This window comes from Pongo abelii, chromosome 2 (genome assembly GCF_028885655.2).
Source record: "Pongo abelii isolate AG06213 chromosome 2, NHGRI_mPonAbe1-v2.0_pri, whole genome shotgun sequence".
NCBI classification, from domain to species: Eukaryota; Metazoa; Chordata; class Mammalia; order Primates; family Hominidae; genus Pongo; species Pongo abelii.
Window position 1 is genome coordinate 207,937,648 of NC_085928.1, and position 143,351 is coordinate 208,080,998.

At 48.3% G+C, this 143,351-nt stretch overlaps 2 protein-coding genes across 4 annotated transcripts; one reads left to right on the forward strand and one right to left on the reverse strand.

Moving 5' to 3' along the window:
- Positions 1-61,308: 61,308 nt before the first annotated feature.
- Positions 61,309-107,853, reverse strand: BDH1 (3-hydroxybutyrate dehydrogenase 1). Of its 3 annotated transcripts, none has more exons than XM_024241218.3 (7): positions 107,650-107,853; positions 97,484-97,609; positions 84,634-84,706; positions 83,554-83,664; positions 73,811-73,952; positions 66,150-66,302; positions 61,309-63,894 (listed from the first exon to the last, which is right to left on the reverse strand). In XM_024241218.3, the coding sequence occupies exons 2-7, from the start codon at positions 97,564-97,566 to the stop codon at positions 63,425-63,427; spliced, it is 1,032 nt and encodes a 343-aa protein (XP_024096986.3). In that variant the 5' UTR covers positions 97,567-97,609; positions 107,650-107,853; the 3' UTR covers positions 61,309-63,424. The 3 variants fall into 3 exon arrangements, with proteins under 3 accessions (XP_024096986.3, XP_054409113.2, XP_024096987.3); XM_054553138.2 differs by lacking the exon at positions 107,650-107,853 and adding an exon at positions 106,427-106,790; XM_024241219.3 differs by lacking the exon at positions 83,554-83,664 and having other exon boundaries at positions 107,650-107,777.
- On the forward strand, positions 106,887-111,365 carry LOC103890341 (translation initiation factor IF-2). Its single transcript, XM_054553139.2, is given in 4 exon segments — positions 106,887-107,473; positions 107,475-107,589; positions 107,592-107,931; positions 107,934-111,365. Coding segments are annotated over 4 exon segments (723 nt in total). The 5' UTR covers positions 106,887-107,390; the 3' UTR covers positions 108,119-111,365.
- The last annotated feature ends 31,986 nt before the right edge of the window (positions 111,366-143,351 follow it).

Genomic DNA, 143,351 nt, shown 5'->3' on the forward strand with positions numbered 1-143,351 from the left:
AGAGGGGCGGGGGCTGGGAGGAGAAAATCGTCGGATGACTGACGAGGGAAGGAAGTGAAGCAAGAGCAAGGTCCATAGATTAGAAGAGGAGAGCCGAAGAAGAGGCTGGGGGCTCAGAGGGTGAGCTCGGCCGGCCTTGCCAGCTGGCCTGGAGCAGTGGGTCTCAGTGTGGCTCCAGGATCAGCAGCACCAGCGTGGCCTGGGATCCTGTTAGACATGCAGATTCTGGAGGCCCCTCCAGATCTACTGAATCAGAAACTGGGGGTGGGGCCGAGCAGTGTCTCCATTTTAACAAGCCCTGCGGGTGATTGATGCATAGTCAGGTGTAAGAACCACTGGCTTACAACCAGTTCTGTGTGCAATACATCACCAACCTCCCAGCTCCCCAACCCCAGCACTCATCAAGCTCCCTTCTCTGACTTGCCTTACAACGACTCCTTGGCTTTGCTAGACGGAGGCACGAGAAACCACCATGGGCGTGGTTAGGAGAGTGGCAAAGTAAAGCTCTTTAGCCATGAAAGCTCTATAGCATAGGAGGTGGGCTGGTGACAGAGAACATGGCTGCCTTTGGCTATAAGGGCAAAGGGTTTGGGGCGGAGCAGGGGAAATAGCTGATGAGGTGAAATTGCAAGTGAAAACGAGTGATCATCTGAAGGAAGCCCCCCAGAGCAGCCCCCTGGGCCTCTGAGACACTCAGGCAGGGATTGTACTACATGAGCAGGTAGAAAAACAGAGACAGAAGCCTGCTGAAGAAGGCTGAAGGACTGACTGGGGCCCCAGAGGGTGTGGGTTCTAAGCTGGGAGGTACCATGGGGTGGGCGAGCTCATCTCCTCCCTCCCTCAGCTTTTCCTCCCCCTGGGTGCTCAAGATGCATTTCTTAAGCCAATTCATTTCCTGGTTAATCCCCACCCCCATCCCCAACTCCCACCCCCGCCCCGTGCTTGGCCCAGGTAACCCTTGTGGACAAGACAAGAAGGAGATCCAGGGACTCTGACGGTGAAGTCTGAACGAGTCCTCTGCAAGCTGGACATTTCCTTACCTGGCTCTATTTTTCTTTACAGCACTTGTCAGCATCTGAAATACTATATGTTTTTTCTATTTCCCTCCACTAGAATGTGAGCTCCATGAGGGCACTGTATTATTAGTTCATTCTCACACTGCTGTAAAAGAAATACCTGAGGCTGGGTAATTTATAAAGAAAAGAGGTTGGCCGGGGGAGGTGGCTCACACCTGTGATCCCAGCACTTTGGGAGGCTGAAGAGAGGGGATCACTTGAGGTCAGGAGTTCGAGACCAGCCTGGCCAACATGGTGAAACCCCGTCTCTACTAAAAATACAAAAATTAGCTAGGCATGGTGGCGCAAGCCTGTAGTCCTAGCTACTCAGGAGGCTGAGGGTGGAGAATCACTTGAACCCGAGAGATGGAGGTTGCAGTGAGCCAAGATCGCGGTACTGCACTCCAGCCTGGGTGAGAGAGCAAGGCTCCATCTCAAAAAGGAAAGAAAAGAAAAGAGAAGAAGAGAAGAGAAAAGAAAAGAAAAGAAAAAAGTTTAATTGGCTCATGGTCCTATAGATTGTTCAGGGAGAATAGTGCTGGCATCAGCATCTGGTGAGGGCCTCAGGAAGCTTTTAATCGCAGTGGAAGGTGAAGTGGGAGCTGGGTGTCACAGGGTGAGAGTGGAAGCAAGAGAGAGAGGGGGCAGGTGCCACATGTTTTTAGACAACCAGATCTCATGAGAATGCACTCAGTGCCTCTAGGACAGCACCCAGCCATTCATGAGGGTCCACCCACGAGACTCAAATGCCTCCCACCAGGCCCCGCCTCCAACATTGGGATTATATTTCAACATGAGATTTGGAGGGGACTGTCATCCAAACTATATCAGACATTATCAACTACTCTATCTGCATTATTTACCAACCAGTCCCCAAGGGCCTAGGACAGTGCTGGCACATAGTAAGCACTCAATAAGTATAAATTTTTTAAAAATGAATGAATCTTAAACTCATCCCAACCTTAAACTTTGCTCCTTGTCTATCAACATTTGTGTTAATATAAAAATGATTTTTCTCCAAATGGTAGAGTAAAAATCAATGTCTCACTTCTTCCACAAAGCTGGGGTTTCAAAAGCCTGCATACATCACAGCTCCAGGCACCACCACAGAGCAAAGCTTCCTAGGATCAGGCAGCAAGGATGAAAGAGGATGGGGCTGTGAGAGTCAGGGCCCCTTTGTGGAGGGAGAATCAGTTTACAGAGGCTCATGTCTCTGTTCAGCCAGGTTGGTGTTTCTGGGAGGTGGGAGAACAGAAAAGTTATAATCAAGTGTTAAGACGATGTCAACAAACTTGCCTACCCAGTGCCTGGCCCAATATTGTCTACCCAGTGCCTGGCCCAATAAGGTTATCAAAATCTCCATTTCAATCTGAACTCCAGTGAAATTTTGATGAACAAGATATTCAGGGAACATTCCTTGCAAGACCAGGCTCTCCTTGACCTCAGGAACGGAGCCTTAGTCCCTTTGTTCTCTTAGTACTTGGCACAGGATGTACCAGAAAGCCCTAAATGAATGCCTGATGAATGAAAAATATTCATTTCAATTTTTTTTTCTGATATGAAATTATATTTCAGGCCTTGTCTCTAAAAGTCATTCTTAGATGTATTCAGTAACATTTTTACATTAGCAAGTGAAGAGTACTGACTTCCTTGCATCTTCCCATGAGCATAAAACGTCGTGCAAATGGCCACATTTGCAAATCTCCCTGATCATGTGTCATTGTGGGAGGCTGTGGGCAGGATGCAAAAGGGGTATGAGATTGAATTTATTTTAATCCCCAGAAATCAGGGGCCATTAAAAGTATGTCTTGATACCTTTTTCCACAGCCTAATTTGACACATGGAGAACCCAAGGCTGAGAGAAGGGAAGCGGCTTCCCCAGGGCATTCAGTACGTGAAGGGCGTCATCAGAACTAGAACCCTGGTCTCTTGACTCCCAAGTTCAACACTTTTTCCATTTTGTAGATTCATCTCTGTCTCCTAAGAGTAAAAGGCAGGAGAAATTCAGATTAATTCATGTTTAAATTCTATACTAAGGTAAAGAGATATCAGTTTGTCTATAAGGATATGTTTATTGAGATTCTACTTTATATGGTACTCAGTTAGTACTATCTTTGCTACTACAGGGTAATAAGATTAAGCATATACAAAGTTGTTGCTATTCATTGCATAATGCTATCAATAATAATAGTAAGTTTCCATTTTTTAGTTCCTGCTTATTTAAGCATTATACGCTTTATAGGTATTACCACAAGTAATTCTCACAACAGCCTGATACAATATATTTCTGTATTAAGCCTCTTTGGGTTGCTCATGACAGAAACCCAACTCAAACAAGCTTAAGAAAAAAAGGAATTACTGGTGCACATGAATGAAAACATCAGGAGTTGTCCAGCTTCCCACTAGGCTGGCTCCACATGCTCAGGCAATGTCGGAAATCTCTCTGTCTCCCTTCATTTCCGCTATGTTAGCTTCACTCTCCAGTATGTTCTCTCTGTGTATTGGGAAAGATAACCCCCAGTAGCTCTGGATTTCATGAACTTTACATCTTATGATTTTTTTTTTTTTTTTTTAAACAGAGTCTTGCTCTGTCACCCAGGCTACAGTGCAGTGGTGCGATCTCGGCTCACTGCAACCTCCGCCTCCCAGGTTCAAGCAATTCTCCTGCTTCAGCCTCCTGAGTAATTGGGATTACAGGTGCCCGCCACCACGCCTGGCTAATTTTTGTATTTTTAGTAAAGACAGGGTTTCACCATGTTGGCCAGGCTGGTCTTGAATTCCTGACCTCAGGTGATTCTCCCACCTCAGCCTCCCAAAGTGCTGGGATTACAGGTGTAAGCCACCGCGCCCAGCCTTTTTTTTCTTTTCTTTTTTTTTTTTTTTTAGATGTAGTCTTGCTCTGTCACCAGGCTGGAGTGGAGCGGTGCGATCTCCACTCACTGCACCCTCCGCCTCCCTGGTTCAAGGGATTCCCCTGCCTCAGCCTCCCAAGTAGCTGGGACTACAGGCACACACCACCACACCCGGCTAATTTTTTGTGTTTGTTGTTGTTGTTTTTGAGACAGAGTTTCACTCTTCTTGCCCAGGCTGGAGTGCAATAGTATGACCTTGGCTCACTGCAACCTCCGCCTCCCAGGTTTAAGCGATTCTCCTGCCTCAGCCTCCCGAGTAGCTGGGATTATAGGCATGCGCCACCATGCCCTGCTAGTTTTGTATTTTTAGTAAAGACGGGGTTTCTCCATGTTGGTCAGGCTGGTCTCAAACTCCCAAACTCAGGTTACGCCTGCCTCTGCCTCCCAAAGTGTTGGGATTACAGGTGTGAGCCACTGCGCCTGGAGATTTTTTGTATTTTAGTAGGACAGGGTTTCACCATGTTGGCCAGGATGGTCTCGATCTCTTGACCTCATGATCCACCCTTCTCGGCCTCCCAAAGTGCTGGGATTACAGGCGTGAGCCACCGCTCCCCAGGCTACGTCTTATGATTTTAGAAGGAGAGAGCCCTATTTCGACCCAGTATCCACATTTCCCCTCCTCAAGAATCTTGATTGAGCATCTTGGGGTCTTGTGAGCGTGTCTTCATCAATTATTGTGTCGAGGAGAATTGGGATATTTTGATCAGCCACTCTCTAGGGTGGGGGTGGAGAGTTTCTTTTATCAGTGGACTGAAAGAGGGGCATCCTACATCCATTCTACATAGGATGAAATGGAAATTCGGAGAAATCAAGGACTGTACCACAATTGCCTAAAGGCCAGAGGGCCTGTTAAGGGCAAAGCTGGGACATAAACTAGTTGTCTCCAAAGCCTATTTTTAAAATTTTTCTTGTTGTTGTCATTGAGCAGGGGAGGGACTAATTCACATATCTTAAAATTCACCATTTAAAGTGTATAATCCAGTGAAAACCCTGTTTAATCAACAGGCCAAGTGTTTTCAACTTCTGTGTGATCACTGTTCACTTGTGAAGCATGTGGTAAGCAATGTGTTGCTATTAATAGCTGAATTACCAAAGTTATTAGAATGATTTACTTCAAAAAATGGAAATCAGAATTAACAAAAGATTACCCTGTTCATAATGCCATCCCCATTTTCAGGCCGGGTGCAGTGGCTCACGCCTGTAATCCCAGCACTTTGGGAGGCTGAGGCGGGTGGATCACCTGAGATCAGGAGTTCCAGAGCAGCCTGGCCAACACGGTGAAACCCCGTCTCAACTAAAAATACAAAAAATTAGCCAGGCATGGTGGTGGGTGCCTGTAGTCCCAGCTACTTGGGAGGCTGAGGCAGGAGAATCGCTTGAACCTGGGAGGCGGAGGTTGCGGTGAGCCGAGATCGTGCCATTGCACTCCAGCCTGGGCGACAGAGCGAGACTCTGTCTCAAAATAATAATAGTAATAATAAAACAATGCCATCCCCATTTCCTTGAACTCTGATGTCCAGCACAGCTCCTGCCTAGAAGCGTTGGCACCCATTTGGAGTGGTTCCAAGGAGAAAATGGTGGAGCACGTGACACAGCCTGCCATAAAGCTGTCCCCATCACAAGACAGAATGGGTAAGCACCCCAAGAAAGATACAGAGTGTTACAGGAAAACTATTTAGAAATAGCAAATCAGTTCAGCAACATTTCAGATTATAAGAAAAAAATTAAATCAATATACCATTTCTAGATTCCAGTGATGAAGACTAGAAGGAAATGCAAAGAGAGAGCTCATTCCCTGAAGAATCGAAATCATTAAGTATTTTGCAATTAACGTAAAAGTACATGAAAAATGTATTCAAAGAAAATTACAAACCTCTAATAGAAAAATAAAAATGAATAAATGGGGTTTCTGCCTGGGAAGATTCTACATGGTAAATGTCACATTCAATCTGCAGTGTAAAAGCTCATGCAATCTGACCATGACATCTGCTGTAGAAGGAGGGAGGTGATAATCTTGCTGTCCCGAGCTGATCACAGCACACTCCAAGAAAGACCCAGACAAACTCAAACAAGGTGGGACCAGGGGTGGAGTCGGGGGAGCAGGCTGGCAACAGACCTGGAAGCCAGTCACACAACACAAGGAATGAGCTGGTTGAATCTGGGCATTAGAGAACAGGAGGCATTTTTTGCAGGTAAGAGGAGATTTAGGGGCAGGGTTGAAGGGCTGTGGTATGGAAGAGGTATTAGATTTGCCCTGTGGAGCAACAGTGAGTAAAAATGACAGGAAAAGAGATTTCTGTCTCAAACAAAGTAGCAACTTTTTGGAAGTCAGAAGTGTCGTTGATCTAAATTAAATGACACTATGAAGCAGGCAGAGTAGGTGATGTTATCGCCCCCAGCAAAAAGATGGGGAAAAGGTCCAGCAGGCAGAAATGACTTGTCTGTCATCACCCAGGAGGGCATATGAGGCTATGGACACCCCCCGTGCTGTGTCCAGTGCCCCAGGCTGCTTCTGGAGCCAGCACTGAGCTTCCACAGATGTGGCAAAACAGGTGCGAACAGCCGGCAGTGCCCTTCTCCTCTCCCAGCAAGAAAGTCACAAGAAAACTACCAAAGTCAAAGGATGACAAGCAACTCTGAATATTCTGGGGAAAGAAGGATCAGGCAAGGACCAGTGATTCCCTACGGGAAAGTAATAACTTCTGACTGGAAGCTCCTGCCAGGAATGTCTGACAGAAGAGCAAGGATTTCTGACAGGAGAGTAGTGGTTTATGACAGGAAAACAGGGATGTCTGATAGAAAATGTTGGCCTCCAGTGGGTTATGCATGGAGCTCAGACAAGAAAACAAGGATTTCTGAAAGAAACTGATTTTTCTCAGGATGGTGATTTCTAAAAGGAATGTAGTGATTTCTCGGCCAGGCACAGTGGCTCACGCCTGTAATCCCAGCACTTTGGGAGGCTAAAGCGGGTCGATCACTTGAGGTCAGTAGTTCAAGACCATCCTGGCCAACATGGTGAAACCCCGTCTCTACTAAAAATACAAAAATTAGTCGGGTGTGGCGGCGGGCGGCTGTAATCCCAGCTACTCGGAGGCTGAGGCAGGAGAATTGCTTGAATCTGGGAGGTGGAGCTTGCAGTGAGCCAAGATTGCGCCACTGCACTCCAGTCTGGGTGACAGAGTGAGACTCCACCTCAAAAAGAAGAAAGAAAGAAAAAGAAAGGAAGGAAGAAAGGAAGAAAGGAAGGAAGGAAGAAAGAAAGAGAGAAAGAGAGAGAGAAAGAAAGAGAAAGAGAGAGAAAGAAAGAAAGGAAAGAAAGAGAAAGAGAGAGAGAAAGAAAGAAAGGAAAGAAAGAAAGAGAGAGAAAGAAAGAAAGGAAAGAAAGAAAGAAAGAAAAGGTGATTTCTGATTTCTGACACAACAATGATTTCTGACAAGAAAACAGGTTGCTGATAGGAGAGTGTGAATTTCTGACAGAACGTTAGTGTCCATTACGTAGCAGAGGGGTTATTCCTGACAGGACGTCTTCGACAGGAATGAGGGTTTCTGTTAGGAAGGACCAAAAACAGCAGCACAGAATAAACTGAAAAACAATAGGGAGGAATCAGGCCCCTTCAGGAAATAGCTTCTTGGGTGTGGAGGGAGGTCCTCAGGAATAAAAAGCTGGGTTGGGGGAGGCTGAAATTGGGGAAGACCTGGGGTCCAGTGTCTCCTTTGGCAGAGTGGGGCTGAGTCGGCTGGAAGGAGATCTTCTAGAAGATTTACAGAATAGGTGTGAGCGTAGGTGACTAGGAAATACATTCTCATCAAGAGGCTTACAGGAAGGCGGAGGGAGGGAGGAGAGGGAAATCGGGTCCTTCTTCAATCCCCTAGACCCAGAGATAACAAAGCTTTGGTTTTTACTCAGCAAATTCAAAGGAAAGGTTTTGCCCTCTGAATGTATTGCCAATTCTTAGCAAAGGGGACAGGGTAATAGAGAAGTGATGTCATGAGGCTGTAGTTCTGAAGTGATCCGGGAACCAGATCGGAGCATGCTTGCAGAGAATGTAGCACTGTGGCAGAGAGGAAAATGACAGAAATGGCAGGCTGGCAACACCCTGATCAGCAGGAGAAGTGATTTTCCTGTGTCCCTGCGTCCCTGCTCGCCACCCGTGCTCCCGAGAGCTCCAGGCCAGGCTGGGTGCCTCGCAGGGCTCCTTCCCTGGGAGGGGAGGTTTGCCGTGAGCCATCGCCCAGCACGGGACATGTCTCAGAGGGAAGGAACACGTTTGCTCTCAGACTGAGCGCTCATTGACCCCAGCTCCCAGGCACCACGTCCACCACGTGACTGGATTCCTGCGGCCCCTGAGAGCTAGGAGAATTTTAATTGTGCAGATCCCCAGAACAGCTGCAGCAGCCCGAGCCAGAAGTGCCAGACTCCTACTTCCGACAGGATGCGGAGCTCAGCAGGCTCAGCGGCCACACAGCCGGCGGCACAGGCCTCCTGCGGGGAACCCACCCCACTGGCCAGCCCCGTCCTCTGCTCTCTTTGGGGGTCCCGACCACTGTCTCCCTCCACACCCAAGAAGGGGAGCCTGGTCTTGTCTTTCCAGCTGCCCCCACCTGTCCTCCTTCTTGGGCTTCCTTTCCATCTGAACTGGATTCAGAGGACACAGAGTTCCCCAGCTTTCCCTGCTTTTGATGCCCTATCTGGTCCTCAAGCTGTTTTTGTTTGGTTTGGTTTGGTTTGGTTTGAGATGGAGTTTCGGTCTTGTTGCCCAGGCTGGAGTGCAATGGTGCAACCTCGGCTCACCACAACTTTCGCCTCCCGGGTTCAAGCGATTCTCCTGCCTCAGCCTCCCGAGTAGCTGGGATTACAGGCGTGCACTACCACACCTGGCTAATTTGTATTTTTTTTTTTTTTTAGTAGAGACAGGGTTTCTCCATGTTGGTCAGGCTGGTCTCGAACTCCCAACCTCAGGTGAGCTGCCCACCTTGGCCTCCCAAAGTCCTGGGATTACAGGCGTGAGCCACCGCGCCTAGCCCCTCAAGCTGTTTCATCGCTGCCATGCCAACAGAGAAAAAGACACAATGGTAGAAAGAATTAGCGATGAGAAGCAGACTTGAGAATTCTTTTCAAATTCAAGAGCAGTAGTTTGTCTCAGGAGATGCTGGTTCTGTTTCACTGTGAGAATCCCTATAATAGACCTTCCCGGGCAAAGCCCTTTCCCGGGTTCCTGTCTGAGGAGGGAGGTGAAGCCTCTTGGGTCCTCAAGCAGCGATTCTTACCCTTTCCCTGCCTGGGTCACTGCTCATCCACAGCTTCCCGGGGAGAACAGTGACAGGAACTAGCTGACCGCTCGGAGCCTCCAGGCCAGTCCCTTTCTGTGAAGACTCACAAGGCCTCACTCATTGCGTAACATCCCAAAGCCGTAGTTACCTTATCTGTAAAATGGAGATAAAAATCCCATTGCACATGGTTGTTGGGGTGATTAAAGGAGATAATATAGGCCGGGCGTGGTGGCTCACACCTGCAATCCCAGCACCTTGGGAGGCCGAGGTGGGCAAATCACCTGAGGTCGAACCCTGAGGTCGGGAGTTTGAGACCAGCCTGACCAACATAGAGAAACCCCATCTCTACTAAAAATACAAAATTATCTGGGCGTGGTGGTGCATGCCCGTAATCCCAGCTACCTGGGGGGTTGAAGCAGGAGAATCGCTTGAACCCGGGAGGCGGTTGCAGTGAGCTGAGATCGTGCTATTGCGCTCCAGCCTTGGTGACAAGAGCAAAACTCCATCTCAAAAAAAAAAAAAAAAGAGGAGATAATATATAAAGTACCTGGCACCCAGCAGGTGTGATAAATTGGTCCCCTTATTTCTGCTCATGGGAGAAAGCAGAACACTTGAGAGCAAGGCTGCGGCGGGTGAGGCTGTTCAGTGTGTTCCTGTCTGTTCAGCAGCTGGGTGGAGGCTGAAATACCACATACCCTCCACTCACCCTGTCAAGTGCCCAGGGTGGGGCATTCTGCACAAAGGCTCTGTCTTTCCTGCACACGGGCACCCTAAGGCTGAGCAGCACTCTCTGCCGGGTGACTGCGCCAGCACCAGCCCACCTGCTGGAGAAAGAAAGCATGGCACGTTGAAGGTAAGCGTTTGTACCTTGCTCTTTCCTCACAGTTAGACCAGGCTCCCCTCCTCTCCTGCTTGTCCTCAGAGGCCTTGGTGAGGTGGAGAACGGCTGCCATTGTGATGGCTTCCCCTTTTCTCATGGGGGAGTCTCTTGAAGGGGGCTGGCCGGCCTGCATTTGGGCTGTGGTAACCACTCTTCTTCCTAGCAGGCTTCCCATTGGGGCAATTGGCAGGGTCCTAAACTCAGAACCTCTACCTTTACATTCAGGGCCCCCAAGAGGCTGTCTTTAATATTATGGACAAAGAGCCACGCAGGGCCTTTTTTCTCCAGGAAGAAAAGACTAAATGGAGCTCAAGGCCCAGCTGTCCTGGGAGTGGTGCCTCAGCCGCGGCCCTCCAGGAAGGAGCTTCTGTGCAGGGCTGCCCTGAGGGTTACCCTTTTCCATCTTCATTTCTATCTCACATAGTAGGCAAGACAACAGACAGGATTCAGACAAGATTACAGCTCCAAGGGTTGATCTATGTATTTCCCTTGCACGCTGCTCTCTCGCTGGCACTAAAGGGCACCCCAGTCCAGACTGGTCAGAAACAAACACTCGCAGAACCCACAGAGCCAGGGCTAGACACAAAGGCTGGGCAGTGTGCTTGCAAAACCAGACTTTCCTCTCCCAGAGACTAGAAAAAACTAGGCTTGCAGACGCAGGAAGAGGTTGCTGGGCGTGGACGCAAGGAAGACACCTGGGTTTACCGGGTGTGGCACCTTCCACCAATAGTGCTGGACACATGTGAACAGCACCTGGTAACCTTGGAGGCTGTGAGTAGGGATGCGGTCAGGAGGGATTCGGTCAGGAGGGATGCAGTCAGGAGGGGTGAGGCCAGGAGTGATGCGGCCAGGAGGGATGCAGTTAGTAGGGATGCGGTCAGGAGGGGATGCGTTAGTAGGGATGTGGTTAGCAGGGATGCAGTCAGGAGGGGATGCGGTTAGCAGGGATGCGGTCAGGAGGGATGCAGTCAGGAGGGGATGCGGTTAGTAGGGATGCGGTCAGGAGGGATGTGGATAGTAGGGATGCGGTTAGGAGGGGTGGGGTTAGTAGGGATGCGGTCAGGAGGGGATGTGGTCAGGAGGGATGTGGTTAGTGGGGATGCGGTCAGGAGGGGATGCGGTTAGCGGGGATGTGGTCAGGAGGGATGCAGTTAGTAGGGATGTGGTCAAGAGGGATGCGATCAGGAGGGATGCGATCAGGAGGGATGCGGTCAGAAGGGATGGGGGCAAGAGGGATGCAGTTAGTAGGAATGCGGTCAGGAGGGATGCGGTTAGTGGGGATGCGGTCAGGACAGGTGCGGTCAGCAGGGGTGTAGTCAGGAGGGATGTGTTGAAGAGGGGTGCGGTCAGGAGGGAAAACCTCACCCAGAACAGAACCAGGTGTGCATGTCTCTACATAATTGGAGCCGTGATGGACGCTACACTCCTGAGAGGCCTGACTGTGGTGGGAATGCTCTCCTCAAACCAACTGGTTTCCAATGGCAGAATCCTTTAGAAAACAGTAGAACTGTGGGAGCTCCAAAAGCGGATCTCATGAAGGTAGAAAAGAGAATGGTGGTTACCAGAGGCAGGGAAGGGTAGAGGGAGGGGGAGGATGAAGGGGACAAAAAGAATGTAAATGTATTACCACTGAACGGTACCCTTAAAATAGTAAACATGGTAAATTTTAGATGTCTATTTTACCTCAAAAAAGAAAATGCTGAAACAATTTCAGCCAAAAAAAAAAAAAACCCTCAATTCATGAGCACAAAATAATTTCGTTTCTCAGGTGACTGGAATTTTTTGGTACTATTTTTAGGAAAAAGAGCTTAATAAGAAATCAAAAACAAATCAAGGATTTATTTTTTAAAACAACAAAATACCAGCAGCTTCCAGGGACTCCCCTGGAGTCCACACATAGCCGGTGCCATCCAACCCCATCTCCAGGGACTTCCCTGGAGTCCACACATAGTCGGTGCCGTCCAACCCCATTACACGTTTGTGAAAGAACAGTTGATGTTCAGAAGGTTGACCCTTGAATCACTAGGTCATCAAAAAAAGTTTCTGTTCACTCAGTTGCCAGAATCCCTATTTCCTTTGCATTATAGTGAAGTGGAGCCTGGTCGTATTTCTAAATTAACTACAAGCTCCTTGAAATTGATTTTCCAAGAATTCGAACATCTTCCAGACAAAGGTGACACTGTATATAAATTTAATGTATTGAGCATCCAGAAATGATTTGGTCTTTGAGAGGAACCTCATGTGGCCGCATCCTGTAGATATTTGATGGGGATGGGTCACGATGGTGGTTCTCAACTGGGGCAGGGGCATTCCACTTTGCCCCGGGAACATGTGGCAACGTATGGAGACCTTTTTGGTTGATATAATTGGGTTGGGGAGTGGGATGCTACTGGCATCTAGTCGATAGCGGCCAAGGGATTCTGCTCAATATCCTATAATGCACAAAACAGCCCTTCACAACAAAATTATCTGACCCAAAATGTCTAGAGTGCTAAGGTTGAGAAACCATGGTTCATGGTAACTCCAAAAGGTGAACCCCAGTGGAGACCAGTAGGGCGGTTGCTCCAGGGCTACTCAGAGGCCTCAGGGCCACGCTCAGAGACCTACCCTGTCATCCACCACTTGGGTATTTTTTTTAATCTCAAAAAAATGTCACCTTACTCATCTTCTTAGGATGGTTCTAGGATCTAAAGCCAGGACATCCATCTGCAATAAAATATAACCTTCAGATGTCTGGCTGCTCTATGCTGGCAACAGGGATGCTCAGCAGAGCCGGGAGTAGGGTGTAAGGAGTTAGTTACATGAGTCACATGCCGCCTAATGAACCCAGGTGTACCAGGACTTGGGATCTACTGGGAGGGCACTGCCAGTGCTCACCTGGGTGGTACTACCTCTTCTAAGTTTCCGCTGGTAACCAAGCTTCTTGTGACCAACCTTCTTGCTTTGGATGTGTTAATGTTCGCCTGACTTCCACCTGGAGCCAGAGTCTGCCTAAAATGATTGCATTGCTTGGCTCTTATCCATTTATTATGTTTATATTTTATAGTTTAATACAGGAATTCCCTGATCTGAGACCAGAGGGAGTGATTTTGAGAAGCCACCTAATCCATGAGTGTCTAGAGTATCTGTGAGCATAGTATGACCTAATCTGGTACCACCGTTTGTCAAAAATATTCATATGATGTGGCAATTAATAAAATATATGATGTGGCAATTTAAAGAGTAGTCATAATTCCTAATAGTTTGTTGTCAATATGTATTCTTGGTCACAAATACTGAAAGTATAAATATGATCATGTGGAAATGGGTCTGGAAAATATTTTGAGGATAAAAGCAGGATTTAGGCCAGGTGCAGTGGCTCACGCCTGTCATCCCAGCACTTTGGGAGGCCGAGGTGTGAAGGAACAAGGTGGGCAGATCACTTGAGCTCAAGAGATCAAGACCAGCCTGGGCAACATGGTGAAACCTCATTTCTACAAAAAATACAAAAATTATCCAGGCATAGTGGCGGCCACTTGCAATCCCAGCTACTGGGGAGGCTGAGGTGAAAGGATGGCTTGAGCCCGGGAGATGGACGTTGCAGTGAGCTGAGATCACACCACTGCACTCCAGTATGGGCGACAGAGTGAGACCCTGTCTCAAAAAAAGAAAAAAAAGAAAAAGAAAAAAGGAGGATTTACACTGGAAAAAGTTGGGAACCACTGGTTTGACTCTCAGAAGGTTAACTTTCATATTTCCTAGTTCTTGAGCAGGGAAGCCCAGCACCCCAGGGTTGCTGCCCCCACCCCCCATGGCATGTGCCTGCTTGCTCTACCCCAGGGACAATCTTAACTCCTTGTATCTGTGTACTTTACCATTTCTGAAACATTCAGGAAGGCAGAACAGAGGCTACCACTTCTATTTATGGGAGAGGATGGGACTTGGGCAGCTGATTTGTCTCAGGATCTATGGCCAGCATAGCTGGAGCCAGGGCCCCAAACTCTGACACAGGACCCAGAGCTCTTTCCCCTCCCCCTGAATTAGTAATGGAGCCCTTTGGGGGTCTCGGAGCCACCAAATACCAAACTCTATTCCATAGCAACTAGTGGATGAATAGAGCCAGGAAGTATTTAAGAGCTTTCAGGAACTAGTCATTTTACGTACTTCTGAATCCCAGTTAGTTCATAAGAATTTCACGAAGGTAAAGACAACAGAAAGCAATGAACAAGCCCATGTTCAGTTGCCATGGAAACCCGTGTTTACCTTTGGGTTCATGTTTGGTACAATTTCCTGAAATTCCCAATGAGGATTTCAGGTGATCTGGGGGTTCTCTGAACCTCAGTCTCTAAATCTGAAAAGTAAAAAATCACTGAACCAGATTATATATTTCTGGGTAATTTTACCTTTGACATTCTATTAGTCTAAATCTGTGGGTTCTGTCAGCATCATCAGAGGAAGAACTCTGTAGAATAATGTTTTATCTTTTTTCAAGAGACATCTATTCATTCATTCGTGTGTTCATTCAACAAGCATTGATTGCACATAAGGCACTGTACTAGGGTCTGTGCAGATTATAGGCTTAAAAACAGAAAAAGCCCATTGAATATGCCCATGTAGCTAACCTCTATAAGGAAATCAAGAAAAACAAGAAAGTCATTATGACTAGCTTACCTTTGATGCTTTAAACCACTTCTGATAAAAAGTTAAGGACTTTTATATTGGAATGTAAAATATGTAGACTAAGAAAATTTCCTGCAAGTCAGTCAAAAATTCTCTGAATTATAACAGGCTCTCGAATGGCTATAAAGTTGAGAGAAAACTAGTAATACAATACCTTCAGTTTTTTGTGATGAGAATCTAAAATCTTATCATAGAAACTTCAAAACAGTTTCCAGTACAACTGATCCAAGGGCAGGGAAAAAATATTTGTTTGATTTAATCTAGAGTCTAGAATTGACTGCTGTTCATTAAGGAACTTTCTTTCTTTCTTAAAGAGAATTTTTTTATACAGTACAATTTCATTAGTTACATAATATCTTTTCATTTGATCAAAAAGTAACTACATTTTATTTCTAAGAGAGATGGAATTGATTTGGCAAATGGAAACTAAGAAATATTTCTAGACGGATATTTTGGCTTTTACTATTACACGGAAGATGACAAAATTAGGCAGGAAATTATAAAAGTCTGCGGCTCAAACGAGGAAATTACTTGTGTGGTATCTGTGGGAGGATTCACCAGGGTCCTACCAGCACAGATAAAGTGAGGGGCTTGGCCAGATTTTTTCTTTTTCTTTTCTTTTCTTTTTTTTTTTTTTTGAGATGGAGTCTCACTCTGTCGCCCAGGCTGGAGTACAGTGGTGTGATCTTGGCTCACTGCAACCTCCACCTCCTGGATTCAAGCCATTCTCCTGCCTCAGCCTCCTGAGCAGCTGGGATTACAGGTGTGAGCCACCACACCGGGCTAATTTTTTATATTTTTAGTAGAGATGGGGTTTCACCATATTGACCAGGCTGGTCTCAAACTCCTGACCTCGTGATCCACCCCCCTCGGCCTCCCAAAGTGCTGGGATTACAGGTGTGAGCCACCACGCCTGGCACGGCCAGCATTTTTCTTTAGTTTCTGAGCATTGCTGCTTATACCACTACCCTGGCACCACTACACCACACCCTGAGCAGAGGGCGATAAGGTGGGTAAGATGTTGTCCCTGCTTTTGAGATGTTTATAGTCCATTTGGGGAAGACTCAGACAAATAACTAGACAGTTCCAGCCCAGCATGATCAGGACCCTAAAGGAGCCAGTACTTGGGAGCACCTGGGAGGGCTCTCACACCCAGGCTGGGGGACTAGGGATGCTGCCTGGTGGCAGAAAGACAGGGGTCTCTCTAAAGTGCCTTCTAGGTCTGATGTCTTACAAGTGGCTCCGAAGAGAAAAAATGAGCACAGAATCACAACAGTGTGGTAAAAAAATCCTTCGGGGGAGAAAAAATAGTCCAGGAGAATACTGTCAAATCGTCTAATACCTTTATTCAATCGTGCTTGGAAAGAGGAAGCGAGGCAGACATGCGGCCCTGGAATCTGTGAAACACCTACCCCAGGTTTGCTCAGGTTGTTAAGGAATCTCCAGGGACATCCCTCTTCCCATTAGCATGGATTGGGCCTGCGAAGACACCACAGCTGACTGATATCTGCTCTATTAGATTATAAAGCCACGTAATTGCTGTTTGAGGTTCGAGTCATGGTGAGGGACTCATCTGCTTTTCTGTTCATTTGTATAGCAATTAATTTGTACCTAAATTAACAATAAAAATGGTTATGTGATCCAATAAAGTAGACATGATGGCAGAAAAAATAACCTCATCTGTTTTACCGTACTAGCAAGGCCAAAGCGTCCTCTTCTCCTCCCACTGTTGTTTGTCTCTCTGGAGAAGGTTATTTTCAGGCAGGCAGAGTAGGAACTGGGTGTGCATGCTGGCCCCTGTCAGGGGTCCAGCCTCAAAGGCCACGGACAGGAAAATGGGATTTGCGTGATGTAAAGTATTGTTGACTTGCAAGGGTTCAGGCAGGTCACCACTGCAGCGTGCTCCCAAGTAAGGCCAGGAAACAGGCTCCCTGAAATTGTTTAAGGCGAAGACAGACACAAACTACCCGGGAAGATGTTAACACACTCGGGCAGCATATGGCTAGCAGACACATTCTGTTTGGCATGAAAGGGTTTTTAAGTCTTTGGGTTTGTTTCCAATGTTTAAAAATTAGGATATTTCACATGAATATTCAGATTCACAATTCTCTTGAAAAGTTGGAAGATTGTTGACACTGTATCTACATTCCTGCCCGACAACATTTGGCTGGAGTTGAGTGGTCACTGTCCCTTTTGAAGTCAGGCAGCGTTTGCCAGTTTGCTTCAGTCCCCGCCATGCTCCATTGTCCTGTGCTGTGTCTGCCTCTCTGATTCTTACCCCGCCTGGCTCCTGTAGGATTTCAGTTTGTGACCCTTGTTTTAGGATTTGCCTGGTCACTTACAGGAGTAACTTGCTTTGGTTGCTGTTTAGGTCGACTTCACTTTTTAACTTCCTGGAGCATTTTCCTTTCTCAGAATTTGAATCTTGGGCATGGAAGCTGCTCTCGGAACAAAGGATTTACACTTGCTGCTGTGTTATTTGGTTCTGGCATTGAACCTGTTGCCATAGAACCATAGACCTCTCCAGAGGGAACTTACTTTGGAGAATAGCTTATCCACTTGCCTCTTTTAGGAACTAAGGCTCAGAGAGGCCAAGTGACTTGTCCAAGGTCACACAGTGACTTGAGACAGAGCCAAAACTGGAACCAGTTCTCGTACTTTTCCTATTATCTTTCAGCCTCTTCTGGGGTGCTCATTCATGATATTGCATGACCCAAAGAAAGAATATAATTTCCCAGGTCATTGTGCAATCTTTTTACCTTGGAAAAGTTTGAACAGTTGGAGGCCTGTGGGGCATGGCTGTCTGCTCTCCATGATGACCCCTGGTCACGGAATGCAGTGTTCAAAGCTTAGTTTCTGCAACCATCTGTTGATTCTGACAGCCTTGAACTGGGAGTGAGGCCAATGAGGTTCTAGTCTATCTCTGCCTCTTACCAGCTGTGTGAGCTCGGGCAAGTTTCCTCACCTCTCTGAGTCAGAATTTCCCAAGTGAAAGACAGGAATGCCTGCCTCACAGGATGTTATCATGATCACAGGACAGAACAAAAATTAAAGTTCTCAGAAAAATGTAAAAAGTTAGATAAATGCAAGTTACTATTATGGGCTATTAAGCTGAGATATTAGAGACTCTCAGAATTCTCTCTTTTCACAGGTGAGAAAATGGAGGCTCAGGAAACAGGGTCATCCAGCCAGTGATCAGTTCAGATTAGCAAGCAGGTCTCCTGTCCTTCCTGCCACAGCCACAGTTGGAATCACGGATCTCAGTTAAAGCCATCTGGCCCCAAGCACGTGGGCAGCTGGTCATGGGGTGAAATGGGAAATGCCCTAACCTCCCCTTACAAGAGTCTGTGAAAGCAGAGTCCCAGCCTCAGGAGCAGAATCATTAAATCCTGCTCATTTTAAGGGCAGAGGCAGAGAGGGAAGGAAGGCTCTGTCCCTCCTCATCAACCCAAGACTGGGGTTGTGGGTAGCACTGACTCAGAAGAGGCTTGGAGACCCCCAAGAGCAGGCCCCCGCACTTGCTGGTGGCTGATTCCCAGCCTGTGGGCATGGATTTGGGAGGAATTACACTGTGCAAATGAACATGGTTTTTGCAGACTTGTGGGACCTGCCAGGTCTCTCAGTTTAACTAGATCTCTGCAGTGGAATGTTCTGCATTAAATTAGAGCTGGTAATTTCAGAGGGAAACAGCTCTGAAATGGCATGAAAGACAAAAATCTGTTCCTTGAAAAATGACACCATATGTGCCTGCATTGCTGCAGTTAGGGTGAAAGGCTTTTCCTCCCTCGGTTACTCATCAAGCCGCCAATGTTAATGTCAGATTTGCAACAGAACCATATACTAATGGAACCCAAATTAGCTCTAAAATTAGCTCTTAACAAGAAACTCGAGGCCAGCTCAAGGCAAGCAGATTTCTCTGACTGTGAGAGACAGAAAGCACTTTAGCAAAGCAGCCACATATTGATATTCTCAAGCTTCAAAAAAGATCACTCTTTGCTTGGAGTGAATTGCCCAGGAAGAATTGTGCACAACCTGCTGTCTGCCTATGCGTCAAGAACATAGCAGCTCAACCTGCAGTTTTAAGGAAACTTTCCACAAAACAAAGAAGCTATTGAGAGCTTAGAGTGTGAGTGAGAGAGAGGACTCAGGGGGTCGGATCTGGGTGGGGAACGGGGTCCTGGGAGCGGCAGTGTTCAGATTTAGAGAATGTTCCAGCATCACTGTTTATCTAACACCTTTAGAGAGCCCAAGGATTACAGACAAATCAGTTATGGCAAATATCTACATGGATAAACGATATTTAGCAGCTGAAATTGATTATTGTGAGTTCTCTTCCACCGTCCTTAAAAATTATGAACTGATTTTTTTTGTTTTTTGACATGGAGTCTCGCTCTGTTGCCCAGGCTGGAGTGCAGTGGCATGATCTCGGCTCACTGCAACTTCCACCTCCCGGGTTCCAGCGATTCTCCTGCCTCAGCCTCCCAAGTAACCGGGATTACAGGTGCCCGCCACCATGCCTGGCTGACTTTTGTATTTTTGGTAGACACGGGTTTTCACTATGTTGCCCAGGCTGGTCTCGAATTCCTGACCTCAGGTGATCCACCCGCCTCGGCCTCCCAAAGTCCTGGAATCACAGGCATGAGCAATCGTGCCTGGCCCCTAACTGAAAAATTTGTTGAAGAGTGTCCCTTCAGTAGCAACGTTTCTAAGATATTCACAGAGGAGTAGACTCTATTAACAGGTCTCAGTCTACCCAAGTTTTTGCTGCCCCTGACGGCTCGGTAAGCCGCTCAAGGGCCCTAGTGGGAATTTGGAAGTCAATGAGTCAGCACTGTGAAGGCCACTTTGTTTTTGGAGTTTACTCCAGGGTTTGTGGACCAAGGCTGAGAAGGGGAGGAGGGTGTAGGAGGTAGGATGGGTGATTAGAGCCACTGAAACCTACCCAAGAGGGAAAAAGGGATTAAGAAAATAAAGATGCAGTTGGGGAGTAGGAGGAGGAAGATGGCATTAGTTTAGGGGCAGCTGGCTTGAATTAGGCACCTCCCGTCAGGAAAAATGCATCCAAATCTTGTGGATGAAGCATTTACATTCCCTTCCACTCAAGGAAGCAGTGCACCCCTGTTTGGCTAAGGAGTACCTCTGAACCTGACACTTTGGGGCATGTGAGTTCCATTCAGTTTCACACTCTCACAACTGAGCATTTTTGTTTGGGCATTGGGGTTGGCTGCACTGAATAAGTCCTCCTCTCAGTCTATTGGGATGATAAAATAGGTACATAGATAACCAAAATATAAGCTAGTGGGGAGGAGTGCTTTGAGGAAGGACCCAAGAAAGTGCTCTGGGGCTACAGATGAAGGAGAGATCAGTTTTATGTTGCATCAGGAGGAGTCCTCACAGAAGAGGTGGCGTGTGAACAGGACCTGGAATGATGAGTAGCAATAAGTTATGGGACCTTCAGACCAGTGGAGGTCATTAACCCAACATACAAACAAGTCCCTCTGGGACTCAATCCATTCTGGCCATGACTCAAAGCCAGGCTGAGCTTTCCTCTCCAGCTGGCTCCCTTCTCTTGAAGTGTGCTGGAGAAGAGGCAGTGAAGCAATAAGACACAGGGCGAGGACAAGTCTGGCAACCCAGGGTTGCTCTGGATGAAGGTAAGAACAGGGGAGCAGAGACAGCGTGTCCATAGACAAAGTCCTGGGTGGAAATGAAGACTGAGCCTGCCAATGCAAACAGCAGCAGCAGCAGCAGCCACCGATGGCTCATGACTGTGCCTTCCCAGAGCGACTGACAATCTGCCTGTGATTCCTCTGTTGCCTCTTCCTTCTGTCCCTAGGCTTCAACCTGAGCAATTAACCCCTTCATTTGGGGGCAAAGAGAAGTCAAACTTAATCAGTTTTCTAACAGCTCTGATACTGAATTACAACAGATTACTTAAAAATAAGAAGTTCGAGATATTTATTTGCATCGTTGACTCCCACAAAATGATAGTTTTTTGGACTTTACAATCACACACGAAGAGTTTCTAGTGTTACTGTGGGATGTGATTCAGTTTCAGGGTTGCAGTTGAACCATTGCTGACAAATGGCACCCCTTCATTAAGACCCATTTGTCTCCCAGTCAGTTCCTCCCGCTGGGTAACTGTGGAACAACAGAAACTCTAAGCCCGGATGAAGAGATGTTGGTTAATGGGTGCAGACATGCAGCTAGCTAGAAGGAATAGGTTCTATAGTTCAGTAGCATAGTAGGGTGACTAATGATAACTTATTACATATTCCAAAATAGCTAGAAGAATTGGAATGTTCCTAACACAAGGAAATGATAAATGGTTGAGGTGATGGCTATCCCACTTACCCTGATTTGATCATTACACATTGCATGCATGTATCAAAATATCACAGGTAACTCATAAATATGTACAAGTATTATGTATCAATTAAAAAGTAATCTAAAAATAAAATTCACCATTTTAACTATTTTAAAAAACTGCTGTGAAGAAAAATGATGGTGTTGTGGAAAAATCTGTAGCTTGCATTGTAGTCCAAGCTCAGCATGAAAAATTGCTATGTATCTGACTGATTCATTTAATTTCTTTGCATTTACCCTCTTGGGCAATTAAATGAAATGGTGTGTATAAATGCGCTCTGTGAAAGATAAAGTACTATACAAGTGCCAGTTATTAGTAATGATACATGTATCACCTCACAAGGCTGTTATGAGTCTTCTTTAAGAGTGCTCTTCAAAAGAAAGTTATTGTCAGAAATTCTGGAATCTTCTAGCCTCAGAAAGAACTGTGGCTGCAATAAAGGTTTATCGAATTATTAACAACTGAAGGAAAAAGTAAAGCCCAGAACACATTGTATTAGGTTAACTAGAATTACAACTGGCAGAAACATATTTCTTATTAAATAAAAAAAAATCTTTTCAGTGAGACAAATGTCAAGTTCTCTAATGATGTTTATAAATCAATTTTTAAGATGAATAACTCGCTATCATAATCACTCATTTTTCCTGGCACTGCTTGGCAGGACAAATCTCATAAATGCACAATCTTTCGTGTCAGTACAAATAGATCCATCTTCTCTGATTATCTATACAGTTGGGGACCTGCAGTGCAAAGATACCAACATTAGTGGGCATATGGGCTTTATTTGTATCTTTTTCTAAATTGGCCAAGAGCTTCATGGGGTGGTTTGCAATAAACTTTACTCAGCAAAACAAGCCCCCTTCGAATATATCTCTTGAACTCAAGAAAAGGACTCCCCATTTTTTTAAAAAACAACAACAAAACTTGTACATAAATGGAAAGTGTATTAGTTCACTGAGGCTGCCAAAACAAAGTGCCACAAATTGGATGGCTTAAATAAGAGAAATTTATTTTCTCACAGTTCTGATGGCTAGAAGTCTGAGATCAGGATGTTGGCGGGTTTGGTTTCTTCTGAGGCCTCTCTACTTGGCTTGAAGACAGCCGCCTTCTCGAGGGTCCTCACGTGGCCTGTCCTTGGTGTGTGTGCACCCCTGCTGTTTCTTTGTGTGTCCGAATTTCCTCTTCTTATAAGGACAGCAGTGAGATTGGATTACGGCCCACCCTAACAGCCTCGTTTTCACTTAATCAGCTCCTTCACACCCCTAGCTCCAAATACAGTCACATTCTTAGGTACTGGGGATTAGGGCTTTAGCTTATGAATTTAGGTGGACATTATTCAGCCTATATGAGGAAGAGAGTATCTGTGTAACCTCTGATGAAACAAAATGCCCATAGATATCATCCACTAGGCCAGTCAGAGACAAACACACTCAGACCCTTCTCCTGCACAAATTACATGCCCCTGTCACATGTGTTTTGCCCACCCGTGGGGCTGTGTGTGGCCCATGCACGGGCACAAACAGCGCAGTGCAGCACCCTTCCATTACAGCAGCCCCATGGGAAGGGGGTGGGGCTTATCTGTCAAGGTCAAGGTCAGCTGTGCTGGCATCTGAACAGCAGCTGCCGAAGCAGTGGGAAGCAATGGGGATAGGGCGGAGAGGGCCACGAAGCTTCTCCACAAACCCTGTGGGTTCTCCTCCCCCTGACAATTTTTTTTTTCTAAAGGAATTTATCCTAGCCAGTTATGAAATCAGGAAGCCAACCTAGAGTTTCTGGAGACCTGATCCCTTTCCCCCAGCCCCAAATCTAATAGACAACATCAGATGGGGAGGATGGAGATAGAAAACATTGTCTCCTTAGCAATAGCCTCTGCCCTTTCCGGTTTCCAAAGAAATCCACAAAGCAAAACAAATGTGCTCAAACACCACCTCACCCCACCCTGCACATGGGAGGCCTGGGCCCTGCAGTCTGGAAGCTTCCTGATTTTCCTGTGGGAACAGTGGGTGTGCTCTGAGGCACGCTCCAGAATGCCTGGAATTTTCCACCTGTGGCCCTCCCTGCCAGCTACAAGCCTAGGCCAGAGTGACAAACAGAACCAAGGGAAGCATAGCTTTTAGTCTAATGCACAAGGATCATGCAGAGACTCAGAACTAAATCAATCACGACGATGATCAGAACTACGGTGTGCCTCCTATGTACCAGGCATTCACATATATGATACAATTCAACGCTGGTCCCTGCCACCGTGAGGCTGAGACCTTTACCTTCGTTTTACAGGTCAGGAGGCCCAAGCTCAGCAAGGCTCAGCAACTTGCTTCTCCAACCTCAACATCAGCGTCTGTGAGTGGCAGAGCTGGGGTTCGAACCAAAGCTAGGACATCTCTCCTCCACACTATGCTGACTGCCCTGTGCCCAAGCCACTAATAACACAGAGCCACGGGCCCCACAGGGACACAGTCACTGAAGTCAGCACCAGATGGTTCTCCCTCCTGCCTCTGCCAGGTGTAGCCTCAGGACTTAGCACATGGAGGGCTTTCAACAAAGGGGAATTGAACTGAAGTCTCACTAGGTCATGACACAAGCCACACGGGTCACTGGGGCAAAGGCCAACACCCTGATTCTGAACAAAGGTACTGACTGGAGGCCCGGGGGAGCCCTTGCTGGATGAGTAGAGTGCTGGCCTGTCAGCCACAGAGGGGTGCTCAGCTTTGGTCCCGCAGGGTAAGGGGGCAAAGCAAGTGAAAAAAAAAAAACATATTTCCAGGCCCTGAAGGAATGACCTAGGGTGCCACTCTTTTTCCCCCTTTCCAGTGAGTGATGCTTAACCCAGGGGTTTTGTTTTGTTTTGTTTTGTTTTTGACGGAATCTCACTCTGTCGCCCAGGCTGGAGTATAGTGGCACGATCTCTGCTCACTGCAACCTCCGCCTCCTGGGTTCAAGTAATTGTCCTGCCTCAGCCTCTCAAGTAGCTGGGATTACCGGCGCCCACCACGATGCCTGGCTAATTTTTGTGTTTGTAGTAGAGACGGGGTTTCGCCATGTTGGCCAGGCTGGTCTTGAACCCCTGACCTCAGGTGATCCACCCCCCTCGGCCTCCCAAAGTGCTAGGATTACAGGCGTGAGCCACCACGCTCAGCCCATCCAGGGTTTTTACAGTAATTTCTATTCTGAAACTGCAACTTCGCCAAGAAGACAGACAGTGGAGAGAAGTTATGTCTAACACTGTCACTGTGTTCTTTTGGACAAATCATTCCCCATCATTTGCCTTGCTTCCTTGGCTGCCAAACTGGGCCAATAATGCTGACCGCCTCTTCCCTTGGAGGAAAGCAGAAAGTGTTTACATCCAGCAGAGCTCAGAACTCCTGGAGAAAAGTGCTGGATAAACACGGTACCTGTACCACTCAAATGGAAGCCCAGGTTGTTTTTACTTTCACTGCCAAGCTAAAAGTATGTGGCATTTCAAATTTGTCCTCTAAAGCTTTAAAAGCCTTTTTCATTTCCTGAGTGCTTTGGGATGGAAGGTACTAATCTGTTTTAGAAAACAGTGTATTTTCTCTTTTGGAATTTGGGATCTCTCAATCTAGTCATTAATTTCTACTTACAGACCCTCTTCCTTGGCATGTGTCCATCCAAAGGCTATAGAAACACTACTAATCTAGGGGGAAATTCTGCCTCAGCCTCTCATCTTCATGGAGAGCAAGTATTTGTAATTCCTCCTTTTTTAAAGAAATCTAAATTAACTTCCTCCTTGAAGCCCTTTCTAAACAGCTATTGATCTTCCCCACCTTGGGTAGACCATTAATGCTGGGTCCTCAGGAGTCCTTTAATGCCTTGCCTTTATTGGGGACTGTATTTGCTCCCTGAGGCCCTCTGGGGGTCTGCCTCCCAGTTAAGGATGAGCAGGTCCCAACGGGCTTTCCGGTGGGTCGCACCACAGCCACACCTCAACCCAGGCCAGAGGGTAGGGAAGTGAGCTCGCCTGAAGCCCCCACTGCCTCCTAGCATCTCCACCCACGGCCAGGTTCCATCTGTGTCCGGCTCCTGCTTTCAGTGGTTTGCCAGCAGGCAGGCACCTGCTGAAGAGCTAACTGGTAACTAAGGGGACAGTTGCTTATAATAGATGCAGGACTGCCCTTGAACCAGACACCTCTCAGGCACCTCCAGGTACTCTTTGGCCTCTCCAAAGGCCACTCGTTTCAGTCCCACCTTCACTCCCTTGACAACTCCATGTAGGCGCCAACAAACCAACAAACTTCACCTGAGCCCAGCCCAACAGTGTCTCACCTCAAGGCCACACCATTCACCACTGGTCATGAGGCTTCCCTGTTGACCCTGTGAGATGGTTTGACTCTGTCCCCACCCAAATCTCATGTCGAATTGTAATCATGTCAGGGGAGGGATCTGGAGGGAGGTGCTTGGATCATGAGGGCAGATTTCCCCCTTGCTGTTCTCATGATAGTAAGTGAGTGCTCATGAGACCTGATGGTTTAAAAGTATGGCACTGGCCAGAGGTGGTGGCTCACACCTGTAATCCCAGCACTTTGGGAGGCCGAGTCGGGTGGATCACCTGAGGTCGGGAGTTGGAGACCAGCCTGGCCCACATGGAGAAACCCTGTCTCTACTAAAAATACAAAATTAGCTGGGTGTGGTGGTGCATGCCTGTAATCCCAGCTACTCAGGAGGCTGAGGCAGGATAATCGCTTGAACTCTGGAGGCAGAGGTTGTGGTGAGCCGAGATGGCACCATTGCACTCCAGCCTGGGCAACAAGAGTGAAACTCCGTCTCAAAAAAAAAAAAAAAAAAAAAAAGTGTGGCACCTCCCTGCTCGCTCTTGCTTTCCTGCTCCACCATGGTAAGACGTGCCTTGCTTCTCCTTTGCCTTCTGCCATGATTGTAAGGTTCCTGGGGCCTCCCCAGCCATGGAGAACTGTGAGTCAAACCTCTTTTCTTTATAAATTACCAGTCTCAGGTAGTTCGTTATAGCAGTGTGAGAACGGACGAATCCACCCTGACACATAAAGGCCCTGTGGCTTGGCTGGTGTTCCTGTATGTATAATCCGGAAGAGTGGAGTCTTTGTGCCCCATTGCACCAAATGTCTCCAGCAGGAGATAGGGGCCAGCAGAAAAATTATCTTTTCCTCTCCAGACCAAGGAGTGTTTGATATGGTTGTTTCATGGCTGCTCAGAAGATGGCTTCATGAAATGTGCAGTTGTGGTCAATATCAAGTTGTGGCCAGCTTGAAGACATGCCCTTCTGTGATAGATAAATAGATAGATAGATAGATAGATAGATAGATCCAGTCCTTCATAAGGATATGAGCTTGTTAATAGGTGAGTCTTGCCAGGTGCAGTGGCTCACGCCTGTAATCCCAGCACTTTGGGAGGCTCAGGCAGGTGGATCACCTGAGGTCAGGAGTTTGAGCCCAGCCTGGCCAACATGGAGAAAACTTGTCTCTACTAAAAGTACAAAACTAGCTGGATGTGGTGGCGGGTACCTGTGATTCCAGCTACTTGGGAGGCTGAGGAAGGAGAATTGCTTGAACCCGGGAGGTGGAGGTTGCAGTGAGCTGAGATTGCGCCACTGCACCCCAGCCTGGGCGACAGAGCAAGACTCAGTCTCAAAAGAAAAAAAAAAGTTCGGGTCGGGGGGTAGTCTTGAAGGAGGAGCTATTGAGACTCAAAGAAAGGCATTCTAATGATGGAATTTTGGACACTGGGGTTGAAGGGGGTAATGTCAATCCAGATTTGCAGAGAGAGGAAATGAGAGAGGGAGAGCACGAGCATGTTGGGGTGGGAAGGGATTGCTGCTGTCTTTTGCTGCCTTGTCTTCTCACGCCTCCTCTTCCTTCTGCCCTTGCCTCGACCCAAGCTTTTCCCTGCCTGGCTGTGCTGTGACATGCTTTTTTTTCCACTTGTACATTCTGTTTCCCAAGGTGTTTCATCCCAGAGAAACACCTGCTCCCTCTGAAGGAGGTTGCCTGAATTATAAATGAGCCTCCAACAGAGAAAATGTGCTCTTTTCCTTCTTTTTCAGAAGAAAATGGCCCAGACAAGTGTCTACTGAATTTCCTTGTTTTTCAGAAGGAAAAGAGAAAAAGAGGTAAACAAGTGGCCAGAATGTTTCTCTGAGCATCCCAGGATGATGCAAACCTCACTTCCCTTTACCTCGGATCCCTGGTTTGAATCCTGAAGCCAACCTCAGGGGGGTTGGCACTCATTCTGACCACCAATACTTCTGTGTGTTCTGGGCCTCCCCAACCCTGTTCCTTGCCCTCCCTCTTCCTCTGTGTGGGTGTGCCCTCCTTCTCCCCGTCTCTACATGTCCAAATACTATGTATTCAAGACTCAGAACAAAATGCTAGCTCCTCCAGGAAGCCTTCCTGGGTTCTCGAATTGGACATGATCTCTCCATCCTCAGTCCTTTTCCTTCCTAACTTCCCTGCCTCCTACGAGTGGGACTCTGGCCAGTTTCCCTTAGTCAGTCAGGTAAAAGGCCCTGCTCGTGGTAGTTAGTCAGGAAATAAAGGGGAAAGGCAGGAAGGGTGGAAAGAAGGGGAGGAGGGAGACTCTATGGGCCCAGACAAATGTCTACTGAATTCAGAACATGGCAGGGTCAGCAGATGATTTTCCTTCCTTCTCCTTTGTGTGCGCTTCTGGGGCTGCTAATGACAAGTCACAGCAGAGAGTGTGAAATCTGCTGCTCTCCAAGGGGGCACCGTCTCAGGTCATTCTCCTCACTGCTTCCCTCTCCCTCACTGAAAAGCCTGCATCCAAAGCCCATTGCTGGCTCCAGTATGTGGACCTTGCAGGGAAGAACTGTGTAAGGACAAGACAACGAGTAGGGCTGAGTGCCAAGTGCCCAGTCAGTGGGGAGGGGGCTGTGCTGTGGGATGAGGAGCCCCTGAACCTGGTTTTCTCCTCGTCCTCCCTGCCCAGCAAACACCCTCCTCACCCTAACCATCTATCTGGTTGTTTCCTGTGAGTTTGGTGTCCTCTCCTTCCATTAAAGATTCCATTAAACCTCTCTGAGGTTCAAGTCTATGGTGGCCGGACCTATTGTCTTACACATTTAGACAATGCTCTTCTGCACATCGGTAGCCATCAAATATATGTGTTGAGTTATTAAAGATAGACCATTTCTTTTTTTTTTTTTTTGAGACACAGTCTATATGTGTTGAGTTATTAAAGATAGCCTTTTTTTTTTTTTTTTTTGAGACAGAGTCTCACCTGTCACCCAGGCTGGAGTGCAGTGGCACGATCTTGGCTCACTGAACCTCCGCCTCGCAGGTTTAAGTGATTCTCCTGCCTCAGCCTCCTGAGTAGCTGGGACTACAGGTGCCCACTACCATGCCCAGATACTTTTTGTATTTTTAGTAGAGACGGGGTTTCACCATGTTGGCCAGGCTGGTCTTGAATTCCTGACCTCAAGTGATCCACCCACCTTGGCCTCCCAAAGTGCTGGAATTACAGGCATGAGCCACCGCGCCCAGCCTATAAACTATTTCTTAATCCAAAGAGCTTGAAGTGCAAGGAGACCCTGGCCTGAAGGCAGGGCTCTCTCCTGGAGACATGGGTGAGGCATACTGGGGATTCAAGTGGCCGAGTCTCCTGCTTCATGCTGCCCAGGCATCCTGGGGAGCTGCCGGATGAAATAGCAGACACCCAGTTAAATTTGAATTTCGGGTAAACAATGAAAGTAGTATACGTGTATCCCATGCAATATTTGGGACATACTCATACAACAAATTATTCATTGTTTACCTGAAATTCATTTTAAGTGGATATCCTGTTTTTTGTTTGTTTTTGAGACAGGGTCTCCCTCTGTCACCCAGTCTGGAGTGCAGTGGTGCAATCATGGTTCACTATAGCCCCGACCTCCCAGGCTGAAGTGATCCTCCCGCCTTAGCCTCCAGAGTAGCTGGGACTACAGGTTTGCACTACCATACCTGGCTAATTTTGTTTATTTTTTGTAGCGACAAAGTCTCACTATATTGCCCAGGCTGGTCTCAAACTCCTGGACTCAAGCAATCCTCCCGTCTCAGCCTCCCAAAGTGCTGCAATTACAGGCATGTGCCACTGCGCCTGCCCCATCCCGTATTTTTATTTGCTTAATCTGGCAACCTTTCCTCAGAGGCTCCTGGAACGCGCCGCTGCAGTCATTCCGGCGCACCCAGTTAGAGCTCCCGCTCGGGGCCACTGAGACCAAACAGAAATGGTGTCGGCTGTGAGAAACTTTGTAAGTTTGTGGATTGTTGACTTATTCCCTCCAAACAATTTTGCAACTAAAAAAGAAGGAATACTTTTTTAGAATTCCTTTTAATATGGATTAAAATGTGTTTTGTCATATTGTATATGTTAGATATCATAGAATCTATTAAATTTAAACAGGAATTTACAATTTACAGAATGTGGCCACATACATTCTTTTTTTTTGAGACGGAGTCTCGCTCTGTCGCCCAGGCTGGAGTGCAATGGTGCAATCCTGGCTCACTACAACCTCCACCTCCTGGGTTCAAGCGATTCTCCTGCCTCGGCCTCCTGAGTAGCTGGGATTACAGGTGCCTGCCACCACGCCCAGCTAATTTTTGTATTTTAAGTAGAGACAGGGTTTCATCATGTTTGGCAGGATGGTCTTGATCTCTTGACCTCATGATCTGCCCGCCTCGTCCTCCCGAAGTGCTGGGATTACAGGCGTGAGCCACCGCACCTGGCCATACATTCTTTACTCTCAAGATTATTTCCCGAAACACCGGGACAGGAAGGTAGACAATCACCACCTGTTTCATAGTTGAGGCACCCAAGGCCCAGGGAGTTAAATGATTTGCTGACAGTCCCAGGAATAGTTACAGTGCAGCCAAAGCAGACCTGGGCCTTAGGCTCCTGGTTCAATGCTCCTCACTCCTGTACAGCTTGCCTCCTGCTCAGGCTATTGGGCTTCAAGTTAATTAGGCAGCAAAGAACTCTGGGAGGAGCTGAAAATGAGGGGAAGTGCCTGGAGAGGCTGGCATAGGGTGAGCAAACCAGAATGGCATGTTTTAATTGATCTTTGATTGTGCCAACGACTGCAGGCTCCTAGGGCAAGCAACTGCTGCTTCTGAGTCAGCACCCTTGTGTGAGGCTCGGCCTGCCCAGAGTGCAGGCATTGTTGGCTCTTTTTTTTCTCCCCCGAGCTCTTTGTGTGGGAAGTGGGTCTGTACAAAGCAAAAGGTTTCTCCTTTAATTGGCCAAACAGCTGGGAGCCTGGAGTCCTGGGAATATGGTCCAGGGTCACCTACAGCTCTCCCCATCCTTCCACCCAGCTTATCCTGGAAGCCCCAAGAGACCCAGCTCTGCTGATGCAGCTAGACACAGCTCCAAAGACACTGCAGGAAGCTTTGGAAGCACAATATACTTCGTGAAGAAATTTGAAAACTTCAGTACTACTTAGGAAGTTTCTTGGCATTAACAGTTATCCAGGGCCTCCCGGGGGTATCTACCCAGCTGGAGAAAGAAATATTCCAATAGGAAGGAAGGAACTCTCCAATCTCACTGCAGGCCTGGATATTTGGAAAGATCTCATCACCAGACAGGGTGAAGGACACTGGACTTTGACTTTTGGACTCACATAGCCAATGGCTTGCTTGGCGTCTTCACAAAGATATCTAACAGGCATCTCAACCCTAACAGAACTCTCGATTCCTTCCCTCTCTTCCCCAACATATGCCCCCACTAATGTTCCCCATTTCAATCAAATAAATGGTTTTGGCTTAAGCCAAAAACCTAGACTCCTCCTCAGTTCCTCTCTCTCTCACATCTCCACAGCCAACTTATCGGCAAGATCTTCTGGCTCGGCCATCACAAGGTATCTCGAATCTGTCCACTTCGCTCCTTCTCCATTGCTGCCATGTGCTTCCAAGCCACCAGCATCCATTCAAACAACTCAGTTAGGTCTGTCCGTGGCCACCCTGGCTCTATGACAATCCATTTTCCCATACAGCATCCCAAGACCCTAGGCGATCTGGCTGCTGTGTACTTCTCCCGCAATGGACTTCTCTGCCTTCAGGTAAGAACTGGAATGTTACACGACCCTGTTCAATTTCATCAGTATGCTTAGCAGAATCAGCCATTTTAATACTTCTTCATTTGTGTTTGTTGTCACACCTCCCTCATTTGATGAGGGCAGACCGCGTAAGTTCTATGAGTGCAGATCACGTCTTACTCTCTGCTAATTTCCCAGTCTGCGCGTATGTTCATTTCCGAGGACCACAGTAGCAAACTACCATGAACTAGGTGGCTTAAGACAATAGAAACTTAAGCCAGGCATGATGTCACGCATCTGTAGTCCCAGCTACTCAGGAGGCTGAGGCAGGAGGATCTCCTGAGCTCAGGAATTTTAACTAAAAAAAAAAAAATGTATTTATTGCAGTTGTAGAGGTTAGATGTTGGAAATCAGGATGTTGGTGAAGCCATGCCCTCTCTGAAGCCTCTAGCGTAGGCTACTTCCTTGTCTCTTCTAGCTTCTGGTAACTGCAGGCTTTCCTTGGCTTGTGGCAGCTTAAATCCCATCTCTGCCTCCATCTTCATATGGCAATCTTCCCTCTGTATGGATGGCTCTGTCTCTTCTCCTCTTCTTATGAGGACGCCCAATCATGTTGGAGTCAGGCCCGCCCTGCTCCAGCATTACCTCATCTTAAACTTGATTACATTGGCAAAGACTGTATTTCCAAATAAGCCAAATTCACGGGTACCAAGAGTTAGGGCTTTGACATATCTTTTGGGGGGATACAACTCAACCCATAATAATGTAGCATAGTAGATCTCAAAAACCATTTTAGAAATGAAGGAACAGTTTCAGTCAATAAAAATACAGTGAGCTCACTTCCAGAGCAGCCAATACAAGAACCTGGGGCTGCACATGCAGGTAGAAGGAAGCCTGAGACTGTATAAAGCCTAAGCAACTCACTGGAAAGAGAACATCCAAATTAACCAGTTATTTGGCATTGCACGATTTTTTAGGATTTTAGAACTGAATTTAAAATTTTTCCTAGTGATCTCAAAACGCTAGCCATCAAGGCAGCCTGTAGCTTATAAATGCCTCTAACGATACACTGTCTTTGGCTCTTCACAGAGAAGTGGGTATGTGTAATGGCTGAAGATACAAAAACGCTGAGAAATGACATGACTTTCCTAGGAAATGGCAGGGCCGGGATGGGGACCCAAGCTAGGCTGACTCCAGAACTTGGGTAGTCAGAAAGGCAAGTGATTCTATACATAGATTCCATTAAACACACACACACACACACACACACACACACACACACACACAGCAAAAAAAGACTCTGTGATGAGGACCCTATCACAGAACTCAAGAAGGATGAAATCTCAGGGGTGAGATTAAGTCTCAAATGACTTTAAGACAAAGCAGAACATCCTAAGAGTGTCGCCACAAGTTCTAATGAAACTCAGATATGGGACTGTAAGTCTCTCTAGCTATGACCCTTAGGGAGAGCTTCATGGCAAGGGAAGGTGCGGAGTGGGGGAGAGAGATCTCTTTGTTCTGGGTCTGGAGGGGAAAATGCAAGTTTCACAGTTGAAAATGCATTCTGAGAAGAGGAAATAGCTTGAGCAAAGGAGATAGAAAGGATAAGATATATTTAGAAATACGGGGAACTGAGGAAAACATGGGCAAAAAGTGAGTTCGGACCATCAGCTGACTCTTCATGAGGACCCTTCAATGGGAGTAACACTGCCTTGGGGTTCCAGCCCCAGCTCAGGTCCCCCCTGGGCCTCTGGGCCTGTTTTCTCATTTGTAAATGAGAGGGTTTCCCAAAGACTCTAAGTGGGGCCTCGTGTTCTTCAGAAAAGCTGCTTTAATAGGTTTTCCCATTCAACTGCCTGGTAAGACTTCATCTTAATGCCTGGCCAGGTGCGGTGGCTCATGTCTATAATCCCAGCACTTTGGGAGGCCAAGGTTGGTGGATCACCTGAGATCAGGAGTTCGAGAGCAGCCTGGCCAACGTGGTGAAACCCCATCTCTACTGAAGATACAAAAAATTATCGAGGCATGGTGATATGCACCTGTAATCCCAGCTACTCGGGAGGCTGAGGCAGGAGAATCGCTTGAACCCGGGAGGCAGAGGTTGCAGTGAGCTGAGATCGTGCCATTGCACTACAGCCTGGGCAACAAGAACAAGACTAAAAAAAAAAAAGAAAGAAAGAAAAAAAGAAAAGAAAAAAAAGAATGTTTTTCATGCCTTAGAAATGTCTAAAAGCCATTGGTCTCAATAAACAAATTTCCCCTAACTGTATAATCCTATTTCTTTCTGCTGTAGGCCCGAGCGTTTGTCTGGTTTGTTATTCAAATGAAGCATGACTCACTTAGGATTTACCAGCTTGCTCCAAATTGTCTATGGCTGTATTAAGTCATTTGACCTGTTTCCAGTGGAAAATCCATTTTTATTTACATCCTTAGGTGAAAGAGCCTGATGGGGCCAAAAGAATGCTAGGGAGCAAGTCCGCAGCTCTGGCTCCATGCTGTGATAACAAATATCATTCATAAAGAAGTATAAACACATGAATATTTGAATACATGCTAACTAGCAACACCATCTTGGGCAAGCCTCCTTGTCTCTCGGACCCACCTCTCAAATGGGAACAATGCCTAACTGGTCTGCCTCACAGCATTTTTGTGAGACTCAAATGAGAGAATGCATCTGAAAGTTCTTTATGAACCATAGTGGGTGGTGCTAGGGAATCAAGGCTTGGGAGAGCGGCTCTCCTGGTCGACTGTGGCGGGGCAATTCGAGACCTCAGGAAGTGACTGATTTTCTCCAATAGCATTTCTCGGCTTGCGTGTTTGAAAGAATAAGCAAGAAACAATTAATGCATGTGCTGCCTTTCTTAGATGTTTCACCTCACCCCAAGTCCCGTCTAGCCTTCTCAAGGTCACTGAAATGAAGATTTGTCATGAAAACTGGCAGAAACCTACTAGAAGGAGCCCTGGCCAAGATAAACCCCAGGAGAGACAGAGGCAGAAGGTCTCGCGTAGCTTCCACAGATGTGGATCAGTTCCTTGCATTAGTTGTGAGCTCAAGACAGGCCTTTGAAGGTTATTTTTGAGTCCTCATTCAAGTCACATCATTTGGACAAGGAATGAACGGGCACAATTTATGCTGCAGTTTAAGGAAGCACTGATTCTTCCATCGAACTGATTCACTGTCAGTTCATCTATTTACCAAAACCTAACCAAATGACATCTCCCTCTTTAGCCCAAACCACCATCCCCACCAATTTTTCTAACCTTGCATTGCTAGAGCTATTTCTCAGGTGATTTAAATATGCTAGTCTTCTCAATGAAAGAATTGAAACATAGGCGTGGTGGCTCACGCCTGTAATCCTAGCACTTTGGAAGGCCAAGGCAGGTGGATCACCTGAGGTTAGGAGTTCGAGAGCAGCCTGGCCAACATGGTGAAACCCCGTCTCTACTAAAAATACAAAAATTAGCCTGGCGTGGTGGTACATGCCTGTAATCTCAGCTATTCGGGAGGCTGAGGCAGGAGAATCTCTTGAACCTGGGAGGCGGGGGTTGCAGTGAGCCAAGATCGTGCCATTGCACTCCAGCCTGGACGACAGAGCAAGACTCTGTCTCAAAAAAAAAAAAAAAAAAAAAAATTGAAACATTAAGAGATTGCAGCACTAGCTGGGCTGTCAAACTGGAATGACAGAAAAAATGCCTTTGTCCAAACACAATCCAACATTCTCCATCTTGTGGAAGCTACATCCCTTATCCTGGCTGAAAGTAGTACCAGTCTGGCCTCATTCAGGAGGCAGCAAGGACTGGTGGAAAAAACCCTGAGCTTGAGTTGTCTCTTCTGCTCTTTATGCCTCAGTTTCCCTTCTGGTCCAATAACGAGGTTGAACTAGTCCTGCTATAAAGCTCCATTCATTTTCTGAGGTGGCAGCGGGGCTGAGGTGTAACACTGGGGTAGGAAGGAAGCTGAAAGGATACAGCAGTTCTGCTTTTAGCAGGTTGACACATTCTGAGCAGAGTTTCCTTTGGCAAAGGATTACTGTGCTGATTAAAAAATGCTTAAAAAACATAGACCTGGCTGGGCACGGTGGCTCATGCCTGTATTCCCAGCACTTTGGGAGGCCGAGGCAGGTGGATCACCTGAGGTCAGGAGTTTGAGACCAGCCTGATCAACATGGTGAAACCCCGTCTCTACTAAAAATACAAAAATTAGCCGGGCGTGGTGGCGGGCACCTGTAATCCCAGCTACTCAGGAGGCTGAGGCAGGCAAATCACCTGAACCCAGGAGGCGGAGGTTGCAGTGAGCTGAGATCTTGCCGTTGCACTCTAGCCTGGGAGACAAGAGCAAAACTCCATCTCAAAGAAAAAACAAAGAAAAACAAACAAACAAACAAAAACCACAGGCTTTTACCTGATGACTCTGAGGCTGCCCTAACAACTTTCCTTCCCTCTACCCTTGTGAGAAAACGTGTGTATTCTTACTGCAGTGACTTTACTCGAAACTCCCATCCCGGCACATAATGCTCAAACTCCAGTTCCAGCCTCATCTCCTCCAAGAAGCCAACGTGCCCATGAGGCTCTTCTCTGCTTTTTCTAACAACCCACTGGTTACACCAGGAGCCATGCCTGCCTTGGAGTGCCTTGTGCCAGGTGCCCCAAATGTCCCCCTACTTCCCCAACAATATCATGAGACTGCTGGGGCAGGGACCCAGCTTGGGTCCGGCACTAAATGGGGACACAAGGGATACCCAGTAAGTGACTGGATGTTGCAGAAGGTCACATCACTGACAGGGCCCTGAAGCTGAAGGTTGCTTAGAAGAGGGTCATACCCAACTCGGGGCCCCTCCCCATTCTCAAAGTGGGGACTGTGCAAAGAGCAGAGAGGAGGTGAATTCCCAGAGCTGGTAGAAAGTGGATCAGGGTCTACGACAACGCAGAATGATCCAGACGGACTTGGCTCCCTTAATAGCTCCCCAGTACGCTCTGTCCCTACTCCCAGCATGCTTTGGATGAGGCTCCATTGCCTCAGGGATTTACATGGGTTCCCTCTCCTCCTCTCTCTTCCAGTCCAGCCACTCCCTTCTGTGAAGAGACCAGATTCTGCCTCTGATCTGTCTCGGTCCCTGACACTGGATGAGATTGAGTGGGTCCCCTCTGCTCTCTGGCCCTCAGCTTCCCAGGTCCTTTCTCATGGACTTTTCCAGAATCCTGCCACCCCATTGCATGAATGCCTTGCTAGGGTGGTCTGTTAGGCTCGATCCTGCCTGTACCCTGGGGGCCTCACCATTGACTCTCCAGGGCTCCATTCCCTGTGGGGCCATTCCCCACCCCTGGGTCCTGCCAGCCACAGAGCCTGAGCTCCAGTTTTCTTATCTGTAGAAGGCCAGCATCCCAGCCCTGATACTCTGAGATCTGCTCAATTCAAAAGGATCTTGAATCTGCTCTGTGATGCTCTCAGCACATTAGACCACCTGTTCCCAGCCTGAGTGGATATCCCAGGCTTAGCACCCCCGGCAGGAGAGTTGAGACAAAGACAATCTTGGCTCCTCTGATATCGTTCATATTACAGACCAGGGGAGCCTGCTCTGGAACAGCAGATGCCTTGGGGTCTGATGGTATCAGTGACACTTTCTGGGAAATAGACATAACCAGCCTGACCCGCAAAAGAATATCCACTAGAACTGGATGCTGAGGGGGACAGCAGCCAGCATGCCTCCACTGTCGGGGGGCGTCTGCAGTGTGATCTTGGAAAGAACCCACTCCCTCTTTCCCTCCTTTTCTCTTATTCACAAACATTTATGGAGCATTTCCATGGGCCAAGCCCTCTGCTAGGCCTTGGGGCTTCAAAAGCATAGTCCTTGCCCTAGAGAGCCTTGTAATCTAATTGGAGAAGCAGAAATACGAACCTGTAACTATAGTATTTTCCACCCCAAACCCCAGTTTTCTCAATTCAAGTGTTACTCTGTGATGCTGTCAGCACATGAGAGCACCTGTTCCCACCAGTTTTGCTGAAGTGGCAGGCCACAGTCAGCAGGTGACCCGCAAAGAAGAGTTAGTGATAAATGATGGCTTGAATGGCATTGAGAACGGTCTGCAGTGTGGCTTGCTATGGCCAACAGCCTGCTGTAGTTTGGTTCCTGCTCTCCAAATTCCCATTCCCTCAGCTACTGCCACCAGCAAAGCACTCGAAAGCTGTAAAGATTATTTTCAGCACGTCCAGGGGCTCCAAGAGACCAGGTGAAAGACAGATTATACTGTTGGTGCCTGAGCCAGCACGAAACTCAAGCTCCTCTGATTGTTGGTCCAGGTGCTCTACAGCCCCACGGGCTCCACATCCTTTCCTTCCTTGGCTAGAAATTGAGGAATATGAAATACATGTCTGGGTGAATAAGAGGCTGTCAGGTTAAAACTGTTCCATAGGATTTCGAAGGACCTGGAATTAGGTGTCCCGGGGTTGTACTTAACTAATGTTTTTCTGGCTGGTGGAAAATCTCAGATGTTAGTTGGGAAATTCCTTCCTTTTTTTTTTTTTTTGAGATGGAGTCTTGCTCTGTCGCCAGGCTGGAGTTCAGTGGCACGATCTTGGCTCACTGCAACTTCCGCCTCCCAGGTTCAAGCGATTCTCCTGCCTCAGCCTTCTGAGTAGCTGGTACCACAGGCACATGCTACCACGCCCAGCTAATTTTTGTATTTTTAGTAGAGATGAGGTTTCACCATGTTGGCCAGGATGGTCTCGATCTCTTGACCTTGTGATCCACTCACCTCAGCATCCCAAAGTGCTGGCATTACAGGCGTGAGCCACCGTGCCCGGTGATAATTCCTTCCTTTCACATCCACATCTTTCTCTCTCTCACACATGCCCCATACTAGCCATTCTCCTTCCTCTCTGTTTCTCAAATTGAAACACAATCAATGACAAAGAAAATACTCAGGTTATTGGACACATTTGCAAATCTTCACAATCCCGCAGAGGGCCTTTGGCCCCCGATGAGAACCAGTGGCATAATAACCCCTCTTGGGAACCAGCGTCATTCTCCCGATTCTCTGTTATGCATCAGTCTTGGTCACCTTTCTTTTCTTTTCTTTTCTTTTTCACGCTTGTCTCTGCTTGGTATCCTCTAGAATTTGGTTTTCAATGTCCTTGCCTTACATTTGCAACATCTTCAGAGAAAGTGGTCCTAGCCCATCCCAGCTCCCACAGGCTGGTATTTCTAGTTTCCTGGCCAAGGAGGGCACACCTTTCAGGGACACAGAGATACAAAGCCTGCCAAATATTTCTCATTGCATTGTTTAGCTGGAGTATCTCAGGCCAGAGACAGGGACATGACCAGGCAAACTTCAGAGGAAGTTGTGAAGCTATGAGAGGTCTTGGAATAAAAAAAAAATGGATCTAGAGCTCTCCTATCGCTGAATGGGCCATGTGACTGCTGCCCGTTCTATCAAAGTGGAAGCCAAACCAGTCCCTTCCCTTAGAGCTTCCATAGATGAGAGGGTACAGGGAAGCAGGAGGGATGGAGTTGTTTTCACTCTTGCATACCAGCTAAATATCAGCGCTGGTTTCCGGAGTAGAGAAGCACTCTACGAGAGACTTCCAGGGTATCCGTGCTGTCTCTGATACCAAAGCATCCGGGCATGGCACGGCAGCTCATGCCTATAATCCCAGAACTTTAGGAGGCCAAGGAGGGCAGACGGTGGCTCACGCCTATAATCCCAGAACTTTAGGAGGCCGAGGAGGGCAGATTGCTTGAGCCCAGGAGTTCAAGACAAACCTGGGCAATGTGGCAAAATCCTATCTTTACAAAAAATACAAAAATTAGCCAGGTGTGGTGGCGCGCGCCTGTAGTCCCAGCCACCTGAAAGGCTGAGATGGGAGAATTGCTTGAACCCAGGAGGCAGAGGTTGCAGTGAGTGGTGATCCTGCCACTGCACTCCAGTCTGGGCGACAGAGTGAGACCCTGTCTCAAAAACAAACAAACAAAAAATGTAGTTCGACCCACAAAATATCTCAAGATTGCATTTGATTGGCTTTAGCTTGGGAATCAACTTTCATCTTCAATGGCACTGTTGTTTTGCAGGACAGCTTTTGACTCAACATAGAACAATATCCTGCAGTTTCTTCCTGACATTGCTGGATGAACATTGAGGCACATGATAAATTGTTGTGCTGAGAAACTCTGAGATGTTGCATGGGTCACAGCTGCTGTGAGAGTGACTCACAGAAGCCCAGACCTGCCTGGGAGGCAGGAAGGTCAGCATTGAGGGACTGATGGGCCCTGGGCCATGACAAACAGAAGCAGATGGGATGAGGCCCACAGGGACATTGTGTCACTCATGGGGTGACCTGAGCATTACCAGAGGCAGACGAGACTGCCAGGAAGAGCACTGTTCTCTCATCTGGTGGGTTTGCAAACCTTTTTCTTTTACTATTTTCTTAAAAGAAACCTCTTCTGAATTCCGTCTGTGGCTTTGGTTGGGATCTAGCCAAGCTTTCATTTAAAAATAAGACATATTACATAGTTACTGAATTATCAAGCTTTGGTCAACGTCGACATCAACATCATTAGCAAAATATGATCCAGGTGTTCGGCTGAGCAGATCCTTGCACATGGCAATCTAAATGAATAAGCACACTTCCTTCTCATTTTTGAGAATGTAGCTGAGAAGCAAAAATGAATACTGATGTGGATGAAAATGTAAAAGGCTTGCAGACACATACCGTGCACACCAAATTTTGGCACACAACATTAAAAAGGAATAAAAGGTAAGGTGCCTGATCCTTCGTCATACGTGTACCCATCTGATGGCATGCTGATGCCCATCAGTTGAGGTCGGTGGCGAGAGAAGGGTGGATTTGAAGGGTCATTTCAAATTCTTCTGTGTCAAAGTGGCCTAGACCGGGAGCCCCCGAGCAAAGACCATGGCTTTTAATTTTGAGTCTTCACCATCCAACCCGGGGCCGAGTAGCTAGGCAGTCATTTGATTGTAGTAACTCTTATCTTACTGTCATTATAATCTCTGCTGTTGAATGTCCCTGCATCACCTTCTAACTACCCCACCATATGAGGCTTTCATAAATGAGGGTTGATACTCACAGAATCTCCAGCTTGTCTAATTTTGTGGGAAGTGCATCATATCACTGTTCTGGAAGCTTTTTTCTCCAGAATTCTGTAAGCTGGAACAGCTATTTATGAACCTCATTTATAAGAGATGACAGTTGCCAGTAGTACAATGAAATACATGCTGTGAGAAAATGAAGTGTTCTAATCAATGAAACATACGTAAAAGGCAGAAAGAACTTTTATATCCATCTAACCCACACCCCAGTCCCCTGGCCTTTCCTGGGGCCTATGATAAGCCAAAGCTAGGCCAGCTCAAAGGAGAGGGAGAGTAGCGATTCTGTAAGAATATCCATATACAGGAACTGCACCAAGGGGAGGCCAGCTGGACAGAGAGCAAAGTTAGCGTGCCTTATAAAATCCACCGGCCTGCTTCTCCCACCAGCCCCCAGCACAGTTCCTGCCCAGGTAAAGCAGAACCCAACGTGACCAAAAGCCTGACCTGGACCCAAGGCATGGCCTGGGAGTGGGAGCAGTAGGTTGAGGAAGTCCAAAGGGGCAGGAATTGGGGTGTGGGTGGGGAGTGAAAGGAGAGAGGGCCAAATGTTGGGGGAGGCCCTCAGGCCAAGCTGGAAGGACCTAGGGCTGAGGAGGGCCCAGGGATTCCCCGACTGGACCCCTGACCTTCACATGCTCTGACTGGGAAGACACAGCGCAATCTTTTTTTTGAGACGGAGTCTCGCTCTGTCACCCAGGCTGGAGTGCAGTGGTGTGAGCTCAGCTCACTGCAAGCTCCGCCTCCCGGTTCAAGCGATTCTCCTGCCTCAGCCTCCTGAGTAGCTGGATTACAGGTGTGTGCCACCACACCTGGCTAATTTTTGTATTTTGGGTAGCGACAGGGTTTCACCATGTTGGCCAGGCTGGTCTCAAACTCCTGACCTCAAACGATCTGCCCGTCTCGGCCTCCCAAAGTGCTGGGATTACAGGCGTGAGCCACCGCGCCCAGCCCGACACAACTCAATCTTGAAGGGCTGTTTTGTACGTCCTTCTGGATGCAATGGTGCATGGATAGGCTAAGAGTACACTTGTATTATAAACTGAAAACCGCTGTTCTCGTCCACTCTTCAGGTGGACGTTCTGGGTTTGTTTTACATGCGTTTTTCCTTTCTTTCATAAAACAAAAGGAATCATGTTGTCATCAGTTTTCTAAAGTTTGTCCCCAGCTCCCTCTACTTTTTCTGTGTCTGATGGGGGCCAGCCAGTCACAAGGACCTCACCATACTAGAAGGGTGCAGCCTTCTAAATGGGCATTTGTGAAGCTCTGGGTGCTGGCTGGGCAGGGTCAGAGAAATGCAAAGTATTCCAGGCATCAGCCCCGGAATTTACTCCCAGCCTCTCTTCTGCCCACATCATAGCCCCACCAGGCTGCAGTCTTCTCCCCTTGGAGCAGAAGGTGCCCCAAGGCCTCTCTTGGAGATTTTACCCTATTGGCTCATCGGGAGACAGGAAGAGAGGCTAGGATCAGAGGGAATGACTAATGAATTACCATGCGGAAGGAAGAAGCAGAATGTGAGCAGCTGCCTCTGCTGGTTAGGTCCAGAGAAAAGATGTTTCTGGATCTATGATTTAGGTGGGCAGGCAAGCAAGCAAGAGGACAGCCCGCAGCCAGGGGAGAGAAAACTCCTGGGAGTTTCTGCTTTCTGGGGAGTTTCCTGCCTGGGGCAGTTTGCCCAGCCAGGCTGGAGGCGATGCTAGAGGGCCTCGATTTGGGGGTGCCACCTCCTGAGTATAGCAAATGGACCTAACACCCTCAGTGAAGTCAAGATAAGAGGAAGGCTGGATGCCAAATGGGGACAAAGGATTAAAATAGGCTTTGGGGGCTGTTCTAACCCAAGGAGAGGAAACACGAGAGAAGAAAAACATCCCTGAGTGACAGCCCCACAAATTCCCAGAAGTGGGATGGGAGTGGAGAGGGCTCATTATAAGCTGTTCCTTTTGCAAACCTGGGTGAGCTGCTAGAACTTCCAGAGAACGAACATCCCAGGACATATGGAATGAGGTGGGCGTGGGGAGACCCTATGATATCAACTCCACGGACAAATTGCAGTTTACCAAGCATGGTCAAAACCAGCATCCCACAGCACGTGACAACAGTCCTGGGGCAGTGTCATCATCACGCTGCACCTGTTTTACAGACGAGGAGACTCAGACATGTGTGAGGACTTGGCCTGCATAGGTGGGCTTCAAAGAGAGGTGTGAGGACCACTGGTCAGTAAGAGCTGATTTCGTGCTGCAAGGGTAAATTATTATGCTAATAGACATGTATTTACTGTAATGAGCTTTTAAAAATATAATTAGAACCATGAAACCTGTGATTTCAAGGATACTCTTACTTAGCAAGAGGCTACTTTTTTTTTTTTTTTTTTTAGGCAGTCTTGTTCTGTTACCCAGGCTGGAGTGCAGTGGCATGATCTCAGCTCGCTGCAATCTCTGCCTCCTGGGTTCAAGTGATTCTCCCGCCTCAGCCTCCTGAGTAGCTGGGATTGCAGTTGTGTTCCACCATGCCCAGCTAAATTTTGTATTTTTAGTAGAGACGGGGTTTCACCATGTTGATCAGGCTGGTCTTGAACTCCTGGTTTCAAATGATCCACCTGCCTCGGCCTCCCAAAGTGTTGGGATTACAGGTATGAGCCACTGCACCCAGCCGAGGCTACGTTTTAAAAGTGAGTTTATTTAAAGTTGGTTTCAACGAAGTAGTAAAGAAATCATGTTACATATGGCAGTTGGTTTTCCTTTTTTAAAAGTGCAAAGGTGGGAAACCATGTACTGAATGGTGGTGATGATGATGATGATGAAGATGATAGCAAACTATCATCATCATTGAGTTTTATAACACTCGGTGCCAAGCACCTTGCATATATTAAATTATTTATTCTTGTGACGGCTTACGAGGTAGGGATAAAGATGACTTCATTTGACACACGAGGCTTTAGGGCGGCACAGGGTAAGGGTGGAGGGCTACATCCAGGTGCTCAGACCGCAGTGCACTCACTCCTGCAGGCGGCTATGGAGGCCCCTGGCCAGAGGCCCAGCTGCAGGGGTGTTGAGACCATGCCTGCTGGAATGGGGAGGGAGTCCGTGTATGCCCTCTCTGCTTCCAATGCAGAACTACAGGAGATGCCATATTTCACAATGGCATTGCTTTCCAAAGCAAATGGGGACAATCTGGTGGCCACAGTGAGGTGGTTTCATGAGCAGCTCCAGAAGCATTCTGCTTTGCACTTTGGGCAGAGGCTGCATTGCACAGCTAATGTGAGGGCCTCGGGCGGAATCCAGCTAAGTCCATTTCAGACTGGCCTTCCTGCCGGCCTGCTAAACTCTTCCAGATGATTCTGGCTGCATTTGAGAGGCTTTACCAGACAGGTTGTCTCTGTGTTAGAGGAGGGGAGGAGGATGTCTGCAAAATGCCTGAAGAGAGGGAAGAAGAGAACTCTGAGATCAGGTGGCTGCTGCAAAGTCTCACAGGATGAACGCAGATTGGGGAGAGGAACGAAGAGACGAATAGGGCTAGTGGGTCCTAAGAATCTCTCAGCCAAGAGCACAAAACACAATTGTGCTAGATGGGCGTGATGGCATGCACCTAGTCCCAGCTACTTAGGAGGCTGAGGTGGGGAGGACTGCTATGCTGCCAGCCTGGGCAACACAGCACAGCGAAATTCCATCTCTAAAAAAGAAGCCAAAAAGGCCACATTTGTGCTTCTTACTGTTCACACAATCGGTCAGAAATCTTCCAGTGCATCCTGTCTTTCAGCATAGCATTTAAGAGCAAGAGCTCTGGAATCCTAGATTCACTTCTCATTAGCTAGATGGCCTTGCTGAGGTCATTTAACCTCTCTGGGCCTCAGTTTCTCCATCTGAAAAGTAGGAATAATAAAAGTGTCTCTCGTAGGGTACTGTAAAGATTACATGTGATGGTCTTAGCACAGTACGGGATGTGTGTTAAGTACCTGATGGTGGTAGTTATTACTGTTAGTATCCCCCAGGTCACTGCCTCTCTGAGGAGACCCGTCTGGCTTGGATTTGTAAGTCCAGGCTGACCTACCACAGCAAAATTTTAGAAAATTCTTACTTTGATTAGTCAATGCCCCTTTTAATTTTTTTAAAAAGGCGTACATGGGCAAATGTACTTGATTTCATGGGATATTTAAGCCAAAGTGAAGATATCAAAGTGGCCAGAAAAGGGTTCCAAAGTTGAATTCACGGTTTTTCTCTCTCAAGGCCTGCTTTTCCTCCTGTGTTCACTGCCTTAGTAAATAACTCCTCTAAGTGCTGGGAGGGTCTAGAAAATTACATCTATTTTCTGTTTCCAGGTCCTGATCAGACTGGCTATGCCACCGTTAGCTGACACTGCCTCCCACATTGCAGGCTTCTGGGGGGGATGGGGTGGATACAGCCGGCCCCATCAAGCTCACTCTGTGGCCCAAAGAGCAGAGAGATCACATCTGTCTGTGGCAGGCAGGGGTGATTTGAAAACCCAAAAGGCACTGAGCCACCCCAGTCCAGTTCCTCCTCCCTAATACACCATCATACAGGAGCGAGGGGCTGTTACTCTAACAGAAGACCCTCCACCAGGAAACATGAGGAGTGGGGAATGAGTGTTCCTCTAACACCATCCACCACAAACCTCAGAGTCACCTTAGACACACAGTCTCCCTTACCCCTACCTCACTCCATATTCTGCCTATCACCAAGTCCTGTCAATTTCACTTCTGAACTATGTCTTGACTCTGCTCTCTTGACTCTATTATACAGCCCCTAGTCCAAGACAGTATTTATTATCTCTCACCTGGACTGCTCACAGGCCCCCTCATCCACTTTTGCTATCTCTAATCTGTTCACACTACAGGCCCCAACTCCTACTGACATGATTTTTAACAGTTCTTTGTTGCTCTTTGGTAAAAACTAAAATCCATCATGTGTGCCTGATGCCCTGCTGGTCTAGCCCCTGCCTACCTCCCCAGCCTCGGGCAGCATCACCATCCCTCTCACCCACAGTGGGAGCTCCAGCCACCCTGCTTTCTTTGATTTCACAGAGAAGACAGGCTTCATTCTACTCAAAACCCTTTCTTGTACTTTCCCTCTGTGTAGAATGCCCACCCTTCCTTTCTTCCAGCCTTCCTTCCTCCCTTTCTCTTCCTCCCACTGACTCTCACTCATCCTCCACAACTTAACTCAAATGTCACCTTTCCAAGGAAGCTTCCCAGACCAGATCAGATGTCCCTACTAAAGATTCAAGGTTTTGTGATCATTTCTTTCACAGTCTTGAGAGTTGATAATATGATAATTGTTTGATTCTTTGATCAATCTCTGTGTACCCATGATACTCTAAGCTCCATGAAGATAGGGGTTTTTTTCACCCCTCAGCCCCTCGCATAGTAACTGGCACATAGTAGATGCCTGGTAAATATTTGTTGATTGATTGAATTAGAGAGAAGAATTATTGTAGAAAAAAATGTGATCCCAGTGAATGGTGCTGGAGATCGAATGTCCCTTTTCCAGGAAAGTGGGGCAGGCTAGGGAGACATGGGATAGGTTGTTTGTGTGTGGGTGGTGGAAGGTGCAGGGGAAAAGGGTTTGTCTGGGATCAGAGTTCAGCAGCTGGCAGCTCAACTGGCTGCATGGGAAACGTGATTATAGTGTCAGGAGGGATTAATGGAGTGGAGCAAAGAAGGTGGTTCCTGGTAGAGCCCTTCCCAGATCAGATGCATATGGGATTTGAAACCTGGAGGGAAGAAGAGGAAAATGCAGTTGTTGGCAACAGCCACAGCAAACATCACCAACGTTTCTCTGGGGTGTAGTCTCCTCCAGGTTGCTGCACCCACATGTGAGAGGCCTTTGCCATTTCATGGGATGCACAGCACCTGCATTCCCTTTTTAGTCTTGGGAAATCCCCATGGCATGTGTCTTTCTGGGAGGCAGCCAGATTTGTTTTTCAAACCTGGTTCTCCAGAACTTCCTGGTGGGTCTCAATGCTACCCAATATCCTTGAATAAATTCCTTTTCTGCTTAAGCCAGCCAAAATGAGTTTCTCTTGTTTGCAGCCAAGAACCATGACTGGTTTAGTCTGGGGCCAGCAGGGAAGTGACATTCGGCTTCTCTACGTAGCCAAGCACGTGGGTGCCACACATGCAGACACTCCGAGAGTGGACAGCGCCACTTTGGCGACCTGAAAGTTAGGGGCTCCTTAGGAATGGGGCAGAGGGAAGCTGACCATCTGGAGCCAGGAAGAGTCTTTAGATGGACTTGGGTGGAGGCCACACCAGAGAAATCATTCTATTGTTGAGACATGTCCATGGGCGGGACACCTGGTACACCCCAGACTGGGGCCTGGGAAGCACCTTTCAGTCGGAGGCCCAAGAACCCACAGCTGGCTCACAGCCTCGTGGGAATGCAAACCCTACCCCTCCCGGGTTTTCTGGTACTTGTTGTGCTTTTCCTGAACAGACTGCACTCTAGTATCTGTTCAAGATACTTTTCCACCTCCATGACCCTGAGTCTACTACAAAGACTAAAACACGGGAGGAAATCATCAGAGCCAGAGTGCACTCACCACACTTCCCACACCTCAAATAATCGGATGCCAGACCAGGGAAGGCCCCTGGGACCATCGAGTCTTGTGGTCTCAGATGTCAGTGGGCCTCAAAATCACCCAGGAAACTACTTCACATAGTGGGTTCCCACGGATTTCCCCAAGCCCAGAGCTGATCCTCTCGGCCTGCTGTGAAGCCCCAGGATCTGGGTTTTGCACAAACTTTTCAAGCGATTCTCATATGAGTTGTTTAAATATAGTGATTTTCATCCTTCATCTCATCTTACAGAAGAAGAAACAGACTCAAAAAGAAATTTCCTCCTGACCAAAACCCCCCAGAGAATTGATTGCTGAGCTGAACACTGACCTCAGGCTTCCTGACACCCACTTTCCTAGGTTGGCCGGGCTCAGCTGGGGCATGGAGAGTGTCAGTTGCATGATTTTTCTCCACATACAGGGCACCCCGTCCCTTTCCTTTCCTTTTTTTTTTTTTTTTTTTTGAGATGGAGTCTTGCTCTGTCACCCAGGCTGGAGTGCAATGGCATGAGCTCGCCTCACTGCAAGCTCCACCTCCTGGGTTCCAACAACTGTCCTTCCTCAGCCTCCTGAGTAGCTGGGATTACAGGTGTGTGCTACCATGCCCATCTAATTTTTTTACTTTTAGTAGAGACAGGGTTTCACCATGTTGCCCAAGCTGACCTCATGATCCACCCACCTCGGCCTCCCAAAGTGCTGAGATTACAGGCGTAAGCCACTGGCCGTCCTCCTTCCTTTTGTAAGAGGGGCTTCTTGTCATGGGAAAATGCTGAAAATAGGGATAGATACCCAGTGCTTATCTTGGCCAGAAAGGCTGCTGAGGCCTTAGTGGAGCTGGAAACCCCATAGACAAAGCCGGAAATGGATACAGCAGGGCCCTCAGCCCAGGTTCCAGTTCTGGGTCTCCCAGTGATATGCTGTGACCTTGGACAAGTCACCCCACTCCCTGAGTCTCAGTTTTGTCCAGTTGATAAAATGGGGACAACCCTGCTCTCTGCTGTCTGTCCTGCCTACCTTGCCGGCCTCTGATGTGAATGTACTTTGAAAACTCCCAAGTACTGCCCAAGCAGAAGGGATTACTGACACTGGAGGTGTGATTAGAATACTGATTTCCACCCAGGGTCCCTTGAGGACATGCTGGGCCCATCTTGGAAACAGTAGAGGAAGCTAAGAAGCTGCCAGCAAAGCTGGGGGAGATTGTCAGAGCCTTATGGGCTGGCTGACAGGGAGAGCCCTTCTGCTCACACAGCCCATTTTCTTCATGCTCCTGTGTCAGGGAAGCTGCCGTGGATGAGGACACTCACAGTGGCAATTGTGTGTGTGTGTGTGTGTGTGTGTGTGTGTGTGTGTGTGTGTGCTGGATGAGGGTGGGGTATGAGAAGTCACTGGATCAGGGCCCTCCTGCCTCTGGCCTGGTGCTGCCAGGACCCTCTCCCCATCTCTTACAGTGTCCTGACTCAGGAGCCCTGGGAATTACTCAGAGGACCCCAGGGAACCCCAGGAAGTCACCCCCTACCCTTTCATGCCTGTTTCGGCTGTTGCAGCAGGTTTGAGAGGGTGGATTAGCTCAGTCACCCTCTTTCCTTCCTACCACATCAGAACCATTCTCCCAGCTGGTGGGAGTCCCTATTCTCTTTATGTTATCAGGATGCCAGCATGCTCTCATGATGCTGCAAAACACTTGCTTTGTCACCTGGTCCAAGTCCCTTTATCTCTATGAGCCTTTTTCTCATCTGTAAAAGAGGGGAGGCCAGGCGCGGTGGCTCACGCCTGTAATCCCAACACTTTGGGAGGCTGAGGCAGGCGGCTCATGAGGTCAGGAATCGAGACCATCCTGGCTAACACGGTGAAACTCTGCCTCCACAAAAAATACAAAAAATTAGCCAGGCGTGGTGGCACACGCCTGTAGTCCCAGCTACTCAAGAGGCTGAGGCAGGAGAATCACTTGAACGCAAGATACGGAGGTTGCAGTGAGCCAAGATCGCATCACTGCACTCCAGTCCAGCTACAGAGTGAGATTCCGTCTCCATAAAAAAAAAAAAAAAAGGTAGGGAGTGGGGGGAAGCAATTCCTGTGCCTCCTTCCACTATAGGGTTGCTGTGTCAAATGAGAGCAGGTGCAGGTCGGCTTGTTACACTGGAAGGATTTCCATTCTCTTGTAGAAGAAGTCAGGACAGAGAAGACCTGGACAGAGGACCCACGAGAGGGGATGGTAATAGAAATGTCCTCCACTCCAGGAGGCAGGAAAGCTCTGCAGAGTAATTTCATTCCCGTCTCTAGCTGGGCTGTCCCAGGGCAGCAGGTCCTTTGCCTCAGATGCACCCCGTTCTACTGTGCTGGGCTCAGCCTAGAGGCTCTGAGAGAAGACGTGTCAGACTCAGGGGCATCACGGTGGTGAAACCTGGAGAAAAGTTTTCAGAGACCTAAGCAGACACACTCCTGGGCCCAGGCGTGAAGTCATCTAGGTCAGTGGGTCTCAAACTTAAACATTTTTAGCAGAACGCTTCCGTATCAGATACTTTTTTTTTTTTTTTTTTTGAGACAGGGTCTCACTCTGGGGTCCAGGCTGGAGTGCAGTGGTACAATCATAGCTTACTGCAGCCTCCAACTCCTGGGCCCACCACAGCCTCCTCAGTAGCTGGGACTAGGGTGCCACCATGCCCAGGCTAGATACCGCTGAAGAATCACTGGGACTTCAGGAAGCACCGCAGATTTATGGCACAGATGGGGAAATGAAGCTCAAAGACGGGATGGAATGTGACCAAAGCCATGCAATAACCAGTGATTAAAACAAGCAAACCCACTTCAAACGCAGAGCTAACCCTCGGCACAGGTGCGCTTCAGAGAAAAATGGAAAGGTTCCTTCATTGAGGGGTCTTTTACACAGCTAGAGGATGGAGGCTCACAAAGGGGCTAGCGGATAGGTAAATAGGGGCCATTTATTGGCACAGTTGCAATAAACAAATCTTACTGAGCAAGCAGGAAACTCATGGTCTCCTTTGAAAATGGAGGTGTTTCGCAAGGTGTGCGTGAGGCACTGAGCCCCTTTCTGAAATAAAGCAGAAGCAGGTCAAGCAGAACAGGACAAATGGACATTCCTTCCAGCTGCTTCAGCCCTGGTCCCCTTTCCAGTCTCCGCAGAGCACTGGCGGCCAGGCTTTGCCAGTGGCCGGCGGGAGACTGACCCATCCGCACAGAGGGCCCCAGGTGTCTCTCAGCGGTGGCCACAGGACACCTGAATGAGCCACGAGCCAGAGAGAGTGACTTTCTGGCGGGGCTCTGGAAGCGGCTTTCTGCCGACAGCTCACGGGTGGGAGTGAGGAGTCAGACCTCCAGATCCCTCCACCGCGTTCACTCGGGGCAGGTGCATGAACGGAGGCACGATCCGCACAGGCGAGGAGACCACCGATGGGGGCGGACGGCCGGACGCACGGCTCCGTCACTCACCCTCAGCCACCAGTGTCCCACGTCCCTAAGCGCGGAGCTGGGGGAGGGGTCGGCCAGGTGCAAGGCCGCGGGGGCCGGGAAGGGCCGGGACTGGAGAGAGCCGGGAGGAGGCTCCGGGGCGGCCGGGGCTCCCACGGAGCGGCTGAGTGGAGGAGCCGCGCGCAGCATCTGGGCCTGGGGGGGCGCCCGGGGAGCGCGGGGTGTCGCCGAGGGGGCCGCATGACCCGCCCGCGATGAGCGCAAGGACCCCGCGCCCCAGCTCTCCTCGGTGGGGATTTTCCTCACCTGGAAAACACACAGGTTATGGAGGGGGTGGTGGTTAATCGTCGCACAGGGAAACCGGCAGACAGGTTCTGATCAAGCCCTTTATCCCAGTCAAGGTGGCAGGTGCCGGGCGCCACGACCTCACTGTGCAGGGCGCACGCTCTCTCCCCGCCCTCCCACACCCCAGCGGCCCCAGGCCCTGGGGGATTCTCAGAATGTTCCACGTGGAGCAGCGCTTGGAGAGCCCCTTCCCTAAGGGCGGCTGGGGGGAGGAAGAGCGAGGGTTTAGACCCCCACCCCCATTCCACCCAAGCACCCCCACTTTGTCTTTACTGCACTGAGACTTTGCCTGAGAGGTCATTTAACCCAGGGCTGTTACTAAACACAGCTGCCGGGTCCTCTTTCAAGTCTCATTTTGACTTCATGGTGCACGCATGACCTTGGGCCACTTAGAAACCTCGGTGTCTCAGGTTCCCCACCCATAATAGCAATAGTACTTCCCTCATAGGGTCCTCGTAAGGATGAGTGAATAAACGCTTGTGAAGTGTTTAGAACGTAGTGAGTATGGATGACTCAACAGGTTGTTTGCTGGTGAGCTGGGTGTGGTGGCCTACGCCTGTAGTCCCAGCTACCTTGGGAAGCTGAGGTGGGAGGATCGCTGGAGCCCAGGCGTTCAAGGCCAGTCTAGGCAACATAGCCAGACCTTGTCTGTGAGGAAAAAAAAAAATGTGTTAGATGTTGCTGTTATTGTTACTACTATTGTTTTCCAATGAGGAGAGTGAGGCCCAGAAAGGATAAGGCATTTGCTGCCTAGACGATGTGGCCAGTTGATAGTAGAAGAGGGAGGAGTAACAAGGCTTCCTGGCTGCCCAGATGGAAGCCATTATTTCTTGGACATTTAGAGGTTGCTTCTTCCTGGATATCTTTGAAGCTAAACCGATTAACAAAAGCCCACTTGGTGGTAGGCCATGCTATGTAAGGGGCCTCTGGTCCCACCTCCATGATCCTCAGGAACAGGAGGAGTGAGGGGAGGAGGAAGAGGAAGAGAGAAAGGAAGGTGGGGATAGAGGGAGGAGGTGGAAGAAGAGGAGTCTTGAGTCTTCTTAGCTCAGCCACTAAACAGGAGGTGGTCTCACTGGGGATGCTTCTGAGAGGACACTTTCATTAAGAAGAACTAACCCAGGCGTGGTGGCTCACACCTGTAATCCCAGCACTTTGGGAGGCCGAGGCGGGTGGATCACCTGAGGTCAGGAGGCCAAGACCAGCCTGGTCAACATGGTGAAACCCCGTCTCTACTAAAAATGTAAAAATTAGCCTGTGGTGGCAGGCACCTGTAATTTCAGCTACTTGGGAGGCTAAGGCAGGAGAATCACTTGAACCGAGATCACACCACTGTACTCCAGCCTGGGTAACAGAGTGAGACTCCGTCTCCAAAAAAAAAAAAAAAGAACTAGGCCAAGCATGGTGGCTCACACCTGTAATCCCAGCACTTTGGGAGGCCGAGGCATGCAGATCACCTGAGGTCAGGAGTTTGAGACCAACCTGGCCAACATGGTGAAACACCAACTCTACTAAAAATACAAAACAAAAACAAAAACAAAAAATAGCCAAGCGTGGTGGCACATGCCTGTAATCCCAGCTACTCAGGAGGCTGAGGCAGGAGAATCGCTTTAACCCAGGAAGCAAAGTTTAGAGTGAGCTGAGATTGGGCCTCTGCACTCCACCCTGGGTGACAGAGCAAGGCTCCATCTCAAAAATAAGAACAAGAAGGAGAAGGAGAAGGAGGAGAAATAGCCCTCTAAAATATTTCAAGTTTAAGAATTTTGTTCAGAGAATAAGGATGACAGTTTGGTTGCCTATTGTCTCGCCTGTTTTGTGTTCAATTTTGGCTCAGTCCCAACCTCATGAATCTCTCCTTTCAATCAAAGAGGAGCTACCTCTTCGTAGCCCAGGTGAGGTCAGGGAGGCTGTGGCCAGCATGGCAGGAGCCCTCTTCATTGCCTGAGGAACAGGCTTGCACCCAGCAGTTAGAGATAGTCTGGTTCTGAATCCTGTCACTTTCTAACTAGGAAAGATATTTAAACCTAAGCTTCATTTTAATTATCTATAAAATTGGGATTATAAATCTTGCCTTATAGTATCACTGGGAGAATCAGATGGGATAATGCATATAACATGCTTAACCCAAGGCCTGGCGTGTAGGAAGTGCTTAATAAATGCTTATTACTTAGGATCAGATGTGGCTTCCTGCCCCCATGTGTATGCAATGGCTTCCCCATCTCCTGTCCAGCTGGACTAGGGGTTCAGTTAGGATTTGCTTTGCATACAAGGAAATAATTCCAAAACTGTAATAATGCAGAAAAGATGGAAGTTTATTTCTTCTCACATAAAATCTGAATGAGGGGTCAAAGGTGGAATGTGGTTCCCCAGTGTCTGGGATCCAAACACTATCTTGTTGCAATGTCATAAATGTCTTGACTTTATGGCCCAAGATGGCAGCATCCCAAGTTCCAGGCTGCAGGATGAAGTGCCAAAGGAGCCAAAGGAGATGCATATAAGCTCCCCTTAAGGAAGGTTCCTGGAAGCTGTTGTACCACCATTTCTGCTTACATCCCATTGGCCAGAACATAGTCACATGACTACTCCCTAGCTGCAAGGGAATCTGGGGAAATGTAGTCTTTATTATGGCAGCCATGTGCTCAGCTGAACATTGGTGGATCTATCCCTATAGAAGGGGAAAATGAATATCAGGAACATGCAGCAATCTCTGCCCACAAGTCCCAGCTTGTCTAGTCTAGCTAGGCACCCGGAAGCCAAGTACCTGAGCACTAGAAAACAGGGATGGGGGCATGCTGCTTCTCCTCAGCCACCCCCAGTGGCTCAGTCTACAACTGAGAACATGGAACTGGAACTGAAACTTAGGCCTCTTGCCATGGGTCTGAGAAAGCCCTGCCCTGTTTAATCACCTCCCTGATGCGTCCCAGCCTCAACACTAAAGGCAGGAGGGATACTAGAGAGGCAGCTGACTGCCCCCTCCTGGCCAAGGAGAGGACAGTGAGCAAAGCTGCAGCTCCGAGGGGCAGAGGGCACAGCAAGCTGGCAGGCTTGGCACAGAGTGGCGGAGTTGCCTACTGCAGGACACACAACTACAAATTGCGGGGAGGCCGGGCCACCAGCCAGTGCCACAATCCAAGTGCCTAACTGGAAGGATACATCTACACTGGGGGCTCCGCCCTTCTTCATCCTGTTAACGAGAACACTGGAGCAGGCCATCTGGCTTTTGCCAGGCTCCCAGCACACCTGTCTCCCCTCCCTCCTGGGCTTTCTTTTATCCCAAAAACGTCTCTGACAAGGGGAGGAAAACTTGCCTGCATCTCCCCACACTGGCACTTCTGAAACAAGCCCTCAGGCCCTTTCTGCTCCCAGAGCTTCACTACTAGTAGCTACCAGGGGCAGGCAAAACCACAGCCACAGGTGCTCCAGCTCTCCCCCTCCCAGGCCTAGCCCCAGATCTGTCACTAACTCGGGATGCAGCATCCCCTCTTCTCTGACCATCCTTTTCCTTGCTGTGCCTTGGAGTCACTTTTTAGATATAAGGTTCCTGGGCTCCACTCAAGACTTACTGGTTCTGTTTTTGAACCAGTTTCCCAGGAGATTCATGTGCGGTGCATTTAGGATCCAAGGGGCTGGATGGCTTTCGCAGTCCAGCTTAGAGTGATCTGGTTCTAATGAGTCAGACCTGTCTGAACAGTACCCTGGGGGATGGGGACACTTCTAACAGCCCTTTCTTCCCAGGGGCTGGAGTTCTTCAAGCCTCCCCAAATTATTCACTTTCCTTTCCGAGTCCATCCCCCTGAGATGCTAAGCCATTCTCATCCTGCTCTGCTGGCTGTGAAATGTCCTGTCAGGTGCTCCACCTCCTGTTTCTATCTGTCAAAACCCTCTTCACTTGCCAAGTCCCAGCTGAAACACAGCCTCCTTTAGGGAGCATCCATAACCTGCCCAGTGAGAATTTCCTGCTCCCTTCCTGAGCTGCCATGGACTTTTCTCGTACATCCGCTATAGCCCAGGCTGTCCTGAGTGACAGTTAGCTCTCCAGGTTGGTGCATCTTATCTGCTCCACCCCTCACGCCCTCAGCCCCACAGGACTGGGAACTCCTTCAGGCTGGGAATCAAATCTTACCATAGATATCCTGCAGCCTGATTATAGATCACTCTTAACCCTGAATGCTTAAAGAGAAAACACAGGAGGCCAGGGCCTGGGTAGGACAAACTGAGTGCTAACAGAAAGAGTCCAGGCCGGGTGCGGTGGCTCACACCTGTAATCCCAGCACTTTGGGAGGCCGAGGCAGGTGGTTCACGAGGTCAGGAGTTCAAGACCAGCCTGACCAAGATGGTGAAACCTCATCTCTACGAAAAATACAAAAAATTAGCCAGGCATGGTGGCAGGCACCTGTAATCCCAGCTACTTGGGAGGCTGAGACAGAGAATTGCTTGAACCCAGGAGGCAGAGCTTGCAGTGAGCACAGATCGTGCCACTGCACTCCAGCCTAGGCAACAAGAACAAGACTCCATCTCAAAATAAATAAATAAAAAGTTCAAACACAGATAACCAGGGCAGGAAGAACTGGTCCATTCTCCTCCCCTAAGCTGAATGAATGAATGGGCTGATCCTCCTGGATGATTTTGAGGGTTTGTATTCCAGAAAAAAGAAAAACAAAAAACCCCTTCTTTGTCTAGGATGGACTTGTCTAGGCTTTTAGACTTAAGGCCTTCTGGCGAATAATTTCTTAATCCACTCAGGAAATCTTCAGGGATTTCCAGTCAGGTGGTGATGCAGGGCTGTGGAGTCTGTTCTGCATCTAGCAGTCAGGAAGTGGTTCTGCAGAAGGCAATGGCCTCCTCTGCCCTAGGCCTCTAGGATGAGCCGGAAAGTGGGCTCTGGCTGCTGTGGTTCAACCTTGAGTGTGTCCCCATTTCTGTCTGTGCCTCTAGAACACCCTTGGGCCACAGTGTCTGCATTTCTCAGAAAGGCTGGGGTGGGGACGGGAAAGGATTTTTTAGGCAGTGACTGCACCAGCCAGGGCACCTACTGAGTCCCCCCGCTGTGCCAAGTGCTGGGCTGGAGAGCTTACCCACTCACCTATCTACACAACTACTCTGCAAAGTACAGATGGTTATCCCCATCACAGACATAAAGAAATCGAGGTTTGCAATGCTCACTGGCAGCAGCCCTAGTGTTAGTGTTAGTGACCCTCCCCACCCCGCCCAAAAAAAGAAACTAAGGCTCAGAGAAAGTAGATAACTTAGCAGCATTATGCAAACAGGAAGTTGCAGAGCAGGATCAAAGTTAGGTGCATCTGACGCCAAAACTTCTATTCTTTCTAACTGACCTCACCCAGAGCACAGTTGCCAGCAAGGCCTGTTTCTGTCCCATCCCTCTGGCCGCAGGGTCTCTGAGGTCTCTTTCACCTCTAACAGGGCATCACCTCTGGGCTCTGTTTCCCAGGGATCACCTAGGTAAATCCACACAGGCGAGGAGAGGACCAGCAGGCACTAAAGCCAGGGACACAGCTCTGTCACTAACCCTCAGTGACCAAGGCCCCTCTGTCACTAAGCACATAGCAGCGGGGAGGGGTTTGCCAGCCGCAAGGCCCAGGGAGGCCGGGAAGGGGAGGGAATTGGAGGGCCTCGGGGGCGAGGGCAGGAGAAGCGCGGACCCTCCAGATGTGCCCTTTCATTCTCTGCTGCAGTAACCCGAGAGCCTATCTATCTCTTTTTAATGTTCTGCTGTTTTCTTTTGTTGTACACTTAACCGCACAGAAAATAAGCCCTAGGGCTGAAAACTCCAGTTTGCCGTGGTGCTGGCAGTGGTGCGCATTCTTCCACATCTGGGTGCAGCCTGAGCCTCTTGTCTGGTTCTGCCCTCAGCCTCCACACCACGTGCCCAGTCCCACATATCCAGAGCCCCCTGCCTGGTTATTCTCAAAGCAGTCCCAGCACCGTTTGCTTGGCAGCCTCAGGTTGTTGGCCTCTGGGTTTCCAGGGGCCCTCATATTTTATTATTCCTTTGACAAAGTGATGGGACTCCCTAAGTAAGAAGAGACCCCTGCCCACTCACACCTGTCATATCAGCTGTCCATGAGGGGCTCCAAGGCTGTGAGGGGAGGAAGACAGACTGTGTTAGATTGAAAATGACTATTTTTATTTACATGTGATAGAATCAAGCCTCTCACTTCCTGGCCCAAATCATGGCCACGGTCACCCTGGGTCACCCTGGGTCACGCTGGGTCACGCTGGGTCACCCTGGGCTAGACAGTGAGCTCTGGGAGGGCAGTGGGCTGCCTGCTGTCCGACGCCTGTGCCTAGACAGGGCCTGGCACATGAAGAGATTCAAGTAATAAAGAGGCAGAGGGAGAGGTAGCAGCTGCTGTCCGGCACAGGGCTGCCCCTCAGAATGTGACACTAATATGGCACTGGGACCATCGGCAGCTCCTCCGCCCTTCCCGTCACAGCCCCGGAAGTCCCACTGTACCTCCATTGGAATGAGAGCCCATCAGTCCTGCCAGCCTGCAGGGAAGAGTGTGATGCCCCTCGTGATGTCACCAAGCTCTCCCCACTCCCTAGTGGCCTGCTGCTGTTGACCCTGCCTCCTGAAGGTGCCCCGAGTCTCCATAAGGTACAGGCTTCTCTCCCTGCGCCATGCTCTTCTCTCCCCGTGCCATGCTCCCTCTGTTTCTTACGGCAGGTCCCACACCACTTTGTCCACCTCTGGTCGGACATTATGAGCCAAAACCTTTGTCCAGAACACAATGTAGGTAGGAGAAAGAGAGGTTGCAGCACAGTAAATGACCCAGTCACAGAACACATGGCCAGATGGCCCCGCAGAGCACTCACCGGCTGAGAGTGGCCGGACGGTGGTGGCCGGTACAGCAGTGTACCCAGTGCAGTCCACCACACCCGCTCTTGTTGTCTGGCAGCAGAGTTGAGCGGCACTCCCAGGCCCCAGGAACCACGGGCACTTCCTCCTGAAACTGGGGTGGCTACAGCTGAAGCTGAGAAGAGCAACCAGCCTGCTGCTATTTCTGAAGGAGCCCAGTGTGGTTACTCAGTGCGCTGTAATTAAACTCATCTATAATTTGATAAGTGGGAGTAGCCTTACATTTTAGAGAGTAATTAAGTCTCACGAAAGGAGCAGCACATGGTGCTTCTGGGACCCAGCGTCTCCTGAGGTTGGTCCCCATTCACTATCCCTGTCTCTACACATCTCCACAGATGCTGAGGCCGCCAGGGTGGGCCTCAGCCACAGCCCTGGGAATGCTTCGCGCCCCCGCTCTCTCCACCCTCAGGCCTTCCATTGACGTCCAGGCCCCTGGGAGATAGCGCAAACACTGCAGACACACGTGCAACAAGACAGGGAAGCCTGGGCCTCCCTTTCCAGGCTGCTCTGCGAAACTGTGGACTAGGAGGAAGCTGGCTGTTCTGCTCCCCCTCCTGCCTGCCGCTCCTTCGCCACGTGCAAGGTCAGGTTCTGACTGCACTGAGTCCAGCCCAGCTCTGGGCCCCAGTGTGGAGACTGAGGCAGCCTGAGAGTAAAGGAAGGGGCTGCGGGTATAGAAGTCAGATGGGGCTGGGTGCAGTGGCTCACGCCTGTAATCCCAGCACTCTGAGAGGTCAAGGCAGGTGGATCACCTGAGGTCAGGGGTTCAAGACCAGCTTGGCCAACATAGCGAAACCCCATCTGTACTAAAAATACAAAAAAAAAAAAAAAAAAATTAGCCAGGCATGGTGGTGCACACCTGTGATCCCAGCTACTCAGGAGGCTGAGGCAGGAGAATCACTTGAACCTGGGAGGCAGAGGTTGCAGTGAGCTGAGATCACACCACTGCGCTCCAGCCTGGGTGAAGATCAAGACTCTGTCGCAAAAAAAAGAGAAGCCAGATAGCCGAGGTCTGGATCTTGCCGGGTCTGGATCTTGCAGGGTCTGGATCTTGCGGGGTCTGGATCTTGCGGGGTCTGGATCTTGCGGGGTCTGGATCTTGCGGGATCTGGATCTTGACTCTCTCGTTTCCTGGCTCTGTGATTTTGGGCAAATCACTTCACCTCCCTGAGGCTCAGTTTCCTTATTTGTAAAATGCAGACAATGGTACTGCCTAATATATAATCCATTTATGCGGATCAGATGAGAGATTTGCCACGAACTCACTTGAGTAGTTGGGAGGGGCACGTGCAGGTGAGGAGTGTCAGCATCTCACCAAAGCTAGTAAACCTGTCTCAGAGCGCTTGGCGGCTTGAGGGGAACTCTAAAGACCATTCAGCCTGGTGTGTGTCATCAAGAATGAGGGCTTGGATAACCACAGCTGAAACTTGTTCAGACAGCGAGGAGATGGAAATCTTGACAAATGGGAGACCGGAGCTCTTAAACCCGACTTGGCCATTTCCAAATATCTGGAAGTCTATTTCAGAAGAGTTAAATTATTCTGTGCGGGTCTGGGTCATAACCAGGTGCCAAAAACATTAAGTGAGGTGGTAGATTTCAGCTCAGTCTTTGGATAAATGTTTCTGAACCAAGGAAATGGCCTCTTAGGAAGTAATGCACCCCCTGTCACTGGAGGGCTTCAAGCCCTGGCTAGCAGGATCCTCATCCGGGAGCCTGGGAGTCAGGCACGATGATGGCTGAGTCCCCTTTCCTCCCCTGGGGTTGTGGGGGTCCTGGCAGCCTGTCCCAGCCCTGGTCCCTTGCTCAACAGCTGCCCACCCCGTGCCTCTGAATGCGCCACTCACAAGTCACCCTTCCTTAGTGCCCGCACACACCAGAGAGGCCTCATATGCTGTGGGGTTGTTTCATCTCCCCCAGAGCACCAGAGCCCCTCAGCCCTCTTGCTCTGTCTCTTTGAGCAGAAATCATCACTAACTTTTCAAGTGCTGTGTTCATATAACCCTCAAGCCCTTTGAGGGCAGCTCCAGAATCCGGATCTGCCTTCTTAGTCTTTGAATTCCTAAAGCCTGCTCTTGGGAATTGCCTTGACAGAGCCGACTTCCCGCTGGAAGGATACTGGGGGCTCCTCCAGCACATTCTCTCGCAGGGGGCAGCGCTTAGAGCCCAAAACGGGAAGGGAAGGAGGGGCTGGCTCAAGTGGCAGGACCCTATGGTTGCTGCTGTGCATAGGCTGAGAGTCTCCTCGCTGTTATGTAACTGAGGTCTTCTTCCCTCCCTATTTTAGATCCTGGTGCCATCTGCCCTGATTTTCCGCATCACCAGCTCTGGGCTGGAGGTTAGATCTGGTTTGACACCCACCTCTACCCCTCACTTGGTGACAGACTTGGGGAAGCCTGTTTCTGCAAAATAAGATAACCCCACCCTGACTAATCTGCCTGGGTTGCTGTGAGAATCAGATGAGAGGCAGCTGTGGTGGCTGGGTAGCAGGACCTGCACTGGGCACCTGTGCCTGGTTGCTGTCTGGCCAACCCAACCTGGGGCTGCCTGAGCCAGGGGAGCCTCTGCTTGCCCATGTCGGCTCCTGTATCAACGCAGTTTGCACAGGTTTGCAGAGCCAGGCCCTGTTCGAAATACAGGCAGTGAACAGACCTCACAAATGGGGAGTCTTTGTCAGACCCCCCTGCCATGGGTGGCAAGGATGCACACCTAGCAGCTTGTGACAGGCGGGGCCAGGCCGGCTGTCACCTGCTCACACAGCCTCTTGGTCCCGGATGGAATGCTAAGCGCAGCAGGTGCTCTGTAACAAGGCACTGTCAGGTGCATCTTGCAAAAAGCCCTTGCCCAGCCTCCAACCATCAAGGGAGGGGTTTGTGCTGGCTGGAGTCACCAGACCATAGGTCCACACAGGCAAAGGTCTCCTCCCTACTTACTCTGACAAGAAGGAGTGGCTCTCTGCCAGCAGACAAGCAGTGAGGGTCTAGGTGCCTGGTGACCCCAACTGGCTTCGCTTCCAGGGCTGTTGCGAGCCAGTGTAATGTGATAGTGAAGAGTGCCACTCAGGAGACTTTTGTTCTGGCCCTGGTTCTGCCCTGGATTTACTGTGACACTGAGTGAGTCACTTTCCCTCTTTGGGCCTCAGTTATGTCATCTATAAAATAGGAATATACACCTCTGTTTTGTCCTTTTGTCCTCTCACCCTTTTTTTTTTTTGAGACAGAGCCTCACTCTGTTGCCCAGGCTGGAGTACAGTGGCATGATCTTGGCTCACTGCAACCTCCACCTCCGGGTTCAGTTGATTCTCCTGCCTCAGCCTCCCGAGTAGCTGGGATTACAGGCGCCCACCACCACACCGGGCTAATTTTTGTACTTTTAGTAGAGACAGGGTTTCACCATGTTGGCCAGGCTGGTCTTGAACTCCTGACCTCAGGCTCCTGACCTCCTGATCCGCCCGCCTGGGCCTCCCAAAGTGCTGGGATTACAGGTGTGAGCCACCGCGCCCAGCCACGCACTCTGGTAAAGATGAAAACTAGGTCCTGTGCCCCAGTAGGTTCTAAGCTGCCAGAAAGTGAATGGTAAATATGAGGTTTGAGTTAGCACTGGAGTTATTTGGAGGGATGGTAGCCTGGGCTTTTCAATCACTGGAAATGATTAAAAGCCAGAACAGCTTATATAGGCTGGCCCAGCAGTTCTGCCTTACTCAGAAGATTCCAATAGACGCGTATGCAGCTTCTCCGACGTTCGGGTCTGTTGATTGGGACCCAGAGTATGTGGCCCCCCCTTCCTCTAGTTCCCAGGCAGGGACGCACACGTGCAACTCCAAGGCTCCATCTATTTTCCTTTAATAAACTTCAGCACGAAAACAAATTCGCCCAACATGTAAAAATGCAATTCCGAAAGGATCTTGCTAGAACAAGGTCCACGGAACAAAAGCATCCTATGGTTATGTAAATGCAGTGAACACCAAGCGTCCCCCTCTGGCCTCTCGAGGGTTTCAGCCCTGCCTGCCTCCCCTCCCTCCTCCTAGGGGAGCTGGGACAGGGGATCCCTGTTTGAAGACAGCGGGGACAAAGGCCCAAGAGGCAAGCTGAATTTGCCCATTGTGAGACCCTTTTTCCTTGGCACTGGCTGAACCCCATAGCCCACTCCAGCTGCCCGGGTTCTTCTGCCTTCTCCTGGCACCAGACTCCAGGTTCGGGCCAGCTGCTAGAAGAGCGAGAACACTGTTTCTAAAGGGTGTTGCTTGCTTCTTTGTTCCCAGTTTCCGAAGTGAGAATCCCGAACGCCGTGAGAAACCTCAGGCTCGGGTGGCAGCCCGGGAGTCTGGGGCGTTGGAGGCCGGCGCCGGCTGCGGAGGAGGCGCGCGCCCTCTAGCGGCAGGCCCAGCCCGCCCAGGGAGAGGCGGAAACGTCAGAGTGATTTGTAAGGCTGGCACTTGGGACCCTACCCCAGGCCGCAAGCCACCTGGAGGACAGTGGTGTTTGGTTTTGGTCCAAACATACAGGCCCTGGGCAGTTGCAGGGATGGAAGCTTTCAAACTCAAACCCAAGAAGTGATCATGCAGACCCTGCCTAAAGTGGCATCACTTCTTAATTGAAAATAAGGCCGAGGCGGGAATGAAGGCCCATGCTGAAGCCCTGCAGAACACGTGTGTGTGTGTGTGTGTGTGTGTGTGTGTGTGTGTGCGCGCGCGCGCATATGTGTAAGCACCATGTGAGGCAAGCAGGGACCCCAAATCCACTGCTAGGGGAGAAGATGCCACAGTGCCCTGCCATGGCACCACTGCTCGTGCCAAGCCTGCCCCATCGACACCAGCCTCACCCAAGGCAAAACCAAGCAGACCCAAACCAGTAACAACCTATCCTCTTAGCCAGAGAGCACCTCCATACAAGTCTATCCTGAGTCCTAAATGAGGATGGAAAAATCTCAAGTAAAAATCTCATGCCTGTAATCCCAGCACTTTGGGAGGCCAAGGCAGGTGGATCACTTGAAGTTGGGAGTTCGAGACCAGCCTAGCCAACATGGTGAAACCCCATCTCTACTAAAAATACAAAAATTAGCCCGGTATGGTGGTGAGTGCCTATAACCCCAGCTACTTGGGAGGCTGAGGCAGAAGAACCGCTTGAACCACGGAGGCGGAGGTTGCAGTGAGCCGAGATGGTGCCACTGCATTCCAGCCTAGGGGACTGAGCAAGACTGTGTCTGGAAAAAAAAAAAAAATCTCCAGAAACATTCCCACCCCCTCCATACAGCCAGCTCTGAGTCACTGGCTGCTGGCTTGCCCGTCACACAGCACCATGGACATGCAGAGGTACCAGTGGGCACTTGGTATGTGTGGCTCAGATGAGGACACAGAGTTAGTCAGAAGATTCTTGGGCAAATGGATCCAAAACAGTCCTGGAATGCAAAATGTGAAGTATTTCCACAGCAGTGGCAGGAACACATGACTGGCACTATTTATAAGCGATAAAAGGGTTATTTCATGCATCCTCTTTAAGCTGCAAATGCTTCATGTACAAAAGAAAAAACCCGTCCTTTTCATTCATGAGACTGGCTTAAGGATCAAATGAGATAATTTTTCAAAACTGATAATTTGACTTGAAGACACAAAGGAGTTTTGATTCTATTCTACAATAAATCTGTTTTTAATATAAAGATGTTTTCTTAAAATCTCTGTATGAAATTATCTCCAGAGAGATAGATTCACCATGTTTGCCCTGAGATTTAGAGGCCCCTGCCTGCCACTCCACACCCTGTTTGTGAAGGCCCACGTCACTCACTATGCAAAGAAGTCATTCCCTCTAGTTAGTGTTAAAACCAGTTATGGGTCTTCCTGGGGTGGTGGATAATCCACACGTGGATAATCAAGAGTTGACTATATGGGCTCCTCCCTCCCCTCCCCTTCCACCGGGGATCCCTGACAGAGGCCACAGCGAGACTTTTCAGCGGATGTAGATCATGTCGGAGATGGCTCCAGGCAAGTGGGTCATGATCTGCATTCGCAGCCACCAGTAGTAGTCCATGGGGTGGTAGCGGGTGTAGGGGGTGGTGGCGGTCAGGGCGTGTGTGACAGCATCGATGACAGGGGACGTGTCTGTGGAGCCACTGCTGCAGTAGGTCTCCATCTTAGCAATCTTTTCATCAAAGTACTTCTTGCCGTAGTCCTTGCGCACGACCTCAGGCAGCTCGTCCCACATCTTCTTGGCGATGGCCTGAATGCTCTCGGGGCTGTAAAGGCTGGTGGCAGCGATGAAGTTGCCGGGCTCCACCACACTGACCTTCACGCCCAGGGGGTACATCTCATAGCGCAGGCAGTCCGAGAAAGCCTCCACCCCGAACTTGGTGATGCAGTACGGGGAGCGGGCCGGGTTGGCCATGCGGCCCAGCATGCTGCTGATATTGACGACGCGGCCTACAGAGGGAGACAGAGATACCTGCTAAGGAGGCACTGCCCTGTGACACAGAGGGCAGAAGTCTGGCATGTCTCCAGAGGCTTGGCTGGAACCACTTCTGAGCCACCCAGGAGCCTTCTCATTCAATAGACAAAGCCAGCTCAGGCCCACGCATCAGCATCAGCACCCCTGGTCTTCCCTGGGAACCTGGCTGTGCCAGGCAGGACAGGTGAGGACAAGTGAGTGAGAAGCAGGAGGGCACAGTGTAATGGGCAACACGCAACTGACTCAAAAACCAGATCGAGCCCGATGCGGTGATAATTTGGGGTGAAAACACAAGGGGAGAAGTGGGAGGCGAGACAGCTGTCTGTGTGGATCTGAGCTTTCACTATAGGCAAGGTCTGGTGCTGGTTAGGGAGAAATACAGCCTAAAAGCTTCCCCTTCCCCTTATGGAGCTTAAAATCCAGCTCCAGTAGTATGATGTGCAGATAAGTAACACACTAAGGCCAAGAGTCTATCCACTGACAGCAGCCCTGGCGATGGGGGTTGGAGTGCAGAGGAGGAAGTACCTGGGGCTGCAGCTGGGAGGGAGCCCCGAGACACCCCTGAAAGAGGACAGGACCCGTGCCATTAGGCTTAACTGCCCAACTCCATTGCACTCTGGTAGGGTGGAGCCTGGGTGGAGCCCAGGACAGCCTGGTGGGGCAGGGGCAGGGTTTCTGAAACTGACTTCAGGGCTAGGACATGAGAAGAGTCCTGGGCACTGGGAGAGTGTGGTGACCCCCCTCCTCCTCCCCCTCCAAAGGCCATAGGCCCAGCCTGGGGGCATCAGGGGCCTCCCACAGCTCCTCCTGGCCCCGGGAACAGAGGGGTTGGAAGTGGATTGCATTTGGCCCGGCCGGGGAAGCCCAGGCGGATCTGGGACCAGTTTTCCCAGGAGGGAAATCAGCCCATCCAGGTGTGTCCCCGGGAGGGAACTCAGCCCATCCAGGTGTGCCCCCGGGAGGGAACTCAGCCCATCCAGGTGTGTCCCCGGGAGGGAGCTCAGCCCATCCAGGTGTGCCCCAGGGAGGGAACTCAGCCCATCCAGGTGTTTCCCTGGGAGGGAACTCAGCCCATCCAGGTGTGCCCCAGGGAGGGAACTCAGCCCATCCAGGTGTGCCCCCGGGAGGGAGCTCAGCCCATCCAGGTGTGCCCCCGGGAGGGAGCTCAGCCCATCCAGGTGTGCCCCCGGGAGGGAGCTCAGCCCATCCAGGTGTGCCCCCGGGAGGGAGCTCAGCCCATCCAGGTGTGCCCCCGGGAGGGAGCTCAGCCCATCCAGGTGTGCCCCCGGGAGGGAGCTCAGCCCATCCAGGTGTGCCCCCGGGAGGGAGCTCAGCCCATCCAGGTGTGCCCCCGGGAGGGAGCTCAGCCCATCCAGGTGTGCCCCCGGGAGGGAGCTCAGCCCATCCAGGTGTGCCCCCGGGAGGGAGCTCAGCCTATCCAGGTGTGCCCCCGGGAGGGAGCTCAGCCTATCCAGGTGTGCCCCAGGGAGGGAGCTCAGCCTATCCAGGTGTGCCCCCGGGAGGGAACTCAGCCCATCTAGGGGGAGGCACCTTTCAGAAAGCTCTAAGTTTGAAGTCACTGAAGGGTTGGGGTTTTCATCTAAAATCCTACAGCTGCACTCCGTGTTCATGCCTGTTGTTGCTAGGACTTCACCATAGATGTATGAATCTTACCCTTTTTGCCACAATTGTTTGCTATGCCAGGGAAAAAATCCAAGTCAATGACTTCCAAAGTGGTTTGCTCACATTTGGCCACCCACATGGTTTGGGTGTTTTGTTGGTTTTCCAAATTTCTAATCTTGATTTTTACTATTGTTTCCTAATACCACAATGATCTCATTTTTTAAACTACAGTATAAATAATCCGTAGAATGAATATGCCAGATTTTACTTAACCACACCCGATTGATACAAAGATGTGTACACCCAGCTTTGTGCAAAGGGTGATTCTCTCTATAGATTAGGTTCCCAGAGTGGATGGCTGCTCAAATCTTTAAGCTTTTGCTGCATAGACCACTGACCTCTTACTTGCTCTGCTTCCTCCTCCCCTACCCGGCCACAGCCCCTCTGCCCACCATCACCCCAGGCCCAGCATAGCCCCTGGGATTCACGAGCTCACCCCTGCTGAGTTGTGGACGTTGGAGCTGCTGGGACAGGTATTTCCATTCTGAGCAAAGATGAACATGTGGTGCAGGTTCAGGGGCAGGAGGGAGCTCCCTTTCCCACTCACCTTTGGCCCTTCGGATGAGGGGGAGAAAGGATTTTGTCATCCGCACTGTGCCCCAAAGGTTCACTTCTGCCACCTGCTTGTAGGTCTCCAGGCTGGTGAACTCCACCTCCCCGAACGTTGAGATGCCGGCATTGTTAACGAGGCCCCACATCCCTGGACAGGAGAGGGATAGATGTGCAGTTACCACATGGGCTTGGCCCAGACATTGCCCTTCAGCCTGCAGGCCAGTCTCCTCTCCACTTCTTTCCTGTGACTTCCCAGCCTCTCGCCCAGTGCTCTCAAGAAACTTTCTAGAAGAGTCACTCAGGAACGACAGGAGGTAAAGAGGCCTAAAGTGCTGACTGCAGCCCTCCCTTGCATCTAGAATGTCCAGTTCTCACGTCACATCTGCCTGGCTCGATTCTCTGGGCCCATCATGACCCAGCCTGCCATGTCCCCCAGCCTTGAATCTCACCTCACCTCAAATTCCCACTTCCACTCCACTCCACCCCATCCCATCCCCACACCCTGAGTTTGAGTTTCACACTCCATTCCTGTTTACTCATCTCTGCCTTTGAGCTTTCACTCACATCTTCTCTTCTCTTGCCAGAAGCCAGGGAAATCGCAGGGGAGGTGGGCACGAGGAGGCAGCTGTGTTTTGCAGGGACCTCTCTGAGTTCAGTTTGTTGGGGTACAAAGGCTGGATGGGTCAGAGCCTCAGGACAGAGCTGGGCCCTGCCTCTTTGTTGTGGAAACCCTCAGGGTTCAGTCTCCCGTGGCAAAAGCCCCGTGGTCCTTCCCAAGGCGCAGCCTCAGAGCAGAGCTCCTGTCCTGGGGCCCTCCCCTGCCTGTGGGAACTCGGCGCTGCTTCATTTTCCAAGTTAATCATGGAAATGAGTTTGTGTAAATGACAGAGTAATTGGTCTCTAGCTGCTTTCCTTCCGTGTTACCCAAATTAAAGCTTCGTTCACTGCCCTCTGGTGCCTTCTCCTTTAATTATGGAGAATTAAGGGCATTTATTAGGGAAAGAAAATTGCTGGTTAACACAGTGTCCATGAAGAGCTCACTCCCACTCTCCACCAAAGCCGTGCGGGTGTCTCCCTGCTCTAGGTCTCACCTGTGACATCGCTCAGATGCTAATGACAGGATCAGCGTCATCCACAACGACCCCATAGCTCCCACTGTCTCCCTGCAGATGTGCCCTGAGTCTTCACCTTCTTCTCTTCCCAGGAGGAGCAGCAGGCCGCTCCGCACCTGTTATGGCTGACACTTCCACGTCATCTTCGAGACCATAGCCACTGATCCTTCTCTCTCTTTTACGCAGTTTCAGCTTTTCCATTGCCCATGACTCCCTCCCTTCAGTTCTATACACATTAGGTGCTCAACAAATGTGTGTTAGATGAATGAGTGTCCACAAATACCGCATTTCCATATCCCGAAGATCCTTCTGTAACTATGCTACCTGCTCTCCCTGCCTCCACGCCAGGCTTCCAAGAACACACTCTATCCTGTAATACAAAGATTAGCCGAGTGTGGTGGCGGGCACCTGTAGTCCCAGCTACTCGGGAGGCTGAGGCAGAAGAATCTCTTGAACCCAGGAGGCAGAGGTTGCAATGAGCTGGATCATGCCACGGCACTCCAGCCTGGGCGACAGAGCGCGCGCACACACACACACACACACACACACACACACACACACACACACACACACACACACACACACACACACACACACACACACGCTCTATCCTCTCCATCTCCCTTCCATACCACACTGGGTCCCAGCCCTCAGCTGTCCTGACCACGCACTCTCCAGGGTCTCCAGGGTGGTACGCCAAGGACCTCACCCCCAGTCTTCACTCTCCTCAGGATCGCTACGATATGAGTACTGCCAGTACTCCTTGAGGCTCCCTTCTCCCTCAGCATTAGTGATACCCAGGCATCTCCTGCATCTGCCCTGACACCTTTCTTTCACCTGCTTCCAGATATAAGTGGCCCCCAACGCCCTGGCCTAATCCTGCTCCTCTCAGAGTACACTCAACTCTTAGGTGTCCTCATCTTCTTCATGTTTGTGAATTTTCCAGCTGTTTCGTGTTTGATTCATAAGGGACAATATCCCATGACTTAAAATGCATACAGCCCTTTTTCCACCTAAAAGTAAAACAATGACATTTGACACTACTATCCAAAAAAGTTTAATGAAACATGACCTATGAAAGGGCACAGCCCCTGGATTATAGCTTTAATGAGTGTTGAGAGTGGTGGACCTAGCTGCCATCTGGAATCCTCAGCCAATGTTCTGAATAAACTCACGGAGGCATGCCCGCTGGTTGGGCGATAGCAATTTTCCTGTGACATCCCCAAGATCGCCTTCACACCAATGGCCCCCTAGTTCTCCTTGGGAGTCACAGCTCTCTCTCCTCATCCCATCTCCTGTCTCGATTCTACCTGAATGTCCCACAGGTCCCTGACTCACCCTAACCACAACCAACACATCAAGTTTCCAAGCTGCCCAAGCCTGCTCCTCCTCTTTGTTAATGATTTTACTCTCGTCTGTGACTCCTCCAGCTCCTCCACCCCTCCCCCACCTAATGAGTCACCAAGTACTGCTAATATTACAGATCAAGATCAATATGACAGCTGGCAGGCCCCTCATTAAGCCCTTTACATTCATTAACTTCCCCTCACAACCGCCCTGTAAAATAGATCCTAAATTGTCTCATATCCGGTTGAGGCAACTGAAGCTCAGAGAGGTTAAGCACCTTGGTCAATGTCACCCAGCTAACAGGCAGGGAGGGTGGGATTTGGACCCAGATCTTTCTGAGGACAAAGCCCCCACGCCCCAGGCTGTTGCTGGTTTCCTCTGCTGGGTCGGTTCTTCCTTCCTGTTTCCACTAGCATTCCCTTGGGTCCTTGCTGCCTCTCTCCTGGGCTGCTGGAGAAGCCTCCTCCTGGGTCTCTTTGTCTCACTCACTCCTCCACCTCTGTCTTCACCCCACCCCTCAGGCAGACCCATCAGTCACTTCCTGCTCTATGGTCTTCATCCCCCCTCAGGCTGACCCCCCCCATCAGTCACTTCCTGCTCTATGGTCTCCATCCCCCCATCAGGCTGACCCCCCCCATCAGTCACTTCCCGCTCTATGGTCTCCATCCCCCCATCAGGCTGACCCCCCCATCAGTCACTTCCCACTCTATGGTCTTCATCCCCTCCTCAGGTGGATCCCCCGCATCAGTCACTTCCTGCTCTGTGGTCTCTATCCCGCAGCATGATAGGCCAGGCCTTTCCCAAGCTTCTCCCTTACTCCCCTACATGTGTTCTGCTGCCCATCAGCCTGAGAGCAGCTTGTGTTGAAATTCTTCCCATGCTCTTGTAGTGGTCTGATCCAGGCGTGAGCGCTGGACGGCTCAGAGCACTCTCCCACTTCACAGATGGGCAAGCTGAGGCCCACACAGGGGGCAGGTGCAAGCCCAAGGTCACATTTCTAATAAGAAGTGAAGCCCAGGTCAGGTGTGGTGGCTCACGCCTGTAATCCCAGCACTTTGGGAGTCCAAGGCAGATGGATCACCTGAGGTCAGGAGTTTGAGACCAGCCTGGCCAACCTTGTGAAACCCCTTCTCTACTAAAAAAAAAAAAAAAAAAATTAGCTGGGCATGGTGGCAGGCACCTGTAATCCCAGCTCCTTGGGCGGCTGAGACAGGAGAATCACCTGAATCCGGGATGTGGAGGTTGCAGTGAGCCGAGATCGCACCATTGCACTCCATCCTGGGCGGCAGAGTAAGACTCCGTCTCAAAAAAATTAATTAATTAATTAAATAAATAAGTGTTGACTGACTGTTAAGTGATGTGCCAAGATCAGGCCATGCCCACAGCCTGCTCTCCGGCCCACTGGCTCGGTGTCCCCTGGGGTGGGGACAGGGAGGGCTGGTCCCAGGCTCCAGATGTCCCGTCCCTCAGCGTCCTGCGGGGGTCGGGGCCGGTGGCAGATGGCTCCGCGGCTCTCATCAGACAATCTCCTTCATCTCGCCCCCGTGGCTGGCTCCCCGGGCTTTGGCAGCAACTGTTCCACAGAGCCAGGCTGCAGGGCGTCAGACTCGCCATCCAAATGTGCCCCCACGGTGGAGAAGGGGAACAGGACCCTTCTGACATGTCCTGCGTGGGATGTGGGTCGGTGGCGGCCACTGCGGGTCGGAACGCTCTGGGAGGGCGCCCCCTGGAGATCACAGCCGGCATTGCCTGAGGGGGAATTGCCCAGGCCAGGCCAGGAAAAGGCAGAGTGCAGAGGGGAGGCGGGGAGAGGGAGGAGAGAGCAGACGGGAGGCGGGGAGAGGGAGGAGAGTGCAGAGGGGAAGCGGGGAGAGGGAGGAGAGTGCAGAGGGGAGGCGGGGAGAGGGAGGAGAGTGCAGAGGGGAGGCGGGGAGAGGGAGGAGAGTGCAGAGGGGAAGCGGGGAGAGGGAGGAGAGTGCAGAGGGGAAGCGGGGAGAGGGAGGAGAGAGCAGACGGGAGGCGGGGAGAGGGAGGAGAGTGCAGAGGGGAGGCGGGGAGAGAGAGGGAGGAGAGTGCAGAGGGGAGGCGGGGAGAGGGAGGAGAGTGCAGAGGGGAGGCGGGGAGAGGGAGGAGAGTGCAGAGGGGAGGCGGGGAGAGGGAGGAGAGTGCAGAGGGGAAGCGGGGAGAGGGAGGAGAGTGCAGAGGGGAGGCGGGGAGAGGGAGGAGAGTGCAGAGGGGAGGCGGGGAGAGGGAGGAGAGAGCAGACGGGAGGCGGGGAGAGGGAGGAGAGTGCAGAGGGGAGGCGGGGAGAGAGAGGGAGGAGAGTGCAGAGGGGAGGCGGGGAGAGGCAGGAGAGTGCAGAGGGGAGGCGGGGAGAGGGAGGAGAGTGCAGAGGGGAGGCGGGGAGAGGGAGGAGAGTGCAGAGGGGAGGCGGGGAGAGGGAGGAGAGTGCAGAGGGGAGGCAGGGAGAGGGAGGAGAGAGCAGAGGGGAAGCGGGGAGAGGGAGGAGAGTGCAGAGGGGAAGCGGGGAGACGGAGGAGAGTGCAGAGGGGAGGCGGGGAGACGGAGGAGAGTGCAGAGGGGAGGCGGGGAGAGGGAGGAGAGAGCAGAGGGGAAGTGGGGAGAGGGAGGAGAGTGCAGAGGGGAAGCGGGGAGAGGGAGGAGAGTGCAGAGGGGAGGCGGGGAGAGGGAGGAGAGTGCAGAGGGGAGGCGGGGAGAGGGAGGAGAGTGCAGAGGGGAGGCGGGGAGAGGGAGGAGAGGCAGACGGGAAGAAAGAGAGAGCGGGAGATGGGGGACACGCCACTGCATATCTGACCGATGTACTGTTTTTTCAGATCTAAAAGTCTTCAAATCTTTTTCCAAAAAAAAATGCAGTATTGGTTAAGTAAGTTGATGGTGACTGGTTTATCCAGCCCTCCAGAATGCCCTGCGTGGAAAAAGCAGCAGGGAAAGGTTTGCGCATCAGGCTGGTGCTGGGGTTGGAGCCCAGACCCCCGGGCAGGGGGTGAGTGCTTCCCCTCTGTGTGGGCCGGGGCCCACCCTGCCTTGTAGGTTAGGCTACCTGGCCAGTCCAGTACAGAGAATGGAAGTGGTTCTGCCCCAGAGGCAGGGGGCAGGGGACGAGGACCGCCAGCCTGAGCAAGCCGGCCTGGTGCGTTCTCTGCTCGGGTCTCCGGTGATGATGCCTTTCATTGGCATTTTAGATCACCACAAAACCCACACTATAATCACGTGGCTTTATGGTGCTGATGCAGCTGTTTTCCTGCCCAGTAGTTCATGAAGGAAAATATAGCAGCTGCCCAGGGAAGGTGGGAGGGAGGAGAATTTACCGCCAGGGAGGGGCGAAGCAGGCTGCAGGTTCTGCGCCGGTAATCATCCCAGCGGGACCCATCCTGCCTTTTCTTAATGGGCTGGCTCTGCCTGTTAATTATTAAACAGATGTTCAGCGAGAACAGAGAGGCCTGTGAATGGCCTGTTGGGAGGATGGGAGCGACAGTGGGCTGATGAGGCGGCACATCAGTGACAGGCAGAGCAGCAGCGTCACCGATAGCCACACACGCAGCCTCTGAGGCAGCTGCTCTGACAGACAGCACATCCATCTGGCTGATACAGGCTCAGCAGAGCTCCCTGCATGGGATCTGGTCACTCCTGCCTTTTCCTCCTCCTTCCCCAGCCACTGAAGTCGCTGCTCCTGAGAGCTGCCTCACCCCATTCTGAGGGAAAGCAGAGGCCTGAATGAGGCACACCCTTTCTGCCTGGGCTGTCAGGGAGCTCAAAGGTAAACTTCATAGATTCGCTTCTCCAGATGCTGCTGGGCTGCCCGGCTCCAGGGTGCTCCATCCCCCACAGCTGTATTCTACATGAATGGCGCTCCCGAGGTTGGAGGCAGAGCTCCTCCCACCAAGGTCCTCCACTGGCTGAACTGGAAGGATATTTTAGTCCTTATGCTACTGGAACTTTCTGTAGCTTTTGACCCTGTTGGCTGCTGGTACTGCCCCCTCACCCAAACTTTGTGTTGTTTAGCTTCTGGGGCACTGTATCCAACCTGACAGCTGCCTCTCCCCCTCATCTGATCCCCAAACACACATTCCCAGGGGTCCCTCTGTGCATCTCCCCGACTCCCAGTGTCACCTCCTGTCATGGGCACCTGCTCTTCTAGCCTAGACATTCCCTCAGGGTGGGTGCTTCAGTATCTCCCTATCTCCCCACCTGCTCCTGCAGTGCAGGACACCAGGTGTCCAGGACAGAGACTTTGCGCCTCACCTCATCCCCACATCCAAGTCACCAAGTCCAGCCAGCTTCGCCTTCTCAACACTCCTCATACCTGACCCTTCCTGTTTCCCAACACCTACCACCCTAGTTCCGGACTCTAGAACCCACGTTTAACTCCCCCTTTGAATCCACCTCCACATTGCCCTGCCATCCTCAGAGGGAGCCTCACAAGTCTCACAATGACCAGGCCATTCCCTCAGGATGACCCCTGCAGTGGCTCCCCAGTGCCGTCAGGAGACCAGCCATGCTCCCTCGCCTGGGATCCAAGACCTCCCTCCCCAACCTCCTTTGCTGCCTCCCCCTCCGCGTGACCTGACCCATGACTCATATTGAGGTGCCGGCTAATCCCACCACCTGACCAACAGCCCCCGCTACCCTCCCTGTGCTGCTCCCAGCTGTGGTTCCTGCTCTCCCCTCCTCTTGGAACGACCATCTCTGCTCTCCGCCACAATCTGCCTTAACTGGCCTGCTTCCACTGCACCCCCACGGCTGGACTGACCCCTCTTTCCTGTGCTGCTCTGCCTCTCTCAATGCACGGCTCCCTGATTTTGAACTTGGTCCCCTGGCTGAACTATGAGGTCCTGGGGACAGAATGTGCCTTGACCATCTTTGTGTCCCCGGCACCCAACCCAGCTCCTGGGCCAGAGGGGGCATCAATGGGTGTTGGCTGAACTGACCTGAATCAGTGCGTAGCCACCTAGCACTCCACGAACTCTGAAATCACCTCCTGACTGTATTTTTCCATTGCCCTATTGCGCGAGTGTGTTTAGTGTAATCCTCTTCCTCCTACTGTGCAGGAGGAAGAGCTTAAACAATAAGGAAAGGAGTGCGGTGGCAGGATGCCAGCCAATGGAAGGTGGTGTTTAGCAAGTGCCCCTTGGAATGGCCCCATACACAACCCCTGCCGCCCGAAGGGACGCCCTACCTTTCTCAGGGTCCTTCAGGCTCGAGCGGACTATCTCCACCACTTTCTCCACCTCTTCGCTGCTGCAGACATTGAGCTGGACGGTTCTCAGTCGGTCACTGTTTAGGCTGTCCAGCTCCTTGACCCCATCATGGCCTTTGTCCTGGGGAGGAGAGAGGAGCTGCTTCTACCTCCTTCTTTCCCACCCTGAGGCAGACCCTGAGGACTCCTGCCAAGGCAGGAGCTGGCCTCAAGTCCTGGCCAAAGCCTCAGGCATACTGGCAACTGCCCATGGGCCTGGCCCACGGGCATGCAGTTCTCTTTAATCCTGAGCACTGATGACCTATCAAGCACCAAGCTATGTGCCACAGACACAACCATGAATAGGATGAAGAGCCAGCCCCCAAGGCCTCATGACGGGATTCTTTCTCCAAGCAGGGGTTGCAAACTTATGTGGGGCAGGCGGGGGCCCTGGGGAGTACAGGACATGTCAGGAATTACCATGTGGGGATGGAAGCCCAGGGTTGCCAGATGCTTACATTTTTAAGCTAGTAATTGGGAAATCTCTTCATTCTTTTAAGTGTTGGCAACTTACACACATTTAAAAAAAAAAACCAAAAAAGCACTGTGCAGGCCAAAGCACGTCCAGAGGCCACATAGGACCAGCAGGCTGCCAGTTTACCACCTCTGTTCTAAGCCAAGGGCCCATCAACTCCAAACTGGTAAGAGGCCAGAGCCAGCCTCTAATCCCAGCTCAGTCACTGAGTAGGCTTTGTGCACTCAGGGGTGTCCCTGAACAGGTGTCCATTTTTTCTGGCTGTAAAACAGGAACATCACCACCTGTCCTGACCTGCTCAGATTAATGGAGTAAGGAAATGGATTTGTAAGAAGCCTGTTACAGTCTGAAACACCACACAAATTCAGGTACTGCTAAACAGGAGAAAGGCGTCACTCGCTCGGCAAACATTTCTTGGGCCCCTATCGTGTTCCGGCACTGTGCTAGGAACTGGAGGTCAAGATCAATCACTCAGCCCCTGTTCCCAGAGTCATGTTCTAGGGAAGGAGACAGGTGAGTACGTAATCAACACAGTGACTGTGTGCTGTATGGAACCTGGCGGGAGGTGGGAGGGATACAGGAGGGACGGGCAGGGGAGACCTTCCAAAGGCAGTGACAGCTGAGGACATTCACAAGACGGGGCCGATGGGAACGGGACACTGCGGGAAGACATAAGAGGACGCCACCATAAGCCATCGGTTGCAGGCAGTGCAGACGCATAAGGAGGTGGTGGATGCAGGGCTGGAGAGGAGGGCAGGGGTCTGTTTGTGGGCACTGCCAAGCTGCTGGGGGGCTTTCATCTAAGTAGACAGCATTTCCTGAGTGTCCACTGTCCTGAGCACTGTGCTAAGTGCTGATGTGCTTTGTCACATGAACCCTCGTGTCACCAGGCAGGTTGTATTGTCATATTTCATCCTATTCTATGAAACATGGTTTCCTTCACAATAGGGATGAGCTACACTTGATGTGAAAATTAAACATAGTTGGTCATAAATGACTTAATTGGCAGCAATTTTCCTGGATGGTGCATGGCATAGTGACACCTCTTGTAAGAGGACTGGACTAGCTGCCAAGAATAAAGGGGTAGAGAAATGCCCACTCTCCAGCCAAGGGCTTGCCCATGGCACACACAGCTGCTACTGAAGCAAACATCCTAGGCGCCGGCAAGGGTGGAAAGCCCAGGACGGTCAGCACTTGTCAGGGGTGGAAAGTCCTCTACTGGTTAGGCTGAGCCTTCTGAATGCTTTCAACCAGAAGAACCCTAACCCCGGGAATGGAGAAATCGCATCATGCAATTTCAGACGGCACAGGAGGAAATGGTGAAGGGACTGCCCAATGAGGCCGGAGGTGCTGGACATAGTCACCCCGGAGAGAAGACTTGAGTGGAACATGACCGAGGGAGGCAACTTGTTCCATGCAGCCACAGAGAACAGAGCCAGGACCAAGAGGTCCAGTTCAGCTCAAAATGAGGTGTGATCTTCACAGTCTGGAGATGGCATGAGCTGCCTGGAGGTGTTTAGGCAATGAGTGGGGGTGGGGAGTTGTTTGGAGGTAGGAGGGATATTTGGGGGTTGGGGGGATGCTTGAGGATGGGGTGTGGGAAATGTGGTACAGAGGCAATCCAGGCATTGGACAGGAAGTCGGGCTGATCTCCCCTAATACCCCTTCCATTCCTAGACCGTCATCCTCACAGCCTGGTTTTCCATCGAAAGGAAGCCTCCCCAGTGGTCCTTTGAAAAAGCAATGTGACATGACCCACTGAGTCTCTGCAGAGGCACCAGGGATGCCTTTGGACACAGCAGCCAGGCTGGAGGCTTGGTGGGTCTCAAGTTTGGCTCTGAAATCCCCTAGATGTGCCAACCTTCCCAAACAAGACACAGGCATGAGATGCATGGGACAGATGGGCCTGGAGCTCATGCTGTCATTCCCACAGAGGACTCCACCAAGAAAGAACTAATGCATCTTCAGGTCTAGGGTGTGATGATGTGGTGCCTGCAGACCCCTCTCTTCCACAGGCGGCACACAGGTACCAGGAAAACATGTGTCTTGCTTTAATACAGTCTTCCAGCTGGTGGCTCTTCAAATGCCCCTTAGTGTGGAGCTCACATGGTCTGAACCTCAGAAAGGTGGATTCTAGCTGAAATGCACAAGAGGTATCTAAATGTCCTTCCTCTTGGGACTTGGTTAACCTTGTTGCTATCATTCAGCTCTTCTCAGACCCCTGTACACGACCTCTCTGGTGCCCCTAGAGAGCATCACGACAAGGTCTCTGCGGTACTCAGGGGAAACTCCCTACTCCAAGTCAGTAAACTCTTAATTTGGCAGTTTGACAGTGAAGAGTCTTCTTTCAGAGGAAACTAGGGGATTAATCTCACTGCCCACGGCTTCAGGCTTAGCGTTCAGGCTCCCCAGGAGAGCAACGCTACCCTCCTATCTTCACTGACAGACCTGCCCCAGGAACCCTCATCTGCCTTTGGGCAGCCTCCACACCCTGCTCCTGACAACCACGCCAATAGCGACAGAAACTACCAGTTTGCCCCCAGTTATTCAGGGAAACCTTCCCAACCACCCTCAGCCTGCTGGCTGCAGACTCTGGTGGCCCGTCCCCTTCAGGGTCTACCTGTCCTCAGGCCAAGACTGCCCCGTGGGCCACACCACCTCCCTGGACCCAGGGTTTCTGTGCTCCCTCTGCAGGTCTCTGGAGTCTCTGTCCACCTCTGTCTGGCTGCTCAGGGACAAGCTTTTAGTTCCGCTGTGTTGGTGCGTGTGCAACCGGCTTATTGATAAACCCACTTCTTTATCTTACTGTCCCTTTCAACCTCACCTGTAAGCTATTTTTTCCAGCCCTGGATGAAACTTCAGGCAAGTCTTATAGCTTTTCCACTCATTCTCAGACAGTGGACAGACAGCCTCTTTGTTTTGGCATGAAGAGTCCTGTTCAGTCTCTTAAGCAAATACTTCCAGCCCAGTCTGGTTTGAAAACCCAAACTCCCAAACTTGTATCCGAGGTAAAGCTTTCCCCTGCCCAGCCCTGAGGGCTGTGGGAAGTAGGTGCTGGTGGAGGTTGTCTTTCTCACTGTTTTCTAGCCCCTCCCCCCCTCCTATTCTTAACTTCTGACCCTTCCAAGGTTGGATCCAGAGGCAGCAAATTAGGGGCAAGACTGTAGTCGTCTGAGGCTGGCTGATGTCTGCTGTTGCTGCCCCCTGAGACGGCAGGTGCACAAAAGCCAGCTCTTCCTTCTTGGGGTGCTTCTGTGGAGTCCACAAAGATTCTGCCATGGAGACCTCTGACCGCCACTCCAGAGGCAGGGCAGTGTGCCTCCCCCAGCCAGGCATCTGCTCCCTCAGCCCCTGGCCTCAGTGATGTACCCTCTTCTGGCTGGGGCCACATGGATCCTCCTAGCTAGCTCACTGGATGGTTACCCTTAAGGTGACTCCAAGCAGCTCTCTCCACTGTCCACACAGGGCCAGGCAACTGTTTCCTGCCCGGGTAGAAGGATAGCCCTCTCCCGACCAGCTCTCCATGCTCCGCTCCCAGATAAGCCACTCCTGTCTCAATCTCGGGCCTTTAGACTTCTTATGGTAGACATCAGCATCACATTCCGTGGCCTCCAGACTCCAGGGCACACACGCTAAGCCAAGAAGCTATCCAGGGAGTTCAAGAACTTGGAGAATCCAGAAGCTCTCCAAGGCATTCATATGAAGCCCACCTCGTTTTACTTGCCATCAGAGGGAAAATATCAACACACTGACAACTCTTTCCAGCCACTCAACCTCTTCTATCTCCATTTCTTATAATACTGAGGCAGCCAATGAGCTGATTCTGGCAGAAAGGTTTTAGTCTCTAGCATATATGTTCTGGTGGTTTAGCACCTCAGGGAAGAACATGAGGACACTCGACACATGTCATACATCAGCATCTTATCACACATGTTAGAAACACTTCAGAGAGGAGCGAGCCTGGGCACTGTGACGTTCACAGCATGGCCAGGAGGAGGAGCTAGCAAGCGAGATGGGGAAGAACCCTGAGAGCATGGAGTCAAGAAGCTAAGTGTTACGAGCAAGGGTGGTTTATTTGGTCAAAAGCTGCTGCTGGGTTGAGCATGATGTGGTCTGAGAAGTGGCCAATGGATTTGGGAAAATGGGGGCTGTTGATATCTTTGATAAAAGCTGGGTCAGAGGCACTCAGGGACCTTCCTGGTCTGGTCCTGCCTTCTTTTCCCAGCTCACCAGGGCACTGGGCTTTGGCGACCTCAAACTGTGCCTCATATGCCACTTGCCCCCGTTTCACAGGGAGCTCCCGTTCATCTTTCCAGATGGTGGTGAGACGCCACCTCTGATTAAGCCTTCCCTGTGCTGATACAAGATCTGCTCCCGTGCCCCTCACTTCACACTACTCCCCCCTCATTCTGCTTCAGCCACAGAAGCTTCATGCTGTTTCTCAGGCGCACCCTGCACACTCCCTCCTGGAGCTTTGTACTGCACTGTCCCCTCTTCCCCTGGATTTCTGTGACACTCCCTCCCGCACCTCCTTGGTTTCTGTGACACTCCCTCCCACACCTCCTTGGTTTCTGTGACACTCCCACCCGCACCTCCTTGGTTTCTGTGACACTCCCTCCCGCACCTCCTTGGTTTCTGTGACACTCCCTCCCGCACCTCCTTGGTTTCTGTGACACTCCCTCCCGCACCTCCTTTGGATGAGGGAGCTCCAATTTACCTTGTTGGTGTGATCTTTCCTCCCTCTTGAAAATGTGACACCCCATCCACCACATTCATGCTTCATCTTCTTTTCCTGCTTTATTTTTCTCTGTTTTTACCACCCCACAGAGAAGCAATTTACTTATCTTATTCCTTGCCTATCATCCCCCCTTGGAATATAAGCTCCGCAAGGGCAAGAACTTTTCACTGAGTTGTTATATGCTGTATCTCCAACAGGGAACACTGTCAGCTTATCTTAGGTGCTCAGTAAATATCTGCTGAATAAATAAACAAGTACATAAACAGCGTGACGGGGCAAGGCCTGATCCAGGTGGGTTGCACCCCCTCTGGGGGTGCTTTTCTGCAACAAGGAGCAGAGCCGTGGGGAGGTAATGCACACAGGGTGTGGTGGTGTGGGTCTGTGTGTATGAGTGAGTGAGTATTTGTGTGTGTGTGTGTGTGTGTGTATGTGCTGAAATGACCCAGGAGAGAGCGTGGAGCCAGTGACATAGGAGGTGGCAGACATCTGCTGGAGCTAAGTCCCTGAGTTGGCCAAAGGCAATGAGATATGAGATAAGAGGAACACTAATTCTGAACAAGAGCAGAGAGAGTGTTTAGGTACAGATGTAGCCAGAATCCATCGTGGAGCTAACACTACAGAATGGGGCTAGAAACAAATTCCCCCTTTCAACCCCCATGGTGCCTTATCCAAAGTCTCTGGTGGCGCTGACTGCTTTCTGACTTGCCTGACTGATCTCAGATAGCAGATGGAATGGGCCAAGAGGTAGATACCAACAGACATAACCTGCCAATGAGCTTGTCTGGTACTTTCTTCAAAATACCAGTCAATGAATTCTAGAATCACTGTTGCAGGAGTGGAAGGACCTAAGATCACCAGTCCAATCCTATTAGGGTAAGTAAGAGGAAACTGAGGCCCAGGGAGGGGACATGTTTGTCCCTTTCTGGGGTTAGTGGTCAATCTGGGACTAGAACCCAAGGCCCTTTTGAAGAGCCTTCTGTAGCATCGAGCAGCCTCTGCCCTGTGCTGTGGAATCTGAGTGTGGCTCCCTGTGTCACTGGACAAGCCAGCACAATGGCACAGAAGCCTAACATAGGACAAGGGACTTTACAACATTTTTATGGCATCACGGTTCTTGCTGGGACCTGCTGAGGTAGGTCCACATTCTGCAGAAGAATCCAGCACCAGGGATGCCACACCCACTCCCCAGAACCCTCCCCGACGGGTTCTCTCGAGCACTGTCAGGAGTGCGACAGCCTTTCAGGGGAGCAGTTTGGGGATTTGAACAAAACCTAAAACCTGCACACCTTTGCAACTTGCACTTTCACATCTACAAAATGTTCCTAAGAATCGCCAATGGAAGGAGGCAAAGACATACGTGCAAGATGGCTCACCAAGGCTTTGTTGATACCGGTTGAGCATCCCTAATCCAATAATCCCAAATCTGAAATGTTCCAAAATCTGAATTTTGAGTGCTGACATGATGCTCCAGGGAAATACTCATTGGAGCACTTTGGATTTTGGATTTTCGGATCAGAGATGCTGAGCAAGTATAATGCAAATATTCTAAAATCTGGAAAAATCCAAAATCCAAAACACATCTGGTCCCAAGCATTTCAGATAAGAGACACTCGACCTGTAATGGCAAAAGTCACAAATAATGTATACACCTGCATTTAAGCTGCCTTGGAGCAAGAGATTGGGAAGACTTCACTTTTTTACATAATATACTTCTGTATTATTTGAATTTATTATGAATATGTAGTATTACTTTCACAATTCAAAGAAGTAAATATTAAAAGGACAAACAATACCTTCTCTGATTCAGATGGAATGATGTTTAGAGCATGGCAATATAAATGATTTCTTGTACCGTTTATATTATTGAAATTTTACATTAGGTATCAAATATTACAAAGATATCAACATAGTATGGGAAATTTCTCCCCTGGGTTCCTACTGCCTTGAAAATAAAGAAAAATGTCTCACCCACTGAGCAGAGAAAGCAAGTTGTCCTGAATGCCCACTCTTCCCTTCGTCCTTCTTCTATAGCAGTAGAACACCTGACGTTTTAGGCCGGGTACATATTGTCTCAGAATACTCACTACATTTCCCAGCCTTCCTTGCAGCCAGGTAAGGCCACGTGACTAAGTTCTGGCCAAGAGAATGAGAGCACAGGTGATATCTGGGAAGCTTCTGGGTCATGTCCTTAAAGAACAGGGGTATGCACTCAGAAGAGAAATACAATAAAAACAACGCTGAGGTACATTTCCCACCTATCAGACTGGCAAAAACCAAAAGCTTGATGCATACTCTGTTGGTGAAATTGTGAGGAAATAGGCACTCATACACTCCTGGAGGAAATGTAAAATTACATGACCCCTAGGATGGAAAATTTGGGAATATCTTTAAAATACAATATATTTTATTTACACTCTGATCTAAGAGCAATCTCACTCCCAAGGAATTTACTCTAAAGATAACCAGGCTGACCAACATGGTGAAGCCCCCTCTCTACTAAAAATACAAAAATTAGCCAGATGTGGTGGTAGGCACCTATAATCCCAGCTACTTGGGAGGCTGAGGCAGGAGAATTGCTTGAACCCGGGAGGTGGAGGTTGCAGTGAGCTGACACTGGGCCATTGCACTCCAGCCTGGGCAACAAGAGCAAAACTCCATCTCAAAAAAAAGAAAAAAAAAGATAACCCCCCAATAATAACAAAAATCAATCAAAGTTATTCATTGTGGCATTATTTGTAATTGCAAAATATTGAAAACACCTAAATGCTCATTTACAGGAGATTTTGGTGAAGTAAATTATGATCCGCCCACTCAGTGGGGTGCTTCAAAGCTGTTAACAAAGTGAAAAAGATCTCTGTGAGGTCATACAAACTAATTTCCAAGATATACTGTTAATGTTTTAAAAAACCAAAGAGTATATGCAATATGCAAACACTTGTGTAACATGGAGGAAAATGAAAGAATGGAGTGGAACAGATAGGGGGTGAGGGAATAACGCTACTTTGATTTTACCTATTTGTATAATTTTTGACTTTACAGCCTTGTTAATGGTTTACATATTCAGAAATTAAATTACATCAACAAGAATCAACAACAAGGAAAACAGATCGCAAATAAATGGCATTATATTTCAAATAAATAATACAGTGATAAAGAAAAAACAAAAATTAATACAAGTAGCTTTTAAAAATAGTGCTTTGGGCCAGATGTGGTGGCTCACGCCTGTAATCCCAGCACTTTGGGAGGCCAAGGCAAGTGGATCACCTGAGGACAGGAGTTTGAGACCAGTCTGGCCAACATGGTGAAACCCCGTCTCTAATAAAAATACAAAAATTAGGTGGGCGTGGTGGCTCATGCCTGTAGTCCCAGCTACTTGGGAGGCTGAGGCAGGGGAATCACTTGAACCCGGGAGGCAGAGGTTGCAGTGAGCCGAGATTGCACCCACTGCACTCCAGCCTGGGAAACAAAGTGAGACTCTGTCTCAAAAACATAAATTAAATTAAAAAAATATATATATTTATATAGCATAGGCACACAACAGAATACCATTCAGCAATACAAAGGAACGAGCTACTGATGCATTCTGCAACATGGATGACTCTCAAAAACATTACACTAAGTGTTCAAGAAGCGTGGCACAAAAGGCCATGTATTGATTCCAAGTATGATTCCATGTAGATGAAAAGTCCAGAAAATGCAAACCTAAAGAAACAGAAATCAGTGGCTGCTCGGGGCTGGAGGTATATGTGGAGATTAACTGCCAATGGTCAAGAGAGAGACTTCTGAGTGGTGGACGTATTCTAAAGAGGATTGTGGTGGTGGGCGCACAACTCTCTAACTGGGGCACTGCCCACTGTTTGCTTTTGCAGTCTCAGGTCCCAGTGCTTCCCTTCATGCACCTTAAATTCTACTTAATGTGTCCCAGAGGAGCCTCATGCTTTCAAGCCTCTGCTCAGGCTATTCCTCCTGTCCGGCAGGTAACTCCTCCCAGTCTCCACCTATGGCAGCGTTATTTACTCGCTAGGGCCCAGAACAAATGTCACTTCCTCTGGCATGCCATCAGCAATCCCTTCCTCCTACACAGTCTTGCTGAACATTCTTGCACACCTCTGAGAATCTGCTTCACTCTAATTCTTCAGCTGTGTCTACGCATGGCTGTCTCCTCACCACTCGACAGGGAGCAACTTCAGGGCAGGGACAAGGTCTCATTCTTCTACTGCACCTAGCAAAGTGTCAGGTACATCACAGCATTTGACAAATGATGGATAGATGAGAGGATGGATGGATGGATGGATGCATGGCTGATGGATGGACAAAGCTATGAAGAACAAGTGGGACTAAAGCCAATGGAAAATGGACAGGCTGGTTTAAGCAAAGGTGAGCCAGTTGTTAGGAAAGCAATTTTTAAAAGACTAAAAAACAATGCCTACGTGTAAAAGACAATGGTGAAGAAGGTAACTCGTCTCTTACCTTCATCAAGCAGCCAGCAAACACAAGGAAGCCTTTTGAATGCAGATGCTTGGCCAATGAGAACCCAAATCCAGAGTCACAGCCTGTGACCAGGACAGCTTTGCTGCCAACCTGTTTTACAAGGTCAGATTCCATGTTAGGAACCGGGGGTACAGGGGCAAAGTGACCAGGCGTCTCCACCCTCTGTGCAGTGAGAGTTAGTGCTTCCTGAGTGGCCTAAGCCTGGCCCTCCCTACCTTGTTCTTGCTGTCTGGAGAAGCACCATGGTATAGTGGAAAGGCCAGGTTCTAACCCAGACTCTGCCACCAACCAGCAGTGTTGCTTGGGAAAATTACTTCTGCCCTCAGGATCTCATCTACAATCCCCCATGCTACATGTGAGAAACAGAGGTCTTTTTTAAATGCTCAATGTAGCTAGTGATAGAGCTGGAACTGAAACCAGGGCTGAGAGGTTGAGAGATTCCAGAGTCTAAACTCTTCTTTTTTTTTGAGATGGAGTTTGGCTCTTGTTGCCCAGGCTGGAGGGTAATGGCCGATCTCGGCTCACCGCAAAATCTTCACCTTCCGGGTTCAAGCAATTCTCCTGCCTCAGCCTCCCAAGTAGCTGGGATTACAGGCACGCACCACCACGCCCGGCTAATTTTGTATTTTTAGTAGAGATGGGGTTTCTACATGTTGGCCGGGCTGGTCTCGAACTCCCTACCTTAGGTGATCCACCCACCTCGGCCTCCAGGTGCTGGGATTACAGGCGTGAGCCACCGCGCTGGGCCTCCGGAGTCTAAACTCTTAACCCCTAACTTGCTGCGTGGGGCTGGGAGTTCTGGCTTCCCACTAGGCCTCCAGTGATACCTTCCTGGCTGGGAGGGGCTGGAGTGCCTCATTACTGCATCCTCCCCACATGGATGGGGGTGTGTGAGCTCATTACTGACGACGGGCTTTGGGGGAGGGTTAAGTGAGAAAGTGGCTCTAAGTGTCCTGGAAACACTAAGGCCCCACTCTGAGGGTAGCTCAGGGCCCAGGGGGCCAGAAGAAACGGTTCTGACCATCCAACTGGCTCCCAGGTAGCTGGGCTTCCACTCACCGGCTCCACCGCACCAGCGTAAGTCCGATGGCCAATCGGGATAAAGTAAGTAGAACCAAGCAATAGTGGGCGTCTGCAAGAGAAAAGGAAGCCGTGAGTACAAGGACAGACTAGACAGACCCTCAGCCACACTGGCCTAAAGCAGCGCTGGGTGTCTCTCCAGCCCCGGCTCCTGGAGACAGCTTGCTGGTACAACCGAGTAAGAGGCCCTCTTTCCACCAGGGTTGCTGGCTGATAGAAAGTGAGCCAGCATTTGCTATGGCTATGTTTGCCACTGTCCAGGAAGAGCCTTCCTGAGAATAAAGCCAATTTTGAAGCTACTTTTGTTGGGCAGGCTCTGCTAAACCCTGGCCATCCAGTGTTCCACTCCAATAAAGTTCCATTTTCTGCTTTCCAAGATGACATAGATAGGTAATGTTTCAAGCTAATTCAAGTGTGAACTATCCTTGCAGTGGTATAGCTTTGTTAAAGCCTTCTGCAATTTCGATGTCTTAATCCCCAGTAGGCTAAGCTTCCTGATAGTTATTTCAATCATGCTTTTTATTTTGAAATAATTGTAGATTCACATGCAATTAAGAAATAATACAGAGAGATGCCAGGTCTTACCTAATTTCCCCTAAGGGTAGCATCTTACAAAACTGTATTACCATATCACAACCAGGATACTGACACGGATACAATAAAAATACAGAAATTTCCATCACCACAAGGATCCTTCTTGTTACCCTTTTATAGCCACACCTACTTTCTTCCCACCCCACTCCATCTTTAACCACAAATCTGTTCCCCATCTCTATAATTTTAGCATTTCAAGAATGTTATGTAAATGGAATCATACAGTATGTATCCTTCAGGAGCTGGCTTTTTTCATTCAACATAATTCTCTGGAGATTCATCCAGATTTTTATGTATCAATAATTTGCTCCTTTTCATTGCTAGGTAGTGCTCCATGACACAGGGGTATGACAATTTGCTTAACTATTTACCTACTGAAGGACAGCTGAGTTGTTTCCTGTTTGGGCATATTATGAATAAAGCTGCTTGAACATTCCTATAGAGGTTTTTGCGCAAACGTTGAGTTTTCATTTCTCTTGGGTAGATGCCCGGGGTGTAACTGCTGGGTCATATGGTAGTTGCAGGTTTAGTTTTTTAAGAAACTGACAAACTGTTTATGAAAGTGGCTATAGCATGCTATATCCCCAGTGGCAGTGTCTGAGCAACCCAGTTTCCCCACATCCTTGCCGGCATTTGGTGGTGTCACTATTTTCTAGTTTAGCCATGCTGAAAACTGTATCATGATATTTCGCTGTGTTTTAATCTGCATTTCTCTAATGGCTAATGATGTTGAACATCTTTTCATGTTTATTTGTCACCTGTCTTAGTCTGTTTGGGCTGCTATAACAAAATACCACAGACTGGGTGGCTTATAAACAACAGAATTGTATTCCTTACAGTTCTGGAAGCTGGGAAATTGAAGTGCAAAGTGCCAGCAGACTGTGTTTGGTGAGGGCCCACTTTCTTCATAGACAGATGTCTTCTCACTGTAACCTCACATGGCAAAGGTCTCTTTTATAAAGACACTAATCCCATCCATGAGGGCTCCACCTTCATGACCTAATCACCTCCCAGGGCCCCTGCCTCCTAGTACCAATACCTTGGGGGTTAGGATTTCAACACAGGAATTTGAGGAGAATGCAAACATTCAGACCATAGCACCGTGTGTTTGGTAAAATGTCTCTTCATGTCTTTTGCCCATATTCTATTGAATTGTTCGTTCTTCTACCCCGTTTAATGTTGAGAATTATTCAGATGTCCTAGGTGCTAGTCCTTGGTTACATATGTGGTAGGCAAAATTTTTCTCCTAGTCTATAACGTGCCTTTTTATCCTCTGTAGCAGGGTCTGCTGCAGGGGCAAAAGTGTTTCACTTGGACTGGGAATCAGGAAACCAAGGGTTGTAACCCAGACTCTGCCACCAAACAACAATGTTGCTTAGAGAAATTACTCTGCCTTCAGGATCTCAGTGTCCTCGTCTACAATCACCCATGCACCACGTGGGACAACAGAGGAAATTTCAATGCCCAATGTAGTTAGTGATAGAGCTAACTAGTGAAACCAGGGCTGAGAGAGTCCAGTCTAAACTCTTAACCCCTAAATAAAGTCTAATATTTTCCTCTTATGGGGCATGCTTTTGGTGTCAAGTCTCAGAGCTCTTTGCTCCAAGGACCCAAAGATTTTCTTCTATGTTCTTTTCTAAAAGTTTTATAGTTTTGACTGGGACAGTGGCTCGTGCCTGTAATCCCAGCGCTTTGGGAGGCTGAGGTGGGCAGATTGCTTGAGCTCAGGAGTTCGAGAACAGCCCGGGCAACATGGTGAAACCCCATCTCTACAAAAAATACGAAAATTAGTCAGGCGTGGTGGCTCACGCCTGTAAGTCCCAGCTACTTGGAAGGCTGAGGCAGGAAGATCAACTGAGCCCAGGAGGCGGAGGTTGCAATGAGCTGAGATCATGCCACTGCACTCCAGCCTGGGGGACAGATGGAGACCCTGTCTCAAAAAAAAAAAAAAGTTTTATAGTTTTATGTTTTACATCTTAAGTCTATGATCCATTAATTTTTGTATAAGACGTCAGACTTAGGTCTAAGTTTTGTGTCCATTTGCTCCAGCGCCATTTTTTGAAAACGTTATCTTTCCTCCATTAAATTGCTTTTGCACTTTTGTCAAAAATTGGTTGGGCATATTTGGGTGGGCCTATTTCTGGATTTTCTATTCTGATTCATTGATATATGTGCTGCTACTTTTTCTTCTTCAAAATTCTTTTAGCTATTCTATTTCCTTTGCCTTTCCATATAAATTTTAGAGTAATCTTGTCTTCATCTATAAAAAATATGACTGGGATTTTTATAGAAAGTGTACTAAACCTGTATATCAATTTGGGGAAAGTTGGCATCTTTACTTTGTTGAGTCTTCCAATTCCTGAGTACAGTGTGGGGTTTCCATTTACACAGATCTTTGATTTCTTTCATCAGTGTTGTGTCGTTTTCAGCATTTAAATCATACATGCAGCTGGGCATAGTGGGTCATCCCTGTAATCCCAGCACTTTGGGAGGCCGAGGTGGGTGGATCAACTGAGGTCAGGAGTTCAAGACCAGCCTGGCCGACATGGTGAAACCCTGACTCTACTAAAAATACAAAAAACCAGCCGGGCGTGGTGAGAGGGTGCCTGTAATCCCAGCTCCTCGGGAGGCTGAGGCAGAAGAATCACTTGAACCCAGGAGGCGGAGGTCAAAGTGAGCCAAGATCGCACCATTGCACTGCAGCGTGAGCAAGAGTGAAGCTCTGTCTCAAAAAAACCCAACCAAACAAACAAAACAAAACAAAAAACAAATCCTACACATGCTTTGTTACGTGTAACATGTTTGTTACATCTATTTCTCTCTTTTTTTGAGCAACTACAAATGGTATTGTTTTGTTTTATTTTATTTCATTTTATTTTATTTTTTGAGACGGGGTCTCACTCTGTTGCCTAGGCTGGAGTGCAGTAGCATGATCTCGGCTCACTGCAACCTCTGCCTGCCACACTCAAGCAATCTTCCCACCTCAGCCTCCCCAGTAGCTGGGACTACAGGCATGCACCACCAGGCTCAGCTAATTTTTGTATTTTTTGCAGAGACAGGGTCTCACCATGTTGCCCAGGCTGATCTTGAACTCCTGGACTCAAGTGATCCTCCCACCTCATCCTCCCAAAGTGCTGGGATTACAGGCATGAACTACCACATCTGGTCGAAACTGTATTGTTTTAAAATTTGATATCCATATGTTCATTGCTAGTATATAGAAATGCAATTGATTTTTGTGTGTTATCTTGTATCCTGTAACCCTGCTAAACTTACTTATTAGTTCTGGGAGTTTTGTGGATGCCTTGGGATCTTCTATGTACACAATCATGTAATCTGCAAATAGGGAGCCTTATTCCTTCTTTTCCAATCTATATGACTTTTATTTACATTTCTTACCTTATTGCACTGGCTAGAAATTACAGCACTATGTTGGATAAGTGGTGAGAATTAATATCCTTGGTTTGTTCCCCATCTTAGGGACAAAGCATTCAGTCTCACCCTTAAGTATGTTAGCTGAAGGCTTATGGTGCATACCCTTTATCAAGTTCAGGAAATTCCCCCTCTATGTCTATTTTTCCTGAGATTTTTAAAATCGTAAATGTGGGCTAAATTTTGCATCTTCTGCATTGGTAGAGAGAATCATGTAAGTTTTCTTCTTTTAGTTCATTAATTTGGTGGATGAGATCAATTTTCAAATAATGAACCATCCTTATACCCCTGGAACAAACCCACTTGTTCTGTCGTACTGCGCTGGTCATTTGGCTAGAGAGAGCAAATTTTTGTTGGGGCTTTTTGCATCTGAGCTTACTGGTATTTCTGGATTGCCAGCTGCTTCAATTCCAAGTCTGGGACATAAGAAACAAAAAGAAAACCTAGAGAACTCATCACTGTGTCATTTCTTGGGTCCTGAGGTCCTTAGCTGGTCTGCCTTCTTCTCTCTGCCTTTTAAGAGGCTTTTTATATATTACTTACTAAATTATTTATAATTTATGTAATATCCAGGGTTTTTAGTTGTACTTGACAGAAAGAATAGAGAAAAGTACATCTACTCCATCTTCCCAGAAGCGGAGGTCCTGTTAGTTTTTAAATGATTAACCCAGAAATGACAAGTGGAGGAGGTAGAGGTGAATGAGCAGGTGGTAACGGGGGAAAACAGATGGGAGATAGACTTACCTTTTCTGTATACCATTTGACACCATTCAAATTTTGCTTTTTGTTTTGTTTTGTTTTGTTTTTGAAACAGAGTTTCACTCTTGTTGCCCAGGCTGGAGTGCAGTGGCACGATCTCAGCTCACTGCAACCTCTGCCTCCTGGGTTCAAGCAATTCTCCTGCCTCAGCCTCTTGAGTAGCTGGGACTACAGGCTTGCGCCACCATGCCCGGCCAATTTTTGTATTTTTAGTAGAGACGGGGTTTCACCATGTTGGCCACGCTGGTCTCGAACTCCTGACCTCAGGTGATCCGCCTGCTTCGGCCTCCCAAAGTGCTGGGATTACAGGCATGAGCCACAGCGCCCGGCCTGCCATTCAAATTTTGTACCATGTAAATATATTACCTATTAAACATATTAAGTTTTTAAAAAATTATTATAATATGTTCTTAAAGAATGTTAAATTCACTAGACAGAAATGAAGGCTCACTAGGAAAACCTGCCAAAGTAACCCCCTGTCCTTTTGTACTGCCACAGAGGAGCCTGGATTTTCAGTCCTTGTGCATGGATGGTCTCCAGTGAGCAGGACAGTGTGGTTGCTACACCCAAAGCTCGTGAATGACTCTATCCAAAGAGCATCACACTGTTTTCCCATGACCCCCAGCATTGCTCTGCAGAAAGAATGAGAAGGTGTCATTGAAACCACCATTGCAAAACACTGAAACAGTGAAAGAGAGCTGACCTAACCAACTCCATCTTACTTCTAACCTCCAAGCTGTCCTTGTTCATTCCTGGCTGTGGGCTGAGCTAGCTTTGGGAGGAACTTAGTTTATAGTTTATAGTTTTGTTTTATTTTTTTGAGATGGAGTTTCACTCTTGTCACCCAGGCTAGAGTGCAGTGGTACGATCTTGGCTCGCCGCAACCTGGGTTCAAGCAATTCTCCTGCTTCAGCTTCCCAAGTGCTTGGGATTACAGGCACCTGCCACCACGCCCGGCTAATTTTTGTATTTTCAGTAGAGACGGGGTTTCACCATGTTGGCCAGGCTGGTCTCGAACTCCTGACCTCAGGTGATCCGCCCACCTCAGCCTCCCAAAGTGCTGGGATTACAGGCGTGAGCCACCGCGCCCAGCCTATAGTTTATAGTTTAAAACAAAGATGGCAGCCCTCTCCCAAAACAAACCTCCTTCTTGCCTGGGGATCAGACTGTCTTTGTAGGACTAACAAATTAGGCACCAGATTACAAATTATAAACCATAATTTATAGTCATGCAGCTGGAAGCTACACGATTCTGACCCTCCCTGAACTGCTCCTAAGATCAGCGCTTGGGATATTTTGCAGACCCTGCACTTGATGGATCAGCTGGCACGCCCCCAGATGGATAAACTGGCTCATCAGATCTTGTGGCCCCGACCCAGGAACTGACTCAGCGCAAGAAGACAGCTTCAATTTCCCACGATTTCCTCTCCGGCCCAACCAATCAACACTCTCTCACTGGCCTTCCCCCACCCACCAAATTATCCTTAAAAACTCTTGATTCCTGAATGTTTGGAGAGACTGATTTGAGTAATAATAAAACTCTGGTCTCTTGCACAGCCGGCTCTGCGTGAATTACTCTTTGTCTACTGCAATTCCTCTGTCTGGATAAACCGGTTCTGTCTAGGCAGCGAGCAAGGTGAATCCACTGGGCAGTTACATCCCTAGTGGAACTAGATGATTTGTTCCTGTCTCCTTAAGGGCCACACCCTTAGCACTTTTTTGTTTTAGACAGCGTCTCTCTCTTTCACCCAGACTAGAGTGCTGTGGCACAACCTCGATTCACTGCAACCTCCACCTCCCAGGTTCAAGCAATTCTCGTGCCTTTGGCTCCCAAGTAGCTGGGATTATAGGCATGGTCCACCATGCCCTGCTAATTTTTGTGTTTTCAGTAGAGATGGGGTTTCACCATGTTGGCCAGGCTGGTCTCGAACTCCTGGCCTCAAGTGATCCACCTGCCTCTGCCTCCCAAAGTGCTGGGATTACAGGTGTGAGCCACTGTGCCCACCCTACCTGACATTTTTAAAAGTAACAAAAAGGCTGTGGCCGGGAGTGGTGGCTCACACCTGTAATCCCAGCACTTTGGGAGGCCGAGGCGGGCAGACACTTGAGGCCAGGAGTTTGAGACCAGCCTGGCCAACATGGTGAAACCGCATCTCTACTAAAAATACAAAAATTAGCAGGGCGTGGTGGCACACGCCTATAATCCCAGCTACTCAGGAGGCTGAGGCAGGAGAATCATTTGAGCCCGGGAAGCAGAGGTTGCAGTGAGCCAAGATTGTGCCACTGTACTGCAGCCTGGGTGAGAGTGAGACCTGTCTTAAAACAAAAACAAAACAAAACAAAACAAGTAACAAAAAGGTCTAGGCAAGAGAGCTTATTTCAGATTGACTTGCTGCCCGTCTTTCTCTAAACTGTCTCTCCATTGTCAAATATACTCAGACCTGAACTTGACTGACTCTGGGTGTATTATACCAGGCTCTACCATTCACACCCAACAGTCAATGGCGCATTTCTACTCTTCCAGAGAGCAGAAGGTTCTATCTCGACTCACCTGCCCCCCCACGGCAATACCCTGACAAGGTGGGTAAGGTGGGGCTATGAATACTCCTGGGCGGGCAGCTCCAGCTAGCATGAGAGTGCCTCCTGAGCACTGCTGGACTTCTCGGCCTTTCCTTCTTGGCCACTGCTGGGATTGCCTCATCCTACGCTAATTCCTCTTCCCTCACTTTGCAGCTCTTACAGTCGCTGTGGGATCCCCATCTTAGGGCTGCTTCTCAATTTGAAGGGGTCTTGGGCCCAGGAAGACCTTACTGCCTCAGCTCTCAAAAGTTAGTTAACAAGCACTTGGGGAGCTTGTTAAAATGCAAACTCCCAGGCCCCTCCCATTGACATTCTGATTCAGTAGAAAGGGGTGGCCCCAGAAATCTGCCTATGTCATTCACCTCAGGGGATTCCAGTACAACAGGTCCTGGGGGAAGAACTGGTTCATCTAGGTCCACAGCAGTTATTCTCTGGGCCCCTGTTTATTAGAATCACTTGGAAATATGATCATGGTCGTGTGGTTATATTATTAAAACGAGTTCTTATCATTTAGAGATAAATACTAAAATATTTGCAAATGAAATACCACGTCCAGGAATTGCTTCGAAAAATAATCTAGTATGGGGAGGGGGAGGAAAATGGAGACGTAGCTGAAACAAGATTAGCCATGTGCTGATAATTATGGAAACCCAGGTGACAGGTACACCAGGGATCAATATACAGCTTTCTACTTTTGCATATGTTTGAGATTCTCCACAGAATGATTTTTTTTTCTTTTTAATCACAGGGAAGTTCTTTAAAGTATTCCTTTGCCTAGCCTCACTCCTGACCCAGGGGTGAGGCACAGCTACTTTTTCCCTCACTGTTCTTTAGGTGATTCTAACCCGTAACCAAAGTTCAATACCACTGCCCTACAGGAAAAGAAAAACAAAGACCCATCCCCAGGGGGTTCCCCTTTGAGCCTCATGAATGCCAAAGCCCCAACATCCCTGTGAACAGCTGGAGGCCACAGCCCAGCTGAGCTGTGATAGACACTGCTCTTTGCCTGCCAGCAGCCGTTCTTCTCATCTGCCTCACTAACAAGAATCTGGATTTTGTCCGGGGACAGCAGTGCGCCCAACGCTTTCCAGACTACCACCCACCCAGTGGTCACGTGACCTGCCTCTGGCCAATAGGCTGCAAGCGGAGGTCGACCACGATCGCTGAGTTTTTGCTTTCCCGATGCAGGTGCGTTGCTTCTTCCTGCCTGGACTGAGGCTGGAGGTGGAGGACTATCACCGTATCCTGGGATCCTGAGCTGGCTTCAGAATAACACAGCAGAAAAAAACAAGGAGCCTGGGCTCCCCAAAGCCACAATGGCCCTGGACTTCTAGGGGTTCCTGCTACTCTTAGTGTGAGGCAATCCCAGCTCATACACTGGTCTCCCAGGGCTAAGAATGCCCATGAGGCGTTAGGCCCAAAACCAGCACATAAAATAGTGTGTATTTCCCTGGAGGGTCTCCTCTGCCCAGGAGGGTCCTGCAGTAACAGCAAGCTGCTGGCCAACCAAGCCACTAACACCAACAGCTATGCCGGTCTCAGTCTCTCGGGAGGCACAAGTTAAGCTCAAGATGGTCAACACGCTTTCTTTCTTTCTCAACACGCTTTCTTTCTTTCTTTCTTTTTTTTTTTTTTGGGGACGGAGTTTTGCTCTTGTTGCCCAGGCTGGAGTGAAATGGCACGATCTCGGCTCACCACAACCTCGCCTCCCGGGTTCAAGCGATTCTCCCGCCTCAGCCTCCCAAGTAGCTGGGATTACAGGCATGCCACACCACGCCCAGCTAATTCTGTATTTTTATTAGAGACGGGGTTTCTCCATGTTGGACAGGTTGGTCTCAAACTCCCGACCTCAGGTGATCCGCCCGCCTCAGCCTCCCAAAGTGCTGGGATTACAGGCGTGAGCCACCGCGCCCCACTGGTCAACACACTTTCTGAAGGGAGAACCCAAAGGGGTGGCTGTGAGATTTAGAAGACGAGAGCTTCCTGATTTTTGCCCTAACCCAGGAACAGAATAAGAGAGGGAGGAAGAGGTGCAGTCTGGCACCTCCCCAAGGCCCTGTGGAAGAGCCTGCTGTCCTCAGAGCCCTGGCCATCCCGGCCGCATTTGAGAGCACTCCCTATGCTGGCCAGGGCGTTCATTCTGGCTTCTTCTCTATCTTACCAGTCTGTGTGTATGTGCCTTTTATTGTCCCCATCAGGAATCAGCAATAACCAGTAACCCAGCTTTCTGCTGAGAGAAGCCATGAGTCCATTTGAATCTAACAAGACGGGGCTTAGGAGGAACACACATCAGTGGCACAGGTGCAGCTCGGGAGAAATATGGCCTCACGGCAGCATCTGTGAAAAAAATTTAGCCTGTTTGACCATGAATCACGCATGTGATGTGGCGGCCAAAAGAAGCTATGTGAGCCTAGGCTGGACAGGAAAGAAACTAGGATAGGGGAGGCAAGAGCCCTTCTCCACTCTGCCTGGGTCAGGCCACCCCGGGAGCATTATGTGCTGCACCTGGCCTGGCAGAGCTGAGCAATGGTGACCACAGCCCAGGAGGCAGGGTCCTAGATGTGAGCAAGGCACCTGCCCCAGGGATGCCAGAGTCTTGTGGCAAAGCCGGAAATCTGAGAAATCTGAAATCGGAGGGCCATGGGGAGCCAGTAAGCACAGCAGGTTGTCAGGTGTTGGGGTTGGGGGCCTTATCCAGCCACTCCTGGGAAGGTTTTCATCTGGACAGAGCCATGTGTACTGGGTGACGCCTGCTCTGGGCATGTCAACAGTGGTGGGTGTTTTGTTCAGGCACCACATCTTAAGAAGGAGCACAGGCAAAGTACAGATCATTCACGGGGGAGACCTGGATGATAGTGGGGAAACCATGAGAGATAAACAAGGAAAAACCTTGTGGGTGGAATAAGAGTAGGCAAGTGGGTGGGTATCGAGGTGGCACAGTGCCCCTGGGGAGAAGGGAATAACTCGTTCAGTGTGAATGCAGGGGCAGACCCAAAAACAAGGAGTGGCATTAACAGGAGAAAAGATTTCTTCTCAATAAGGAGATGTCCAAACACAGAAGGCCTGCTATGAGAGGTACTAACCTCTCCATCACTGGACATATTCAAACAGAGGCGATAAAGTCACTTGGTAAGGATGCTATCAGCAAGATTCACTCACAGGTGGAGACTGGAGTATGAGGCCCTTTCCAACTGAGACTCAAGCAAAATGATCAGGCCAAAGTTTTCCCTTTGAGGGACTGTGGGATCCTAGGCATGGCGATTACCCACCATGCCAGCCTCCTTCTGTACCTGGGTCCCCCTCCACACTGCCCACGCCTTCACCCTATGACATTGACTCTACTCTGACAGCTCTGTGGCTGCCACCCACCACCCAGGCCCCTAAACCTAATCAAGTTACTTCTTGGTCCATCCAGAAGATTCCGAATTCCCTTTGACAACCTTTCTTTCCCCTCAAGTAAGACAGGAGCTTGACTAATGCCTCACTTTCCTTAAATTTGAGAACAAAACCTTTGTAAAAGTATTTTAACTTCCTGTGGGATTATCTTCTCCTCTATAAAAAAACTCCAGAAATCTCTAAAAGCCATATTGGAGACAGATCTTGCCATCTTTATGAATCACTCACTGAAAAAACAATTGCAGCAAGTCACCTTCTTTCAAAAGCCCTTCAACAAGCCCAGCCCCGTCCCCGCTCTGATGGCAGGGGCCTCCTCCGTCCCCGCTCTGATGGCAGGGGCCTCCTGCCGCCTGTGCCAATGGGGCATTCTAAACTCTTCTCACACGGGGTCCTCAGGTAGGTGGAGCCCCAGCTCCAAGCCCCGCCTCTGTATCTCTCAGAAATAAATTCAAGCAAATGCTGCTAAAAGCCGGGCCGGGCGCAGTGAATCCCAGCACTTTGGGAGGCCGAGGCAGGCAGATCACTTGAAGTCAGGAGTTCAAGACCAGCCTGGCCAACATGGCAAAACCCCATCTCTACTAAAAATACAAAAAATTAGCCGGGTGTGGTGGCACATGCCTGTAGTCCCAGCTACTTGGGAGGCTGAGGCGGGATAATTGCTTGAACCCAGGAGGCAGAGGTTGCTCTGAGCCAAGAGGTTGCCACATTGCCTGGGCAACAGAGTCTCGGTCTAAATGCATGTTCTTTTAAACATATTATTGGCATAGAAATATCAGTGTTCTAGCTCCTGGGACTTTGAATTTAACCTAATCTTCAATTTCACTCCCCTCAAATATAACAGAAAGAAAAAGGCATTTCTTTTTTTTTCCTTGCTCAGACTGCAAAAGAGTAAAATGTGGCAGCAGAGCCCACTGAATTCCCTGGGAAAAGGCAATTCCAGAAGCTCTCAAAGAAGAACAGCTGCTTTTCTAATCTGTACTTATATAATGCTTCCTTGAAATCACACAAACGATTCAGTGAAGTCTTGGGACATTTCAGTTAACTGATTTCATGCGTAAAGTTTTAAAAGAGCAGTTATCCAGGTGGCTAAAGTAATGAGCCACATAAAATAATGTACCTCCTGGCACAATGGGCTGAGAAAAGCACCGCTTCACTGCCGCGGGCGTCTCGCCACACAAACCCAAACTGAGAGACATTGTACAACACAACCAGCCAGAGTGTCAAGGTCGTGAGCAAAAAAGACTGAAGACCTGTCCCCGGCAGGAAGAAACTAAAAACACATGACACCTCCGTGCCATGTGGGATTTGGGATTCGATCCTGGACCAGAAAAAGGTCCATCAGCAGCCACTTGGCAACAATGGAATAAGGTCTGTAGACTAGTTAATAGTATTCTATCAATGGTAATTTCCTGATTTTGATCATTGCAGTACGGTTTTGCAAGATGTTAACATTTAGGGAAGTTAGCTGAAGGAGATCCAGAAACCCTTTCCAAAGATTTTTGCAACTTTTGTATAAGTCTAAAGTTATTTCAAAATAAAAAGGGTTTTAAGAAGTGGTTATGGCCGGGCACAGTGGCTCATGCCTGTAATCCTAGCGCTTTGGGAGGCCGAGGCGGGTGGATCACCTGAGGTCAGGAGTTCAAGACCAGCCTGGCCAACCTGGTGAAACCCCGTCTCTACTAAAAATACAAAAATTAGCTGGGCATGGTGGCAGGCGCCTGTAATCCCAGCTACTCAGGAGGCTGAGGTGGGAGAATCACTTGAACCCAGGAGGCGGAGGTGGCAGTGAGCCAAGATCACGCCACTGCACTCCAGCCTGGCAACAGAGTGAGACTCCGTCAAAAAGAAAAAAAAAATAAGCGGTTATGAAAGATATTCCTTTTTGCCCTGTGTGCCCTGGGAAAATGTCTTCCCAGGACACCTCTGAGTTTCCTCTGCTGGGAGACATAGGTATTGAGAGACATCTCTGAGAATCAGGCCTCATCACCTCCTACACCGTCCATGTGTGAAAACCTCTGCCTGCTCGGAAAGTGTCCCCTCGAGGCCACCACCACCTCTAGTTGCTTACCTTGCTCCATTTTCTCTATCACAGGCACTTAGGGTTTTTCCCGGGAGCCGTGACAGGGGTCTGGAGAGGCGGGTGGCCAGCATGGTAGCAACGGGTGTTAGAATGGCCCAGTTCCTCCTGGGGGTTCTGAAACACAAACGCACCCTCAGCATTACTTTGTTGCCTTCGGGGCTTTAATCAGGAGCAGTCATGTTTCTTTCAGGTTGTGAAAGTCAAACTGGGCTGCATCTGTTCCACCCAGCTCCAGTGCTGGTACCACCAGGCAGTCCACTCTGCTTCCTCTCTCAAGCTGCAGCTTCACGATGGAAAGAGTCAGGAGCCAGGGTGCCTGGAAGCCTGGGTTCTGGCTCTAGCTGTGCCACCAAATGCACTGGGCAACCCTGGGCAAGTCATCACCCATTCATAACGTGAGCAGGTTGGCCCAGATCAGTGATCCTCAAACCCGCCAACCGCTGGGAGACTCGGGGACCTAACCCCTCAGGGATTCTGACTCGGTAAGTCCTATTCCTCTAACCTGCTGAAACACCCACCTGTGGTGCCCCAGGGCATCAGCCTTCATTCCTGAGGTGCCCACCTGCCCCTGCAGGCAGCTTGTCCTCATGCCACATAGCATCTGACTCAGCTGTCCACCTCTTTCCCCCATCCCAACAAACAGGGGGCTCTGGCTCTGAGGCTGAATTAATCAGTAATTCATTATAGCATAGAGTTTGGAGCTGCCAAATAAGAGACTCTTGTAATTAACAGACACACACACACACACACACACACACCCTCTCCCCTCCCTCCTCATTTGAGGTTAAAGCAACCTTATCGCAACAAGAATCTCTTGGGAACACCTTAAGGCTGCCAGGCACCACGACTCTTCAGCATTATTGACTGCTGATCAGCACGGGCAGGCATTGCCCTCCTGTTCTGTTAATAGTTATTCCTCCAGGCCTAAGGGAAGGAAGGCGGGCTGGTAAATGGGTTCCAGCCTCTCCTTTGCCTACCTGGCTGTAGTCTGTCATACTGTTCCCGGTAATAAGGTGCTGCCTGGGAGGCTCCTCCCCTGCCTGTTTGCTGCCACCCCAAACCTTACTGATAACCAGCCACCTGGGCCCAGAGGTCAGCAGTGCTAACTGAGCAACCACTGCCATGCACTCTGCTGGAAGCAGGTGGAGGCATTTAATCTGTTTAATCCTCAGGAAAGGAAAGCAGGCAGAAATCTCTCTGGTGTTACCTTTCCAGAACTACAGTAAACTCTCGCTTGTACTCCTGCCCCTATTTGCCACACCCCATTCTCAGCACAGCAGCCCAAGAAACCTTTTTAACACCAGTCAAGCTATGCGACTTCCGTGTTTAAAGCCAACTTTCCATGCCCGCGGGGGCTGGCCTCTCCCTCCCTGGAGGCCCCTAGCTCACTGGGGCCTCCATATCAACCTGGAATCTTGGAGACATTTTTCAATGCTAGAAACACTTGGGCTTTCTCTCAAGGGCCCTCTCCACTGTCAAGGTATAACACAGGGAAAGCATTCTCACTCCAGAAAAAAAGAAAACAGTGTGCGCATCCTTCCTCACTGCTGGGCTCGCTGTGTTCCATCCTGACATGACCATCTTGCAGAGGTCATAGCTGGGGCTTTCCTGTGAGGCAGCAGCAGAGGCTCCCCTCAAAGGGGCAGGCATTCCCAGTACTAACATTCTCAGCAGAGGCAGGGCATCCGCAGCAAACCGGGCCACCCTCCTCTTTGCTCGCTGCGCCGTAGCCACCACTGACTTTGAGAACTCCTTGCCTATGCGAGGGTGTTCCTGCCTCAGAGTACTGGCTCCTGCTCTGCTCTCATTTTGGATGCTGAGTCCTCTGACTCCCTCACCAAAGTGGCTCCCATTCAACACACAGGTTGCTCTCTGTAAGATCACTCTCATAGCAGCTACCTTAATTCAAAATTACCATGTTTATTTACTTTATCTTCTTCTACTAGATCATAAGCTCAGTGACACCAGGACCTCTGTCCACCTGGTTCACCACCAAATCCTCAGTGCCTAGAACGAGCCTGACGCAAAGGAGGCACTCTGAGTCCCTGGGGAGTGGACAGGAGCTGAGTGGGCTCCCGCAGGGCAGTCTGGGGGTGGAAAGTCGGCCTGTGGCCACAAAAGAAGTTTCCATGGAAAGCTCCTTGCAGAGAGCAGCAGAATGGAGCCCAGACTGGCTTTTTATGGTTTTATGGAAGGCACAGGCCCGTGCTGGCTCAGACTTTTTAATGAGGCACCCCCTCCCGCCATCTAAATACTGACCAGCTGGCTAAGCGCACACATCTCTACCTCCTCCCTCCAAGACCCAGGACCAGAGTCTGAGGTCACCATCACTGGGAGACTTCCCATCCAGTCATCTATAATTAAAGTCCTTTCCACCCCTTAGCTCAATGCCTGTGGCAAAAAATGCTTTAATATGATCTCCAAATAGACAGCTACTTTCCATTTTGTTTTCCTTGAAGTCAGCAATATCTAAAAGTCCTAAAGTCAAAATAGTTAAAAGTGCATAAAAACTCAGTCAATTGGCCAGGCACGGTGGCTCACGCCTGTAATCCCAGCACTTTGGGAGGCCGGGGGGGGGGGGGGGGGGCGTGGATCACCTGAGGTCATGAGTTCGAGACCAGCCTGGCTAACATGGTGAAACCCTGTCTCTACTAAAAATACAAAAAATAGCCAGGCGCGGTGGCGGGTGCCCATAGTCCCAGCTACTCAGGAGGCTGGGCAGGAGAATCGCTTGAACCCAGGAGGCGGAGGTTGCAGTGAGCTGAGATCATGCCACTGCACTCCAGCCTGGGTGACAGAGCAAGGCTCCGTCTCAAAAGAAAAAAAAAAAAACTCAGTCCTTTGAACAATGCACTGTTCTCAGTGTAGTCTGTTGCGTGCGTGTTTCTGAAACATGCAGCTATTTCCACTGCAGGGCTCCCAAAGACTCTTCAGGGTAGCTGTCTGCCATCTTCATGTTTTGTGCCAGGCCTTATTCTCTGTAAATATTAAGTTCTCAAACTTCACACACCACTTTCTTGCCTTTTAGTTTGGGAACAGAAATGGCTGTGGGAGGCGGGAGCTCAGTCTCCTCAGCCTTGAAAGTCAAGTAATTAGTTGCCCTGAGGTGACTGAGCGCAGGGGGCTTGACTCCCAGGGACCAAACTCATAAGATACTGTCACAAAATCAAGATGCTCACATATCAACCTGGAATCTTGGAGACATTTTTTAATGCTAGAAACACTTGGGCTTTCTCTCAAGGGCCCTCTCCACTGTCAAGGTACAACACAGGGAAAGCATTCTCACTCCAGAAAAAAAGAAAACAGTGTGCGCATCCTTCCTCACTGCTGGGCTCACTGTGTTCCATTCTGACATGACCATCTTGTAGAGGTCATAGCTGGGGCTTTCCTGTGAGGCAGCAGCAGGGGCTCCCCTCAAAGGGGCAGGCATTTCCAGTACTAACATTCTCAGCAGAGGCAGGGCATCCGCAGCAAACCGGGTCACATGAGGCAGGAAAGAGAACTCAGGTGTTTCTGGACATGAGGCCTCCATGGGCCCTTGGCACTCCCAAGTGGGAGGCAAAGGTCCTGCCCCGGAGGAGGGCAAGCTGGGTTTAGGCAGGGACACAGCCAATGCAGAGACCCCACACTGAAGAGCTTCAGACCAGCAAGTTTCTGTGTCAGCTTCCCAAATCCTGCAACTGGCAGCCTACTTAACCATGTTCTACTTGGCTGATTCGTTTGGCCAGCCTGCTGTTTTAAAAAGCAGTGTAACTAGGCAGCTAAGCTACGCTTGAACTCAATACAAACAGTTTGTACTTACTATGTTAAAACTATCCATATCATCTTTGTTAATTGCCTGGACACTACGGGCATTTGAGTTTTGAGATTCCTGACCATATATATATATATATATATACACATATATATTTGGCCATTCCTCTTCTGAACATTTCGTAGAGTCTTGCTTGAAAGTTCCAACCCAGCTCAGCTATACGTGGGAGCTTCCTTGAGGTCATGCAAACGGGAAACCTAACAAGTTTTCAAGCCCTCATTCAAAAAGACACCTAACATTCCTTAGAGAAGTAACCATTCTCAAACAAAAGTCAGAAATAATTACATAGGAACATCAAGTGCTATAGTAGACAGTGTTCTCATCACCACTGTATCATACACGCAGAGATGACACTCACATAGCTTGTTTCACAGGGACCTTCGATAAAAGCCAAGGGTCTAACATTAGGCACACCCAATGCACACACTTGATTGTCCTGGGAGACATTCCAGTCACCAGATTAGGCTTGGGTGGTGACCAGTTCTCCTATAACACACCATAGACACTCTGCAGTGACTACCTTTCGGGGGTCTGTCCTGCTCACCTGATGTCCCCTCCTCTCAGACCTGCCCCTCCCTCATAGGATCTGGCCTCTGCAGCTGCAGAGACTATGCTTTGGTCACGGAGGACTGAGCCAGAAAGAGACACCAGACCCAAGGTGAACCCATTGTTCTGTACCCTGGCACCGTGAGAGAATGCGAACCATGCTCTGTGGCGCAGGGCCACGCAATGGGGCTGCTGGAGGACGGCAGCTACGCTCCACTGGGGAGCTGGGGAGGACGGCAGCTACGCTCCACTGGGGAGCTGGGGAGGACGGCAGCTACGCTCCACTGGGGAGCTGGGGAGGACGGCAGCTACGCTCCACTGGGGAGCTGGGGAGGACGGCAGCTACGCTCCACTGGGGAGCTGGGGAGGACGGCAGCTACGCTCCACTGGGGAGCTGGGGAGGACGGCAGCTACGCTCCACTGGGGAGCTGGGGAGGACGGCAGCTACGCTCCACTGGGGAGCTGGGGAGGACGGCAGCTACGCTCCACTGGGGAGCTGGGGAGGACGGCAGCTACGCTCCACTGGGGAGCTGGGGAGGACGGCAGCTACGCTCCACTGGGGAGCTGGGGAGGACGGCAGCTACGCTCCACTGGGGAGCTGGGGAGGACGGCAGCTACGCTCCACTGGGGAGCTGGGGAGGACGGCAGCTACACTCCACCTGAAGCCACAGAGAGAGGGAGAAAGCCAATCTGCAGGGGGTGGGGGGATAAGATGCTCATGCAGAAAGCAGCAGGGGTGGAGGTGGAGGGAGGGAGAAAAGCAACAGCAGCAGCAGCCGCCTCCCTCCTGGCCCCCAGCTCCGGAAGCCATGCTGTGCCTTTACAGTCTCTGTGTAATTTAAGCAAGCTGAAAGTTTCTGCCACTTGCCGCCAAATCAATAGTAGCTAAAACATACTGAAGGCAGAACATTATTATTTTTAACTTTTTATTTTTGTGGGTACATCATAGTTGTATATATTTATGGGGTACTATTTTGATAAAGGCATACAATGTGTAATAATCACCTCAGGGAAAATGGAGTATCCACCCCCTCAAGCATTTCTCCTTTGTGTTACAAACAATCCAACTATACTCTTGTAGTTATTTGTATATGTGCAATTAAATTATCATTGACTATAGTCACTCTGTTATGCTAGCAAATACTAGTTCTTATTCATTCTTTTTAACTTTTTTGTACCCATTGACCATCCCATCTTCTCCCCACTGCACAGACCCTCACTACCTGTCCCAGCCTCTGGTAACCATCATTCTACTATATCTCCATGAGTTCAATTGTTTTAATTTTTAGCTCCTACAAATAAGCGAGAACATGCAAAGCTTGTCTTTCTGTGCCTGGCTTATTTCACTTAACATAATGACCTCCAGTTCCATCCATGTTGTTGCAAATGACAGATCTCATTCTTTTTTTCTGGCTGAATAGTACTCCATTGTGTATATGTACCACATTTTCTTTATCCATCTATCTGTTGATGGACAGATAGCTTGCTTCCAAATCTTAGCTATTGTAAAAAGTGCTGGAACCAACATGGGCGTGCAGATATCTCTTCGATATACTGATTTCCCTCCTTTTAGGTATATACCCAGCAGTGGTACTGCTGGATCCTATGGTAGCTCTATTTTTTGTTTTTGGAGGAACCTCCAAACTATTCTCTGTAGTGGTTGTACTAATTTACATTCCCACCAACAGCGTATGAGGTGTGTTAATTCTCAGTTTTGACCCCTATTCTGGGAATGCCTCATTTATAATGACCTTATAATGACACAGGAACATGTGCTTCCCCCATTCCATTCCACTCCTCTTCTGTCCTTCCCCAAGACAAAGCGTTACCCGAGCTGTCAAAACTGCCATAATTACAACGGCCAGATCAAGCGGGCATTCTTTCACTAGGAGAACAGGGCTTGCCTACCAAATTAAAGGCAGGCCACTGAACAACGGAGTCTCGGGACTCTGTTCTTGGTCTGTTCTCAGCACCACGACGAGCACTCATAGCTTTAAATATGATTCACATGCCGCCAACTCCCGAAGGTTGATCTCCAACCCAACTTTCTCCCCTGCACTCGGACAACTGCACATCTAACATCTCCACTTGAATGTTTACTAGGTATCTCAAATGTAACCTGTCCAAAACTGAGCCTGCGCTATTGTCCCACAGACCTGTTCCTCTAAATCTTCCTCATTCTTGATTCCCCTTTCCTGCACACTCCACAGCCCAGTGCTCGGCAAGTCCTATCAATGCCACCTTCACATATATCTAGGATCCTCCGCTACCAGTCTAGTCCAAGCCTTCATCCCTTCTTGCCTGGATTATTGCAATAGCCTCCCAGCTAGACTCTCCGCTTCCACTGTAGTTCCTTCAGATTCTGGTCAAAACAGCCTGCAGGATCTTGCGGAACATAAATCAGATCATGTCACGCCTCACCAAACTCCTGCCAGAGTAAAAGCCAAAATCTAGAGTTTGCCTACAAGGCCCTCCACGTTCTGGGTCTCCATCGTCTCTCTGACCTCATTCCTAACTGGTTCACTGTACTTTGGTCACAGTGGCTTTTTCTTGCTGTCTTTGGAACATGGCAAGCCAGCTCCTGCTTTAGGGCCTTTGTCCTTACTGTTCTCTCTACCTAGAACACTCTTCCCCCAATATCCACAGTCCTTTACCAAAATGTTTACTAAGACATTCTCTGGCCACCCCATCTATCCCACCCCAACCCTGCCTATCCCCCTTCTCTGCTTCCATTTTCTCTTCCTCCTGGGCCCTTTATTACATTATAGCATTCTACATGTTGTACGTATTTATCTTGGTTGTTGTTGTTCAGTCTCATTAGAATATAAGCTCTTTGAGAACAGGAATTTTTGTCTGTTTTGTTCACTGTTGTATCTCCAACATGTACAACAGTGCCCTGCACACAGCAGACACACAATATTGATTGATTGATTCATTGAGATGGAATCTCGTTCTGTCACCCAGGCTGGAGTGCAGGGGTGCAATCTTGGCTCACTGCAACCTCCACCTCCCGGGTTCAAGCAATCCTTCTGCCTCAGCCTCCCAAGTAGCTGGGGTTACAAGCATGCACCACCATGCCTGGCTAATTTTTGTATTTTTAGTAGAGACGGAGTTTCACCATGTTGGCCAGGCTGGTCTCGAACTCCTAACCTCAAATGATCTGCCCACCTTGGCCTCCCAAAGTGCTGAGATTACAGGTGTGTGCCACCACGCCTGGCTGGTACATAATTAAATGAATTAGGAGAGTTTTGACTGGGTGTGGTGGCTCACGCCTATAATCCCAGCACTTTGGGAGGCCGAGGTGGGCAGATCACGAGGTCAAGAGATCGAGGCCATCCTGGCCAACATGGTGAAACCCCGTCTCTACTAAAAATACAAAAATTAGCTGGGTGTGGTGGCGCGCGCCTGTAGTCCCAGCTACTCAGGAGGCTGAGGCAGGAGAATTACTTGAACCCAGGAGGTGGAGGTTGCAGTGAGCCGAAATCACGCCACTGTACTCCAGCCTGGCAACAGAGCAAGACTCTGTCTCAAAAAAAAAAAAAAAAAAAAAAAAAAAGAGTTTTAAGAAGAGGAGTGCCATTATCAGACTTACATTTTTAAAAAGATAACTCTCATTGGGTTAATAATAAGCTGAGGATGGACTAGAGTAGAAGCAGGGAGACCAGTTAGGATCTGTGGCAGTAATCCACCGCCACCATGTGCAGACATGAGGGTTGTATATTGCAGCACTCCAGTGAGATGTGAAAACGTGTTCCTTAGAAATGTCCACCAGCCTTGGTGAAAACCATGGAAGGGATTAGAATTGGTAAATCTGGCTTTATATTGAAGGTAGAGTCTACTACCATTTACCAACAGATTGAGTGTAGGATATGAAAGAAGGAAGAATCAAAGCCATTTCCAAGATATTTGGTCTAGGTGTAAAAAATGACAGTAGTGCAAATGATTAAGCAGCCTTTCTATTCACAAGTGCTTACTGCATTTCAAACCCGAGGGCACAAGCTGAGCCCCCGAGTCCTCACCTGGCTCCTCCAAACCGTATCTCCAACTATACTTTTCTCCTGTACTCATTAAACCATTTGCTACACCATCCCTCAACAAGCCCTGTACTTTCCAATTTCCGAGCCTTGCTCATCCTATACCAAACTGACTGCATCTGACCAAGTCCTAGCTGGTTCAAATAACTCTCCCAAGCTGCCTTTTCTAATCCCCTAATTCAAAAATCTTTCGCCCAATCTCCTCCCTTCTGTGCCTCTGTAACAGCACCTACCTAGCCAGGGTCGTATTCGAGGGATTTCTGTTTATAAACATTCACAAGCCCCCATCCTACCACCAGTCCCCACCTGGACCCTGAGCACCCTACAGACAAGACCCAAATGTTGAATCACTCTCTTCTTGCTCCTCCGAATATTTACCGTGTGGTGCCTGACAGGAAGCAGAGGCTCTGTAAGTGTGTACTGAGTGAATATGAAAGCCTCACAAATTTCAAGGGTCAGCTTCCTTGCCAGCCAGGGATATATATGCCCTATGCAGAGCCCGGCTCCAACGCCTCTTGTAGAAAGAAGGACACTGACCAGGACATTTGCAGCGTCACAAAAGATCCTGTCAGCGCGAGGCCTGCAGGCGGCCCTCCATAATGAAATATGTGCTTCTGCAACCCCTCAAAGTAGGAACTGCAGGGTGACTCTGCATCAGCTGACTACAGGCAGATTTCCAGTCTGACTGGCTGGAAAAGAAAAAAAAAACGCGGAGTTCGACGCCGCGCGCGGCACCAAACACTTCCCCAGAAGGGCGCAGCCTGGAGGCGGCCGCGCGCAGGACGCACGCCCAAGGCGCCTGGGCCGCTAGGGACCGATTCGAGCGCTCAAACCCACAGGGTATCTATCAGGCGCGCGCCAGCACGTAAGCAGAGCGCGAGAACGCCCGAGACGGCGGCGCAGCCAATCCCAGAGCCGCGCTTCCCAACGGCCGGCCGGAGGGCGGGGAGAGAGGGGGCTCGGCCAGGGCCGCGCTTCCCATTGGTTGAGACAGCACCGCCCAGCCAAAGCCCCCTTGTCCTCGCGCGGGTGCGCCGCCTGGGCTCCCACCCTGGCCAGTCCCGGGCGCACCACCACTCTGGCATCCCCAGCCTGTCCCCGCGGCTCCTCCTCCTTCTCTGGCCCTATGGCCTGCCTGCCGTCCAGCATTCTTCCCCAGGGCGCTGTGGCGCGGAGGGAGGACTCCCCAAACCCCGGGAACAGAGCCTTGCGGAGGACCCGGGAGGAGGGGGAGGAGGGAAGCGGACAGGACTGGGAGATTCGGTCGGGAAGGGGACAGGGCCTAGAGCCCGGGGCTAGAAGGCAGGACACCTGGCTTCGGTCTGGGCTCGGCCTTTGACTACGACGTGACCTTGAGGACGGTTCCTTCCCTTCGTGGGGCCTGGGTCCCCTTCAGTAAGATGCGCCGGCAGGAAACGATGAGTCGTTTCACCTGGGAGCTGCAGGGCCGCGTGTTTAACCCAGGGCCTCCTCCTGCCTGGCACATTATTCCGAATAATAAATGCCAGATCATGCTGCTGGAGGGGCCGACAGAGAAGCCGAGAGGGAGGCGAGTGAGGACCCCCTAGGGTCTGGGCGCGATCGGCCTTCCTACCCTTACCCCGCTGCGGCCGCAGGGCTCGGCCTGTAGAGCGCGAGCCCCCCTTCCCCACCCGTATCCCGGCTTCCGAGCTAAAGGAACACGTGAGGCCGAACCAAACCGAGTAGAGGGCGCCAGGGCCTCCCGCCCGAGCTGCAGAGACGCGGACCCCTCCTCTTACCCAAAACCAAATGGGCAGGGGGCTCCGCTGCAGAGGGCTCGCCGAGGCGCTCGCCTTCACCCGGCGCCGCGCAGGTGCCCGCGCTCCTGCGGGGAGAGCCGAGTGGGGGCGCTGCCGCAGGGTCTTTCTGGAAGCCCCTCCGCCAGCACTCCTGCGGCCTGCGGCCTCCGCCACCCGGACGCGCCTACACACGAAGCGCGCGCTGGGGCTACGCTGGGCGGGGCTCACGACGGCGTGGCTGTGCCGGGGCCGCCGTGCCGCCTCCTCCGCCCCGGGCGCCCGGCTGGCCCTCCTCCAGCCCAAGGTGCCCTGATCGCTAGGCTCCCGGTGCGGCCGTCTCGCCCCTAAGCCGGGCGCCAGATCCCCCGCCGCCTTCTCGCTCCCCGACCGCTGGGCGGGGGCGAGGGCCAGGGAGATGGAGCCAGGTGCGGAAAGGGTTTCAGCCTCGGGGGCTGAGGCCGGGAGGTGAAGGCGCCGCTCCCCGAAGTGAGGAAAACTCCAGTGAGGAAGAGGCTCTTTCCAGGTCCTGTGCGTGTTGCTGCCTTTAGAGCTCATTAGGGTTGGTTGGTTTTCAAATTTCTTTTGATCAGATGAAATTTATTTAAAGGCCGGGGGCGGTGGCTCACGCCTGTAATTCCAGCACTTTGGGAGGCTGAGGCAGGTGGATCACTTGAGGTCAGGAGTTCGAGACCAGCCTGGCCAACATGGCGAAAACCCGTCTCTACTAAAAACAGTAAAGTTAGCTGGGCGTGGTGGAGCACACCTGTAATCCCAGCTACTCGGGAGGCTGAGGCAGGAGAATCGCTTGAACCCAGGAGGCGGAGGTTCCAGTGAGCCGAGATTGCACCATTGCACTCTGGCCTTGGCAACAGAGCGCTCCGTCTCACAAAAACAAAAACAAAAACAAAAAAATTAAAGATTTGTTCCTCAGGGCCTTTAAAAATCAATTAAGAATAGCAGTTTCCCAGAGTTTTAATAATAGAACAACGGAGGGCCATCGGCCACAGATAAGGGTTTCCTCCCAACCCCGCCCCACCGCGCTATCGCCCTGCGCCAGCACACCTCAGTTTCCAGGATGAGAAACAGGCTGAGGAGAGAAGATACCAGGACACATCAGTGGCGGAGCTATGTGAAAGGAAAATAAATCTTGGGGCCCCCAAATCACTAAGCTAAAGGGGAAAGTCAAGCTGGGAACTGCTTAGGGCCAACCTGCCCCCATTCTATTCAAAATCACCCTCTGCTCACTGAGATAAATGCATATCTGATTGCCCCCTTTGGAGAGGCTCATCAGAAACTCAAAAGAATGCGACTATTTGTCTCTTATCTACCTATAACCTGGGGGCCCCCTCCTTGCTTGGAGTTGTCCCACCTTTCCAGACTGAACCAATGTTCATCTTACATATGTTGATTGATGTCTCATATCTCCCTAAAATGTATAAAACCAAGCTGTGTCCCAACCACCTTAGGCACATGTCAGGACCTCCTGAGGCCATCTCACTTGCGTGCATTCTTAACTTTGGGAAAATAAACTTCCTAAATTGATCTGGCTCAGATTTTGGGGGTTCACAACTATGTTTAGGTAAAGTACAGAGAAGGAATGAATAGAATGAAGAGAATGAATGAAACTCACAAATACAGGAGGATGAAAACAGGAGGAGGGAAGTACTGGCCTGACAAAGATTTAAATAAAACTGTAGACCGGGTGCGGTGGCTCATGCTTGTAATCCCAGCCCTGTAGGAGGCTGAGGCGGGTGGATCACTTTAGGCCAGGAGTTTGAGACCAGCCTGGCCAATGTGGTGAAACCCTGCCCTTCATAGTGGCACATGCCTGTAATCCCAGGTATGTGGGAGGCTGAGGTAGAAGAATTGCTTGAGCCTGGGAGGCAGAGGTTGCAGTGAGCTGAGATGGTACCACTGCATTCCAGCCTGGGCAACAGTGGGAGACTCTCTCAAAAAACAAACAAACAAACAAATAAAACTGTTGGCTCTGTCCATCCATTCTGTGAGCTTCTTGAGAGCTAAGGCTATCTTCTTTATCCCCAGCTCCAGGCACATACAGCCTTGAAGACTGGGAGAATCATGAAGGGAAGATGCACTTGGTTTTCTGTGCCCGTTTCACAGATAGACTCAAGCCTGGATTTGCTCCAGTGACAGTGTTTCAGAACATTAGGCATATAGTACCACAGGGTTAAAAATAAATCACTATACTGAAATTACACCTTGAGGATTATGCTTTGCTAGAAAAGCGGTTAAAGGAAGAATTCATCTTTACCCCAAGGGAAAAAACATAGATCCTGACTCTGAGAATTAAATTGAATTGTAGTCCTATTTGCATAAGACAGAAAAGGACATTTGACGTTTCTGAGGTTGTATTACACACCTGGCCTTACATCTTCCCAGCCCAGCTTTGCTGTGACAACCAGCTGTGAACAGGTGTAACCTGAGAGCACCTTGCCTCAGCTGCACCTGGTATTCTGCATCTCTGGCACTGCAACCTGGGACCCTTGCAGGAATCCGCTGCCCACTCTGACACATGAGTAAACCTGGAAGTGCAAAGGAACACCTCAAGGGACAAACTTTGACCAAAGGGCAGGCAGGTACTGCTGGAAAAATACTCTGCTCTTCCAGTCTTCCAGTGGGCAATTCTGAGGTAGTTCTATACAGCTCCTAAAATGATAGCATTCTGTTTGCCCATAGTAGTGACCAACTTGATCAACTCACGAATACACCCGTGGATGCCATTCTCTTTCCCTCCTTCCCTACTTGACTCTTCCCAGCCCTCCCCTCCAATTCCTTGGGATTTTGTTATGTAGCTTTAAATGATTCCAAACACTTTCACTTTGCTGTGAGAGTGACATTGTTTCACTGTGATTAGAACATGCAGTGAACTCTCCCTAGCCAAGGGAATGTTATGTCACACCTTATCAGACCCCACGTGGGAGCTACTGACCTCAACCACTGGACTCCAAAACACATAGAAACCCAAGATTTTGACAGACACTTGGAGAGCTTAGGATGTGGCCAGGCCACTCTCTGGAAGGCTTGAAGCTATTTTTGAAGCCTCATCTCACAACACTGGCACCGCTCTCTAGCAGCAAGAGACCTCACGTATCTTCATGGATCTCCATTGTATTGGTCAAGCTGTCCCTCCCGAGAACCTCTCCTAGAAAGTAGTGCCTCAAACTCTGACTGGACTTTGCATCCACAAAAGCCTGCCATCCTAAGTGGGCAATTGAACTTTTTTTTTTTTTTTTGAGATGGAATCTCACTCTTGTTACCCAGGCTGGAGTGCAATGGCACGATCTCGGCTCACTGCAACCTCCGCCTCCCAGGTTCAAGCAATTCTCCTGCCTCAGCCTCCAAGTAGCTGGGACAGGTGCCTGCCACCACGCCCAGCTAATTTTTGTATTTTTAGTAGAGACGGGGTTTCACCATGTTGGCCAGGCTGGTCTTGAACTCCTGACCTCAGATGATCCACCCGCCTCAGCCTCCCAAAGTGCTGGGATTACAGGCATGAGCCACCATGCTCAGCCTCAATTGAACTTTAATAATTGGACTCTAAATGAAATTGGAACTCATTCATTATGTGATTAATTTACCTTGTCTGTTGAGTGTATCCCCTGTGAGATTTGTTCTCATTATTCTCCCCCTTTTTAAGAATTGTAAAAAAGAAAGACCTCTTTGTATGGCAATAAACTGTGTGATTCATGAACTCATACTTTGATCTCCTCCTTATTTTAACCATACAAAACAGATTCATTCCCCAAATAAACTACCTATACACAAGTCCTTGCTCAGGCTCTGCTATTTGGGGGAACCCAGATTAAGCCAATGGTTAACCCAAAAGAGACATCTCAGCTTATCTTTCCCAACCCTGCTAAGGAAGAATTTATTTGTTTGGTTTGGGCTTTTTCTCCTTTATTTCCCAAAGGCCCTGCCCCTTAGGGCATCACGAGTGAACTCTGACACAGATAGTAGCAAGAGACTCCCAGGAGAAAGGGCCAGCTGAGGAGTTGGGACTGGGTTAAGGGGTCAGACAAAGCCATTCTCAGCCCCACCTTCAAACTTTCCCCTCCTTCTACCGTTCTGGTTGTTGACTTTGGAACTGGAGAAACACTGGGCTGTGAGGTTGAACACAAACAGTCTGTGGAAATCAGGTCACTCCCAATACTGCATGCACCAAGATTCTGTCTCCCTCCCCCTACTATAAAACAAACTCCTCTCTGTTCAGGTACAAGGCCTCAGGCCAGGGTATTCAGCACTTAGCACACTCTCCTCAACCCAGGGAGGTACTGTTTGCAAATTAGCAAGCTAGTTTTGGGAGGGAAACAGTCCTTAGTCCCTGCCTTCAAGGAGGTATGAAAAGTAAAGTAGAGGTTAGTTTTCAAAGACTTTCCTCCCCTCTAATTAGGAATAAATAGTAACTTCTCTTAGAAGCAAAATTTATTCAAAGACCTGTGCTAACATTCTTAAATATCTGCTAGCCGTAATAAAGAAATCATATGTTGTTAGCTCCCACAATTTAGCCTAAATATTTGCCCTGGCGTGCTTATACTGGTCCAAGCAAGCATTAGGTCATAGCCTGTTCCTTTTCCTTATTTGAAGGTGTTTTTACCTTTCTCAGCATTCCGCAAGTTACTTTCTCCTTCCTTTGTTCTCCTCTGCCTTTGCCTCTTTTAAAAAGTTCTAAGTTACTAGCCAATCGGGACAAATACAGAATGTGAGGTCCTGTTCCAGCCAATGGAAACCAGACACAGCAGTAGAGCGGATGCGTCAGGTTATAAATGACCCTGTCTCCTTTGTTCGGTGTACACTCATGGCAAAACTGCTGGTAAGTATACCCTTTCTGCAGAAAGTATAAAAATGGCCTTGCTGTGGAAATTAAATCTATGTTCAAGTGCTATTTCTTTACTGCACCGAGGAACAAGCATTTCAAACAGAGGTGTGAAAGGAAAATATCTTGGGGCCCCCATATCACTAAGCTAAAGGGAAAGTGAAGCTGGGAACGGCTTAGGGCAACCCAGCCTCCCATTCTATTCAGTCATCCCCCTGCTCACTGAGATAAATGCATATCTGATTGCCTTCTTTGGAAATGCTAATCAGAAACTCAAAAGAATGTAACCATTTGTCTCTCACCTACTTGTGACCTGGAACCCACCTCCCTGTCCCACTTTTGCTTCAAGTTGTCCACCTTTCTGGGCCAAATCAATGTTCATCTTACATATGTTGATTGATGTCTCACATCTCCCTAAAACATTTGACCACCTTGGCACATGTCGTCAGGACCTCCTGAGGCCGTGTCACAGGTGCGCATCTTCAATCTTGCAAAAATAAACTTTCTAAATTAACTGAGACCTGTCTCAGATTTGGGGGGGTTCACATTTTGGTAACCATGGAGGGATTTTGAGTGGAGATGCCCCTGACCTTTGACAGATCTACTGGTCCTTGGTAGCAGCATGAGCTAACCTCATGGCTCAAACCAATAGGACAATTTGCTGAGGTCTGGGAGCACACCCTCCATAGAATCCTTGATCTCCCCACATTTGGTCAAGATCTGGAGTTTATTTTTCTGTACAACTCCCCCCCCCCACCTTTTTTTTTTGGAGTTTTATTTGCTTCCAACAAGGAAGGCAAGATTTCCTCTTTCCATGACGATAGAAGGCAGACAACTCCTTTAGGGAGCTTGAGCTCACTCCCAGCAGGGAAGATGAATTCGAGTTTTTTCCTGCTTCTAGGATGGCAAAAAGCAGTCTTCAGCCTGAGACCCATCCCTAGGTAAGTAGCTGAGTTGGGTTTCCGTCTTGGCTAAAGGTTAACAACCAGCTGGTCTGAATTTCTCCTTTACCATTAGAGTGCTCAGTGATCGTATTGTTGGGGTTTTGTTGTTGTTGTTGTTTGTTCCGGTCACTTTCCCATCAGATTTGACCTACTCTACCAGACTTGGCCAAATCTGAGTGAAAATTCCAAATTATGGGTAACAAAGCCTTTCTAATCTGGCCAAAATTTCTCACAGCTAAAGAAACAAAACAAAACAACAACAACAACAACAAAAACATGCACTTGGTTTCTGTGTTTGCTTCCTGTCTTAAAAAAAAAAAATCTTTCTTTCATTTACTTTTCTTCCACCCTATACCTCCTTCCCCCTTTGCCATCTGCAGTACCAAAAAAATCTAGAGAAGGCTTCTAATGACTTGAACCCATTTAAAGAATTCAGAACAAAGGGGCCACTCACCCCTTTTGGAGTGTTCTGTTTTCTTTGTGAAGTTTCAAGAGTCATGGGCGGATTCTTCTTATATCTAAAGCTGTGTTTTCCTGTATTGCATGACCTGACCTCTTTGGCTCTGGGGGAACCAGAGATGACCTTGCACTGTGAGAGGATTTGACCTTGGAGCATGTAATGGCAGATGAGAACTACAAAGTTACGGGTGGCTGAGCACAGTTTACAGGAAGTGGTCTTGGCTATTTTCTTTTCTCTCCTAAGAAATTGTTGTTTAAGGATCCTAATTCTAGTTCGGAGATGCATTCTGAAGGGTCTTCTCTATTGCTTTTTCTCCCATAATTAATCTCAATTCGGTTTGTCTGTGTGCATTTGTCTGAGGAACTGAACTGTTGTTTTCATAGGCAAATGAGAAACTGAGTTTTCTGAGCTCCAAAGAGAAAGGACATTTGCTCTTCCCAGCGAAAGGCACCCCTGGGTGACCAGGGGCCTCGTGGGAGTGTCTGGGGAGTTGACCCCTTGCAACATGCAGTGGCCCTGCAGGAAAATCCCCAACAAAAATTAATTTTAAAAATGGGTCATCCAGGAAATGCATATAAGGGCTGATCACCTGGCATTTTGAGCCCTCTCAGAGGTCATAGACCTCTGGAGAGAGAAACTGAGATGCATAAGAGGCTGGAAACAACTCAGTGATGACACACTGTGGAGTCCTGCCCACAAGCAGCTCACATCAATCCACCACACAAAAACCCTAGGCCACAGCTCAATTCTTCCTTTTAAGAAAAAAAAAAAAAAAGAAGTGGGAAACAAATAATCTGAGAATGAGGAGAAAGCAAGGAGAATGACCCCTTCAGAGCACCTTATTGGTTTTATGGCACCTCTATTTGCCAGAGCAAAATGGAAGTTATACATCTTTGTGCACATTTACATTAAGGAAAAAGAGCCCTAAGGTCAACCGGCAAATTCTAGAGTTCCTACTCCCTTTTTCTCTATTTTCCTTTCTGCCATGCTTTAAGTCTGCTGTTATTTTTCCACTGAGATAAAACCACTGTTTGGATCTAACAGTTTTTTGGGTTTTTCTTGCAAGCTGGCAAATTTGTATTTATCTCATGGCTAAAGTACTGGAGTAAAAGTTATAGAATCTGTGTGTGTGTATGTGTGTATGTACATGTACAAGTGTATATATTTGAAGACCTTTATGATAGATGTCTATAATTTTATGTTCAATTGTTAATTAAATTCATTTTAATTTCCCTCCAGCTCACCAGACTTTCACTTTGTACCTTCTGATGTAAATTTTGCTGTCTGACTTTTACCTGAGTTGTTTCCTTTAACATGCAAATTTAAGACTATTAGCTGACAAGAAGAAAAAGAAGACCCTTTAGAATGCATCTCCGAACTAGAATTAGGATCCTTAAACAACAATTTCCTAGGAGAGAAAAGAAGAATGAACAAGGAGAGTTTGGAGGTTAAAAGCAAGATAGAGTCAGTTAGGCAAATCTTTTTCACGTCTCTGTTATAATTTTGCAATGATGGTTCCATAACTTTAAATGATGAGTATCACAGTTTTCATAAATAATCTAAAACAAGTAAAATAATTAGGTGAATGTAATACTTGTAGACAAACTCATAATTTAGAATCTAAAGTTATATTGAATTAAGTAATAGATAGTTCATTATATGGGTATTTTCCAATAAAAATATATTTGTAGGAAAACATTCTTTTAAAAAAGTGTGTCATTTTTAAAAAGATGAATAGTTTTTGTCTAATTCAAAGCTTATTTAAAGGTCATGTTTAAAACAATATAAAAGGAACCAGGAAAATAAAAGAGATGTAAAGAAAGTTATGGCTGGGAGCAGTGGCTCACACTTGTAACCCCAGCACTTTGGGAGGCTGAGGCAAGCAGATCACTTGAAGTCAGGAGTTTGAGACTAGCCTGGTCAATATGGTAAAATCCCGTCTCTACTAAAAATACAAAAATTAGCCAGGTGTGGTGGTAGGCAACTGTAATCACAGCTACTTGGAAAGCTGAGGCAGGAGAATTGCTTGAACCCAGGAAGCAGAGGTTGCAGTGAGCTGAGATCTTGCCACTGCACTCTAGCCTGGGTGACAGCAAGACTTCATCTAAAAAAAAAAAAAGACAGTTATAAAAATAAAGAGGTTTTTTTTTGGTAAGAAAGCTTAAAGATAATAATTTCATATAAGAAAGAATCTTGTATGGTAAATTTAGTCCTAGAGTAAAATGACTGGTTGTTTAAGAAAGAGGGATGTTCAGGACAAACCAGAAAGTCCAAGCATGTCATGAACAGTCTGTGTGAGTCACAATAAGAGGATTTATTTTAAAAAACTTATATGATCAAGTTGTCATATTATTATTAAATTTTGGTTTGCTTAGGGAAAAAACTGAGATTAAAATTTTTTTTTAAGTTAAGGTTATTACACCCATATATCTCTCTGTATGAGCTTTTAAAGTACTTGTGACCTTTAGTTACAGGGCTTTGACTCCTGGGTGTAAAACAGATACCAAGTCCTGCTAAAGTTTAAACACTGACAGCAATTAAAGTCCCATCTTTAGTCTCGGTAGAAGATGCCAATCAAAATAAACTGCATTCCTGAAACACAGGGCCAAAAATTCAAGTTATTCAACTTTCTCAGGAAAGGGGCATGTGAGATTGTAAGAGCCAATGTTGAGAGAAAAAATAAGTTCAGTTTCTCTATAAATTAATCATTAATGTCAAAGGCACACTGATGCAAGACCAGCATATGAGCCCATGTCAAATTAACAAGGTTTTTATGAAATATTAGCCAACTCCTAAGTAAAGGTTATAAAGGTTATGAAAGGCTTATGGAAGTTATAGCTTATGGTCAAGATTAAAATTTTATAGATTGTTTATAAAATTTTAGAGAACAAATTTAATTGGCTTCCTGCTGTGTTTTGTTTTTTGTTTTGTTTTTGAGACACAGTTTCACTCTTGTTGCCCAGGCTAGGGTGCAGTGGTGCAATCTCCACTCACCGCAACCTCCGCCTCCCGGGTTCAAGCGATTCTCCTGCCTTAGCCTCCCTAGTAGCTGGGATTACAGGCATGTGCCACCACGCCTGGCTAATTTTGTATTTTTAGTATACACAGGGTTTCTCCATGTTGGTCAGGCTGGTCTCAAACTCCCAACCTCAGGTGACCCCCCTGCCTTGGCCTCCCAAAGTGCTGAGATTACAGCCATGAGCCACCGCACACAGCCAGCTTCCTGCTGTTTTTACTATGGCTTATTGTTTGGAAAATTAACTCTCTTTTCTCAAAGAGAAGGTTTTTGCCTTTTTTTTTAAATCCTTGAGTTATCACTTTGGTCAAATGAATGACTTATTTTACAATAACCTGTGATATCAAGTGTTTTAAACCTTTGATATTTGATAACCTTTCCAAAATCAAATTATAAATTATGTCTTTTTCTGCTTGAATTAATCCTTTAAGATATTAGGTTTCCTGAAGTCCAAAATGACATAATTTGGCTTATTTGGTATAAAAATCTTACAGGAAACTTTGTCAAATATGAAATGGTGTTTGGCTTTCTTTGGGCTGTATTTATATAAATATGTTATTGGTATGTGTTCCAAAACCATGGGAAACTCCTATAATTTTGATATGACTTAATGTACATTATCAGTAATAATTATAATTGTTATGTTAAATTGTTGCTGCCACAGAGAAAAGTTTATTTGTCAATTGTGTCTTTGACTGTGGCTGCCTTAAAACCTTTTGTCATCCACAAACAATTGTCTTGTTTTGGTCCTCCTTAGAAAGTGGTTTTATAATCAACTATAGAACTCTAACAGGTGTTCCTAGATGCAAGTTGCTGATAACTTTGGAGATTGGAACATTAGAATAGAGAAAAAAACTTTCAGGACTCTCATGGAGAACTGAAATGTTCATGAATATCAGAACAAAAGCTAACTGTGTGAGCTGAACTAATAAAAGACTAAAGTAATCTTTTAAACTTTTTGCTTAAAATGTTGCTGACCCTTTGTTTTGTTTTTCAGAAACAAGAAAACGTCTTTTAAGCTATTTACAGCTTTTAACAATTGAGTAAAGTATACTCCTATGAACAAAATTTAGAGCATATTTGTTTCCGTCTACCTGATTTCTCCAAAATTTGGGAACTATGTGTGAGTATTCTTAATTTATGACAATACAGTTATTTGCATAAGTGCAATGAGAATCTGTTTTCATTTGTAACAGGACACAATTGGAGAAACTGGTTATTTTACTAAAGTTTTGACTGGAATGGTGTGCTTTCCTTTAAGGATTCAAACTTGACTTATGGAGGCAGTAAAAGCCCATTGGATAAACTGCTGTGATACCTTTGTCTACACAGCCACTGTACAGGGTTCCTGATGTGTGGTAAGTAAAGAATGTCACTTTCTGACAGGTCCAGGAGCCCCAAGTTTATTTTGGAACCTCAAGAGGAAAGGATCACTCAACTCATAGGTACTTGATGGCACAAATCCATCAAAGCTGGGCTCAGCTTTAAAACAATGTATTATCTGAAATTCCTTCTATGGAACAAAGTTTCATCAAAGGCAATTTAAAAGCCTATGTAAAAAAAAATTACTCTTGCTGCACTGTATACAAATAATTAGGCCAAGTGTAATAAAGCAGACCAGTCCTACCATGATTTTTCTTTAGTACAAATGGGAAACTGGAGAGAGAAACATTATGATTCAAAACTATAGTACAGCAGTTGTTAGATTCTAGTCTTGCCTAATGTTTCTTGATTTTTATTATTTTTTAAAGTTTGAACTGAATTCTAATTTTTCTTGGCTCCAAGTCTTCAAAGTAATTTTTGTTACTTTGTTTTCAATTTCTTTCTTCTTCTTTTCCCATTTTTCCTAATTTGGAGTCACTGAAAACTGAGCTGTGCTTTCATAAAGGCCCACAAACTGAAGCTAGACAACCTTCAGAAGAAAATAATAGTAACCAAAAGAAGACATGTATGCAGCCAAAAAACACATGAAAAAATGCTCACCATCACTGGCCATCAGAGAAATGCAAATCAAAACCACAATGAGATACCATCTCACACCAGTTAGAATGGCAATCATTAAAAAGTCAGGAAACAACAGGTGCTGGAGAGGATGTGGAGAAATAGGAACACTTTTACACTGTTGGTGGGACTGTAAACTAGTTCAACCATTGTGGAAGTCAGTGTGGCGATTCCTCAGGGATCTAGAACTAGAAATACCATTTGACCCAGCCATCCCATTACTGGGTATATACCCAAAGGACTATAAATCATGCTGCTATAAAGACACATGCACATGTATGTTTATTGCGGCACTATTCACGATAGCAAAGACTTGGAAACAACCCAAATGTCCAACAATGATAGACTGGATTGAGAAAATGTGGCACATATACACCATGGAATACTATGCAGCCATAAAAAATGATGAGTTCATGTCCTTTGTAGGGACATGGATGAAATTGGAAATCATCATTCTCAGTAAACTATCGTAAGGACAAAAACCCAAACACTGCATGTTCTCACTCATAGGTGGGAATTGAACAATGAGAACACATGGACACAGGAAGGGGAACATCACACTCTGGGGACTGTTGTGGGGTTGAGGGAGGGGGGAGGGATAGCATTAGGAGATATACTTAATGCTAAATGATGAGTTAATGTGTACAGCACACCAGCATGGCACATGTATACATATGTAACTAACCTGCACATTGTGCACATGTACCCTAAAACTTAAAGTATAATAATAATAAAATAAATTTAAAAAAAAAGAAAATAATAGCAAACTTATTTACATACATTAGCCATTTTCATACCTGCCTACTGATGTATAAACTTGAGAGTAATGTGGCCTATATCAATTTTCCAGGATTGTTCTTTTCTTTGTTGTTGTTTTTCTACCTTCCTCCCCCTATTTTCTCTTCATAGGACATGAGACTTCACGACCTTCTAAATAGGAGCTTTCGTAATAACTTGGAACGTACCTGTCTAGGAATAAACCATCCTAGCCATGAGACACCAGATGAAACCTGGGACGAGAGACTCGTTTTCTGCTAAAATGCTTTCTCCAAAAGATTTTAAAAAGGAAAGGAGGGAAATGTGAAAGGAACATAAATCTTGGGGTCCCAAAATCAATAAGCTAAGGGAAGAGTCATGCTGGAAACTGCTTAGGGCCAACCTGCCTCCCATTCTGTTCAAAGTCATCCCTCTGCTCACTGAGAAAAATGCATATCTAATTGCCTCCTTTGGAAAGGCTAATCAGAAACTCAGAAGAGTGCAATTGTTTTTCTGTCATCTACCTGTGACCTGGAAGCCCCCTTCCTGTCCTGCTTTTGCCTCCAGTTGTCCTACCTTTCTGGGCCAAACCAATGTTCATTTTACATATGTTGATTGATTCTCATGTCTCTCTAAAATGTATAAAACCAAGCTGTGCTCTGACCACCTTGGGCACGTGTCATCAGGACATCTTGAGGCAGTGTTACAGGTGCACATCCTCAACCTTCGCAGAATAAACTTTCTAAATTAACTGAGAGACCTGTCTGAGATTTTGGGGGTTCATGGAGGGAAATGAGGCATATATGTAAGCTAAATGAATTATTAGAAGTCCTGTAAGTCTTCTAAAAGGGGACAAATAAGTGTCATCAGAGTTCTAATAAGGGTTCAGGATAGGCTTTGTAGAAAAGGTAGTATCTTGAAAGATTCTCAGTCAGAATGAAGTACCCTAAAGAGGCCCCTGAGAACACACAGATTATGGTGTTCTCTCCTGTCTGTTTGCCTCCTAGCTCACGCTCTCCTCCAATACCAGCTGAATTTAATCATTCCCAGCCCCTCCCTTGCTGGATCTGGCCCTGCCTGGGGTCTGAATGCCCCTGGTCTTCTCTGCCCTCAGTATTAAGTGCTCAGTGTTAATTCAGGACAGTGCAGGTTAAATCCTGCCCTTAGGCAGCCACCTCCAAGTCCTCACAGAGCCAGTGTGCAGCCTGCTTTGCTGAGTTCTGCTGGGGGATAGAGAATAAAAACATTGTCTGCTGCCCCAAACCCCACAGTGTTCTGTTTGTTTTGATGCAACTGAATTTTATTAAAGTTTTGTGGGGCTTTTTTTTTTTTGCTAGAAATCATACCGTTAATCTGTAGAATTTTACAGGTATTGAGTAGCTTTTTCTGGAATTGACAGCAAAGGAAAGAAGCCCAGTATATTATTCTGTGCTGCTTCTAAAACAAAGCTGTGCCTTTTCCTTGCAGTGAATGAGCAAGTAAAACAAGTGCTTGACCTCAAGGGAAAAAGATGGAGCGTATCAGGCATCCCCACCCACTTTCTATCACTTAACTCTTACGTATTCATTAATTGAGTGTTTGTTTAAGCACAAGCATTTTGTGCATGGGTAGGGGTTGTCTGTAAATTTAGGCAATGTTCTTTTGAGGTAACTGGGATCTTGGAAGAGGGAACAATATGAGGATATTTGATTTAAAAAAAACACCTCTGCCCATCCTGCCCTAAGCTACAGCAACCCATACAATTTATTCATTCATTCAGTTTGCACTGATTTAGTCCTTATGATATCTCAGTGATTGTGCTATATTCTTAGAGTGGAATCATAAATCAATGCAGGCTCCCTGTTTGTAATAATCCTACAATTTAGCAATAAAAATGGTTGATTTCTATGTATCAGCCACTGTGCCAAGTGCCCTCTATGCATTATTTCACTTACTTTTGCAACAATTCTAAAAGTAGCCTAAGATTATTCCCATTTGCAACTGAAAACATTGACAGTTAGCAGGTTCAAATAACTTGCCCACAACAATACAACCAGGAAGTGGCAAAGACAGATCCCACCCAAGTCTGTCCTACTCCAGATGCTTTGGTTTAAGCACACCACCAATTGTTCTGAGGTTCTTTCTTTGAAGAAAGGGATTTTTAAAATCGCAGTTTCTGTGGCTATTTGGAGTACAGATTTTTTTTTTTCCTTTTTCTAGAGTTACAGGAACTTAGCATGGAGTACAGAATTTTTTATGATCAGCTGGGCATCATTCATATGGATAATCCAACAGAAGCTGGAATTGCTTTGTTACACAGAAATTTCATTCAATGAGTGCAATACAGATGGCAATTTCTGATGTCTTCAATGAGGAAAAATTATAGGTTCTAGTTGATGGTATTGATATGTTTTGGCTGTGTCCCTAACCAAATCTCATCTTGAATTGTAGCTCCCCTAATTCCCATGTGTTGTGGGAGGGAAAATTGTTGTGGGGAAAATTGAATCATGAGGGTAGTTTCCCCCATACTTTTCTCATGGTAATGAATGAGTCTCACGAGATCTGATGGTTTTACAAGGGGAAACCTCTTTTGCTTGGCTTTCATCCTCTCTCTTGTCTGCCACCATGTAAGACGTGCCTTTTGCCGTCCGCCATGATTGTGAGGCCTCCCCAGCCATGTGGAACTGTGAGTCCATTAAACTCTTTTTCTTTATAAATTACTCAGTCTTGGCTATGTCTTTATCAGCAGCAAGAAAATGGACTAATACAGTAAATTGGTACTGGTAGAGTGGGGCACTGCTGTCAGGGTACCTGAAAATGTGGAAGCAACTTTGGAATTGGGTAACAGGCAGAGGTTAGAACAGTTTGGAGGGCTCAGAAGAAGACAGGAAAATGTGAAAAAGCTTGGAACTTCCTAGAGACTTGTTAAATGGCTTTGGCCAAAATTCTGATAATGATATGGACAATGAAATCCAGGCTAAGGTGGTCTCAGATGGAGATGAGGAACTTGGGACCTGGAGTAAAGGTGGCTCTTACTATATTTTAACAAAGTGACTAGCAGCATTTTGCCCTTGCCCTAGAGATTTGTGGAACTTTGAACTTGAGTGAGATGGTTTAGGATATCTGGCAGAAGAAATTTCTAAGTAGCAAAGCATTCAAGGTGTGACTTGGGTGCTGCTAAAAGCATTCAGTTTTAAAAGGGAAACAGAGCATAAAAGTTTGGAAAATTTTCAGCCTGACGCAATACAAAAGAAAAACACATTTTTCTTTTGTAAAAAGAGGAGAAATTCAAGCTGGCTACAGAAATTTGCATAAGAAACGAGGAGCCAAATTGCCAAGATGATAGAGAAAATGTCTCCAGGGCATGTCAAAGACCTTTGTGGCAGCCCCCTCCCATCACAGGCCTGTAGGCCCAGAAGGAGAAAATGGTTGCGTGGGCTGGGCCCAGGGGCCCCTTCCGTGTGCATCTTAGGGACTTGGCACCCTACGTCCCAGCTGCTCTAGCCATGGCTAAAAGGGGCCAAGGTACAGCTCAGGTTGCGGCTTCAGAGGGTGCAAACTCTAAGCCTTGGCAGCTTCCATGTGGTGCTGAGCCTGCGGGTGCACAGAAGTCAAGAATTGAGGATTGGGAACCTCCACCTAGATTTCAGAGGAGGTAGGGAAATAACTGGATGTCCAGGCAGAAGTTTATTGCAGGGGTGGGACCCTCACAGAGAACCTCTGCTAGGGCAGTGAAGAAGCGAAATGTGGGGTTGAAGCCCCCACACAAAGTCCCCACTTGGGTACTACGTAGTGCAGCTGTGAGAGGAGGGCCACCCTCCTCCAGTCCCCAGAATGGTAGGTCCACTGACAGCTTGCACTGTGTGCCTGGAAAAGTCACAGAAACTCGATGCCAGCCCATGATAGCAGCCAGGAGGGAGGGTGTACCCTGCAAAGCCACAGGGGCAGAGCTGCCCAAGACCATGGGAACCCACCTCTTGCATCAGCATGACCTGGATGTGAGATGTGGAGTCAAAGGAGCTTTAAGATTTGGCTGCCCTGCTGGATTTTGGACTTTCATGGAACCTTTAGCCCCTTCGTTTTGGCCCATTTCTCCTATTTGGAATGGGTATATTTATCCAATGCCTGTACCCCCGTTGTATCTAGGAAGTAACTAACTTGCTTTTTGTTTTATAGGCTCATAGGTGGAAGAGACTTGCCTTGTCTCAGGTAAGACTTTGGACTGTGGACTTTTGAGTTAATGCTGAAATGAGTTAAGCCTTTGGGGAGCTGTTGGGAAGGCATGATTGGTTTTGAAATGTGAAGACATGAGATTTGGAAGGGGCCAGGAGTGAAATGATATGGTTTGACTGTGTCCCCACCCAAATCTCATCTTGAATTGTAGCTCCCATAATTCCCATGTGTTGTGGGAGGGACACAGTGGGAGATAATTGAATTGTGGAGGTGGTTCCCCCTGTAGTTTTCACATGCTAGTGAATAAGTCTCATGAGATCTAATGGTTTTACAAGGGGAAACCCCTTTCACTTGGCTTTCATTCTCTCTCTTGCCTGCCACCATGTAAGATGTACCTTTCGCCCTCTGCCATAATTGTGAGGCCTCTCCAGCCATGTGGAACTGTGAGTCCGTTAAACCTCTTTTTCTTTATAAATTACTCATTCTTGGGTATGTCTTTATCAGCAATAAGGAAATGGATGAATACACATATAAACTTTGAAAGATGGCCAAGCATAGTAGTTCATGCCTGTAATCTCAACACTTTGGGAGAACAAGATGAGAGGATCACTTGAGCCTAGGAGTTCAAGACCAGCCTAGGCAAACAGCAAGACCTTGTTTCTATAAAAATTTAAAAATTAGCCAGGCAAGGTTGTGGCAGGCCAGGTCTCCATAATAGCTGAACAGGTAGGCCTCCATAACAACTGTTTCAGCACTGACTGAGTGGTTAGGTTAAATATTAAAAGCTGATAGCGTCAGTGCCCTATACAAAGGCTTGAATGTAACAAAAGCTCACCAAGAGTTTTGCCTAGGCCTTTCCTGGGCCTTAAAGCATGACAAAATAATGAAGGAATTCTCAACAGGACCCATTTAGGGTTAAACAAGTTTTATTGTGGATCTTAAGGAACTCCCCAGACCTTCACAAACAAGCTTTACTGGGGACTAAAGGAACTCCCCAAAACTCTGTGATTTAGCAGGACACAAGATAAGGGTAATCACCCCAGCACCTTCACCCATTTAGATTAAGTGAATTTACTAAGGCTCCAAAGGAAGGCCTTCAGGACTCAAATCTTAGTTATAGATTAGAAGAAGTGAATCACTTATGTCTTTAGATGAATGCACACATACACATAGACATATAGCTTAGAAGGTATATAAGATCTGGAAAACTTTGTAATTTTGAATTGTTCTGGTGATATTTTCCAGACCTTCTCCCTGTTCCCAGTTACAGCAATAAACTCCCTTCTTTCCCAGTTCATCTGCATCTCATTACTGGGCCACAAGAATAAGCAGCCCGACCCTCAGTTTGGTCTGGGAACAAGGTGAGGTGTGCCTGCCTATAGTCCCAGCTACTCAGGAGACTGAGACAGGAGGATCCCTTGAGCCCACGAGTTTGAGGCTGCAGTGAGGTATGATTGTACCACTACACTCCAGCCTGGACAACATAGCAAGACCCCATTTCTAAATAAATAAATAAACAAACAATTTTGAAAGACAAAATATGTAGTGAGATTCTTAACCCCTAAAACAGATTTGATTTTCTGAACTTCAAATTCTATTTTTTTCAAAGAATATCTAATGTATTACAACAAGCTGTTTTAAAAAACAAGATACAAAACCACGTGCTTATTTTGCCTAATTCTTTTTCCAATTCTTTTCCCAATGAATACATATTACTTTTTATTTATCCCTATTGCTACCAGGGACAGAGCCTGCTATTTCAAAAAGAAAATCTAATTGCAAAGCTGCTGCCTCTCTGTTTTGGGTTAACAGCACCTCTTTCCAAAGGCCTATTCACTCCTCCCCAACCTCCTCCCTTTCTACCAGGCCTTACCCATGGCTCAAATTTTCTTCTGCTGACAGCTCTCAGTGACAGCCCTCATGTTCAAGTTCAGCTGTCTCTCACCTTAGCTGGCAGGTGCTACAGGGTTCCCTCAGCACTATCAGCATGCAGGATCCTCTCCAGGCAAGTGACCAGCCAGATCCTCTTAATTCTCAGTTGACAGGGCGTATTGACACCCCTGGAAACCTTTTCCAGGCTTTCTGTATATTCTTTCAATGCTTGCCTTTAGCTGAGAATGGAAATTCTCACATATGTGTGACAAGTACAGCGGGGGTTGGGGGGGGTGGGCCTTGGGATGTTTTTATGTTTGTCCTTGCACAGGCAAAGTTCAACAGCTTTGTAATTGTTTGTTTTAAGCTTAAACTGTCTGTGAGTTTGGGCCTCCGACAAGCAGAGGGTCAAGGACAGATGCTGCAGCTTAGGAATACATTAAAAATAAATGATGCCAAAGGGCAGCTCCCACTGACTCCATCTTTAGCTCTCCCTGCCAGGTATGTGTGGGCATAAATTAGTAGAGGAACCGGCCTGAATAGGATGAGAAATCTTCAGAGACTTCCCTGAGCATAACCCAGAATCAGGACCTGAGAAAGATTTCAAAATGGCCAAGTGGTTTTAGATAGGGCCATTTCCAAGAAGAGGCTGGAGACTCAGGGAGGAGTTACAGTTTGAATCTGAAGGCAGATTCAAGAAGGTGGGGCCAAAGCCATACCCCTTGAATGTTGCAATGGAGGTAAAGAAGAGTATGTCTGAAATACAGGAGATCCCATAGGGACGTCTCTTAGTATTCCCATGCCTTGTGATTAAAGTCAATGGAAAATTACAACAACCCAATCCAGGCAGGACTACCAATGACCCAGACCCTTTAGGAATGAATGTTCTGGTCACCTCACCAGGCAACGATCCATGACCAGCTCAGGTGCTTGCTGAGAGCAAAGGGAATATGGAATGAGTAGTGAAATAAGATAGTTATCAATACCAGCCACAACTACATGACCAGTTATAAAAACAAGAACTGTAATTGACATGAGTGTTTCTTCCTAATTATGTTATGAATATGTTAGTGTGTGTATAGCACCTTTGTTTTCTTCCCTTTCATATTCCTTTATCGTGTAACATAAGATGCATTACTTTATCTCATAGAATTTAATATTGCTAACTTTACATCATAGTGTTGAAGTTACAGGATCTCAAGAAGAGTAAATATCACCTGTGAACCCTCAAAATGAGACAAGTCTCAGTCAATTTAGGAAGTTTATTTTACCAAAGCTAAGGACCCAGGCCTGTGATACAGCCTCAGGAAATCCTGACGACATGTGCCCAAGGTGGTTGGAGCACAGCTTGGTTTTATACATTTTAGGGAGACATGAAACATGAATCAACATATGTAAGATGAACATTGGTTCTGCCAGAAAGGCAGAATAACTTGAAGCAGGGAGGGGGCTTCCAGGTCACAGGTAGATAAGAGACAAATGGTTGCATTTTTTTTTGAGTTTCTGATTAGCTTCTCCAAAGGGGCCATCAGAATATGCATTTATCTCAGTGAGCAGAGGGATGACCTTGAATAGAATGGGAGGAAGGTTTGCCTTAAGCAGTTCCCAGCTTGATTTTTCCCTTTAGCTTAGTGATTTTGGGGCTCCAAGGTTTATTTTCCTTTCACACCCTAAGGACTTTGTATCTTCTTCTGGGAAAAGGATTAGTGCAGTATGATGCAGTTGTACGAAGGATAGTTGTGTCATGTTAGACAGAACTACGATCTTGTTATTGTCTTTACTTGAAGGTTAAGTATGATTTAAGGAGATATGTGTGGGTCCCAAATTGACAAGGAGCAGACTGGTGATGATTAATTTTATGTGTCAACTTGGCAGGAATGAAAATTGTAAATTTTTTTCTGCAAAGGTTTTATTATGCAGAGAAGGGGCTCAGTCCTTGGCAGCTGCTTTCCTCATGGCAGCCCAGTACCCATATATTTGGTCAAACTGATAGCCACAGGATGCAGCCAAATGCATAGGCAGGGAGGGGTGGGTCCCTGGTGAAACCCCACCTTCAAGCCAAAAACAAAGCTGAATGACTGGACCGCTGGTCCCAGATGAAACCCACGACTCAGACTTAGAACTTCTGTTCCTGTTTGCCCACCATTTCCTGATTGATTCTTTCTGAATAATGCCTTTTAACCAGCTGAATGTTGCCTTTTCCAATACCACCTATGGCCTGCCCCTCCCCTATTCTGAGCCCATAAAAAGCCCCAGACCCAGCCACTTGGGAAGGTGAGAACCACCCGACTGTGGGGCTGGGGGACCACCCCCTATGTCCCCTCTCTGCTGATAGCTGTTCTGTCACTCAATAAAATTCTTCTCCACCCCCCTCACCCTGCAATGTCCAGTGTATCCTCATTCTTCTTGGGTGTGGTACAAGAGCTCAGGAACCATTGAATGCAGGTACAAGCTATAACACAGGCAAGCTGGGGCATGCCAGCCCGGCTGAGTGAGGCCTGGACAGGACATCGCCAGCTGGGGGTTCCCAGCTTGCAAAGTGACCAAGAAGAAAAATCCTACATCAAAACATTATTCTGGATGTTTTTGGGAAGGTGTTTTTTGAATGAGGTTTGACTGATGGAATTTGAGTAAAGCAGTTACCTCTATAATCTGGGTGGATTTCCTCCAATCAGCTAAAGGGCTTAATGCAAAAAGACTGACTTCCCCAGGAGAGGAAGAAATTCTGCAAGCAGACTGCTTTCAGATTCAAACTGTACCTCCTTCCTGAGTCTCCAGGCTCTTAGCCTACTCTACAGATTTTGGACTTACCATGCTGTTACAGGAAAGGGGTCCCAATCCAGACCCCAGGAGCAGGTTCTTGGATATCATGCAAGGAAGAATTCAAGGTAAGTCCAAAGAGTAAAGTGAAAGCTAGTTCATTAGGAAAGTAAATGATTTTTAAAAATGGCTACTCCATAGGCAGAACAGCCCTGAGGGCTGCTGGTTGCCCATTTTTTTTTTGGCTATTTCTTGATGATATGCTAAACTAGGGGCGGACTATTCATGCCTCCCCTTTTTAGACAATTTAGGGTAACTTCCTGATGTTGCCATGACATTTGTAAACTGTCACGGCGGTGGTGGGAGTGTAGCAGTGAGGACCACCAGAGGTCACTCTCATGGCCATTTTGGTTTTGGTGGGATTTAGCCAGCTTCTTTACTGCAAGCTGTTTTATCAGCAAGGTCTTTATGACGTGTATCTTGTGACCTCGTATCTCATCCCATGCCTTAGAATGCCTATAACCATCTGGGAACGCAGCCCAGTAGGTCTTGGCCTTATTTTACCGAGCGCCTATTCAAGATGGAGTTGCTCTGGTTCAAATGCCTCTGACAAAAGCCTCTACAGTCATATGAGACAATTTCTAAACTCTCTCTTTCTGTCTCTCTCTACATACATACACACACACACACACACACACACACACACACACACCACTGTATATAGACTGGTTCTGTTTCTCTGGGGAACTCTGACTGATATACTCACTCAACATGGTCTGCTTCCTAGACTGGAGTCTGATACAACATTGAAATAGATTCCTCTGCTGTGGAATTGGTCTATCTGCGACCTGGAGCATAGGTCAGAGGTAGGGGCCTGGTCTCAGGCCAAACAGGACATGTGAAACTTGCTTTTCACCCCCTCCACCCCCTGGGGTCTCTGTAGTCCCTGCCAGCCAGGTGCTCACAGCCCAAGGAAGGGAAAAGACACATCTGCAGCTTCCTCCCTTCCAGGACAGCTTGGGCCCGGTGAGGCAAGTTAGGCATAGCCATGGAGCTCTGGGAAGGGGAAGGAACTACTCCTCCAGCGTGGGGAGGGTGATGTAAATTAGGCAAAGCCATGGAGCTCTGGGATGGGGAGGGAACTACTCCTCCAGCTTGGGGAGGGTGATGTAAATTAGGCGTAGCCATGGAGCTCTCGACGGGGAGGGAGCTACTCCTTCAGGTTGGGGCAGGGAGGAGGGTAAGCAGCAGGAGATAAGGATGGCCAGGGAAGCTGAGTCCATGTTCACTGGCCTTTGTTCAGAGGGCACTGGAGGTGCATTAACTTTACATAAAAGCATCTCAAAGACCAAAAAGCCTTCAAGACCTAAAGAAGTGAGTCTCAAATGGTGGTGTTCCAGGTTCCTGAAAGAGATATTTTGAACAATGGGGCCTTCCCAAGCATCCCCCAGACCAAAACGTATTATTAATTGGCAAAAAGAGAAAAAGAATATTTCAATTAAATAAAAAGGAGCATGACTACTTTCAGTGTCATCCTTCCTTCTCTCACCACTGTCTACCAGCTCTGTCATTACCCATTTTCCTCAAAGATGTTTGCTTCAGCCCCTCCCATCCTTTCCCCTCCCTTCTCCCCGTTCAGTCACCCAGACGCTCTCCTGTTCACCACTTACACACAGCTCCCTGGTGCATCCCTCTGCACCCAGCATTACAGGGAGGTCGGGGGAGGAGCTAGCAAGGACTGGGTCACCAGGGGGTTGCTGTCAGGACTACCCTCTCCAGCAGCTCCAGGTGGTAGCCTTGGGACCTGCCCAAAGGCAAACACTTGGAGAAGGCCCTGTCTCAGGAGGGTGATGCAGGCTGTGAACTGGGTGTCAGCTGTGGCCTGAGCCAGTGGCCAGACCGGAAGGAGGAGAAATGAAGAAGCTGAAGAGAAGAGACTGGGGAATGGCTGTGGGGGAGGCTGGGGAGCTTATCTCCTCCAGGTAATGTGTCTTCAGGGGCGTCCCTCTGACTCACAGCAGATTCACTGGGTGATGGGTGTGCTCTTAAGGCAACGTAAACACCCAGCAATATGTCTTTTTTAGGAAGCCCTGGCCAGCCAAGGTATCTCTAGGTTGTCCTGGTTTAGCATTGCCTCCTAGCCAGAGACTTCTTGAGGCAGACTAAAGGTTGCTGGAACCTTTCTTGCTTCTTCACCCTTCCTACTTCCCCAGGTTCTGTAGCCAGCCTCCAGTGCAGGAGAAATTCATCTTCCCTCTCTCAACATCCTGCTTCCTCTCTCTAATTATTAGGTCGGGTCTGGGGAGATGAAGGATGTAGGACACAAGTTGGGGTCAATTAGGGAAAGTCAAGGAGAGTATGGGGCATGAGGAATGCACAATAGGGATATTGGGGAGAGCTGGAAACAAAAGACCACCAGATTGAGTAGCCTAGTCTCCCAATGCTGACTGAGCTAGAAGGCAAGGCTCAACTGGCAGTGGGAAGAGAAGTGAACTATGATGAGGCCCTCATGTTTGCTGACTTTCAGGTATGCCAGGCTATCCTTAGAGGTTATCCCTTGAATGGCTGCGTATCACCCTCATGATGTGAGGCTGTGGCTGCCACAGCAGGGGAACGTGGGAACCGTGCTTGCAGGAAGAGTGTGTTCTGACAAGCAGAGGCTGGCTCAGGAGATAATCCCCCACCCCCACACAAAAATAATAGAGCTCCATCCAGAGTTGAGGGGACTGCAGCCGGAAGGCAGAGTTCAGAGTCATATCCCAAAGGGTGCCAAAGAGAGACATCCCATCAAGACACTGCAATGGCGAGGACAAAAGGCAGGAAAAAGAAATGAAGTATAAATAAAAGAAGTCAAACCACCATTACTGCAGGTACTAACTAGTATTATTAACCCAGAATATTTAGGAAAGTTAGCCCTAAAATTATTAGAATAATAATGGAATTCAGTAAATTGGTTGAATACAAAACAAATGCAGGGAAAAATTAAAAGCTTTCCCATTCAGAATATATAGTAGAAGAAATCATGAAAGTTACAATGGCAATAAAACCTAAAGACAACAAGAAAATGTAGAGTCATAAAGAATGTATGTCATTACTGAGAGACATGAAAGATGGATTGAAAAATAAGGAGATGGGCCGGGCATTGTGGCTCACACCTGTAATCCCAGCACTTTGGGAGGGTGAAGTGGGCAGATCACCTGAGGTCGGGAGTTCCAGACCAGCCTGACCAACATGGAGAAACCCCATCTCTACTAAAAATATAAAAACTAGCCGGGTGTGTTGGCACATACCCATAATCCCAGCTAGTCGGGAGGTTGAGGCAGGAGAGTCTCTTGAATCCGGAAGGCAGAGGTTGTGGTGAGCTGAGATCATGCAACTGCACTCAGCCTGGGCGACAAAGTTAGTCTCTATGTCAGAAAAAAAAGAAAGAAAGAAAGAAAAAAGAAAAATAAGGAGATATACCATGTTTTCAGATAGGAAAGCAACACTATAAAAGATGGATTTCCCCCCATATTTATCTAGAATTCAGAGTAGCTTGGGGGTGGGGGTGGCAGAAGGAAACGTGATCAATTGATTCTGAGGGATAAATATGCAAAATTATGCAGGAAAACATTTTAAAATGCATAAGATAAAAACATACTACAAAACTAAGCTAATTAGACAAGTATGTAAAAACTTTTTTTAAATAAAACTTTTTTAATTAAAAAGACAATGATGTGGTGCTGGTACATGTATAGAAAAAGCAGATTAATGAAACAAATAGGCAGTTCAGAAACAGATCCACGAATTAATGAAAATTTAATATACAAGTAGAGTGGCATTACCAATGAAAAAGATTGTTTAATGGTGTAGAAACAATTGTACATTTATATACCATACACATAATAAATTCTACATGAATTAAAGATCAAAAAATAAAAACTAAGACTATAAAAATACTATGAGAAAATATAAGAGACTATTTCTATAATCTTGGGGTTGGAAGGGATTTGCTAACTCTGACACAATATCCAGAACACATAAAGAAAAGCGAAAGATTAGACGACTCAAAAACCTAAACTTTTGTGCAAGAGCGCTATCATTCAAATCATTGCCAGGGAGAAAACATTTGCAACGTACGTAAAAGACAAGAGCTAAAAATCCACAAAATATAAAGTGTTTCTACATATGAATAAGAAAAAGAGAAACAAATTGAAAAAATACACAAAGGATAGATAAATCACAAAAAAGAAAAGCATCGCTAATAAACCTAAGAAGACACGCTGAATTATGATGACGAATCATAATTTTAAAAATGCAAAATAAAAAATTTTGTTGTCAATCAAACTGGTGAAGATTTAAAATACTGGAGAGAAAATGAGCTGCTGGCAGGAGTGAAAACGGCCATTTTTTGTTCTGTAAAGGTTTTGTTATGCAGAGCAAGGGGAGCTCAGTCCTTGGCAGCTGCTTTCCTCATTGTGGCCAGGACGTCGCTCAGCTCCTCTTACCTCCTCTTCGTGTGGATGTGTGTCCTCACCCTTTTCTTGATGAACTTGAGGGCCCATTTGTCTTTGGAAACCTTGAGCAACTCCATGGCATGTGGTGCATTCAGGGCAAAGCCACGCACCTCTCAGATCATGTCCTGCTGAATTGGTGAGTGTGCCTGACTTGCTCACATCGCTGATCACCTGTGCCCTCGCTGAGGCCCTCAGCCATGGGGCGGTACAGAGCCACGGCTGCTGCTCTCTGATGGCTGATGCATTGGAAGAGCGAAAACCACAATAGTTTTTGAAAATAATTTAGCAGCATGCATGATACCCATTGACTCAGCAATTCCATTCTAGGACTCTAGCCTACAAAAATAGTAATATGTGTCACAAGATGTGCATACATAGGTATTCGATGCAACAGAAAAAAATGGAAAATAACTTAATAGTGAAATGTTTAAAGAAATGATGGTCCATCTATACCAAAAATATCATCTGCCCATCAGGCTGCTCTTCTGGGATGGCCCTTCCTTGCATCCTGGCCTTCTCCATGCCCCAACCCTTCGTGCATGATTCTTGTTGGAACAACTCTACCTTCCTGGCCATAGCTGATTAATTCTAGTGTTCCCTTGATCCATGGTAGAGCCAATGAGAAAGAGCCAATCTAAAGATGTATAATATTAAGCTCAGGAGGGAGACTGAGCTCGGGATAGGAGGCCTCTTAGAAACCACATTCCCCCCCGTTCACTGAGGTACCAAAAAAAAAATCCATCAAGATTCTCCGAGGTAATCAGAGGAGCAAAAAATTTGACACTTGGGGAATAAGGCGGCCCCAACTCTTACCTCCAGAGTTCCCCTCCCCTTAAGTATCCCCCTGCATTGCTACTACGACCCCAAGCTGTCCTCAGGAGGGACTGCTCCCCACTACCTTTCCACCCAGGCACAGGTGCAGACCTCATTTGAATGGGGTCTGGGAGGGCAGAGTTGTTCTGAAACCAGGCTGAGACATTTGCGCAGTCTTGGCCAAAGGCTCAGAGCTAACCGAAGGGAATCTCACACATGCGGTAAGGCAGCCTCTGATTCTGGAGGTGATAGCAATGGAGTGACCTGAGAGATACCACAAACACAGCCTAATGCAGAGAAGTTCCTGGGGACAGCCACTCTTATCCACACCATCTTTCCTGGGGACAGCCACTCCTATCTACACCCGTCTTTACCTAAGCTTTTGGGATTTCTCTAGCATTTCTGCTCCCTGTGGCTGGGTGAGACAAAAAGCAAGTGTTCACCACTTTTTCCTAGTTCTGAGGGCAGAAAGCCAAAGACAAGCCCTGAAGGACGGTAGAGCCCACTCTTCCTGGCTGTTCTTTACTATCTGTCAGTTCTCCGAGGGAAAGGATCTTCAAGGGAAGCACATCACAGGGACACAGTTGTGAAAAAGTTCTACTCTGGAGTCTAATAAGAAATGAATGGCGGGGCGCGGTGGCTCACGCCTGTCATCCCAGCACTTTGGGAGGCTGAGGTGGGTGGATCACCTGAGGTCAGGAGTTTGAGACCAGCCTGGCCAACATGGTGAAACCCCATCTCTACTGAAAATACAAAAATTAGCCGGGTGTGGCGGCACACACTTATAATCCCAGCTACTTGGGAGGCTGAGGCAGGAGAATCGCTTGAACCTGGGAGGCGGAGGTTGCATTGAGCTGAGATCGCACCACTGCACTCCAGCCTGGGAGACAGAGTGAGACTCCACCTCAAAAAAAAAAAAAAAAATTAACATTTCAGTAGATCTACACACTTCTCAAGTCAAAAAGTGGTATCCAGTTTCTGTCACTATCTAGCTGTGTGGCCTTAAACCTCTCCCACTGGCCCTCCAGCTCTGTGTTCACAAGATGACAAGCCAGGCTTTGGTAAGACTGAAGATTGCTCAGAGTTCTCATTCCCATTTTTTTTTTTTTTTTTTTTTTTTGGAGATGGATTCTCAATCTGTTGCCCAGGCTGGAGTGCAGTGGCGCGATCTCAGCTCACCACAACCTCCACCTCCCAGATTCAAGCGATTCTCCTGCATCGGCCTACCGAGTAGCTGGGATTACAGACGTGCGCCACCACACTTGGCTAATTTTTGTATTTTTAGTAGAGACAGGGTTTCACCATGTTGGCCAGGCTGGTTTCAAACTCCTGACTTCAAGTGATCTGCCCACCTTAGCCTCCCAAAATGCTGTGATTAGAGGCGTAAGCCACCGCGCCCGGCCATGATTCCCATCATTTTTTGCCAGCCTGATGCCTGTTCAAGTCCCCAGGAGCTGCATATGTTGGGCACGTGAGCTGGAGACAAGACAGAAAGCCCGAAAGGAGCCGAGCATCCATTCCCAATAGGAACCAGCACTTGGGAGAAACTGTAGTGAACCAAACCGGTGAGAGGGTGGAGCTCTCCATTTAACCGATAATTAAACCGCATGTTGAGTTAATTGTCTACTTAAATATTATTATCTAACAATTTATCACCAAACATTTAAGGTAAATAAGACTCCCTCAAATATCATGAGCTTCTGCCGGTGAGGAATGACTTGCCATATTTGCAGTCTTAATTGCTTTGCCACTCTGCTAGAAGAAATTAATCTGACTGTGACAACTTAGTTTTGGCCAGAAACAGTAACACATTCCATCTAATGCACTTAAATTAATTAGAATCAGGCTTTGCAAGATGCCTCTAAAATCTATGGCTGAACAAATACGGGTGCCACACAGTGGTGGATACTTGTTCTCTTAATAAAATTACTGTATAAAAATGCACCATTTTGCTTCTGAATGCTCAATGGAATTTAAAGCAGTAGCAACCTCAGTCCTCACAGGGTGTTTATAACCTTGTTTCTTGACCACTACTCTATCTCTCAAGTCCTTTGGATACTCCAAGCTGTATTTTTGTTTTCTTTTTTTGTTTTTTTGTTTTTTTCTGAGATGGAGTCTTACTCTGTCACCAGGCTGGAGTGCAGTGGTGCAATCTCGGCTCACTGCAACCTCCACTTCCTAGGTTCAAGCAGTTCTCTGCCTCAGCCTCTCCAGTAGCTGGGATTAAAGGTGCCTGCCACCACGCCCGGCTAATTTTTTGTATTTTTAGTAGAGATGGGGTTTCGCAATATTGGCCAGGCTGGTCTTGAACTCCTGACCTCGTGATCCACCTGCCTCAGCCTCCCAAAGTGCTGGGATTACAGGTGTGAGCCACTGCACCAGGCCCAAGCTAAGTTTTAGAGGTCTTTGAGACCCAGGCCAAAGGACTGCCCTGGAAAGGCAGTGACTCTCTCCAAGATCCAGGTCTATGGTGGCAGGGCCAGCTGGCAGGAGAGTCAGGACTTGGCAGCTTCTTCTGCAAGATGCATCTGTGCTTCCTGCCACTACCAAGCCACCTGGCTCCTGAACGATGTAGCCTGTACCATTTACTAATGAGCTTTGAATACTCCTGCACTTCTCATGGCATTTGTCCAGAGTCATGCATCTTGACCTGTCTCCAAGTCCATTCTAATCTGTCCTAAACTTCCCAGCTCGTGTCTTATTTTACTGTCTTTGGACTAATCTAACCTACTCTTGTGTATGTTGTCTTATTATTTTTTGGGGGGGATGGAGTCTCACTGTGTCACCCAGGCTGGAGTGCAGTGGCACCATCTCGGCTCACTATACCGTCCTCCTCCCGGGCTCAAGCGACTCTCATGCCTCAGCCTCCCTAGTAGCTGGGATTACCGGCATGCACCACCATGACCGGCTAATTTTTGTATTTTTAGTGGAAACAGGGTTTTACCATGTTGGCCAGGCTGATCTCGAACTCCTGACCTCAGATGATCCACTTGCCTCAGCCTCCCAAAGTGCTGGAATTACAGGCGTGAGCCACCATGACCAGCCTAATCTAACTTTCTCTTTAAACCTAATGCTTTTCACCCTTTCTTACATTTTTGCATTCATTCTACCCAACTCCTTCCAGGTGTTCCCAGGCCTTGCAGGTGTTCCCAGCGGTACTGGGGAAGAGGGGCTTCTTATCATGGGAGAGATCTCTGAAGCAGAGGGACATCAGGGTCCCTGATCTGAAAGGGAGCATCTGTCCACAGTGAGGCGTCTTAGAGATGATGCAGCAGCAACAGATCCTCAAGTCTGCTCCTGCTTCTGGGCATCTGCCGCTTACAGAATATCCACATTCCATTGGCCCCAGCACCTCCAGACCAAACACCAACCTTGAAATGTTGTCAGCGAGACTTAAGTTTATCAGGTCCTTGGTAAACACAGAACCACCTGCCTTTTCTATTCCTCCTATGTCTGTCCTCCTAAAGTCATACTGTCCCTTTTGGGGGGTCTGCAAATACAAATTCTTTCATTTCACTCCCTTACGCCAAAAGGAGAGCTTCATTCATTCAACACAAATTTATTGAGCACTTACTATTTGTCAAGTATTAGTTTAAGCACTGGGGATAGCTGGAAAAAAAACACACAAATCTGTGCATTTGTGGAGCTTAAATTCTAATGAGGGAGACAGAAAATAAACAAGATAAAGAAATGAAGATTAACACTGCAAATGGTAATAATAAATTCTAAGGATGAAAACAAGAAGGAAAGGAAGATAGGAAGTTACTAGAGATGAAGGGGTTGGTGGTGCAGTTTTAAACAGTCTCAGTCCAAAGGCAATATTTGAACAAAGGCTTGAAGGAGATGGAGTAGTGAGCAATGCAGATATCTGGGGGACAGGAATAGATCCAAGATTTGTGGGACCCTATGTTGATACAACTTTGAGAGCCTCTTTAAGAAGTAGAATATGAAATTATCAGGACAAAAGTAGGTACAAGGCCTTGAGAGGGACCATGTCAGTAAAGGGTGGGAAGTTTATGCTCCATTAGTTTATTCTGCTTCTGCTGGAGGAAGAGCATCCCATGTAGAGAGAAGAGCAAGTGCTAACAGCAGGAGCCTGTGCAAGGAGCATGCACTATGAGTCAGAACAGCACCAGGAGGCCAGGGTAGCTGGAGCGCACAAATGGAGGCTGTGGAGGAGGAGGCATGATGAGAGAGCTAGTGAAGGCCAGATTACACAGGATGTCACCCAGGTTGAATGCAGTGGCACCATCTCGGCTCATTGCAGCCTTGATTTCCCAGATCAAGTAATCCTCCCACCTCAACCTCCTGAGTAACTGGGACTACAGGCACACACCACCACACCCGGCTTTTAACTGGGACTACAGGCACACACCACCACACCCGGCTTTTAACTGGGACTACAGGCACACACCACCACACCCGGCTTTTAACTGGGACTACAGGCACACACCACCACACCCGGCTTTTAACTGGGACTACAGGCACACACCACCACACCCGGCTTTTAACTGGGACTACAGGCACACACCACCACACCCGGCTTTTAACTGGGACTACAGGCACACACCACCACACCCGGCTTTTAACTGGGACTACAGGCACACACCACCACACCCGGCTTTTAACTGGGACTACAGGCACACACCACCACACCCGGCTTTTAACTGGGACTACAGGCACACACCACCACACCCGGCTTTTAACTGGGACTACAGGCACACACCACCACACCCGGCTGTTTATTTTTTGTAGAGATGAGGTCTCACTATGTACCTAGGCTGGTCTCAGACTCCTGGATTCAAGCGATCCTCCTGCCTGGGCCTCCCAGAGTGCTGGGATTACAGGTGTGAGCCACTGCTCTCAGCCACTGGCAGTTTTTGAGCAGAGAAGTAATGTGAGCTGACTTTGATTTTAAAAGAATCCCTCTGGCTGCTATTTGGAGAATATGCTGAAGCATGTCAAGGATGGAAGCAGGAGACCACTTAGGAGCTAGTTGGAATAACTTAGGAGAGAGCAGACGGGGGCTGAAGCCAGGGTGCCGGCAGCAGAGGAGTGAGAAGTAGCTCATCTGAGCATGCTCAGAAGATAAAGTCCATAGGACTTGCTACTGGATCCTTTCTGGGTAAAGGAGAAAGAGAGATATCAAGGATGACTCTGAAGATTTTGTCCTAAGTAACTGGAAGGATGTATTTCCATTAACTGAGAAGAGGGAAATTTGTTTTTGTTTTCATTTTTTGAAACGGAGTCATACTCTGTTGCCCAGGCTGGAGTGCAGTGGCATGATCTCGGCTCACTGCAACCTCCGCCTCCCGGGTTCAAGCAATTCTCTTGCCTCAGCCTCCTGAGTAGCTACGATTACAGGCTCCCGCCACCACATCCAGCTAATTTTTTTTGTATTTTTTAGTAGAGACGGGGTTTTACCCCGTTGGCCAGGCTGATCTCGAACTTGTGACCTCAGGTGATCCACCCTCCTCGGCCTCCCAAAGTACTGGGATTACAGGCATAAGCCACCGTGCCCAGCCCAGGAGATGGAAATTTAGAATCTGAGAGCAGATTTTAAGTGGAAAATTAGAGTTCAGTTTTGAACATGTTAAGTTTGAGATGTTTATACATCCAAAGGGAGGGATGGAGTCTGGGATTCAGTCTGGAAGAGATCTGGGCAAGAAACGATAAATTCTTCAACCTGGACTGGATCACCAAGGAGTAACTGTAGTAGAGAAAAGAAGTGGCTCTAGAGTGGATCCCTGAAGCCCTCTGATATTTAAAAGTCTGAGAGACGAGAGAGTACTGACAAAGGAGACAAAAAAGGAACAGGCCAACAGGTAAGAGAAGAACCAAGAAAGAGCGCTCTGAAGCCACGTGAACGACGTATGTCAAAGAAGCAGAAGTGATTGGGTGCTTCAGATGCTGCCGATATGACAAAACATTAGGACTGAAAACTGACCTCTGAGTTTAACAGCATGCAGAAATCACTGATGATCTTGACAACAGCAGGAAGGCATATCAGTTAACAGCATGCAGAAATCACTGATGATCTTGACAAGAGCGGGAAGGCATATCAGTTAGGACCCAGACTTCAGGACAGTGACATACAAACTCCAATTAAACCTTCAGCCTGGTCTGGCTGGCTGTGCTCTCTTCAGCACCGGTAAGCCGTTCACACCTTTTTTTTTTTTTTTTTTTTTTTTTTTGAGACTGAGATTTGCTCTTGTTGCCCAGGCTGGAGTGCAATGGTGCGATCTCGGCTCACTGCAACCTCCGCCTTCTGGGTTCATGCAATTCTTCTGCCGCAGTCTCCTGAGTAGCTGGGATTACAGGCATGCACCACCAAGCCCGGCTAATTTTGTGTTTTTAGTAGAGATGGGGTTTCAACATGTTGGTCAGGCTGGTCTCGAACTCCTGACCTCAGGTAATCCGCCCGCCTCGGCCTCCCAAAGTGCGGGGATTACAGGTGTGAGACACCGCGCCCTGCCCTAGTTCATACCTTTTGGTCTAGTCTCTGGGACCTTCCACCTTCACAACTTGTGGGCTGTTCCTCCGGGTTCTTTTCAGCCCTGCAAGCAGAACTCAGGCAACTCAGCAAGGATTTTACCTACTGGAAGCCACTAACCTGGAGAGTTAGGATCCTATCTTTTCCCCACACAGGTAATAGAGACAGAAAAAAAAAAAAAAGAGAGAGAGAGACAGAGAGTGAAGTAAGGAGAGAAAAATAAGTTGAAAGGAAATGAGTTACTCATTTTTAGTTTTTGCTGTCAGTAAGTAAACACTGCCTTTACCTCCTGAGTTTATGAGTTCGCTATTACAGGACTGTGTCCGTGGCTGCAAAGACAGACTGTGGTGGGGGAAGACAGCTGAAATGGCATTATATTGATCTGTTTACAAAAGAACTTTCTTTTTTTTTTTTTTTTTTTTTTTTTTTGAGAAGGAGTCTTGCTCTGTCCCCGCCAGGCTGGAGTGCAGTGGCATGATCTTGGCTCACTGCAAGCTCTGCGTCTCAGGTTCACGCCATTCTCCTGCCTCAGCCTCCCGAGTAGCTGGGATTACAGGCGCCCGCCACCACGCCCGGCTAATTTTTTTGTATTTTTAGTAGAGGCAGGGTTTCATCGTGTTAGCCAGGATGGTCTCAATCTCCTGACCTCGTGATCCACCCGTCTCAGCCTCCCAAAGTGCTGGGATTACAGGCGTGAACCACCGCGCCCGGCCTCTTTTTTTTTTTTTTTTTTTATGAGTAGGAATAGGTAATTATTAAACTAGATGTGTCCAGTTTACCAGAAAGGAAATTGAAAGGATTTATAGCATCTATCTTTAACTTACCAGTCTATCTTCAAGTGATATTATAGTGTACACTAGAGTATAAGAACCCAATATGGCGAAACCCCTTCCCTACTAAAATACAAAAAATCAGCCGGGCGTGGTGGCAGGCGCCTGTAGTCCCAGCTACTCGGGAGGCTGAGGCAGGAGAATCACTTGAACCCCAGAGGCAGAGGCTGCAGTAAGCCAAGATCGCGCCACTGCACTCCAGCCTGGGCGACAGAGCGAGACTCCATCTCAAAAAAAATAAATAAATAAAAATAAATGTTAAAAAGAAAGAAATGAGCAAATGATATAAACAAGTAGTGCACAAGAAAAAATGCAAATGGCTAAGAAACATACATAAAGGTGCTCAACTGTATTAATTTTTTAAAATACACAAAGTTACATATACCATTTTTCACCAGCAGGTTGACAGAGACTGGAAACTTAGAAGTGACCCACCCCTAACATTTGCAGGGTTAAACCAACAGTACAAATGTCTACCCCTGTATCATACAATTACATACAGAAAAACTATAAATCAGGCAAACAGGCCAGGTGCAGTGCACGCCTGTAATGCCTGCACTTTGGGAGGCTGAGGTGGGAGGATTGCTTGAGCCTAGGAGTTTGAGACCAGCCTGGCTAACAGAGAGACCGTGCCTCTACAAAAAATAAAATAGCTGGGCGTGGTAGCGCATGCCTATAGTTCTAGCTACTCGAGAGGTTGAGGCGGGAGGGTCTCTTGAGTCCAGGAGTGACAGGCCTGTGTGAAAGATCTTTAATAGATATTTTTGAGAAAAGCTAATTAAGGATCTGATGTATACTACGACCAACTGTATGTGTGTACATCTACATATCTATATCTATCTATAGCTGTACTATATACATAATACATATATATGTTTATGCTTACATTTGCTAAGAAATTTTCTAGAAGGAATTACAAGAGAGTTACTACCCCTGGTTACTAAGAGAAGGGATAGATGGGGCAGTTTTTACCTCACACTTCTGTCTGTTCAAATTTGTCAGAGCATTTGGTACTTCATAAGAAAAACAATAACCAAAAAATACACTGAGTAAAATTTCCCAGACACGTCTTGTAACAGCCTCTAGCCTCCATCAACACCAGCAACTAGAAGCATCTCACTGTGCAGGCGTTGCGCCAGGCACTGGGCTACCCAACCACAAGTCAGAGTTGCCTTTCCAGGCCCATGGAATTTTGTTCAGCCAGTGGCTGCCAGTTAGTTCTCTGTCTTTGTTTCCAAGGTAGCAGGAACCCTACAGAAACCAGGAGAAAATATGTCACACCCCTAAATGTGTTTTCTTCACAGATTTCCCTAGAAGGCTGCCAGCCTGGGCAGTGGGTGAGAAGCTGCTCTGCTGGGTTATACATGGCAGGCCCAGTGCCCTGCAGGCTCAGGGAGGAGCTCTGCCCTGACCCGGGCGAATCTCACCCATGCAGGTGGTGGATCAGACGACTTTCTGTGACTAGGAAAACAACTCAAAGGTCAGCCCTTCCCAGCAGTGAGTAAACACCCACATCCCCAGTTCTGAGAGAGGCCCACAAAGGTGGCCTCTTCCCTAGTGAGAAGTCCTCCATGTCTAGTTATGGATTATTGGTCTGGGGGCTTCTGGACTTCAAAGACCAGTTGGGTTAATCTCTGTATCCCGGTGCTTGGTTGGCACAGTGCCTGGCACACGGGTGATATTTGCTGAATTGCCATCAGGGTCTGTCTCTTCTCCTGCCACTTTCCACACCTCTGCAAAGAGGTAACTGCTCTTGGGCTGATTCGATCGGGTTTGAACCTCACCTCTCTGAAGGGGGCATCCTTTTGCAGGATCTGCACTTTGCATCCAGGAAAACGCACCAGATGAGGAGCTCCTGATGACTGGTTCACACTAATATTGAAAGCTTATCCCAGAAAATTTAGAAAATGAAGATGACTAATAAAATATAATAAAAATTCTATTCCCCTTCCCTTTCCTTGCTCTAACAGAACTGTTACGCTCCCCTGCAGCCATCTCAGGTGGGGAATGTTTTTTGTTTGTTTGTTTGTTTGTTTTTGAGACAGAGTCTCACTCTGTAGCCCAGGCTGGAGTGCAATGGCACAATCTCGGCTCACTGCAACCTCCCCCTCCCGGGTTCAAGGGATTCTCCTGCCTCAGCCTCCCAAGTAGCTGGGATTACAGGTGCGTGCCACCACGCCTGGCTAATTTTTGTATTTTTCGTAGAGATGGAGTTTCACCATATTGGCTGGGCTGGTCTCAAACTCCCAACATTGGGATCCGACCGCCTCGGCCT

What these genes read in the sequence shown, in the direction of transcription:
- BDH1 (XM_024241218.3), bottom strand. Translation starts at nt 97,566, where the DNA reads ATGCTGGCCACCCGCCTCTCCAGACCCCTGTCACGGCTCCCGGGAAAA. An exon ending in TTGCTGGCTGCTTGATGAAG is followed by an intron (nt 73,953 to 83,553) that starts GTAAGAGACGAG and finishes TCTCCTCCCCAG; the next exon opens with GACAAAGGCCATGATGGGGT. An exon ending in CCTGAAGGACCCTGAGAAAG is followed by an intron (nt 66,303 to 73,810) that starts GTAGGGCGTCCC and finishes TCTCCTGTCCAG; the next exon opens with GGATGTGGGGCCTCGTTAAC.